General features: G+C 42.1%; 8 protein-coding genes across 26 annotated transcripts; 5 read left to right on the forward strand and 3 right to left on the reverse strand.

The window, feature by feature from the left end:
• Positions 1-3,422: 3,422 nt before the first annotated feature.
• LOC119723735 (propionyl-CoA carboxylase alpha chain, mitochondrial-like) lies at positions 3,423-18,850 on the reverse strand. The gene is made up of 21 exons (XM_038194553.1): positions 18,722-18,850; positions 17,366-17,449; positions 16,769-16,885; positions 16,360-16,473; positions 15,544-15,766; positions 15,296-15,374; positions 15,083-15,185; positions 14,187-14,281; positions 13,891-13,973; positions 12,660-12,727; positions 11,849-11,992; positions 10,105-10,248; positions 8,998-9,073; positions 8,680-8,790; positions 7,880-7,982; positions 6,499-6,601; positions 6,198-6,296; positions 5,834-5,887; positions 4,561-4,668; positions 4,321-4,431; positions 3,423-3,510 (listed from the first exon to the last, which is right to left on the reverse strand). The coding sequence occupies exons 1-21, from the start codon at positions 18,806-18,808 to the stop codon at positions 3,442-3,444; spliced, it is 2,175 nt and encodes a 724-aa protein (XP_038050481.1). The 5' UTR covers positions 18,809-18,850; the 3' UTR covers positions 3,423-3,441.
• A 418-nt stretch (positions 18,851-19,268) lies between these two features.
• LOC119723736 (probable ubiquitin carboxyl-terminal hydrolase FAF-X) lies at positions 19,269-71,029 on the forward strand. Of its 4 annotated transcripts, none has more exons than XM_038194554.1 (60): positions 19,269-19,417; positions 22,185-22,453; positions 23,915-24,086; positions 24,594-24,706; positions 25,534-25,646; positions 26,422-26,476; positions 26,628-26,678; positions 27,372-27,490; positions 28,820-28,886; positions 29,311-29,409; positions 29,598-29,683; positions 30,600-30,738; positions 31,056-31,118; positions 32,001-32,090; positions 32,480-32,584; positions 33,147-33,365; positions 34,337-34,453; positions 35,122-35,142; positions 36,671-36,821; positions 37,282-37,369; positions 39,378-39,429; positions 39,636-39,707; positions 39,826-39,929; positions 41,240-41,450; positions 42,222-42,433; positions 43,586-43,714; positions 44,146-44,257; positions 44,445-44,582; positions 45,819-45,939; positions 46,308-46,438; positions 47,705-47,767; positions 47,934-48,025; positions 48,165-48,420; positions 48,789-48,914; positions 49,232-49,504; positions 50,246-50,392; positions 51,600-51,746; positions 52,435-52,645; positions 52,836-53,059; positions 54,540-54,724; positions 55,303-55,476; positions 55,866-56,007; positions 56,768-56,853; positions 56,989-57,080; positions 58,296-58,437; positions 58,587-58,659; positions 59,056-59,120; positions 59,871-59,980; positions 60,632-60,804; positions 61,341-61,432; positions 62,946-63,087; positions 63,365-63,437; positions 64,414-64,565; positions 65,088-65,261; positions 65,640-65,801; positions 66,585-66,956; positions 67,146-67,292; positions 67,540-67,665; positions 68,254-68,361; positions 69,375-71,029. In XM_038194554.1, exons 2-60 carry the CDS (start codon positions 22,292-22,294, stop codon positions 69,639-69,641), a joined length of 7,908 nt encoding a protein of 2,635 aa, XP_038050482.1. In that variant the 5' UTR covers positions 19,269-19,417; positions 22,185-22,291; the 3' UTR covers positions 69,642-71,029. The 4 variants fall into 4 exon arrangements, with proteins under 4 accessions (XP_038050482.1, XP_038050483.1, XP_038050484.1 ...); XM_038194555.1 differs by having other exon boundaries at positions 33,147-33,353; XM_038194556.1 differs by lacking the exon at positions 35,122-35,142.
• Positions 71,030-72,872: 1,843 nt separating this feature from the next.
• Positions 72,873-79,512, forward strand: LOC119723739 (D-beta-hydroxybutyrate dehydrogenase, mitochondrial-like). Of its 2 annotated transcripts, XM_038194561.1 has the most exons (6): positions 72,873-73,362; positions 73,976-74,110; positions 74,536-74,688; positions 76,325-76,458; positions 77,186-77,578; positions 79,427-79,512. In XM_038194561.1, exons 1-5 carry the CDS (start codon positions 73,083-73,085, stop codon positions 77,573-77,575), a joined length of 1,092 nt encoding a protein of 363 aa, XP_038050489.1. In that variant the 5' UTR covers positions 72,873-73,082; the 3' UTR covers positions 77,576-77,578; positions 79,427-79,512. The 2 variants fall into 2 exon arrangements, with proteins under 2 accessions (XP_038050489.1, XP_038050487.1); XM_038194559.1 differs by lacking the exon at positions 79,427-79,512 and having other exon boundaries at positions 72,874-73,362; positions 77,186-78,274.
• LOC119723738 (D-beta-hydroxybutyrate dehydrogenase, mitochondrial-like) lies at positions 78,363-91,333 on the forward strand. Its single transcript, XM_038194558.1, has 5 exons — positions 78,363-79,642; positions 88,964-89,098; positions 89,500-89,652; positions 90,440-90,573; positions 90,812-91,333. Exons 1-5 carry the CDS (start codon positions 79,363-79,365, stop codon positions 91,199-91,201), a joined length of 1,092 nt encoding a protein of 363 aa, XP_038050486.1. The 5' UTR covers positions 78,363-79,362; the 3' UTR covers positions 91,202-91,333.
• Positions 91,334-92,227: 894 nt separating this feature from the next.
• On the reverse strand, positions 92,228-96,702 carry LOC119723740 (zinc finger protein 3-like). Its single transcript, XM_038194562.1, has 2 exons — positions 96,232-96,702; positions 92,228-94,075 (listed from the first exon to the last, which is right to left on the reverse strand). The coding sequence occupies exons 1-2, from the start codon at positions 96,275-96,277 to the stop codon at positions 93,165-93,167; spliced, it is 957 nt and encodes a 318-aa protein (XP_038050490.1). The 5' UTR covers positions 96,278-96,702; the 3' UTR covers positions 92,228-93,164.
• Positions 96,703-99,666: 2,964 nt separating this feature from the next.
• On the forward strand, positions 99,667-110,459 carry LOC119723741 (interleukin-1 receptor accessory protein-like 1). 11 transcript variants are annotated; one of them, XM_038194567.1, is made up of 9 exons: positions 99,697-99,811; positions 99,945-100,039; positions 101,264-101,441; positions 102,422-102,697; positions 104,381-104,621; positions 106,156-106,289; positions 106,497-106,661; positions 108,539-108,670; positions 109,626-110,140. In XM_038194567.1, the coding sequence occupies exons 3-9, from the start codon at positions 101,270-101,272 to the stop codon at positions 110,138-110,140; spliced, it is 1,635 nt and encodes a 544-aa protein (XP_038050495.1). In that variant the 5' UTR covers positions 99,697-99,811; positions 99,945-100,039; positions 101,264-101,269. The 11 variants fall into 11 exon arrangements, with proteins under 11 accessions (XP_038050497.1, XP_038050500.1, XP_038050495.1 ...); XM_038194568.1 differs by having other exon boundaries at positions 99,702-99,802; XM_038194573.1 differs by having other exon boundaries at positions 99,725-99,802; positions 99,945-100,034; positions 101,261-101,441.
• A 1,531-nt stretch (positions 110,460-111,990) lies between these two features.
• On the forward strand, positions 111,991-124,514 carry LOC119723743. Of its 5 annotated transcripts, XM_038194576.1 has the most exons (9): positions 111,991-112,986; positions 113,908-114,066; positions 116,553-116,861; positions 119,438-119,717; positions 120,342-120,475; positions 120,842-120,997; positions 121,497-121,637; positions 121,834-122,498; positions 122,650-124,514. In XM_038194576.1, the coding sequence occupies exons 1-9, from the start codon at positions 112,953-112,955 to the stop codon at positions 122,752-122,754; spliced, it is 1,983 nt and encodes a 660-aa protein (XP_038050504.1). In that variant the 5' UTR covers positions 111,991-112,952; the 3' UTR covers positions 122,755-124,514. The 5 variants fall into 5 exon arrangements, with proteins under 5 accessions (XP_038050504.1, XP_038050503.1, XP_038050505.1 ...); XM_038194575.1 differs by having other exon boundaries at positions 121,834-124,514; XM_038194577.1 differs by having other exon boundaries at positions 120,845-120,997; positions 121,834-124,514.
• A 982-nt stretch (positions 124,515-125,496) lies between these two features.
• On the reverse strand, positions 125,497-131,663 carry LOC119723744. The gene is made up of 4 exons (XM_038194580.1): positions 131,387-131,663; positions 129,262-129,549; positions 128,460-128,682; positions 125,497-127,316 (listed from the first exon to the last, which is right to left on the reverse strand). The coding sequence occupies exons 1-4, from the start codon at positions 131,475-131,477 to the stop codon at positions 127,118-127,120; spliced, it is 801 nt and encodes a 266-aa protein (XP_038050508.1). The 5' UTR covers positions 131,478-131,663; the 3' UTR covers positions 125,497-127,117.
• Between the last annotated feature and the right edge of the window lie 6,953 nt (positions 131,664-138,616).

Consider the following 138,616-nt stretch of genomic DNA (forward strand, 5'->3'; position numbering starts at 1 on the left):
TATGTTATTCTAATCACTGATGACAGACGGTTGTTTCTAATTTTCAGCCAAATTTCAATTTCTTATTTTCAAAACTTTTAAAGAGAATGCAAAATAATGGTCTCGACCATGATTAAGTATGCACAGAAAATGAACTGCAGTTCACATTTCGTTTTAAGTATACATTTGTACAACTTTTGCTGTAATTTACAGAAATGGATGGATTTCGGCAGGGTTGTTAGTATTTTATAACAAATATTGTTACACTGACTTGTTTAAAGTTTTGTGTTCATAGATGCTGGAAAGAAAAAAAACAAGGAAATAATGCTGTTCTTGTAGTCTGGTTCCCTGACCCTACTTCAGATCGAAACTGAGGAATTTATAGACGACAGGGAATTGTCAGGTCCGGGAACCAGACTAGCTGGCTTGCACCCATTCATGGATGGCTAACCGTTTGCAAACAAAATATTGACTAACTAAATTTGGGACAGTATTTGATAGAAGTCAGTTTTTTTCCAATGATGGTGGACCAACCATTGTTGGAAATTGATACAAAAATTCCACTTTTCTTGAAAATGACAACAGACCAGGTGCCATGATTTCAAAAGATGCTTGCAATTGAGATTCTGATTCACTTACAGTCCAGTGAGGTATTTCATAATTATTTTGCTACTTTTGTTAGTGATGTTTGCAAATGTTGAATATTACCTTTAACCGACCCCCTCCATCTGTATTTGTACCTGATGATCATAATGTTAATCTAAGACCAGACTTCAAAATCAAAATCTTAGGTAGACATAAAAAAAAATCAGGGAAGCATAACCATTTTTCCCCCCATTGAAACAGATTCAAAATATTACAGACAAGTTAGTCAGGACTACAAATGTACATGCCTATTACAGGTTTGTTTTCTCTTTTATCTAGCATCAAATGCAGACACCATTCCATACAATTTGTATACACGTACTTCACTTTTAAGCAAACAGTTACACTAGCTAAAAATATATATTGTTCTTTTTCAAATTCAGCTGACTGTAATATAGACTTCACACTCTTTTAATATGGCAAAAACTGGTAACATCAGCCCAAAGGTCGTGTGATGCATCTATTGCAAATACATGTACAGTCGAGTCTCGTTAATACAAACTCGTTCGGACCTAGCCAAATTGTTTGTTATATCAGAATTTTGTATTAAGAGGAACATCAGTCCCATTCATTGTGTACATAAATGCACAGTCGGGACCAAGGCTTTATGTTTGTTATAACCAGAATTTTGTATTAAGTGAGTTTGTACTAACGAGAGTGGACTGTAAGTACACATTTTTTCTACTAAGCATGTAAATCTGCTGAAATATTTATTTCCTGATAGCTTCAGCCTGATATTTAGCTTAGGCTGAGAAAAACATTGTGTGTATACGGTACCGTAATGCCCTACAAAATTAACCATGTAGGTAGGTTTGATTATTTGGGGGTTAATTTGTTTGTTCTTTCTTTCATACTTTGTTTGTTTACTTGAAAAGGATACCTTTAACGGTCTGTTTTATTTTATTGAACCAATAAGACGCACAAAATAGGGAAGACTTTTGGCGAAGCAATAAACAATTTGAGGTTCGCAACTTGGCCTAAAAAAATCCCAAGGGCGGATCCAACCCCCCCCCCCCCCCAAAAAAAAAAAGAATCCAATTTTTATATTTTCAAGGCGACTGTGCAATTCTTTTCCTTCATCTTTTCCTCAAAACATTGCGGGTTAAAGTGGTCAGAAATTGCCTCGGATCGCACCACAGAGCATCTAGAATCCAACAATTTTTTGGCCCCTTAAGCGGGCCCCACACCCCACACCGTAATTTTTTGGGACACACTTTTTGGGGACCAATTTGGGTTTTTTTTGGCCCCCCCCCCCCCCCAAAAATTGTGTTCTGGATCCGCCCTTGAAAAATCCAGGTAGGTTGGGTACCTTACCATAATGATAAACACACAATGTTTTACTTTTTTTTACGCCTTAGTAGAATTTGTAAGAATGCTTCAGCATAACCCTATCATCAGGATACCACAGATTAAACATGGTATTTTGTGCTAAACAAATAACATGTTTTCAAAATGCAAACCCACATTGTTACTGAAGTCATGCAATTAATATCTGCTTCAAGCGCATCACACGAGGGCGCAATACTGTTTTTACAACAATCAACCAAATGCTGCCAGGGACACAACAACCAAAGGTAAAATTTACACACCTCGCATCGGTTTTCCTCTTATTTCTTTTTCTGCCCAGGATCATTCCGGGACTTCGTCCTAAAAAGGACGGCAGTATATGTTGAAAATGAAATTGTTTTTATCAACAGAGGGCAGTATACAAAATTACAGTTTAAAATACTGGCATTTCAAGATGGTGGAAAGGTAAGCATTGCCAAACTTTTACAACCTAAATTTCTGTTATAGTTCCTATTCCCCAAGTAACTTTTTTAATTTCATAATGTCATAGGACAGTTCAAGGGTAATCCTTACTTTTAGGACCCCTTTCCTATATAGGAAGGGAAAGACTCGCCAAAACAGTCGACTAAATGACACTCAAAATTGACATTCTGATGTTTCTTGGCACATCTGAACAATTGGCAATGACACCTTGAATATCAGTAGGTTTGATATTGTGGAAAGAGGGCAGGGCTTTGATTTTAGAGGGAAATTGAGGGGTAAAAGACGACGATGACAACCAGAAAACAGACTCAAAAACCAAGATGGCAAACGTGAAAGCTCGATGCAATGAAAGCTCGATGCTTATTGGCTGAAAAAAAAATAAACATCTTATTTATTTTTTTCAGCAGCCAATCAGCATCGGGCTTTCATTAGGTAGCGCTTTCACTTGTGTTGTGAGAACTACAACATGCACGTCTGACTGCAAAAAAAGGTACGAAAGTCACATTTTCTTTTGAAAGTGCTTTCAAAATTACAACTAACAAGAGATTATATGAGGAAAAAAGACTGCATTGGCCTGCAAAAGTCATTTTGATACTGGACAGTCATCTGCAAACGTCAGTTTTGAATAGAACTCGTAAAAAAATAGAGGTGTCCTAAAGATAAGGATTACCGTTTAAGTGAAAACGTCGAAATTTGTTCACATACCTCCAAAAGTAAATGTCAGTTCCAATTCAAGAACTTAAAAATTAGGTCCAATATTTTGGCATGCCAACTCCATTACCCATTTGAACCATCTGAACCGCAAGTAATGCCTATGCAATATTTTCCTTAACTCATGGGTATAAAAAGGGACATGTTCCAATAAAAGCCTTACATTTCACACACTGCACACATTAGGTAGCCATCGTTTTAGGGAAAGGGTACAATATTTACGCAATGTCCTCGTAACATAAAGATTCTACTAGCATTTAGTACAGTAATCTTAGTATGATGACAGTGATCTAGTATATGTGTTATTTCCATTTTATTTCGTTGAGTCCTTTGGCTTTATTCCAGCTCGATAATGACGTCGTCTTCGCCAATGTTGTCGCCTACTGCACAGTGGATGGCTTTGACCTGGGGGAGGGGGGATGGGAGAAACAAGTAACAGGTAAGACGTCATTTCGTCTGAGGGCTGTTCACAAAATATACAGCGGCAGTTCGTGGAGCAATTCTGACTACACCCACAGTGCATCATCAGGTCCAAATCAAAATGTTAACATTGCCAAACGGTAACCCATTTTGTTTTCATTCATGCAACCGGTGTTCTTGTTCATATTCTGTGACTTGTGATTAAATTTGTGACTGACTCTTGACTGACTCTTGACTGACTCTTGACTGACTCTTGACTGACTCGTGACGGACTCGTGACGGACTCGAGACGGACTCGAGACGGACTCGTGTTGGACTCGTGACGGACTCGTGACGGACTCGTGACGGACTCGTGACGGACTCGTGACGGACTCGTGACTGACTCGTGACTGACTTGTGACTGAGTCGTGACGGACTCGTGACGGACTCGTGACGGACTCTGTACGGGCACGTGATGGACTCGTGACGGACTCGTGACTGCCGACTCGTGAGGGACTCGTGACGGACTCGTGACAGACTCATGACTGACTCGTGACGGGCTCGTGGCGGGCTCGTGACGGGCTCGTGACGGGCTCGTGAAGGACTCGTGACGGACTCGTGACGGACTCGTGACCGACTCGTGACCGACTCGTGACCGACTCGTGACCGACTCGTGACCGACTCGTGACCGACTCGTGACCGACTCGTGACCGACTCGTGACCGACTCGTGACCAACTCCTGACCGACTCCTGACCAACTCGTGACTCACTCGTGACTCACGCGCGACTCACTTGATTAATTTTTATCATACTTACTATTCCAGTTGAAGCAGCTGATAAGCTATTATGCATCTTCATTGCTTCCACCACGCATACTTCCTGTCCTTCAAAGACCTTCTGGCCGACCTCGACATCAATGGCATACACCTATCAAATTGCAATAGTAATAGCAAGCTTCAATAAAAAAAAAATTTAATTGTTCTGAAACAAAAAAATGACAAGGTGTCCGGGCAAGGAAACTATTACCAAACAGTTTATGTATATTTTCATCCTTACCTTTCCTGCCATGGGCGACACTACCTCCTTGCTTTGGTCCGGTTTGACTTTCTCTGGCATCAACGATTGCAGCTCAGCCGCTTCCTTCCTCAGTACAGACAGGGGAAACTGGACCGGGGGAAATAATGACAAACTATTGACTGGCTGTGAGGGCAATAGTTATTATATTGACTGTTCAATATTCTGACCTTACTGGTTATATATAAAACAAATTTCAATTGTTGGGCATGTATGTCAAAACAAATGCTTATAGCCAATACTTGTATACTGCCCCAAGTATAGAGGGCAATAGATAAATATTGACCAACAACACTAGAGGTATTAATTATTGTAAAAAGGTATTAATTATTGTAAAGAAGTCAGGTGTGTTTACAAACACAAATGCCCCACAACCGTGACTGTTCCCATGACATAACACCACTCTTTTAACATCAACTTACATGTACATGTACATGTTATACCGGTACCTTGGTCACATGGAACGTTCATTGACAGCATTAAGTGTCTTCTGTAGGTTTTATATGAATTAATCCCTAATCCCTATGATCTCATAATAAAAACAAGATTTTTATTGTTTTAGCCATTGTGACCTTGACCCTTGACCTTTCGACCCCCAATGCGATAGGCCTATTTGGATTACCAAGAACGATCCACAAACCAAATTTGAAGTTCATATGTAAAGTATTTCTCAAGTTATCGCGCTGACAAGATTTCTTTTGTTTTAGTCACTGTGACCTTGACCCTTGACCTTTCGGCCCCAAATGCAAAAGGGTTCTTAGGATTACCAAGAACAATACACAAACCAAATTTGAAGTTCATATGTTAAGTATTTCTCAAGTTATCGCGCTGACAAGATTTCTTTTGTTTTAGTCGCTGTGACCTTGACCCTTGACCTTTCGGCCCCAAATGCAAAAGGGTTCTTAGGATTACCAAGAACAATACACAAACCAAATTTGAAGTTCATATGTTAAGTATTTCTCAAGTTATCGCGCTGACAAGATTTCTTTTGTTTTAGTCGCTGTGACCTTGACCCTTGACCTTTCGGCCCCAAATGCAAAAGGCTTCTTAGGATTACCAAGAACAATCCACAAACCAAATTTGAAGTTCATATGTTAAGTATTTCTCAAGTTATCGCTCTGACACGATTTGTCCGGACCCACACACCCACCCACTCACACACCCACCCACCCACCCACGGAAGGACAAGGCGGAAACAGTATGCCCCTTCGGCTTCGCCGCGGGGCATAAAAACAAATATTGATCATTAACATACCACAGTGCCTCTGTACTGTAGCTGCATAGCTCCTGTTGCGCCATGGGATATCACCTGGAACAAAAATACAAACAAACTTCAATCCCTTGCAAGAGGGATCTATAAGAGCTATTGTCCCCTGAGAGGGCAATAGCAATTATATATTACCCTGAAAATCAGTCAATATTTACCTGCAGATGTGGGGAATAACTAGTTAGCATATAAAAACTATGTATTGCAGAGGGCAATACAGCTCGTCTATTGACCCCAAATCAGTCACTATTTACCTGCAGATGAGGGAACAACTGATGGTGAGCATTATAACATATTTGTCTCAAAGGGCAATAGTGCTTGTATATTTCCCCCCAAATCGGTCGATATTTACCTGCATATCATGCTGGGCACCATCGATGGTCGGTGAGATGATATCTTGAGAGAGATTCCATTTGCCGTCGATGGTGATGTCCTTTCCACCAATTGAAACCTGCCGCCATAAAAATGTAGTAATACTAGTTGATCCTCCACGATAATTTCATCAGCGTAACAATTTTTGCTAGGAAATGTACTGAATTCACCCAAAATCGTGCTTTAATGTGCTTTTAGTTGCATTCCAAATTCTTTCTGAAATTCTGAAATTCCTTAGAGAAAATCTTGACTTTGGAAACTATACTTGCTGCTCATGTTACCTTATACCCTGTGTCCGTTTCCCTGACTGTAGCCTCATGTTCGTTGCCGGCCACCTTCACGCACAACACCCATTCCTGCTCCATTGTGGGTGCAAGAACAATTCTGGGAACACAAGAAAATCAAGCAAACAATGAAAGCTATTATTGTATATATTTTTTTCTGCAAAAAAACCCAAAAACATAGCTTTTATCAACTAAATGAACCACATGTTTCCTTATGATTACATTTTCCGACTTGAATTGGGATAACTACAGACAACTTCTGTGACTTTTGATGCAACATGAAGACTTCAGGGGTGTGATTGGACAAAAATGAACATGTATACATGTACATGTATTATTGTACATCTACATGTACATGTATTATTGTACATCTACATGTACATGTATTATTGTACATGTACTTGTATTGATGTACATGTATTCATGTACATGTACATGCACGTATGTCCATATATAGGGCATGTATATTTTATGTACTGTAATTTTTGTAATGTTGGCAAATTTTGTCGCTTCAGTAAAGAAAACAAATGGGGGAAAAATTAGGAAAAAATGTCTGGACATTAAATAATATAATCCATACGTGATTGATTCAATAATGTCTTTTTCTGTGTGTGATGTTATTACTTTTGCATGTTTGCAGAAAGAAATGATTCACACAAAACAAATATGAATGGTGCTTAAAAGTTACTAGGAATACTTTACTAATCTTACTTTAAACTCCCAGGCTTCCAAAACATTTTTGAATTTTGTGTTGGTGGTGGCTATTTTTCAAAGCACTACTGCAGCTCAAACCGATTTCCATCCACAGTGACACAGTGATTACCAGTTCTTCCAACCATACTCTTAAATTCCTTGACAAAATCTTGCATTGTTGATAGTTGTCATCGCGGCAATATTGACACCAATGTGTTTGCGAATTGCTAGCTCACGATCCTCACTGCACGTACATGCACAATACACACACATCCACACGCAATACAAACACGAGGTGCAAACCCATTGAAAATTATTTTTAGTCTGGTCCTCAAGTACTCCACTGTGCACACTGCATTGATGTCTATCAGGTTCTTGACTGCACTGCTTATTAGACTTGTGTCACCAGTCCATCCGTTATCGTAAATTAGGGCCTATATTTCGCCAGAAGTTTTCGGGCGATATTACGGAAACAGAAAACGTTGGAAATCTGGAATCTGCATAAAATTCCGCAGACGTTAGACTAAAATCCGAAAATCTGGAAAAATCCGGGCAAATCACACCCCTGAGACTTGTGATGACTTGCACTGGCTCCCAATGATGTCTTCACAGCGCCCTGCCCCCCTTTCCTCCCTCTCCCACTTCGCCCTATTTCTGGAGGTTTCAAAACAAGAGACACACTCACCTGGTCTGGTTGAGAAATTCTTGAGCCCTAAGCACATCCTTGACAAACACGCAGCAGGCCAGAGCAGCTAGCATGCTCTCATCGTTGAGGTTGAGTTGATGCCCTAGAATCAATTCAAATCAAAAAGTTGAAAATCTAAATTCAATTATTCTTTGAATAATTTGATACTTGATGTTTTGTTCAGGTTAAAGAGGTTGTGGAATGCTCGAAGACATTTCTGTCATTTTTTGGGTATATGTAGCCTAAGGTGTGATGAAATAAAAACGACTATTGTTTCTGTCATGAAATGAGTACAAAGGGTACTTTTGAGAGCTGTTTTTCAGGTCCTGTTTCGACCCGAACGTGCAATTTGTGTAAAAGTCGTCGTTGCGGGCAGCAAACAAAACACAGTCAATCGTGACGTAATAAACAGGACTCGTTTATGCTACTCTGCATCGGGAGTCCTGTTTATTACGTCACGATTTACTGTGTTTTGTTTGCTGCCCGCAACGACGACTTTTACACAAATTGCACTTTCGGGTCGAAAAAGTCATGACAAGACTTGAAAAACAGCTCTCAAAAGTACCTTTTGTACTCATTTTATGACAGAAACAATAGTCGTTTTTATTTCATCACACCTTAGGCTACATATACCCGAAAAATGACGGAAATGTCTTTGAGCATTCCACAACCTCTTTAACAACACTTCACTGTAATGACAATCAACAGGTCTTTTCTACATTTAACATGTGTGTTGTTTTTAGGTTTTTTTTTAAAATTTCTTCTCGATATCTTATTTCAGATACTTTTTTGCAACCAACCTTTGAATCCTTCTGGGTATTCTGTGGGCAGGAATTTGGTGTCGATGTCTCCCGACACAAAGCGTGGATGAGCGATGATTTCTTGAAGGAGGGAGATGTTGTGAGTAACTCCTATATTTTTCACAAAACAAAAGAAGAAACAGAAAGTGTTGCTGGACATTTTTTCTCTGAAAAGGACCGAACACCATGGAGTTCTAGAGACAGAAACCTGCTTGATAGAGTTCTTGAGCATCAACATCAGTTAGACCACACACAGAATGGGGAGTCATTACGAAGTGCAGAGTTCTGCAGAGTGTGTAGAATTCTATTGAAACTTACCCCTAATGATGTAGTTATCCAGGGCTCTGGCCATCAGATCCAAGGCTTCTTTCCTGTCATTCCCGTATGTCACCAACTGAAAGGACCAGATAAAATACAAATCATTATAACAATGTGGCGCTCTTATACTTGTGCAGTCCTAGACCGGAGACGTTACCTCATAACACACGTGTATACATGATAAATTTTAAAAAGTGACATCATGTTGGCCTCTTTGTCTGTTGCATCTAGCCCATATAAAGCTGATATGTCATTTCCTGAGTCCAAGTGGCGGCCATTTAAAAAAAAAGCTGGCGGCCATCTTGAAAAATAGCCAGGCCGGTCGTTTTAGAAAATGAGTCGGGCGGCCATTTTGGGAAAAAAAAAAAAGGGGGCTTCCTCCTTCCTTTTTTTCAAAAAGGCAAGACACATGGTTTTTTTTTTTTTAGCCTAATGGCATATTGGTAGTTACTTGGCCTATTTCTCCGGCACACTCATGCTTTACCCTTAATATTTAAATTAGGTTGACCCCCGACAATAAACGTGCTGGTCATTGACAATAATCTGCCATTTTGAGTCTGTGTTCATACTAAGCTATTGTTTGCATGGTCCTCTCCAGAAGACCAATTTATGTGTGTGAACATTTAGATTAAAAGGAATCATCCATACTTTAGACCGTATGAATGCGAACCATTGAGAGCACACAAGTGTGTCCCCCCCCCCCCCACCTGAGCTTCACAAGCGGTCATGAACCTCCATCTACCCTTCATGCCCAGAGCCTGTACCTTGGGCCAAGTTCGGGCAAGGACCATTAGTCGACTAGTGGTTGATTTGTGACGTACCTTACGCCTGCGCACTGATAGCAACGTGCGAACGTCTCTAGTCAAACGCTGGTCAAAATGTCATCGCAAAACTTCTGGATCCTGGCTCTCTGCTTGCGTTATGAATGCGCGCGGCTATTGGTTACCAGCGAAGCAACCAACCCCAGTAGGCTGGTTCCAAATAGTCGACTAGCGTAGTCAACCACCGTCGACTAGACAGAGTTCGGGCAAACGTTAGTTAACCATTGGTCAACTATAGTCCTTGCGCGAACTTGGCCCTAGCAGTGCGAGGACCGCGTAGGCTCACCTTAGATATCATAGGATCATAGTGGATGCTAATCTCGCTGCCCTCCTGGATGCCGGTATCGACCCGGACATTGGGGACATGTTTGGGCTCCTGGTACCTGTACAGGTGACCGATGGATGGCATGCCGAAAGCCTTGTAAGGATCCTGAAAGGGGAAAAATAACATTGCATTCATTCAGTTGGTTTACTGCTTCGTTAATCTAAGGATTGGCAGGATAATTGCGTATCGGGAAACTTCAAATGCTCAGGGACGCGCCATGTCCCAAAGTTCGGCTTCTGTACATTGTCGGTTTGCACAGACTCATTGGAGGAGTTGGAGTGGAGCGGCCTCGTTTTTCCGATATTTGGTGCTCAGAAATTGTTTTAATATCCTAAAATTTGGTATCGATGTGAAGATGGTGTGATGTTCATTGGGTTCTCAAATCTCAGCTGAACGAGAATTTGATAAATAACTTCTACTCTTTGATCCTTCCGTAAACTGTCCGTCCTCTGACTAAAATGTGACCTGTTCTGTCAAAATCAGACTTTTCTGGGCATAAGGTCGAAAATGATATTTTTACATATTGTTAACATATGTTCTTTTTCCTTTTAATAGGTGGTTTAATTTTTGAAACCGGTCATTCCTGGGCAGAGTTATGCTATTTTGAAGTTTATTGTGTCGAAAAGTAGAAAACGGAGAAAATGGCCACGAACGTCACAAAACAGTTATTTCTTTAACTGATATACCTTATCAAAATCATCAAAAGTAGTATATGTAGAGTTCAAATTAGGGTTCCAAACTTTTATAATATATTTTAGACATGTTCAGGATTACAAATATGCACAAATTTGAAAATCAATAAAAATCGCCCCCGCAGCATTTTTTGGCCCTATCTCAATTTCAACCTCTGCCCAGAAGCGTCTGCTTTTGACAGAACAGGTCACAAATGTAAATCGATGGATTTTTAAATCAACAAAATGATCAATAACTAAATTTATCACTCACTATATTTAAATCAATACCTCAAGTGTAGATCCTGCATTGCACTTCAGGGTATGCACGAATGATTGATAATTTACCAATACATAAATCAATTGATCAATACCTTAGCATAGACCCTTTATTCAACCCAATGCTTCTGATGGGTAGGTCAGGTTGACTAAATGATTGATCAATTGCTCAATCAATCAACTAACCAATAAACGAATTAATCAATAAATAAATCTATTAAAGGGAATGTACATCATTGGCTTTTGCTGTAATTTTCAGAAATGAACTATTTGAGGGGTTAGTATAATAGATCAAATATTGTTACACTGACACGTTTAAAGTTTTGTGTTCGAAAATGCTGGAAAAATCAAGAAAAACAAAAATGTTCAAGTAGTCTGGTTCCTTGACTCCACTGAAGATAAAATGAATCAATTTATAGATGCCTGAAAATTGTAAGGTAAGGGAAACAGTCTAGCTGGCCTGCACCCGTTCATGAACATGTAACCAATAGCAAACAAAATTTGGACTGAAAAAAAGGGTGAAGTTGGGGCAGTAGTTGAAAAACAGTTAGGTTTTCCAACGGTGGTCGGCCGACCACCGTTGGAAATGTATACAAAAATACCATTTTCTTGAAAATGACTTCACACCAGGTGCCATTATTTTACAGGATGCTTTAGACTGTCATTTACCAACATCCTAGTAAGGTATTTCGTAAAAACTTGGTAGTTTTATTTTTCGAAGTTTGCAAATGTTGTATATTCCCTTTAATCATTACCTCCGCATAAACCCTGCACTCAACAGCCCAGCCTCTGATGAGTACGTCGGACTGCTTGACCTGCAGCGGATAGCCCTTGGCAGCACGGATCATTTCCTGGACGATGTCCACTCCGGTGATGCATTCTGTGATTGGGTGCTCAACCTAATAGCATTTTAAAAATAACAAATAATATGAGCCAAATTTTAGAGATTCTTCATTTGATTTTGGACATTACGATTTAATAATTGATTTGGATGTCCCAGATGAAGCTGAAGCTAGGACAAAACCAATGTTTGAAAAATGTTTGAATATTAAGTGTTCAGCTCCGGCTAATAATAATAACAGATAATTTATAAGGCGCACAGTATCTGGAGAACCATTCAAAGGCGCCGGTCACGAGAAAATCACTGTGGTTTAAATGATAGATTGAAAAGATGAGTCTTAAGATGGCGTTTGAATGATGACATATCAGTTGAGTCCCTTAACTCGTCTGGCAAGGAATTCCAGAGACGCGGTGCACAGCTTGAAAAGGCCCGGTCCCCGTAGCTTGCCAGACGAGTTTTGGGAACAGAAAGTATCTGTGATGAAGATCTGAGGCCTGATCGCAGGTTGCGAAGTTGTAACAGGTCTCGTATGTAGGATGGAGCTAATCCATGAAGGGCTTTGAATGTAAGGAGCAGGATTAACAGGAAGCCAATGAAGATTGAACAACAGCAATTTTTTTTTTCATTTCAGAAATTGGGGGATGATTATTTCTCCTAATTTCTCAAGGAAACGTTTCAGCATAAAATGCAAAATAACATTTACAAAAATATTGTCCAAGACTCACCTGCAATCTGGTGTTCATCTCCAAGAAGTAAAAATTCCTCTGAGAGTCAACTAGAAACTCCACAGTTCCTGTGAAGAAAAAAAAAGGATGAATTTTTGCCAAAATGAGGTCATTCTAAAATGAGATACTGACTCAGAACAAAATGTGAATGTGCAGGCATTTCAGTTCTAGCAACTTATGGCTGTGATGCTAACTAAGGGTTAAAGAAAAGTGCCATTTGTTAATAAACAAAGCTGAAGACATGAGGGACATAGTTTGGTCTATTCCATACCTGCAGTGAGGATAAAAGGGAAATAGTTGATCTCTTCCCTACATGCACTGAGGATAAAAGGGAAATAGTTGGTCTATTTCATACCTACATTGAGGATAAAAGGTAAATAGTTGGTCTATTCCATACCTGCAGTGAGGATAAAAGGGAAATAGTTGATCTATTCCCTACATGCACTGAGGATAAAAGGGAAATAGTTGATCTATTCCCTACATGCACTGAGGATAAAAGGGAAATAGTTCATCTATTCCCTACCTGCAGTTAGGACAAAAGGGAAACAGTTGATCTATTCCCTACCTGCAGTGAGGATAAAAGGGAAATAGTTTATCTATTCCCTACATGCACTGAGGATAAAAGGGAAATAGTTGATCTATTCCATACCTGCCGTTTGGATAAAAGGGAAATAGTTGATCTTTTCCCTACATGCACTGAGGATAAAAGGGAAATAGTTCATCTATTCCCTACCTGCAGTTAGGACAAAAGGGAAATAGTTGGTCTATTCCCTACCTGCAGTGAGGATAAAAGGGAAATGGTTGGTCTATTCCCTACCTGCATTGAGGATAAAAGAGAAATAGTTGGTCTATTCCATACCTACATTGTAAGTAAATAATTGGTCTATTCCATACCTGCAGTGAGGATAAAAGGGAAATAGTTTGGACTATTCCATACCTACATTGAGGATAAAAGGGAAATAGTTGGTCTATTCCCCACCTGCAGTGAGGATAAAATGGAAATAGTTGGTCTATTCCCTACCTGCAGTGAGGATAAAAGGGAAATAGTTGATCTACTCCCTACATGCACTGAGGATAAAAGGGAAATAGTTCATCTATTCCCTACCTGCAGTTAGGACAAAAGGGAAATAGTTCATCTATTCCCTACCTGCAGTTAGGACAAAAGGGAAATAGTTGATCTATTCCCCACCTGCATATAGGACAAAAGGGAAATAGTTGATCTATTCCTTACCAGCAGTGAGATAGTTGACCGCCTTAGCTAGCTGCACAGCCTGCTCCCCCATGCTCTTTCTAGTCTCTTCATCTAAAAATGTACTGCAATGGCACAACCAAAATGCAAACAACAAATAGTGTATAAACACGGAGCTGTCAATCGTTTTCAGAATATTGTGCATTCTCTAAAACAGAATATTTTCATTGTTGCATGCACTGTTGGAATACTGAACTACAAGCTTTGTTTTCTATCTGTAAAAATATTTGTGACTTTGAAAAATTTTGGGTGTATTTTTTTGTTGTTGTTCATCTTACCTTGGGGCTTCCTCAACCACTTTTTGATTCCGACGCTGTATGGAGCACTCTCTCTCATTAAGGTAGATTGTGTTGCCATGGCTATCGGCTAAAATCTGAAAATGTACGAGTATTGCAGAAAAATCAGAATATGATGGGCAAATTTACGTTTGCAGAGACTTGTGTTAAAGTCCATCACAAGTGAATCGTAGGGAAATCACAAGACAGGTCACAAATCTGTCACAAGTCAATCATAGTCAATCACAAGTCACTCACAAGTCAATCACAAGTCAATCACAAGTCAATCTCAAGTCATTTACAAGTCAATCACAAGTCAATTACAAGTCAATCACAACCACAATTCAATCGCAAGTCAATCGCAAGTCAATCACAAGTCAATCACAAGTCAATCACAAGTCAATCTCAAGTCAATCACAAGTCAATCACAAGTCAATCACAAGTCAATCACAAGTCAATTACAAGTCAATCACAAGTCAATCACAAGTCAATCACAAGTCAATCACAAGTCAATCGCAAGTCAATCGCAACTCAATCGCAACTCAATCGCAAGTCAATTGCAAGTCAATCACAAGACAATCACAAGTCAATCACAAGTCCATCACAAGTCAATCACAAGTCAATCTCAAGTCAATCACAAGTCAATCGCAAGTCAATCACAAGTCAATCACAAGTCAATCACAAGTCAATCGCAAGTCAATCGCAAGTCCATCACAAGTCAGGTCACAAATGGACGCTTTTGCAGTTTGGAATGGCTTATTATTTGACTTGAGACTGGATCGTGACTTTTGGACTTGTGATTGACTTGTGATTGACTTGTGATTGACTTGTGATTGACTTGTGATTGACTTGTGATTGACTTGTGATTGACTTGTGAGAACTTTGGCTATGATACTCACTTGCATTTCAATGTGTCGTGGGTCGTCTATGAATCGCTCAATCAACAGACGATCATCGCCGAAGCTGGATGCTGCTTCTTGGGATGACAGACGAAATCCCTCTCTGAAACGACGGAATTTAAAATCTCAAAATGAATATGAAACAATATGAAACTTATTGACTGCTTCAACGGGTATAGTCAACCAAAGAGTACTACTTTTGTTCTTGTTTACCTCGCTTCATCGTCATTCCAAGCAATTCTCATTCCTTTCCCGCCACCGCCAGCCGACGCCTTAAGCATAACCGGGTAACCTACAAAAACAACAAAAATAATTAACAGTGCAGGTAAATTAATTAGTCTGGTGCACTCCACACTACTGACAAATAGTACTGAAATGTCCGAGACGCACTGTATTGTGCATCACTTATATTGACGAGCGCGGGATTCGAACCCGTAAGCCTGAAAGGAATGGGTTCTCACCGATCTCATTAGCCTTCTTGACGGCCTCTGCCTCATCTTTGATGACCCCGTCGAACCCCGGGATGGTGTGCACCCCGGCGTTCTTGGCCAGGATCTTACTCTCGATCTTATCCCCCATGGCGCGGATGGCGTCGGTTCCCGGACCAATGAAGACCACCCCTTCATCGGCGAGCCTCTTGGCAAAGTCTTTGTTCTCCGACAGGAAGCCGTAACCCGGGTGAACCTGTTCAAAGATGAAAAGAGGGTTAGAACCTGCAACCTTTGGCATGCGATACATCTAAGCAACCACACGGGGAACAAAGGAAATGGACAGAAGCAGGATTAGAACCTCCAACTTTCAGAGCACCATCCTGGTGCTCTACCAACTGAACTGCTCAGCCTTCAAATCAACCAGGATGGCGCAAACAAAACAGACAAAAGCTGAATTAGAACCTCTAACCAACGAAATATCCATACAGATGCTCTACAAACTGAGCTACTGAGCCCTCAAATCAACCACATGAGGACAAAGAAAATAAACCGAAGCTGGATTCGAGCCTCCAACCTTTGAAATACCGTCCTGGTGCTCTACCCACTGAACTTCTCAGTCATTATAGCAACTGCAAGGGAACCACTTTTTTTTTTTGAACTCTACAACATTCTAAGATCCTTCCTTTAAAATCCACCTGGATATTTTGGAAGAATTACAGAATTTAAAAGTCTTATTTAACTGAAAGTGTAATAAGACGGTGCCATTTGTTTCTGCGCAGTGGTGGACCTTGAATGACACAGGAGGGTTAGTAGCAGGAAGACCTAGGATGCTTTTTGTCTACTTACAGCCTGGGCACCAGTTTCTCGAATGACCTCCATGATGCGGTCCACATTGAGATAGCTCTCCCTGGAGGCTGCCGGGCCTACGCACATCGCCTCGTCTGCCATCTCAACATGCAGCTGTTTCAACGTTAAAAAAAAAAAAATTGTTCAAATTCTGGTTTAGCACCGATCATCTTTCTGACTTGCAAGTAACAGTTATCCAAGAGGAGACACCAGCCACTTCGTCTGACCAATAGCAACCCAGCATGTCCCAATTTCACGGACCGAGGTCCAAGTTTTGAGAGCTGCTAAGCTAAGCACGGGAAGTACTTGCTAACCAAAATGGGTTACCAGCCAAAAAAGTCACGTGATGTGTACATTGCTTTTGCCTAGCTCCCTGCTCATTCTGGCTTAGCTTCTCCGACGTACTTACCGAGTTGGCATCAGCCTCACTGTAGATGGCCACCGTCTTAATACCCATCAGGCGGCAGGTGTGCATGACACGGCAGGCAATCTCACCGCGATTGGCGATGAGAATCTTGTCAAAAGTCTGTGGAAAAGAAAACAAAATCACACATCAAAATCAAATCCACCAGATTTTACTTTGGGGATTTTGAAGCTTTGTAAGTTTGAAAACGCTATATTAAATTAAATAGCAAGAGCCACAACTGTAGTTGGGACGGTAGTCGGGACGATCCAAACTGCAGTTGGGATGATGCTGTAGTTGGGATGATACTGTAGTTGGGATGATGCTGTAGTTGGGATGATACTGTAGTTGGGATGATACTGTGGTTGGGATGATGCTGTAGTTGGGATGATGCTGTAGTTGGGATGATGCTGTAGTTGGGGCGTAACTATAGCAACACCCAGCATACAAATATCAAGGTTTTTCGATAACAATAGCTGAGAAATCTCAAGTTAAACTTGTGTTTTACAGTGTGTTTCCCAACAACAATATTGTACAAAATTAGAACCCGTCTCACATCCAGTGATGACAAATGTACAGTTGCCATGGCAACTGAACACTCACCTGCTCATCTGGGTTGATTTTTGTGGTCGTGTAGATGGAATGGTTTCTCCACAGTGCAGCGCACGGAGCATGCCTGTACAGAAGCTGCAGATATTGTGAACAGAAACTGATACCAATTAATTTTCAAGTCTGCACACACAAACAAATTCAAAAAATGTGTCTGTAGGTAAAAACGTTAATTGTAACAGAGTTTGATTAAGTGGGAAACTTATTATAAATAACAATTATATTCACATCATTTTCTCAATTAAATTTGCCATCGAACATATCACAATTTGCATCCACATTTTACCATATAGTCGTGTTCCCTAACGTGGCGCACTTCGAAGCTTACCCGGCTATCCTAATGTAGTGTTGCCAAACCTCTTTGTTGACAAACCTCAAATTCATGCAGTAAAATACTAGTACTTTTACCTTATTAATGCTTGCTCTGTGAACAATTTCGGTTTCATAAAATTTAATCCGACATTCAAAAACGGTGGCGTCCGGAAATTGGGCACAAATTGGCGGAGTGTTCCCTAACGTGGCGCACTTGAATAAATCTCGAAAAATTCCAAATCAACATTTAAGAATTTCTGTAAACTTGATAAATTCTGATAAATAATTATTATCTCTACTTACATACCCAGCCAGATGTTTGTCAAAAAATTGTTTTCTTATTTTTCGGGGCATTTTCAAAGGGTTCACTTTGCACTTGCAAATAAAATCGGAAAATCACGCCTAAATAAATTTTTCTTCCAACTTTGTTACGGGTAAATAAACTCGCGATTTATGAACAGGAGTGATTAGAACTTGATGAAATTTCACTTTCTGTGAAATTTCAGTTACAACTTTTACTCTAGGTAGCTAGCGCTACAGGCGAAAAATCAAAGTGCGCCACGTTAGGGGCCGCGCCACGTTAGGGTACATTTCTCCATGGGTACATCAACAATACTTATCTCGTTTATCAATGATCAGTCTGAAAAATAAAATCAAGTTGAATATGACATTTTTATATAAAATTGTAGGGAAAGAACTTGCAATAAACATGATAAATGCGTCATATGCCTAGTAGTAGTATTACTATTAAAGCGTATAAGCCAAGGTGAGGCAAAAATTGCCAATCAAATGTGCCAAAGACAGATTTTGAAAATGCATGACAATGATGTAACACAATCTACCAGTACCAATACCAGAGTAAAAAAATTGGGCCAAGGGGGGGGGGGGGGGGGGGACCGAGGGCAACATGAGGGCAACTTCAGCTCAGCCTCAGGCAAAAAAGGCAATTAGGTCAAGCAGATACATTCATTATTTTAAGGCCGATTTGAAACTTTTTGCTCATCACTTGAGCAAGTGAGCTCAGAAAACTCAACTCACCTTGCTGCCTACTGCAACTTTGCTTCTGGGGTACTCGATCCCCCGCAAATACTGCAAAATGCGAGACGTTCTGAAGCCAGTTGCCATTTTCCTGTAGTTTAATTAGCTGCTGGCGATCGCATGGATCGCACGTAGCTAGCTAGCTCGGGTATATGGTACACGTCCGGTAATTTTAAAGAGCGCCACCAATCGCTAACCTTCCAGAAAGTGGTCTGATCTTCGCCTCTCCATTTAGTGTACCCTTTTTTTTTTCATTGTCGATTTTGACTGCCTGCGTTTTTCATGGCACTTATCGGAGGTCGTAAAGCCAGACTAGTTCCAAGTTGCTGTTGTATTAGAAATTGCACCCCAAAATTATTTAAAGATTAATTCCAGTTCTTTTTCGTTGTATAATACCCTCCATGATAATACCAATGCAATACTTCCTTTTTTAAATTTTTTATTTTATTAAAAATTAAAAAGGCCATCTCAATAATTTTTTACATCATTTGAATTGATTTTTGCACCCTTTTGTAGACTTACATTGAGGCTTGATATTCTCTAGGTAACCGGAAAAATGAGCTCATGACGTTTTTCATGACGGAAAGCACGGCAAAATCCCGGGCGGTCGCGCTCATGTTTACCAGTTATTTCCAGCTGATTTTTCCTTCATTTCAACTGGAAGGGAACTTGCAAAGGGCGTAGCTCCACAGAAAGGTACATCCTTCGCCTTTTAGTTATCAGTAAAAGCGAAAATAATGTATGATCTGTGAGTGTAGTGCCGGGATCCGTGCAGTGTTGAAACTTGTCCCAAAATTGTTCCGAGTACGTGCTTTCCCTATGCGTTTCTCAACATTGGGAAATTTATAACCGAACCGCATGACATGACGGACGTCATGATATTGACCCATTAGATTTTGAGGTAGCCCTTTAATGCTGAATAGGCCAGTTGTTTCTTATTCCATGGAGGTAATATACTAGAACAATTTAAAAAACAAATTGTTGGTTAGCATCCTTTTGATCTCAATTTAATTTCTGCATATCGCATGTTCAGGGTCGGTCGGGAAGTTTTTTTCTTATACTTTATAGTGGATATATTGCCGGAGGTAATGCTGGCAAGCTAACGTTTAAAGGTTTGCCGGCGGCAATCCATATCAACAGAGGGCGCTGTACTCTCTAAGATATGGCTGAATTATAACTATTAAATAACCACCAACAGTTGTGTAGCATACTTGGTCATGTTGGTCTAGTGGATAAGCAATGGATCTCATGAGCGGGAAGACCCGGGTTCGATACCGATCCCCGCTGGCGACATTTCTAAGGTTTTTTTCCCCATCCCAAAAAATAAGAATATTCTTCTTTTATTATTTTAACATGTCTCAAACATTTTATTGCAGGGTATTACATTTTCTTTTTTAGGATTTGTGGCTCTTGAGGATTTTTTTTAAAGGGAAATAAAGTCCGAAATTGTAAAATGGTCTGATTCCCATCTTGTGAATACGAAGTTACAACGATAATGTTGGCATAGAGCCAGACTAAAATTTGTCACCGGAAAATGTCCAAGTACAAAAAAAAGTAACTGCGCATGTTCAGTGCCTATCCGGCAAGCTAACGTTTACTAAAGGTTTGCCGTCTCCGGCAAAATACCCACTGCCTTTTTTTTGGCAAGTGCCTAGTGTGAATGAGAGAGTGAGATCTTAACCATATTTAGTCACTACATGATCATGTACTTGCTGTTTACAGCATTGCATAAACCCTAGTCAGACCCAAGGCTTTTGCTTAGTAACGATTGGTGGGATTCTGCCTCCGGTTGAATATATTCCCAGTTACTTGTAAACAGATGGTAAAGGGGGAGAATTTGACCAGATAAGGAAAACCTGCACTGCCTGGTGTAACTGAGAGAGTGAGATCGTTACTTATAACATGACCATGCACTTACTTTGTTTGCAGCATGTAATCAACCCCAGTGTTCTCCAACCTGTAAAAATAACCTGGTGCCCTGCCAAGCTTTCTGAGGCACCGGCCAAGCTTCAAAAGCTGCCGCCAAACTTAAAAAGTTGCCCGCCATGCTTTAAAAAAAAAGGAAAAAATATAAAAAAGACAAACAAGTGGGACTACCCTTACCCCCGAGGGTATATTTTGGCCAGAAACTCTGCCAAAAGCAGTAACATGCAACACTTGTCAAACTGACAAGCCTGCCCATTGTAGCAATCCATCGGGTCAAAAGTCTCAAGGCCAAACTGCCTCAGAGTCCCAGGTCACTGATGTGTTAAAAAAAGATGATGCTGAGCCAGTATTGTACTTAATTGTTAGTGTTACTGTGTTAAAATGGCCTCAAAGCTGTTATCCGTACATAAATTACATGTTCATCTGCAAATAGCGCCTCCTAGCGTAAAGAAATGTATGACTGCAAATAGCACCCCTAACATAATTATAACGCCCCCCCCCCTCCACTTTTTGACGGCGCACCGACCATTAATTTTGGAGAACACTGCTAGTCAGACCCAAGGTTTGTGCTTAATAGCAAGTGGTCAGATTCTCCCCTGGTCGAAAATACCCCCTCTTACCCTACACCAACTCGAGATTCAGTACAGATCGATAAAATAAGATGATGGCACCGGTAGGCCTAGCCCGGGTTGGACTCCTCTGTTGTGTACACACGACAGAGTCCAGGATATAAAGTTCTGCTGCCATAGCGAAAAAAAAACCATCCCGAATTACAAAGATGCTTGGCTTAGAAAAAGTAAATATGTCCATGGGCGACATGTTTACCGAAAATAAATCACATATGCACCCTTCCGTTGTAAATATCCTTAGTACGAACTTCTTGTGTGAAGACTTGCACATCCATGCACCATAGTTTTAATTTTCTTGGCTATGGCAGCAAAGTTCATACCCTGGACGTCAGTCGTAATGCAATGAAGACGTCGTCCAACCTGGGCTTATGGTAAGCCTACTAACCCACCTCACTCCTCCAAAATACTCCTTGCGGTTTTGGAGGATTCTAGAGGATTGAGGATGAATGGTGATTGAATCAAATGAGGATTCTGGAGGATTGAGGATGAATGGTGATTGAAGCACATGAGGATTTTGGAGGATTGAGGATGAATGGTGATTGAAGCACAAGAGGATTTTGGAGGATTGAGGATGAATGCATTTTGAGGCAGGACTGTCTGATGATTTTGAAGGATTTGGCGTTGGTTATCCTTCATTTAAACACGAGTGCAAAGTTTTGGGATGAGGAGGATTTTGGAGGATTGAGGATGAATGCATTTTGAGGCAGGACTGTCTGACAATTTTTTAAAATTTAGGCGGAGTTGCAAAATTTTGGAGGATTTTGGAGGATTGAAAATGGTTGTAAGCAACAAGGGCCTAGGGGGTTAGGGTTAGTATTAGCTAAGGTAGGCCAAGGCGTATTACTGTTTTTTGGAAACAATAACCAGCAAATTTCCTTGAAATTGATTGACTTTTTTATTATTGAAAGACTGTACCGATGTACTGGTATGACATCAAGCGTCCGACGTCTTCAATCGCCACTCACGACTATCCCCCAAGCATCATCAAGTGTTATCGAAACGTAAACACACAAGCATGACAGTAGGGATGCGAGGCAGCCCCACAGGGGGCGGGGACTCGGGGTCAGAGGGCAACCCGGCCACAGACACCAACCCACAGCAGCCGAGTCAGCCCCAGACGCCAGGCCAGCAATCGCAGCCGGTGACGCCCCCCAGTCCTCAGCAACCACATACACAGGTACGTGTCCAGCTGGTCTGAAAAGTTCCCTTCAGAATCCCCAAACCGATCAAAGACACAAATAAACAAGTGCCTGGTGTATTTTGCAGGGCTTAAATTTTTATGTAAAAATCCACTAGACAACAAGGCTAGTAGTTAAACAATGGTGCCAGAAGTTATTTCACTAGATCAGGACACATTTGCAGTTTAACCTTCCTGTCCTACTGATATAACTGTTGCAGATCGTCAAAAAATCTATCCACATCCTCTCCCGTAGCTTTTGTACAGGCTGGTCACCAACTGCTAGAACCCCTATGGATTAAAGATATAGTCCATCATTTGTAATTTGTGCATTTTGTCCATTTGAAGCAACAAAAGTGTTCAAAATCTAATGAAGGATACTGAACAACTAACCTGATGAAGTTTCAGCTCAGCTTCAGCTGTGTATTCCGAGAAAAACTGCATTCTAGGATCTCAATTTCAAATCAAAAGTTGCTGAATCATGTTTTGAATTGGGCCTGAACTCAGCGTCCGAGACACGTTCTCACTGAGCCGATTGCAGCTACGCGATGTCGCGCACTGATCCGACGAATTATAGCAACTGCGTGTGCGTCGTGCCAATGCTTACGCATGCTTCGCCAAATAACAAAACGAACTACTAATTTAAATTTCCTATGGTGCGTCTTAAGAAGCACCGTTGGAAAGGCCTTCTTTTGTTGATAACTTCAAAATGACAGCTTGCCAGAAAGAATAATTTCACAGGGAGTTTAGTCCCCTTACTATCTTTCAACCAAGTATGTTTTTCAACAATAAATACGCCAGTTACTTTTGGGATAGCTGCAAATGATGGACTATAGCTTTAAACCGTATAACTGTCAAAGCCTGTAGAAGGGCTTTGATAGATACATGTAGGCTGACCATTACAGCTTGTGTAGCAGCCATTTTAAAGGGTGATGCCTGTGTTTGGCTGGAATGCATGAGTGAACCTTTCGTGCCTTCATTGTTACTGAGTTAAATCCATCATTGACAGGCACTCACCAGCGCTGACCCACCACATCTATCAATGTCAGTCAAGGCATGGTACCCTCAGTTAACAAAAGTACCACAGCCTGTCAATTGTACCAATATGAGGCCAGGGCCCAATTTCATGGCGCTGCTAAGCACACGATTATCTGCTAACAGAGCCTCCGTCTATTTCATGGAGACCGTAAGCATAAGCACAGCAAAAGGCATGCTTACCTCAGTGGAAAAATTTGCTTAACTTAGTGACGTAACAATAGAAATCTCCATGCACCCGCGACCGTTAGCACACACACGCCGTGAAATAGTGCTTAAGGTTAGCACATTTTTCTGCTATGCTAAACACAACTTTTCTGCTAACTGTTAAGCAGCGCCGTGAAATTGGGCCCTGTTAACTGTTAAAAGCTGTCACCTGATAGATTTGTGGAAGCTTACTGTTTCTACGCTGTTCTCTTCCCACAGGGAGGCAGCGGCGACAGCGACCTGGAGGTGGATTTGGAAGAGCCCGAGTTCCCCTTAGAGGAGCTGAGCCGATTAGACGACATGATCAACAAGCCGCGCTGGGTGGTACCCGTCCTACCCAAGGGAGAACTGGAGGTTCTGCTGGATGCTTCAATAAGTCTCTGCAAAAAAGGTAAGAAGAGTCTTGATATGTGGGCCTTTCCACATTACCGTGAACTGTATGTTCCTGAGGCACACGTCACATTTGAGTACATGCGTGTTGGTCAACTGTCAAACATTAACCCTAACTCCCTAGGTTTTTTTGCTAGGATGTAACCTCAATCCTGCAAAATCCTCCAACTGCCTCCATGTAAAAATAGCATACAGCCTCAACCCTGTAAAATCCTCCATTATTTCTTGAATGTGGTCCTTGGAGGGGTGACCACTGCCTCAATCCTGCAAAATCCTTTGGCAATCACTGTCAATATGTTGAGGCACAGCTAGTGGCATCCTGGAGCAGTGCGGAGGATTTCAAGTATAATATAGGCCTAAATTTATATATGGCTGAGCATAAACAACACAAGGTCCGGCCCAAGACCAAATGGAGGATTTGGGAAGGTTAGGAATAATCACGGCTGTGATTGGTAAAAAAAAATCAATTTAATTTCCTAACTTTGTGTTATCAACTTTCTATTCCCAGGTACCGATGTCCGCAGTGAAGCGTGCCAGCGATTTTTCCGAGAAGGTCTCACCACATCCTTCACCAAGATCTTGACTGATGAGGCCGTGAGTGGCTGGAAGTATGAAATCCATGTAAGTTTATTTGTAAAAAAGTTGGAAAGGTAGTAGTTAAAAAAAGTCTTGTCACGAGCCAATATAGCCCATCAGGTCGGCGTTATCTCCGGCTTCAGTGGCATGAAACGACTGAGAATATTTCTATTCTCCCTGGATGGGATGCCAGTCCATCGCAGGTTACTCCCCAGCTAATGCCCGTACCCATTTATACTCCTGGTTGGAGAGAGGCAAGTTGGGGTGAATTGGCTTGCCCAAGGACACAACACATGGCCAGCAGCTGGATTCGAAACCCCTGACCCTTTGATCTTAAGTCACGAACCCTAACCACTAGGTCGCACTTCCTCAAAAATTGTGAAAGCCATCCAAAACTTTAAAAATCTGACACAATTTTTCTGACAAGTTCGGACAAACTCAATGTGAAACACAGGGATTTTTTTTGTATTGAAGTCAGACTCGGTATTCAGTACTCGGTTGGTTCTTCTCCTAAGGACTTCCAGAAGGGAGTATAACTAGGAGGCCAGAAACACCGGGGCAAACCCCTTCTCTTAGCGATAAGTGTTACTGGGTTCTTTTACGTGCGTTAGGCCTTATACAACACACGGGACCTCCGGCTTAACGTCCCATCCGAAAGACGAAGCAATAATGGTTAAGTGCCTTGCTCAAGGGCACAAGTGTCCGAGCCCGGGCTCGAACCCACGCCACTGTTGCCTCTGAAACACCAGAGCATGAGTCCGGTGCTCTTAACCGCTAGGCCGTGACACTCCACTAGACGCCTGAGAACAAAGTAAAATGGCTCAAAATTTGTGTCTGACCGTTTTAATATTGTCATTTTTTTTGTTTTGTAGCGATGCATTATGAAGAACACAGAGCGTCTCATCCTGCTGTGTCTAGTCAAGTTAGAACAGGACTGGTTCCCACTCTTAGATCTTCTGGCGATGGCCCTCAACCCCCTGTGCAAGTAAGTTGTTAAAGGGGCACTAGGTCCTGAAATCCCCGAAAATTTTATGTTTTGGATTGTTTACTTAGCCTATTTCAAACATCTGGTTGAAAGGAAACAAACCTTATATCTTACCGTTCCCGAGAAAAGACGAAAAAAACCTGCTTGTTTACATCGGACATGACGGAGTACGAATACTTTTTTCGTGTCGTTCTCAGTGTACGATATACAAGTTGTGTGTCTCGGGAACAGCGCGCGGTGACCAATCACCAATGCAAAAAAAAGTGGTTTCTTCAACGTCCGCAAAAGGCGAACACGATACGAATGAAATCACAACTAGCATCCAAACGGCTCGAATTTATGGGGTCGCAAAAGTGGACCCCGAAATTCGTTCTCGCACACATAATACAGGAATAACACAAAAACGCCCAGTTTTGAAAGGATAGTTGTGTGGATGTTTATATCCTACTTTTAAATGTTCTTTCCGATTAACATCATCTCGTTCAAAGCGTGTTTTGTAGCCCAATTGGGCTGTTCCAGGACCTAGTGTCCCTTTAAGCAGTGCCTTCAGATAGTCAGATTCGGACTGATGCTTTTGGGTAATCATTTTGGGAGAAATAGGTGGAGGAAAAAAACTGATTATTTGTATCGATTTTGCAGTGTGATTTCATATAGTGATTTTGAGCCAATTCTAATATAACACAAAGTGAGGATTTCCTTCATATTTTGTAAAATATCAAATGAAGGTATTTGAATACCTCATTTGAATTAATCATGACAACTTTTTTTATTCCAGATTTCATGTTTACAACGGCACCCGTCAATCAGAATCTGTCCCGCAAGGATCCCAGGTCAGTATCACTCTGAGAAAATCTGATCATTAAAAAATACTAGAAAGTAAAAAAAAACACCAAAACTTCATGTTTTATGAGATTGTCTTTTTAAAAGGACTCATGAAAAAATAAAATTAATAAATGTGTTTATAAATGAATTGTTTCACAGATGAACAGTAATGAGCTATATGCAAGACCCCCGGATCTCAGAACTCCGAAAGTAAGTCCGATTTTCAGGAATTGTTGGGTTTTTATTGGTGGTTGAACAAAAACGGTCTTAGAATTCCTTAAAAGAGACAATAAATGTATAACTGTTCACGTATTTTTACATGAAAAAGAAAACAAAATTATGATAGTCTCCATCACTCTGATAAAGGTCATAAATTTGCTAAGTTTGGAAAATTTGTGTTGAGCTCAAAAAAAGGTACCAGCCAAAATCACATGTAATGTACATTGATTGATTGGTTCTCCGCTAATTTTTTTGGCTTGGTGCATAATTGGCTTAGCAATATCTTAGCAATATGTATGAGTTTCTTTTCAAACAGAAAAGGAATTCCGTCCATTAACCCTGCTATGCCCAGTGCAGTTGGCAGAGAATTATCAGACCTTTCAAAACATTTTAAAATTGCCTGACTAAAAGGGTTTTGAAAGGTGAAATAGTGCTGGAACTTTGAAACTTTTCGAAAGGTTTCGGAAGGTGAAGCAACTCTGTGGGCAAATTCAGTAAGTTGCCCTTCAATACCTTTCGAAAGGAATTGAAAGGTGTGGTAGTGCAGTAACAATAAATTCTGGAGGATTTTAAAAGGTCCTGCATTTTTTGTCCTCCAATTTGCCAGAACCCAGATTTTGAGGTGTTTTGAATGGTCAAACCACAGGAAAGTTAATCATTTTTCTCCTTTTTTTTTTTGGCCAGGGCTGGCTCGTTGATCTGATCAACCAGTTCGGCCTCCTGCACGGTTTCGACACTCTCAAGAATCGGTTTCTGAGCGAGACGCAACCCCTCAACGTGCCGATAATTCATGCTCTCGTCAGGTCAGTGAAATAAAAATGCTGACGATAGGCGGCAAGATAAAATGAGTTAGCGTCCACTTAGCACACACAAGAATCTGTTTTCCTTGCCGATTTGGTGTGTGGATCAACTTGTTTCAGTGTACATAATAAACAAAAGTTGCTATAATATACATCTGGTTATTTCTGCGTATTACACTGTTAAAATAATAATAATAATAATCGGCATTTAAGAACGCTCTTATTAGTAAACTAAATCACAGCGCTTACAGTATTATTATTACCCCTGATCATTGGGCCAATAAAACATTCCATATACCATCTCAGCTCCCTGGGGAGTATACAGCTCGATGCAGCCTGTTAGGCGCAAGCAAGCTTATTCAATCACAATGACCATCTCTACCTTCACAGGTACCCATTTACTCCTGGGTGGAGAGAAGCAATGAGTGACAAAGTGCCTTGCTCAAGGGCACACGCACCATGACCCCGGCTGGACTCAAACCCACAACCCGCAGCTTTACCCACAGGCCACGAATCCAGTGCCCTTAACCACGAGGCCACAGCACTCCAGAATAAAAAAATAATTAAAAATTTAAAAAATCCTACATCGCAACAGCTGACAGGTATTTCCGAAACCCGGGTTTGTCTATAACTTTGGCTCCAGACTCCATGTTCATTATTGTAGGCCCCTACAAAATTGAATTCTGTGAAAGAAAATTTGCTTCAATGAATCACCGAAAAGGGCGTTGTTATTTTACCAACACTTGTGTATTTGTTTCTTTAAGGGAATGTACAACATTTGCTTTTGCTCCAATTTTCAGAAATAAATGGATTTGGAGGATTAGTATGTTATAGCAAATATTGTTAAAATGACTTGTTTCACGTTTTGGGCTTGTAGATGCTGGAAAAAAAATAAGAAAATCATTCATTTTCTTGTAGTCTGGTTCCCTGACCCCACTTAAGATGAAACGGAGAATTTATAGACTTTGGGGGAATTGTAAGTTCAGAGAATCAGTCTAGCAGGCTTGTACCCCTTCACAGGTGTGTAATCAATTGCAAATAGTTTTTGCAGCAAAGAGTTTGCAAGCAGTTTTTGAAAAAAAGCCAGTTTTCTCCAACGCTGGTCGGCCGACCAGCATTGGAAAAATATGATTTTTCTTGAAAATGTTAGCACACCAGGAGCCACAATTTTACAGGATGCTTTGGACTGTCATTCCCTAACAATCCAGTAAGGTATTTTATGATAATTTGATCATTTCGTTTTGAGATTTTTGCAAATGTTGTATCTTCCCTTTAATCTACTAGGAGAGTTTTAATAATTGTGTCCGTTTTTTTTTATTTCTCGACGCCTAGGCCATGGGGCCAGTGCTTCGAGCTCCTGACTACGCATATCATTCAGAGCCACTTCATGCCAGTTGTGGTAAGCAAATAAATCTCATCATTTGGAAATCCCCTAAAGATGAACGAAGATTACTGTTTGAAACGCTGACAATAAACAAAGGGATATTCCAATAGCTTTTTCCCATGTGCTGCATCTCTTTGGAATTCCTTGCCTGGTTCTTGTTTCCCTCCAACCTATGATCTGTCCTGTTTCAAGCGGAATGCTGGTTCCTACATTCAGTTTTCCTTAGTACCAACTCTTCTTTTAATTTCTCTTGTAGCTCTTAACCTGGAGTTGCTTCTAACCATGTTCAGGGCGAATATACATAAAAAAAACTGATTCTTGTTTTCATAAGTTTGACACTTTCACTCACTAGATTAATATCACAGAAGGCTCAAAATTGTACATGAGTTGAGAAGTTCAAATAATGATTGCATTTCTTTCAATTATGTCTCTGCTTTAGGATCAGATCGTGAGCTACTTGGACAATTTAACAGACGAGGAGCTGAAGAAAGAATCCAAGAATGAAGCGAAGAACGACGCGCTAACATCCATCATTAAGGTACTTCCGTGGAATACTTTTTTTTCATCGCCCTCCCCCTCCTAGACCTGAAACCACCAAGACGTTTTGGGAGGACTTTGCAGAGCTCGGCAGAGACGATCCCTCATTTGGAGTCTTTCTATGCCAGTTACTATCAAAGCATGACTAATTTTAAGTCTCCTGGGTTCTTTTTCAATCCGTTCTTGCAGTCCCTGAAGAATTTAGTGTCCAGAATACCCAACCAAGAAGAGAAGATCAAGAATCTGGAGATGTTCCGTCTGAAGATGATTCTGAGGTACGATATGGAAAACAGTTTTTGTTCAAAATATTAGTCATTATTTTTGTATCGGGAACCAAAAACCTTCAAATCCGAATTGAGGTGACGAAGCGTTGTATTCGTCTTCTCTGAAATTCTGATTAAAAACAAAATGTTTGTTATGTTTTTGTTTATTCTGTTGATAATAGAGTACATAATTTTTTATTTTTTTTATTCAAAACCACAAATGTGTACAGTTTTTGTCAAACATTTTCACAAACCATTATCAAATTTTAAAGGTATAGTCCATCATTTGTAATTTGTGCATTTTGTTCATTTGAAGCAACAAACGTGCTCAAAATCTAAAGAAGGGTGCTGAACAACTAACCTGATGAAGTTTCAGCTCAGCTTCAGCTGTATATTCCGAGAAAAACAGCATTCTAGGATCTCGATTTCAAATCAAAAGTTGCTGAATCATGTTTAGAATTGGGCCTGAATTCAGCGTCCGAGACACGTTCTCACTGAGCTGATTGCATCTACGCGATGTCGCGCACTGATCCGACGAATTATAGCAACCACGCGCACATGTGCGTCGTGTCAAGGCCTGCGTGCCCTTCGCCGAATAAAAAAAACGAACTACTAACGGAAATTTCCATTGGTGCTTCTTAAGACGCACTGTTGGAAATGCATTCTTTTTTTGATTTCTTAAAAATGACATCTTGCCAGAAAGAATAATTTCACAGAGAGTTTAGTCCCCTTACTATCTTTCAACCAAGTATGTTTTTCAACAATAGTTACGTCAGTTACTTTTTGGATAGCTGCAAATGATGGACTGTAGCTTTAAAGTATGATTTAAATTGAAGTGTAGAATGTATCCTCACGCATCTAAATTAATTCCAGCGTACTGGAACCAAACAGTTACTTTAAAAGTAATTCTTTTCTGACATTGTCGTAGACTTCTACAAATTTCCTCCTTCAACGGTAAGATGAACGCGTTGAACGAGGTCAACAAAGTCATCGCCAGCGTGTCGTACTACACACACAAACACAGCGGCATGGAGGAAGAGGAGTGGCTCACTGCGGAGAGAATGGCTGTAAGTATGGGCTCCGTGCGCCAACGAAAGAGGGCGCCCTTTTACCTAGCAACGATGTTCCATGGGCGGGACATTTAGCTGGTTGACGGGCACCGTTCCTTGTGTGTGACGCACGTACACCAGGGGATTTGTACTATGTACGCAGTGGTACTGTGCGGCCGCGCATCGCAGCCAGGCAAGATGGCGTCGGTTGGTCACCCCCAACTGTTCTTTCTTTGCCGGTGAGGGGGTACTTGTGAACGGAGCGGATTGGCTGCAAGTAGGAACATTCTAACATGAATTCTAACAAGTCTTTTTGTCTGTCTTTTAACTTTTAGGAGTGGATTCAGGAGAACCAAGTGCTTTCAATTGTCCTGAGGGACAGTCTACATCAACCCCAGGTAAGGCTTAGGTCAAAGGTTAGAGGTCAGGGCACTTAGGTAAACAATGGAACTTGATTTATATAGCTACACTCGTGTGTAATATACACATATTGCCATTGAGGGCACTATTGTGAAGCTATTTTCCCGTAAGGACTTTAACGTCGGAAGCCGATTAAAGGGAATGTACAACATTTGCTTTTGCTGCAAATTTCAGAAATAAATGGATTTGGAGGATCAGTATGTTATAGCAAATATTGTTAAACTGACTTGTTTCACGTTTTGGGCTTGTTTATGCTGGAAAAACCAAGAAAACCAATCATTTTCTTGTACGCTGGTTCCCCGACCCCACTTAAGATGAAACGGAGAAACGTAAAGACTTTGAGGAATTGTAAGGTCAAAGAATCTTTCTAGCAGGTTTGTAACCCTTCACAGATGTGTAATCTATTGCAAAGAAAATGCGGAATAACTAAATATGAAAAAAATAGGAGCAGTTTTTGAAAAAAGCCAGTTTTTTTTCCAACGCTGGTTGGCCGACCAGCGTTGGAAAAATACAACTTTTCTTGAAAATGTCAGCACACCAGGAGCCACGATTTTACAGGATGCTTTAGACTGTCCCTAGCAATTCAGTGAGGTATTTCGTGATAATTTGATCATTTCGTTTTTTGATGTTTGCAAATGTTGTATCTTCCCTTTAAAATAAGCTTCCCTGATTTATATATGTACTCCCTTTTGTGTAATATGCACATATTGACTGGCAGTGAGGGCACTATTGTGAAGCTGTTTCACCGGACGATCTTTAAATGTCCAAGCACTATTTAAAATAGGCTTCTATGTTTCTGGCAAATTCCATTACGCAATATAATTTTAGTAATTGTCCTGCTTTTTTTTTTTTGCTCACAGTATGTTGAGAAGTTGGAGAAGATTTTGAGGTTCGTCATTAAGGAAAAAGCCCTGACGATGGAGGATCTAGACAATATATGGGCCGCTCAGGTGAGCAGATGTAGGCAGTTTCCATAGAAACGGTAACCTTGGTAACAGTTTGTTAAAGAGCATAATGTTGACAATTTGGATGGTTGCCTGTGAATGATGTCAGAATTATTCTTTGTTGTATTGGGAGAATTTAAATTTACTTGAAAATTTCATACGCTTGTTTTTTTCTTGTTTTTCATTGTTTTTAGAGAAAACTATGCTTTATAATTTTCTTCTCTGGTTTGTCTGAAATGTAACCGAAAACGAATGGTCTAATTTTGAGTAACTGCATCCCTTTTTCATTTAGTTGGATAAAATTGCCTTTGAGCTCATGTTTTTAATTTTTTTAGAAGACCTTTTTAACTGCCACTCAATTAACGTGACGTCTTTTGTTCATTTAATATTCCTAGGTTGGGAAACATGAAGCTATTGTTAAAAATGTCCACGACCTTCTTGCCAAGCTAGCCTGGGACTTTTCACCCGAGCAGCTAGACCATCTGTTTGACTGTTTCCAGGTAAGGTTCTCATCTTTTTTTATTTACTTTTCTTACATTCTAAGCAGTACTCTCTGCCAGAATGCTCTGAGAAATTACACACAAGACGCTGTTAGATTTCGTCGTGTCAGTGCAACAAGGTCGTATCTCCTAAAATGGCATGAACGCCGCAGAACGCGAGTTTTAGAATGTCAAAAGGTCGTATCTCGCTTAAAATAACCCGGATGTACACGCAAAGTCAATGGACGTCGAGACACGACCTTGTTGCACGGAGCGTATTCGCACGAGATACGACTTTGTTGCAGAATGGAGTTTTGAATGCAAAACGCGAGTTTTAGAATGTCAAAAGGTCGTATCTCGCTTAAAATAACCCGGATGTACACGCAAAGTCAGTGGACGTCGAGATACGACCTTGTTGCACGGAGCGTATTCGCGCGAGATACGACTTTGTTGCAGAATGGAGTTACGACTTTGTTGCACTGACGCGAGGATTTCTGACAAATAAAAATGCCCGTGCATTTTTTAGCAAACTTGTGTTTTAGGACCAGGGAAAATAAAACAAAAATTAATTTCCTTTTTGCAGGAGAGCTGGTCGACAGCGTCCACCAAACAGCGGGAGAAACTCCTGGAGTTGATTCGCCGTCTAGCCGAGGACGACAAGGATGGGGTGATGGCCCACAAGGTCCTGGGTCTGCTCTGGGCGCTGGCCCACCAGCAGGACGTCCCCACGGACATCATGGACCAAGCCCTCCACGCTCACACCAAGATCCTGGACTACAGTTGCTCCCAGGTACGCTCAGATGTGAGTTTGTGCCGTCGACGTATCGCAAGACCAAAACTAGAAGCCGTTATGGATTCCGCGCACAAGTACTCCGTCAACGATTGTAAAATGGATAGTTGGGGGGGGGGGAACCACTGGGAGTGGCATTCAAACGCATTGCCGCCCCGCCTGATGCTCGCGCGAAAAAGCTATGTGTTTGTGCACACTACGAAACAAAATGTTCATGCCTGCTTTGCGTCTTACGCGTGCGAACCATAACGCGCTCGCGGCGTGTCCCAATATTGGAGCTTTTCAAAGTGGTTTGAAAGCGTCATCAAGTGTTTGTGCCCGAAGTTAATTGAGTTGAAACCGCATTCGCGCGCAGGTCTTACGTGCACACTTGGCACTCCGACCGATAGGGTTACTAAAATGCGCGCACACCTCCGACTTCAGAGCGGACGCGACATGCACGTGAGGATGACTGCACTTCATTAATGGCTTCTATTTTTGTTTGTCGCATTTAATAGTCTTTGTTGCTTTCTTTCATGGTGAACAGCAGCTGTTATATCCTCTTTGTATTCTACCATAAGAGTTGTAAGATTTGGTCCCCAGATTTTCCTCTTAAAAAAAAAAATTCAAACCAAAATATTAAACAATAAAAAATTAATTTTGAAACTTTTAAAAGCAATGCACTTTAAAAAATGTTTAAAGGCAATGAAAAAGAGCAACTATAGATATGGTTTATAGATAACAATTACTTACAATTTTTAATGGTTTTTGACAAATTTTTTTAGTGTTTCTCTTTTTCGTCGTTAGGAAAAAAAGTACTTCTAACCAAAATATTAAATATAAAGACAAAAGTTAAAAAAAAATTAAGTTTTCTGTTTAAGAAAACAAAGCAATGAAAAAGAACAATCATAAGAATGGTGTAACGATAACAATTACAATTTTAAATTTTAAATGATTTTTGACAAATTTTTGGAGTGGTTTTTGTTTTTGTTTTCATTGTTAAGGACCGAGATGCCCAGAAGATTCGCTGGATCGACCGGTTCGTGGAAGAGCTACGGACGGACAAATGGGTCATACCGGCGCTGAAACAAATCAAAGAAATCTGCTGCCTTTTCGGAGAGGTAGGCATCAATTTTCTTGATGTATTTCTAGGAAAAATGGTCATTTGTTCAAAAAATTTATGAAAAATTCTGTGACATGACACAAAGTCATTTCAACTTTTCCCAAATCTCTGTTTCTCTTTGAGAACCTTGAATGTAAGCACCGTCGATATCACAATTTTCAATAATCGATATATCAGAAAGCCAATATAGAGAATATTCGATTTATCGATTATGTAAAAGTTAAAAACCATTAAGACGATACTTTGATAACAACAAAGAAGTAATACTTTTAGTCCCAATTTTGTCCAGAACGAGCAGTTTCTTTTTAGGGTTATACTTTGGGGGAGACAGCGCATTCTAGCGAGCACAGAGCACAAAGCGACGCCACTTGGCGCGATGTTCGTGATATTTTTATGTTGAGTGACAAGTACAAATTGCACAAAGTACAAGCACAAACTGGAGGTATATTTTGACGATAATCTGACGCATTTTTGATATTTTCAATATCATTCCTCAATATCAAAAATGTCGATATTTCGATATGATTAAAAAAATTACTATCGGTGATGTTAGTATCAAAATTATATTGAATAATCGAGTAATATCGGTATATCAACGGTGCTTACTTGAATGTCCTCCGTCAGACAGAAAGAATGTTTATACTGTCTTTTCTTTTAACTGTGCAGCGCACTAGTCAACTCAACCAGGTACGTTTCTACTCAGGCAGATTTGTTTACAATTTCCCCCTTTTGAATCCAGTCGTGATTATGCTTGGGTTCTTTCTCATTTTGTTGCAAATTTTGTTTTGTTTTTGAGTGAGCCCCCGGCATGACATGTGCTTGAGGAATGCAAATTTGATTAAACAAATGTATCCATTTTAGCTACATTTATCTATCCAGATTTGAAGTTTTTGTCACTAATAGTCCTCTATTTAATTGTTGTTTTTTGAATTTCTGATTTCTACTTGTTTCAAGCAATTTTCGTGGCCTGGTGGTTGATTCTGTGTTAAATGTTTCAGTTAATTAGAAACTTTTATGGAATAGCCATCATCCAATATTTAAAAAAAAAACGATGCGTTTTAGAAATCCCACCAAAATAATGCCATGGTTTATATTTTATTTTTCTCAACTTATTGCCACGCTAGCGATAAATCAACTACCGATGAGCCGTAGAAAATATCTGTTTCTTGTTCGATGTGATCCATTTATTGTTGGCGTTCATCTGCTTTTACCAAGTTTTTTCCGTATATTTTTGAAAAATCATAAACAGGACAGGCAAAACTTGCCTCATTGAAAATAAATACTTTTTATGGAATGCAAATTACCTTTTTGTATCAAACTTTACATTTCTGTGTTTGATTTGGGTGTTGATAATCTCATTGTAACTAAAAATGTTTATACATCAACCATTTTCTTGCTTGTTTATTAAATAACGTGTGAAATTTTGTACTCACATGTGATTCAGAGTATTTTCAGAATGACATTTATTATTTGAGTTAGTAAGTACGGAACAAGAAATATACAGATCTACAAAGTTTCAAATTCCAAGTTGCAGCCTTTTTGCAAGTACTTGGACAGTTTTGGCATGCCTTGTTGTCCATTTAAAGATCATTTGCAGCTATCCAAAAAGTATATGACCAAATTATTGTTAAAAAGCCTACTTGGTTTAACTCCCTGTGAAATTAATCTTTCTGGCATGCTGTCACTTTGAAGAAAAACAATAAAAGAAGGTCATTTCCAAAGATGCGCCAAGTGACACATTTTTGGAAATTTCCGTTAGTAGTTGGTTTGTAATAAGGCGAATCTGTGAATGGGTGCGCGCAAGCGTTGACTCGATGCACACGGCGCGCAGTTGCTATTATTCATCGGTTCAGTGCGTGAAATCGTGTAGCTGCAGTCGGCTGAATGAGAAAGTTTTCAGAATGTTGATTTCGGGTGCAATTCAATACGACTTGGCAACTTTTGAACTTGAAATCGAGCTCCTAGAATATTTTTTTTTCGGAATATACAGCATTCACAGTGCTAAAGCTTCATCAGGTTAGTTAAGCACCATTCTTTAGATTTTGAGCACTCTTGTTGCTTCAAACGAAACAAATGCACAATGGACAAATGATCTACTTCTACCTTTTACCGGACCCGTTTCCATAAACCATGTCAATTTATTAGGCTTGATTTCTACTAGGCCAGTTTACAAAAAAATAAAAATTTGGATATCTACTTGTTTCATTTTACCTAGGCACCTCAGAATTACACCCACGCCCAGCGCTGCCCCCACGTACAGTATCGGCACGACGTCATCAACATGCTACAGCAGAAGCACTCCTTAGTCACTCTGGTCGCCGAGAATCTGTCCAGCTACATGAACCTGGCCAGGCAAATTGCAAAAGGTAGGGCGTGGTTCCTCAGACTATCTGCAGTTTATTTTATTTCTTTCTGGTAATGAAAGCAAGGATTCCTCAAAAGATCCCTTGGCACTGTAGCTTGAAAGTCTGAAGAAACCTGTAGAGAGGAGACACTGAGAAGAAACTACAGTTTTAGAGGTGGGAGGAAAAGCCCAGAAGAGTATTCTGAGGAAAACCCACAGAATCAGGTAGGGACTGAAAACCCAATCCACATGTGGACCAGGGCAGGAATCGAACCCGGGCCACAGCGGTGGAAGGCGAGGAAAGTAACCAATGCACCAACCTGACTCTAGTTTTGTAGTATTTTTCTGATTTGCAGACAGTCATACCGCAGCCAGCCCTGTGAGAAAGGGATATAATTTCTTCCCTTATTGTTTTGTGGCTCTGTATCAACCTTTGTGCGAGACGTTCCGCTCATTTTGGTTTTGCTCGTTTTCTCGTCTAGAAAATCCTGATCTAGATCCCCACGACGTATCCACAGAGAACAGGTATAGCCATGGGCAGCAGGTGCAGGAACGACTCAACTTCCTAAGGTAAGGATTCCATAATTAACCCTAACCTTCCCAAGTGCTCCAAAATCCTCCTTCGCAAAATGGAGGATTTTGCAGGATTGAGGCTGTATGGCGAAAATGTGTGGCTGATTTCGGGGGATGTACTGTGTCAAGGTCTTGGGCTGGACCTTGTGTTGTTTATGCTCAGCCGTGCATAGATGTAGGCCTAGTTTATACTTGAAATCCTCCGCACTGCTCCAGGATGTCACTGGCTCTGCCTCAACATACTGACAGTGATTGATAAAGGATTTTCACCCCTCCAAGGACCACATTCAAGAAATAGCGGAGGATTTTGCAGGATTGAGGCTGTATGCAAGTTTTACATGGAGGCAGTTGAAGGATTTTGCAGGATTGAGGTTGCATCCTAGCAAAAAGCCTAGGGAGTTAGAGTTAAATAAAAACCTGTCATCTGATTCCAAGAAACGTGATGGTATGTAGGAAGAAAGGTACAAGCCCGGCTTGTTACTTTACTTGCAGCACGATGTCCCTTGCAAGTTTAAAGTGCAGAAAATGTGCCTTTGGCTTCCTGCTTACATGTGGAAACAATAAACCACCTCGTTGGCTCAAAAAGCTGCAGAATTAATTATCCACCTTGTCGGCTCCAAAAGCTCCAGAATTTTAAAGTTTTAAGCCCCAGTCACACATTTACGGTTTGGACCTACAGATCTCCACGGTTTGAAATTCGTGATAAACCGTGGGAGTACCGTATCCATCCTTAGTACAACCGTGGTTATCCGTCATCTTCCTTGGGTATTCGTGGAGGGGCTACGGAAGTTTGAAACTGTTCCAAACTTAATAATTGTTCCAAACTTCCGTCGTGAAACGTCATGAAAATCAATCCGTATTGTAACCGTGGTACATCCGTAGGACAACCGTACTGATTCGTATTGTTATTTGTGGCTATTCGTACATATTCTTGGAGATTCGTAGCTACTTCGTGGTACAAATCTCTACGAATTCGCTACGAATGTCCTACCGATATGCCTGGGTGTGCTAGGGTTCTGCTTAAGTTGTACTACGAATATCCACGCTTGATTCGTAGGAGAATCTTGGTCATCCGTGGCCCAATCACAGACTTAACCGTGACGTTAATGTCATTATTCTTAATAATACCGTCGATATTCTTCACCCATCCGTCCATATTCTTGACAAACCGTGGTGTATATTCGTAAAGAAACCGTAGGACAGTCGTGGCTATCCGTCCTGAAACCGTAGTGCATTCTTAGAAAGTTGATTTCTCCACGAATCTCGACTGTTCATCGTGATTGATTGATTCTTGGTTAAAGCTTAGTCCATCATTTGCAGCCATCCGAAAAGTAACTGGCGTAATTATTGTTGAAAAACATACTTGGTTGAAAGATAGTAAGGGAACTAAACTCCCAGTGAAATTATTCTTTCTGGGAAGCTGTCATTTTGAAGTAATCAACAAAAGAAGGCATTTCCAACGGTGATTCTTAAGAAGCACCGTAGGAAAATTTAAATTAGTAGTTCGTTTTGTTATTCAGCGCAGCGCGCACAAGTATTGGAACGACGCACACGCGCGCGCGGTTGTTATAATTCGTCGGATCAGTGCGCGACGCCGCGTATAGCTGCAATTCAAAACATGATTCAGTAACTTTTGATTTGAAATTGAGATCTTAGAATGCTGCTTTTCTCGGAATGTACAGCTGAAGCTTAGCTGAAACTTCATCAGGTTAGTTGCTCAGTATCCTTCATTAGATTTTGAACACTTTTGTTGCTTCAAACGAACAAAATGCACTAATTACAAATGATGGACTATAGCTTTAACCGTGGATATTCGTAGCTCCAAACCGTAAACGTGTGACTGGGGCTTTAAACAGTAGCAGTCGTTTCCTCTAGGAATCTTGCAAAACAACACTTTTCAAACGTGGATTGCAACATCAAATGAAGTGTTTGTTTCACAACGCTGCAAATATTGCTTTCTTGACAAATTTTTTGAAGTATACTTTTGTCATTTTGTCCCTGCCAGATTTCTGCTGAAAGACGGACAACTATGGTTGTGCGCACCTCAGGCAAAACAGGTCAGTACATACACCTGTCAAGATTCAAGATTCCAGATTCGGTTCAATAGTCACGTAAAAAAATTACATGAAATATGATCTCCTATGTGAAATCAGTGTGTCGATCTTTGCATATTATATTTGATACATGTCCATGTGGTATCATTGCTTACAACTTTTTGTAGTTATTATCCTTAAAAAGTTTCGTAAATTTTTTGTCCACTCAGATCTGGAATTGTCTAGCGGAGAACTCGGTGTATGTCAGCGACCGAGAAGCCTGCTTCAAGTGGTTTTCAAAGGTAAGATTTGTGACTTGAGTTCTTATTCTCACTGGCTTTAAATCTTAATTTGGCAAGACCTTTGTCTGCTGAAGACAGTATTCTTATTTTAGGTTGTGGATTCTTTTTATTTCTACAGCTGATGGGTGATGAGCCAGACTTGGATCCTGAGATCAACAAGGATTTCTTTGAGAACAACATCCTGCAGCTGGAGCCCTCACTGCTCACGGAAAACGGCATCAAGTAAGTTTCTTTCACCTAAACTAATACGGGTGATTCACAATGTAGTGCGCAGAGTTGTAATGACTCGAGTCAATGACTTGACTCGAGTCCGACTCGAGTCACAATTTTTGGTGACTCGACTCAACTCGAGTCCCTAAGGGTAAATGACTCGACTCGACTGGAGTCACTGCGAGCAAATGACTCGACTCGACTCGAGTCCCTCATCAGAAGACTCGACTCGACTTGACTCGAGCGAAAGCTAATAAGACTCGAGTCCCAAAAATAAAAGCGCAACTTTGCGAAAAGTATTTGCAATGACTTACGGTGCAAAATTTATGCTCACTTTACTTTGCGAATAGCAGTCATTTACAAATATACAACGTGTCACAGACTCCCACCTCATGGTTCTAGAACGCACAAAATACTATCCAGGAACCAGATTTTTAAACACATTTTCTAATTCGCTGTTTCATCTTTGTTTTTTGGGGCAATTTCTTATAAAGCTCTTGGATTCGAACGCTGGCTAAACTTATGGCCTCCTTTTATAAATTTTGGTATATATAGTGTTCAAATATTCGTGACTCGAATTGACTCGAGCTAAATATTTGACTCGACTCGACTCGACCTTTTGACCTAATGACTCGACTCGACTCGTCACCTCTTTAAAATGACTCGACTCGACTCGAGTCACTTCTTTAAAATGACTCGACTCGACTCGAGTCACAAAAGTCAGTGACTCGTTACAACTCTGGTAGTGCGCCACCAAGAGTTTGCTGTGGAGAGTCCATTTTTCAAGTTTACGGCCGACAAAACATGGCCCATTTGAAGGATTGTCAGTAGACAACTTGAGCTAATTTGTTATAGATTGGGGCATAGCGTTCTGCCGCCTTACAAAAAACACCATATTGATAAAAAGCAAAGGGCAAACAGATACTCGAATCATACGCTTACGAAACTACTGACTGAAAAAACTAACAATTTCAAATGTCCCGCGCTGCGAATTTGTCAACCATCTCCCACAATGCCCTGGGAAAAATGAACTCTCCATGGCAAACTCTTGGTGGCTGAATTAGAACATGTGAAAATTTGTCCTGTGATGCACAGTTGACATAAGAGTTCCTGAGAAAATATCGCTTAACAAACTTATGTGCTGAGCAGATATCTGCGGAGAACCAGCCACCAGCAATGAACAGCAGGGGACCATTGGACCGGTAACCAGTGAATACTAAGCAAATATTTGTCAGTGCTTAGCAAACGTGCTGTGAAATTGGTCACTGGTCACAGAACCAAATCAACTCGATCCTTTTTAAAAAAATGTCTGCTCTTTGAAGGTGCTTCGATCGCTTCTTTAAAGCCGTCAACTCCAAGGAAGGAAAGCTGGTGCCCAAGCGTCGCAACTACCTGATGGACGACCTGGAGCTGATTGGTCAGGACTACCTGTGGCGGGTGGTGCTGTGCGGTCTGGACGAGATCGCCAACCGGGCCATCGATCTGCTGAAGGAGATCAACACCAACCTGGGGCCCAGGCTGCAAGCCAACCAGGTGGGGACGGGCATTTCTATTCTATTTTGAACAGTCGTGATTCTTTTTGAACATTCATGTACCTTTTGGAATGCTTGTGTTTCTTTGGAATCCCCATGCTTTTTCCGGAAAGCTCAGCTTTGTTTGAGAATGTTCCTGTTCCTTTAAGAATTCTTCTGTTCCATTTCAAAAGGTCCTGTTTTTTTTTTTTCAACATGCTCCTCTTTTTAACCAGTTAACGCCGGGAGTATTTTGACAAGAATGGAACGTGGCCCAGGATTACTTTTCACCCGACCTCAACGCCAGGCGGGTTGAAGCCATCACCCTCGGGCAGCACACTCATATTTCCGGCCTTGCTCTCTGCGAGCGGATCGCTGACAAATATTTCCGGCCTCGTTCCCTGCGTGTTTATCTATCATCCGTTCCAAATGTGGCCAAACCTTTGCGTGTATAGAAGTCATGGCGATAGAAAACCACCAGTGTTCCAAATGAGTTCCAAACATCAACAAAGCTGTTTTGGAATACATGTGTACTAAGCTAAATGTTAAACACTACGTGTTGCCAGGCTGTTTCTAGTTTTTTCCAAAACAGTATTTCATTTTGCAATACTGCTGTTTTCCGCACATTTTTCTCATGAAATGGTCACACTATGCTGCGGGATTGAGCAATTTTGTGAACAATAGACGAATATATTTTCTGCTTGTTCTCTTTTTGGTGCCCAATATTATTTGGTGCTAAATCTTATCCTAGTACATCATGTCGCATATTTTTCTCCTTTCGTCCGACCACAAGGTTGACATCCATGAGGATTTCATCCAGTCGTGCATGGACCGGCTCAAGGCCATGTACGACACGCTGCGTATCCTGCAAGAGGATAAAGACGGGCTGGACAAGGTCCAGCAAGAGGCCGTCCGTATGACCCGGGTCCTGACCGTGCTGAGAGAGTACATCAGCGAGTATGACTTGGAGTATACGGAGGAGAGGACCATCCTACCCATGGCAAGGTGGGTGGAATTTTAAAAACTGCGGACTGTTAAAAAAGTCTGGAAAATTTCAAAAAGTCTACACACTGCTTAACCCTAACCCACCTCAATCCTCCAAAATCCTCCTGGCGGTTTTGGAGGTGGTTTTGGAGGATTGAGCTTTGGAGGATTGAGGATGAATGGTGTTTGAGAAACATGAGGCTTTTGAAGGATTGAGGATGAATGGTGTTGATGCACATGAGGATTTTGGAGGATTGAGGCTGAATGGTGTTTGAAGAAGAGGAGGCTTTTGGAGGATTGAGGATGAATGCATTTTGAGAGGCAGGACTGTCTGACGATTTTGAAGGATTGAGGCGCTGGGTATCCTTCATTTGAATATATATGCTAAATTTTGGAGTATTGAGGATGGTTCCTAGCAAAAGGGGCCAAGGGAGTTAGGCGTGTTAGGGTTAAAGATAATATGCAACATTTGCTTTTGCTGTAATTTTTAGAAATGGATAGATTTGTTGGTTGGTGTTTCACAACAAATATCGTTCCACTGGCAAGGTTAAAGTTTGGTGTTCATGGATGCTGGAACAAAAAAAACAAGAAAATACGCTGTTTTTGTAGTCTGGTTTTCTGACCCGTCACTTCAAATGAAAGGGAACAATTTATAGACGTCAGGGAATTGTCATGTCAGGGAACCAGTCTAGCTGGCTTTGCGCCCATTCACGGATATGTAGCAGTATTTGGAAAAAAAATCCTTTTTTCCAAAGGCCGAACCGTCATTGGAAAGAATACAAAATTCCACTTTTCTTGAAAATGACAGCATACCAGGCGCAACGATTTCACAGGATGCCTGAGACTATTATTTACTTATAGTCAAGTAAGGTATTTCATAATAATTTGGTAGTTTCGTTTAATCTTTGCAAATGTTGTACATTACCTTTAAAAGCAATGCAGACTGTTTTTAAAAAGTCTGCAGATAGTTTCAAAAGTCTATAGACTGTTTAAAAAAAATTGAAGACTGTTTAGGCGACACTCATTTCAGGTCAATCAATCAAGCCTATCGCTACTCTAGACAGTCAAAGGAGGCCGTGGCTAGACTACATTGTGTTTGATATCAAGATGCTCAACGCTCCTTTATCAGCAGTTAAACCTTCATATTTTGTTTGTTGGTTTTGTTTTTTTCAGGGCACATCGTGGGAAGCACGTCACGTTACTAGTCCGGTTCCCCAACCAGGGGCGTCAAGTGGAAGACATCGATATCTGGTCCCACACCAATGAGTCCCTGGCGTCCGTCCGGAGACAAATACTACAAAGGTATCTCACTCTATAGACCCTTCCCGCTTGCCAGTCAAACAACTCGCGTTGACCAGTCAGATCACGACTGTCGGTCAGGTGACCAGGGTAGCTTGGTGGGCGGAGTTTTTGTCAAATCCATTGAATGCTCTGTTTTGGCATGCTAGCGTTTATCCTAAAAACATATTTTTTTGAAAAGCGCAACTTTGTATTACATAAATTTCATATGTAGTTTGTAACAGATTTTGCCAATATTGGCACATTTTTTCCACCTGAGTATTCCAGAAAAAAGGTATTTGTTAAAAATGCCGGTGGCTTTTGTATTTTGCTGTTGACCAGTCAGCATATTTTGTACTTCAAAGGCATACTATGAGAAAATCGTCAAAGGTTGGAATACCAAACTGTTGGTTTTTTTTCTTGTCTCACTGGCATGTTTTCATGTCCAATTTCAGAGTCAAAGCCAACACGGCTACCACCAGAGTGGACCTGTACGTGAACGGAGAGCTGCTAGATCCTACCGAAGACCGGAGGCTGGTGGGAAAGATCCCGCTCAGAGACAAGACCGTAAGTCCAGTCCTTACCGCCAAGAATCTTACAGAATCTAATAGTTGAATTGCGTCAAAGTCGCCTTTTTTGTTCCAGCTTATTGTGTTTATGTTATTCAAGTTACAGCTTAGTGATAGATGCCAATGTATGTTTGAGTTTTTGTTTACTGTTTTGTTTTTGGTTTTTTGTTTTTTTTGGTTTACAGTTGATCACAGCCAAGTTGTGTCCCGTGGGAACCAACATGCCTTCCTCACCGGACAGCTCCTCCGATTCCTCCACTGGTTCCCCGCATCACCCCAGCGAGGGCCCCAACCTGGAGGCCGAGAAATGCCTGCCGGGAGTGGTAAGCAACAACAGGGAACCGGTCACTTTAACCCTAACCCCTTGGGCTCTTTTACTAGAAAGTATCCTGAATCCGCCAAAATCCATCAATTTTGCCATGCAAAAAAAATGTTGGTGGCCAGTGAGTCCATCAGAATCCACCATTTAGGCGGGAGTAAATCTGTTGAGATCCTGAATCTGCCAAAGTCCCCCAACGGCTCAGTATAGAGGTATCCTGAATCCATCAAAATCCTGCAGTTCCGCTAGGCTTACAATCCTGAATCCAGCAAAATCCCCCAGTTTGTGCAATATGGAGGTATCCTGAATCCGCCGAAATCCCCCGAAACAGGGGTGTGGATTTTGATGGATTCAGGTACGTTAGGGTTAATTGTAAAAACAAAATCCAAAGCAAAGGCCCATTTGAATTATATGACTACGGCTTATGACTACGGCTACGACTACGGCTTGCAATTACACATGCATCTATGGTAGCCGCTGCAGCCACTTCCTATAGACTTGTGTGTTACTGATGGCCGTAGCCATATAATGGAGACACAGCCAAACATACTGACTCTGAAACCCAAATCAGGAAAAATGTATTCACTTCTGGCCAACAAACTCTCCGAAAATGTTCATTAGTTAAAGATCAGATCCTGGGATTTTACCATTTTTAAAGTTAGAGGTCTCTTTAGACCTTATTCACGAAGAATACATTATTGATCTTGTTCCCTGAATGTAATTTATAAATTGTAAACTGTTGAATGGGATGGTGCCAGACTATTTATGCGTTCCAAGCCTCATTTTTTGTTCAGATGTGGGTTAAAACATTAAGGTATGTTTAATCACAAATTTTCAATGATTCATCAGAGCAGACTGGTATTAATTTGTAATTAACTTTATTTCATTGCTTTCATTTCTATTCGCAAGTTCCAAAAATGAAGATTTTATCTCGCTTTCAATTTAATATGGCTGACTCGTGAATAAAGCCTATTCAAATTTTAAAGAAACATTTTTACACTAGTGAGTGCAGCCAGGTGATTCAAATTTGTAACCTTTTAATAATACTTTCTCGTGCAGAGCAAAAAAAAAATGTTGGACTTTTGTCTTGCGGCAGTTAATTTTTCCTGTAACTTTTGACTCTCATAAGTATTGGAATTTCAACACATTGTCTGCGTGTGACCTGTGTAAGGTTTCGAACCTAGTACACAACAATTGAAGATGATGTTACTCATCGCAATGTCTTGATCTTGTTTCACAGCTGATGTCAACCCAGCACAAGTATGCGGACTTCATCTTTCACCTCGCTGACATGGGCTGCTCCTTGGAGATCAACCCTCTACGAGACGGTGCTAGAGCTCTTCTGAAAATCATCCCAGCAGGCAAGTCTGGAAAAAAAGCTTGCTCTTGCATTTTAAATGAAAAAACTCTGTAAACACGACAAATACTCCCAGTCTGCACCAACAAAAGAACTAGGCAAAGTATTGAGCGCATTGCTTCTTTATGCTCGGCACTTGTGTGAAAACATTGGGTTTTTTTTCACTTTCAGAAGAAAATTAGTCAGACAAAATTTGTGCCATATGACTAGAACTTGCAAGAAAACATTCAGTCGCTTGCTTGGGTGGGACTCGAACCCACGACCTCTTGCTTACTAGTGCAGACTTTTTTCAACCACTCGACTGCCAAGTTTGCCGGGGTAAGCTAGCCGGTTGGTTTCTAATCTGGTGTCTTTGTTATATGGTCTTCACAGATACTTCCACAGTAGACATGCTGGCGGAGAACTGCAGGAGCAACGCCAAGCTCGGTGACCAGTCCCCCTCCCCCACTCTAGAATCCCTCTTCTTTGGGACGTCCCAGTCGCAAGTACTCTACCATCTAGAGGTAAGGCTGGGCTTCTGTATAAAGTGATGTCACTTAGGCCCGTTCTAGACGCCGTGCTTCTGCCGCGCCAAACTTATTTGAAACGAGTGCGGCAATAGCTCGTCTACAGCACGGCAGTTGCTCTACAGGGTGTTTCAAAAAAAAGGAAACCGAGCTTATTTTGTTGATTTCTCGGGTATGACTAATTATTAAGGAAAATGGTAACCACCATCTGTTACATAACAGTGTCTTCTTTTTCTTGACACCACCAACTCCCTTTTACCGTCACGGATGACTGAGCACCAAGTGATTTAACTGACATGCCAGAAATGGCCTTGTACCACATGCACCATAAGACCAATTGACAGTTTTCAGCATGTTGAAAATAACAAAATCCAGGACGTACATTATCAAAGTCATTTATTCAATTGCTAAAACATATCAAGGTTTATCACTGTCCCCGTTAACCCCACTGTCCTTCAACATGCCCCCCATTCCTTTCAACGCAAATCTCTGCCCTGGTTCTCATTGCTGTGAATGCATTCCTGATAACGTCTCTCTCTGATAACCGTCAATTGGTCTTATGGTGCATGTGGTACAAGGCCATTTTTGGCATGTCAGTTACATCACTTGGTGCTCAGTCATCTGGTAAAATGGAGTTCGTGGTGTCAAGAAAAAGAAGACATGGTTATGTAACGGATGGTGGTTACCATTTTCCTAAATAATTAGTCATACCCGAGAAATCACCAAAATAAGCTCGGTTTCCTTTTTTATGAAACACCCTGTATATGCCAAACTTAATGGTTGACCCTTCGTGCATCTGGAATAATGGGCTAGGTTCAAGCAGTTCAATGAACATTCAGTGCAATCAAAATATTCATGCCAATATATTCATTCCCGTGTTGCGGACACGAGAATTGAATTGGGTTCGACACGGCAATGGCAGGGCGTTTAGAACACTGCTATGCCACTGCTGTTCGGAATGGCATGGCGGCCCTGTCGAGAAAAACTAGGGTGCCGTGCCGAACTCGATTTGCAGAGCCAATTTGTTCTAAACACTGTGCTATCGCCGTGCCGAATTAGAAAAGTCAAATTAATGGAGTTCAGCAAGGCTTTAGCACAGCGTCTAGAATAGGCCTCAGCGAAAATATTTTGTGAACTTCGGTGCTTAGCAGCTCACAGATATTGGCCCGTGGTGTACTAGTACAGATGAAGATATTAAAGAAAAATAAAACAGAAATATTGTTCATTAAATTATTGAAATTGTTACAAATTTGTTTTTCGCAGGTTCTGTATGCTCTACTAATGCCAGCTAACAGTCCTCATGGAGAAACAGCATTCGAGTTCCAGGTGAGAAAGTTAATAAATCTCCTTTTTTGTTCTTATAAGTAAGTCGATGCTAAGATCCAAAATGTACGCCATGTGATTTTCCTAGCTCAAATTTTGGTGGAAGTGTGTGGAAACACCACATGAAGTGACTGCAGTCATATTAATTGTTGACTTGGTTTTTCTCCAGTACAATTTCTTAAAGAGTGGCGGCGTGATGTGCGTGATGAACATGCTGACCAAGAACAACTTCCTTCCAAATGCCGACACAGACACAAGAAGGTAAGATCTCGCATATACCACGGTTTCTAATCAGATGCAGTCTTATAGTATTCATATATTGACTGGCAGTGAGGGCACTAATGGTATTTATGTGCCCTGGCTGCTGATCATATTGACTGGGTTCTTTGTCCTTGCGCAGGTTGGCCTTGCAAGTCGTCCTGAAGATCGCCAAGCTGATGCTGACCACCGTGGGCTACGCCAAGATCGCCTTCGTGGCCGAGGCCTGTCAGCCGGACGCGGCTGGGGGCTCCCAATCCCAGCATCCCCAGGTCTCGGCCAGCGTACACAACCAGGCGGTGGTGTTACAGCAGGCCATGCAGCACATCCCGAACCCTAACGCCGAGTGCGTGCTGCGGAACGTGGCCGTCAGGCTGGGCAGGCATGCTGCCGAAGGGGTGAGTGGACTACTCAAACATACCCGGCTTAACCACTGTCTCCAATAGACCATTATCATGTTGTGGCGATCTAGAGTTTTCCCCATTCAAATCAACGTGACCAAAGTGAGGCTGGAAGGACAAATAGTCTGGTTCCTTTTTGCACAAAAACATTATCATTTAGTAATGTTATTGGATACAGGGAACATGACTGAAATGGTGGCAGCATGATAAAGGTCTATTCACTTCAGTGGACTATGTAAGCACGATCTGTTGCCAACGGGTATCATCAAAATAAGATTGAAACCTAACTAATCTTTTTCCAAGCTTTTCCTAAGTGTAATTTTGTCTGATGGCCTGCTCAACTTACTTCTTTGTGTCCCCCGCAGGCTAAAGTAGAGTCTCCCGATCTCAGTGTGGTCAAAGCAGTCCAGAAGATAGCCTGGTCTGCTGGCTGTGGCTGCCTGCATCTACTACACGGCTCCAATGAGGAGGTCCACAAAGGCTATGTAAAGGTAGGTCGCATTTTGAATTTCGCATTCAGTATTCAAGAAGGATCTATCTTGGTGTTGATTCATTTTCCAGGTCACAAAAAGTAGAGCATTTTGCTAAAAGTCCGACCACCATGTCTAATAATTTAAGCAGGTGTGATCATTCAAATTCAAACAATAGCTCTTTTGTAAGAGACGTGTGGCCACCAGCCAACCTTAGTTTACGGTCAATGCTCGGCCCAAACTATGACCGCAACAAAGCAAAAGAAAGATCTACAGAAACAAATCTAAAATGCCTTGTGTTTTTAGCATTGTTCTTCGCCTCTTAAACTTTGACCCAGGACAATGCCAGAATTCCTGAAGGAGAGGACGTAGCGCTCTGCCGCGAAGCCCTGGAGGTGCTCTCCGTCTGCTTAGCCCTCTGCCCAGCAGCCCTGGACGCTCTCAACAAGGACAAACCCTGGCAGTGCTTCATCATCGACCTCTTGCTTCTCTCCAAGAGCCGGCCGGTCCGCATCTCAGCCATGGATCAGTTCCTGCTGATGGCTACGAAGTGTTCCACCGTGCAGCGGCCAATGTTCTTCTTCATCACGCTGTGCTTCACAGTTCTACCGGTATGGGAAAAAACGAAAAGCAAAACAAATTCTTGCATTGATAATGGTTTTTTTGTGCAAAAAGGAGCCAGACTTTTTTTATTTCCAGCCTCGCTGGAGTGCCGTGGCCTCGTGGTTAAGGGCATTGAATTCGTGGTCTGTGGGTAATTCTGCGGGTTGTGGGTTCGAGTCCAGCCAGGGGCTATGGTGCGTGTGCCCTTGGGCAAGGCACTTTGTCACTCATTGCTTCTCTCCACCCAGGAGTAAATGGGTACCTGTGAGGGCAGAGATGGTTACGTGATTGATTTAGCTTGCTTGCGCCTAACAGGCAGCACCGAGCTGTATACTCCCCCAGGGAGCTGAGATGGTATTTGGAATGTTTAATTGGCCCAATGATCAGGGGTAATAATAATACTGTAAGCGCTGTGATTTACAGGCATGCAACTTTTCCTTGGATCAGCTGATGTCCTCTTTTTTTACTTCCCATGTGTGCCATTGAAAATGGAAAAACACTGTACAAAGTCTTGGAAAGATGTGAATTTCCTCTTTTTTGTGACTTCCCAGTTGCATGCCTGGATTTAGTTTACTAATAAGGGCGTTCTTAAATGCCGATTATTATTATTATTATTATTTGGTTACGTTGATTTGAATGGGAAAAAAATCAAGATGACTGCAACATGATAATGGTCTGTTGGTCTTATTCCTTTTGGTTCACTTTGGTACTTGATTTTCTAACTTGGCCAATTTTCTTTTTTTGTGCAGAGCACCGTCAAGGATAACTCCAGGCACTGCTCCGAGTACTTCTCCCTTCTCTGTCGCCTGCTGAACTACGCCTTCGCCACCAGCACTGCCATGCCCAACGCCGAGATCCTGCTGAACAATGAGATCGACTGGATCAAGAAAATCAGGGTAAGCAAAGTGAAAAAGTAGAGACAAAAACATCAGCTGTCTTTTGAATTCGGCTGATTCACAATGCAGTGCGCCACCAAGAGTTTGCCACGGAGAGTTCATTTTTCCCAGTGCATTGTGGGAGATAGTCGACAAATTCGCAGCGCGGGACATTTGAAATTGTTCGTTTTTCCGGTTAGTAGTTTCGTAAGCGTATGATTCGAGTATCTGGTGGCCCTTTTCTTTTCTTTTTATCAATATGGTGTTTTTTGTAAGGCGGCAGAACGCTATGCCCCAGTCTATAACAAATAAGCTCAAGTTGTCTATTGACACTCGTTCAAATGGGCCATGTTTTGTCGGACGTAAACTTGAAAAATGGACTCTCATTCATTTTTCCCAGTGCATTGTGGGAGATGGTTGACAAATTCGCAGCGCGGGACATTTGAAATTGTTAGCTTTTCAAGTCAGTAGTTTCGTAAGCGTATGATTCGAGTATCTGTTTACCCTTTTCTTTTTATCAATATGGTGTTTTTTTGTAAGGCGGCAGAACGCTATGCCCCAATCTATTTATATAACAAATTAGCTCAAGTTGTCTACTGACACTCTTTCAAATGGGCCACGTTTTGTCGACCGTAAACTTGAAAAATGGACTCTCCATGGCAAACTCCTGGTGGCTGTGCATTGTGAATCGACGGTAGGAGTTTTGGGGTAAAATCGGGCATGCAACTTTTCCTTGGATCTGCTGATTTCCTCGTATTTTACTTCTCATGAATGCCATTACAAGTTGAAAACACTGGACAAAGTCTTGTGTGGTTTGGAGTTTCCTCATTTTTCCTAAATTCCCAGTTGCATGCCTGTAAAATTTAGTGTTGAAAAGTTGAAGAAAAACGTAGGATTGAAATTTGACACGCCAATTTGGACTTGATCTTTCAACATGTAGACTGCAAATTCCGATGTTCGATCTACTAATTTGTCAAACCTGAAATTGATATTGTCTAGGAATTATTGTGAAGCTGTCTCAGTCAGTCTTTTGAGGGTTCGTTATAACGGGCATTTTTGCTGGACTTGGAAAGGCCAGCCATTTTGTCCTGACTGACTGACTTTCAGATCCAGGGCGACAAGCCATCTTGTTTAAGCATGCCTTGGTTTTTGCAATCAAAATTATAAGTATCGAAAACCGACGCAAGACTTGTTCAGTGGTAACCTGTAATCCACCTTGTATGCGTAGGATGTGGTGCTGAGTACCGGGGAGAATTTCTGCGAGGAGGGTCTACTGGAGGGCCATCTAGGCATCACCAAGGAGCTGCTGGCGTTCATGACGTCTGAGAAGAAACACCAAGTGGGTTCTAAGAAGGACGGCTGCCAGCTCATCAAGGTGAGAATATCATGGAATAGTCAACTTGTGAACTGAAACTGCTAAGGACAAAAATTTACTCAGCATAGATGAAATTTTGCTTAGCGAATACAGGTTACCGGTCAAAATGTAACTGGTTCCCTGCAGAATGAAAAAAATGCTTTTCAAGTTAAAGGGAATATACATCATTTGCCTTTGCTGTAATTTTCAGTAATGGATGGAATTGGGGGGTTGGAAATATATAGCAAATATAGTTACACTGACTTTTTTGAGGTTTTGGGTTCAAAAATGCTATAAAAACCAGGAAAAACAATCATTTTCCTGTAGTCTGGTTCCCTGACTCCATTTAAGAAGAAACAGAGCAGTTTACATACATTGGGGAATTGTAAGGTCAGGGAACCAGTCTAGCAAACATGTGCGATGGTCAATTGGGGCCAGTATTTGAAAAAAAGCCAGTTTTTTCCAACGCTGGTCGGCTGATCAGCATTGGAAATTGATACAAAAATACCACTTTTCTTGAAAATGACAGTATACCAGGTGCCATGATTTTACAGGATGCTTTACACTGTCATTCACTAACAGTCCAGCAAGGTATTTCAAAATGATTTGGTAGTTTTATTTTTTGACGTTTTCAAATGTTGTATTTTCCCTTTAAACCTTTCATTCCATAATTTTTTTTCCCCCCTTTTTTGGTCATTGTTCCCTACAGGAGCTAATGGAAGATTTCCTCTTCCCGGCCTCCAAGATCGTCGTCCAGACGCGCAAGAACGGTGCCGAGACGCCGCTGGATCCCATCCGCCCAATCTGCCACACACCGCCCACCACCAACGCCGCGTTTGACCTCTTGGTGGCGCTCTGCAACAACTGCGTGCCTAACCTGCGCATGGTGGCCGACACGCTGACCGATATGTACTACTCGGGTAGGTTGTCCTGAAGTGTCGGAACGCTTCGTAAATTTAGAAAATTAATGTGAATTTGTAAAACTTCTGAATTTCAACACCGTTGATTGGCCACTTTTGGAATCTACAATATTGAATGTTATTGACTCCTTAGTTCCTGGGCGGTTTTGTTACAGAAAATACAATTTCTGACTCTTTTTTTCTTTGGCAGGCACGGAGCCACCGCTAGCAGAGTGGGAGTACCTACCACCAGTCGGCCCAAGACCCAACAACGGCTACGTCGGCTTGAAGAATGCCGGCGCCACGTGCTATATGAACTCTGTTCTCCAGCAGCTGTACATGGTGCCCGATATCCGATTGGCCATTCTCGCTTCGGAGGGGGCAGCCACAGACCAGGACGAGGACTTCTCTGGGGATGAGAAGCAGGACACAGAGGTGAGAATGCCCCCCGGGAATTTCAAAAGCGTCATTTCCAAATAAGTCCTTTGCTATTATTTGACAAAAGTATTCTTCTAGAACTTGGAGGGGAAAAAATAGTTGATGGGTGATCCATGAATGCCATTTTGACTTGAACTCGCAGAAAAGAAAAATTGGATGGTGATCCATGAATGCCATTTTGACTTGAACTCGCAGAAAAGAAAAATTGTATGGTGATCCATGAATGCCATTTTGACTTGAATTAGCAGGAAACAAAATTTGGATGGTAATTCATGAATACCATTTTGACGTCAACTCATTTGAAAGAAAAATTGGATGGTGATCCATGATTGCCATTTTGACTTGAATTTGCAAGAAACAAAAAGTGGATGGTGAGCCATGATTGCCATTTGACTTGAACTGGCAGGAACGAAAAATTGGATGGTGATCCATGAATGCCATTTTGACTTGAACTTGCAGGAAAGAAAAATTGGATGGTGATCCATGAATGCCATTTTGACTTGAACTGGTAGGAAACAAAATTTGGATGGTAATTCATGAATGCCATTTTGACGTCAACTCGTTTGAAAGAAAGATTGGATGGTGATTCATGATTGTCATTTTGACTTGAACTTGCAGGAAAGAAAAATTGGATGGTGATCCATGAATGCCATTTTGACTTAAACAGGTTTGAAAGCAAAATTGGATGGTGATTGATGATTACCAGTTTGACTTGAATTTCGCTGGAGGGAAAAATTGGATGGTGATTCATGATTGCCATTTTGACTTGAACTGGCAGGAACGAAAAATTGGATGGTGATCCACGATTGCCATTTTGACTTAAATTCGCAGGAAACGAAAATTGGATGGTGAGCCACGATTACCAGTTTGACTTGAATTTCGCTGGGAGGAAAAATTGGATGGTGACTCATGATTGCCATTTTTCAGGTTTTCAGCTCCCTTGAAGGAAGTCATGAAAAATTAGGAGACCGCCAATAGGGCTCGTTCAATGACGGCCATTTCTGTAGGAGAAGTGCAACTGCGTATTTTACACAATCTAGCACGCATTGCGCAGTGTTGAAAATGTTCCATTCCTGCGCGATTGTTGCTCGAAATGTGCTCGAAATACGACGCAGCTGATGCCCGTTATGCAAGTTGACGCTCAAAAAGCCGATGCACGTGGATGGTATGTAGGAAATGACGCCATTTGAACGAGACTTATAAAGGGCTTGAAAGCTCAGTTGATAGGGTACTGGAACACTATTCCAGATTTCACAGGTTCCAATCCCGCTGCAGTAAAAAATTTGGCTTGGTTGATGGAGCACCAGTAACGCGATCCCAAGTTCAGGAGTTCAATTCCATCGCCATATAAAAAAAAATTGTAGCTTAGTTGATAGAGCACTGGAACGGTATTCCAGAGTTCACTTGGTTCAAGTCCCACTCAAGTCAATCTTTTTCATTCAATCTTTTTTTTTTGATTGACTTGCGATTTTAACAGACCAACATCGATGTGGGTGATTCAGAGCACGGCGGCAGCCCCGAGGGGCAGACCAACTTGTCCAAGCAGGAGGAGAGGAAGGAGTATAACCTCTGCGTCCTGAAGCAGGTCCAGGCGATCTTTGGTCACCTCTCGGAGAGCAAGCTCCAGTACTACATCCCTAGAGGGTTCTGGAAGCATTTCAAGTGAGTGAACTGGAGTTGTCGAGGATCCAAAGTATGGCTTTCGAGGAGGGAACCTTCAGTCAAATTTTCCTTGACCGTCTTTGGTCAAAGCGTTATAACTACATCCCAAGAAGGTTCTGAAAGCCTTTGTAGTACCTGATTGGGACTTATCTAGGATCTAAGGCATGGCTTTTAGAAGGTATAATCTTTGGCCACATTTTTCTTGACCATCTGTGGTCATCTATGTGAGTTCCAAGCTCTATTACTACATCCCAAGAAGGTTCTGGAAGCCTTTATGGTACCTGAACGGGACTCATCTAGGATCTAAGGCATTGCTTCTGAGGGCAGAACCTTTGGTCAAAATGTTCCTGAACCATTTTTGGTTTTGTCTCGGAGAGCAAGCTGTAGTACTACATCTCATGAAGGTTCTGGAAGCCTTTCTAGTCAGTGAACAGGACCTATCCAGGATCCAAGGCATGGCTTTCGACGAGGGAACCTTCAGTCAAATTTTCCTAGACCAGCTTTGGTTGTGTCTCAGAATACAGACCTCAAGTACAACATCTGCATTATGCTTTCCTTTTCGTATTTTCTTGTCTCAGATTGTGGGGGGAGCCAGTCAACCTCAGAGAGCAACACGACGCTCTAGAGTTCTTCAATAGTCTAGTGGACAGCCTTGACGACGCCCTCAAGGCCTTTGGGGCCAACGCCGTCTTTGCCAAAGTCCTGGGCGGCTCCTTTGCAGACCAGAAAATCTGTAAAGACTGCCCTCACAGGTAGGTTAAGTCTTTCAAAAATCTTCCTCCGAAGTCTTGCTGTAACTTTGGTCGCCTGTGCCCCTTGAAGTCTGCTCACATTCTGTAAACATTGTTTATCAGCGGCACAATTTACACTAACAGCAATTTTCCTCTTATTTGTACATATGCATCATTCATTGAACCTTAACATTTTCATCTCATAATATAGCTTTCAATTTTCAAACAATTGAAAATGATAATATAAATTTAAAATTGACAATATAAAATTATAATGCCTCCCTTAACATTACTTTCATTTTTTTTATCTTGTAATAAGCTTATTAATTTAATTTTAGAGTATAATTTGAAATTATAATGGGACAGAAATGTCTTTCAAATTGTAAATGATTACTATTTTGTGTGCGTAGGTATTCCCGGGAAGAATCCTTCACCACCCTGAATGTAGATATCCGTAATCACCAGAACCTCATCGACTCGCTAGAACAGTACGTCAAGGGAGACCTGCTAGAGGGCGCCAACGCCTACCACTGCGAGAAATGCAACAAAAAGGTCAGCTACGGGACACCCCAGTATTGGCCGCAGCATTGTGGCAACCCCCCCTCCCCCTGGCCCAAAATAAGAGTTGTCCCCAAAAGGCTTAAAGGGAATGTACATCATTGGCTTTTGCTGTAATTTTTCAGAAATGAACTATTTGAGGGGTTACTATAATAGATCAAATATTGTTACACTGACATGTTTGAAGTTTTGTTTTTCGAAAATGCTGAAAAATCAAGAAAAACACAAAATGGTGGAGTAGTCTGGTTCCCCGACTCCACTAAAGATAAAATGGATCAATTTATAGATGCTGGAAAATTGTAAGGTAAGGGAACCAGTCTACCTGGCCTGCACCCGTTCATAAACATGTAACCAATAGCAAACAAAATTTGGACTGAAAAAATGGTAAATTTGGAGGAGAAGTTGAAAAATAGTTAGGTTTTTCCAACGGTGGTCAGCCGATCACCGTTGGAAATTTATACAAAAATACCATTTTCTTGAAAATGACTTCACACCAGGTGCCATAATTTTACAGGATGCTTTAGACTGTCAGTTACCAACATCCTAGTAAGGTATTTCGTAAACACTTGGTAGTTCTATTTTTCGATGTTTGCAAATGTTGTATATTCCCTTTAAGCTCACAAATTTGCTGAATACCAACCAAAAAAATTGGCTTGGATAGTCATTAGTTGACACTATTCTTGTTGACCATTTTTACTTTTTTTAATTAGGATTCTAAGTATTGACAGATTTTCCCCGGCAATTTAATTTTCAGGTCGATACTGTCAAGAGGTTGTGTATCAAGAAGCTACCGAGCGTCTTAGCAATCCAGTTGAAGCGGTTCGACTACGATTGGGAAAGGTGAGTAGGAGACGGTTGAGATGTGAAGATGCGGTGCAAAAAAACTGAGATTTTCTTTGAGAATCCTTTGGTTCCGTGAAGGAAATTCAAAAGTTAAAGCTGTGATTCTTTCTGTCTTTCTTCTGGACATTTCAGGGAATGTGCAATAAAATTCAACGACTACTTTGAGTTTCCCCGCGAGTTTGACATGGACCCGTACACCGTGGCAGGACTCGCCAAAATAGAAGGTAAGCAGTCAACGATAATGACAGGGAGGATAAGAGTAAGGGATGGGGCCACTGGTTTGGGATAATGGGACCATACATTTTAGTAGCTGGGACCATGGTTTGAGGAATGAGAACCATGCGTTTTACGAATAAGGATCATTTCTCATCCAGGGCTTTGAAAACATGAACACAGGTTATGGAATGAGAACCATAGTAATGGAGTGAAAGCCATGGGCTGTGAGGGTTTGTAGAATAGGTTGAGAAATTGGAACCATGGGATATGGAATGAGGACCAAAGTAATGGAGTGGGACCATGGGCTGTGAGGTTTTGTAGGATAGATTGAGGAATTGGAACCATGGGTTATGGAATCAGGACCATAGTAATGGAATGGGACCATGGGCTGTGAGGTTTTGTAGAATAGGTTGAGGAATTGGAACCATGGGTTATGGAATGAGGACCATAGTAATGGAGTGGGGACCATGGGCTGTGAGGGTTTGTAGAATAGGTTGAGGAATTGGAACCATGGGTTATGGAATGAGAACCATAGTAATGGAGTGGGGACCATGGGCTGTGAGGGTTTGTGTAATAGGTTGAGGAATTGGAACCATGGGTTATGGAATGAGGACCATAGTAATGGAGTGGGGACCATGGGCTGTGAGGGTTTGTATAATAGGTTGAGGAATTGGAACCATGGGTTATGGAATGAGGACCATAGTAATGGAGTGGGGACCATGGGTTGTGAGGGTTTGTATAATAGGTCAAGGAATTGGAACCATGGGTTATGGAATGAGGACCATAATAATGGAGTGGGGACCATGGGCTGTGAGGGTTTGTATAATAGGTTGAGGAATTGGAACCATGGGTTATGGAATGAGGACCATAGAAATGGAGTGGGGACCATGGGTTGTGAGGGTTTGTATAATAGGTCAAGGAATTGGAACCATGGGTTTGATAGAGATGGACCACGGATTTGTGGGATATCACTCTTAGTTGGGAAATGGAGACAATGGGTTGGAGAGTCGGGACCATGGATTGTTGAGAATTGTAGATAGGTTGTAGTCAAACCTTTCACAAAACAAATCACAAGCCCATCACAGTTAAGTTCGCTTTGATAAAGGGATAAATTGTGACAGAAAAGCATTGTGATGGACTTTGTGATGACTTCGCAGCCACTGGGAGGGGACAGCTGTTGGTTTAAGTAATAACGCTTGCGTATTATTCTAACCTACCTCCAGGCGAAGTGATTCATGACGAGCGAGAGAGCAGCGACGAGAATGAGGAAGAGACGTCCCACAGTACCAGGTACCGGCTAGTAGGCGTGGTGGTACACAGCGGCCAGGCTAGCGGGGGGCATTACTACTCCTACATCCTACAGAGGTAAGTCCAGCAGAGGAGCCAAAAAACTTCGTAAGCTTTGAGAGTCTGAAGCACTCATGTTCCAAACAAAACATTGGTGGGGAGAGCAGTTTATCCAACAGAGGGCAGCAAATAACAACTGAGGTGTTTTTTTTCCTTCTTCTTGACAGGAATGACAGTAACGGGAAGTGGTACAAATTTGATGACGGGGAGGTGACGGAATGTCGCATGGACGATGACGAGGTAGGCAATATCTGTCTTCATTCTCATTATCTTGGGTGGCATGGGTGGCTTGTGCGTAAAGCGCTCGCCTCTCACCAAGGTGACCACGGTTCGAATCCTGGCCGCGGATCGCATGTGAGTAGAGTTGTGCGTTGGTTCTCTCCTGTGCCACGAGGTTTTTTTCCGGACGCTCCGGTTTTCCTCCCTCCGGAAAAATCAAACACTTTCGATCTCAGGCTGTGCTCCGTGGTCATATATGGGTCGATGTGGCCGGCAGCCATAGGCGCCTTTACATGCCAGCGGCCTGACCATGTTGTAGCCACGTCCTTCGCAATTCAGCATACCAGCTGCGAGTAAGGATGATTAGCCTCCCAAATTATTATTATTATTATTATATTTCTTTCTTTTCTTCGACAGGAAATGAAGAACCAGTGTTTTGGTGGAGAGTACATGGGTGAAGTCTTTGACCACATGCTCAAGAGGTAAAGACAGCAATCTCAATTTTTTTTTTATAAATGGGGACAACGCCTAGTACCAAATAACAGTTGCTATTACATTAAGCTTAGTTCATATTTGACAAAAATGCACAATAAATGCAGATGCACATTTGTGACGAACAAAACTTAAAGCTATAGTCCATCATTTGTAATTTGTGCATTTTGTTCGTTTGAAGCAACAAAAGGGTTCAAAATCTAATGAAGGATACTGAACAACTAACCTGATGAAGTTTCAGCTAAGCTTCAGCTGTACATTCTGAGAAAAACGGCATTCTAAGATCTCAATTTCAAATCAAAGTTACTGAATCATGTTTTGAATTGTTTTGAATTGCAGCTATACGCGACGTAGCGCACTGATCCGACGAATTATAACAATCGCGCGCGCGTGTGCGTCGTTCCAATACTTGTGCGCGCTGCGCTGAATAAAAAAAGAACTACTAATTTAAATTTTCCTACGGTGCTTCACTGTTGGAAATGCCTTCTTTCGTTGATTACTTCAAAATGACAGCTTCCCAGAAGGAATAATTTCACAGGGAGTTTAGTTCCCTTACTATCTTTCAACCAAGTTTGTTTTTCAACAATAATTACGCCAGTTACTTTTCGGATGGCTGCAGATGATGGACTATAGCTTTAACACAGTGTGTCTTGACGTGGAATTTGCTTTGTGTTTGCATATTTATGGATTGAACATTGACCTTTAATATATCAAGCTTTGTTTTCCTCCAAATCATCCAGGATGTCGTACAGGAGGCAAAAGCGCTGGTGGAACGCCTACATTCTGTTTTACGAGCGCATGGACCCGCCCAAGAAGGACTTGGAAAAGGCCATCGAAAATCTCACTATCAGTAAGTGTTTGTCCATCGAAGAATAGTTTCTACAGGTGGATTCGAACCTACAAGTTCTGATATCCCGTTATAGTGCTCAACCAACTGAGCTGTCTAGTCGGTGTCATCTACTGGCCCCTCTCTGTTGGGTAAATTAACTGTTGGTAGACCACTGGAACTGCAGTTTGATGGTCTAGGGTTCATGTCCAGGATAATTCCCTCTTTTTGTATTAACGCTCAGCTCAAAAGTGAGTGACCACACGATATAATTTGTGTGTTCTTACTCAGAATATGTTAGATAACATAGTTGTTGGTACTTTACCGGAACTGCAGTTTGATGGTGTAGGGTTCATATTCATGACAATTTCCACTTTCCTATATTAATGTTCACACAATATCGTTGTGTTCTTACTCAGAATACGTTAGATAACACAGTTGTTGGTACTTCACTGGAACTGCAGTTTGATGGTCTAGGGTTCATGTTCACAATCATTCCCACTTTTTTATATATTAATGTTGAGCTCCACAGTGAGTGATCACACAATATCTTTGTGTTTTCCTACTCAGAGTACGTTGGGAAAAAAAAACAGTTGTTGGTAGACCACCAGAACTGCAGTCCAGTGGTCTTGTGTTCACATCCACATTGAGTCGATTTTTGTTTATAATCTGCAGCTCCAAAGATCCTAATGAAGATGCCAGCTTCCATCCAGCGTCGGGTGAGGCGGCAGAACATCCAGTTTATGCACAGTCGCATGCAGTACAGCATTGAGTATTTCCTGTTCATTCGCAAGCTGGTCACGTGCAACGCTGCGCTCTTCAATATACCCCAGGGACAGGAACAGCTGGTATGGTTGCGCAGATTTTTATTTATTTTTTTTTTTTTTTTTGTTCTCCTTTTTTTCCCAAGAATTTTCTGATTTCAAGAATAAGTCAATTCAAAGGACGGGAACAGTTAGGGTGGTGGGGAATTTATTTTATTTTATTAATTTTTTTTTTTTGATCCAGGATTTTCTGATTTTCAAGACTTACTAAGGTAAAGCTTGAGGGATGGGACAGTGTGTTTGCACAGATTCTTAATTTTTTCAGATATTAATTTTTCCAAGGAATTTTTCTCAATTGAATGCTTTTCAAAGGCATTTTATTACAAAGGGATACACAAGATGAAAATGGAAGAATTGTTTTTATAGTGAGGACAATGCTACCTCAGCTCAGCAATTGAGAACACTAAAATGTCATCATGTTAAGTTTGAAACGGGAGTGAATTTATGCGTATCACAATAAATTTACAGATCGGGAGTCTTCCTTTGAATTAAAAAGTCACGCATAATAAAACGTTGGACACAGTTTTTAAGCAAATGGAAACTTTCTTCTCATCCCCAAGGGTCCGGAGGCAGAGGAGTTGTCCATGATCAGTATTCAGCTGGCGTCTCGATTCTTGTTCAGCGTCGGTTTTCACACCAAGAAAACGCTACGGTGAGAGCCGGTTACCCGTAGCCCTAAGATAAATTCAACCTTCCACTGCCCCCACCAGGGTGACCATTTTAGCCGATTTTCGGCTAACTTTGACAGATTTTTTGTTAAAAAACGAGCTTGACAGAAAATTTGACAGAATGGAATTTTTTTGGCAGATTTCTGGCAGAATTCTGCAAAATTGGTTATTTAACAGAAAAACATAGCAAATTTGAAAAAAAATGGTACATTTGTTTAAAAAAGCTTCAACTTCACTGGGAACCGGACTTCGTATTGACGCAACCGCGTTTTGCCTGAAATAATTGCGTAAATTTCAAATTTACGCAATATAATTTCATAACATTTAATTATGTGACTATAGATTGTTTATAATGTTATTTGAACCTTAATTAAGGAAATACTACAAATCTGCATGTGATTTTAAGTGTTTATATTGTATTTCGAGTAATTCTGGGGAATTTGGCAGATTTGTGATAAATCTGACAGATTTTTGAAGGGCACTTAGCAGAATTTGGCCATGACCTTACGGTCAGCCTGGCCCCCCACTTCCCCCTCCTCCACACCTCCCAGTGGAAATTCTTGAGACAACCTGCTGAATCTTAAGAAATCCCACAGTTGAAAGAAAGCGCCATTCCCTCGATTCCAACAGAATCTGATATCCTCAACAAGAAGCAAAGCTTCCGGACTTGTTCCGGGTGGAATCATTCACTTTGTCCTGAAGAAACTCTGCATTTGTCCCGGACATTTCTCGAGGAAAGTTTCATCGGCAACTGCGTTACTGGCCAGTGCTGATAACTTCATTGCGGGGAAGTTGTTCAGAATCCTGCATTTTTTTACCCAATACGATGTCCGCAACTTGTGCAGAACTCGTCCTGGATATGCATTGAGGCGGGCCCTAAATCAGGCATTCCCCAACCCCTTCTACCCTGAAATTGGTATAAACAGGAAGCTTGTTCTTCAGCAAAAAAATGATTGAAGCAATTTTTAGAAAGTCTTTCAGACAGCTTTTATTGTTGCTCATAAATGTACTTTCATCATAAGGAATTGATATTTTCAAAGCAGCCAGCACGCCATGAAATTCGGGCGATTCACAATGCAGTGCGCCACCAAGAGTTGGCCATGGAGAGTCAACTTTACAAGTTTACGGTCGACAAAATATGGCCCATTTGAGTGAGTGTCAGTAGACACTTGAGCTAATTTGTTATAGATTGGGGCATAGCGTTCTGCCGCCTTACCAAAAATCACCATAGTGATACAAAGAAAAGAAAAGGGCAAACACATACTCAAATCATATGGTTATGAAACTGCTGACCGGAAAAAACGAACAATTTCAAATGTCCCGCGCTGCGAATTTGTCGACCATCTCCCACAATGCACTGGGAAAAATGAACTCTCCGTGGCAAACTATTGGTGGCGCTCTGCATTGTGAATCGACCCGAATTGGCGAGTGTTTTTACTCTCTCAGGATTTGACTTTTTCTGACATGTATAGTGACTATGATTCATTTGTTTTGCAGGGGACCGGCCACCGAGTGGTATGACGCCCTCTACGTCCTGCTACGGAGCAGCAAAAGTGTACGCCGGTGGTTTTCGCAGAACGTCCTCTTCGCGCACCCCTCGCGATTCTCCGAGTATCTACTAGAATGTCCCAGCTCTGAGGTAAACGGAACATTTTTTTCTAGGGATCATGGTGTTACCAAACGCCTTGTCCATTGTGGATGTGATCGCTTGAATTTATCTTTAGATTTCCTGATTTGCCCTTTTCTTTAAACACATACATTTCTCCCAGTCTTCCAAATTTGTGCAACTACATGTGGGTGCCATTGTTTGCCTGTACAGTGTTGGGAATATTTAAGATTCTGGACGCTGGCCAGCAAAAATACCCTAAGAAAGATAAGTTTGATGTAAATTATGGCTTTATTTCATTTTCGTGTAGGTGCGGAATGCCTTTGCTAAGATCATAGTAATTCTAGCTCACTTCTCACAGCAAGATGGACCATTCAGCCCAGGTAGGAAATTTGAACACGTTATTAATACCACGTTTAAAAAAAGTAATAATTGCAATAACAATGACGTGTCTATAAAGTCAAAGAGCAAGATCAGTGGAGGACTGTGGTTTACCATAGTTGGACTAACTTCGCTCGAACGCAGGATGGTTGGGCTCCGCTAGACGTCTATTTGGAACCGGACCACAGGGCACTGTTGCATCACTGGTTACCAATAGCGGTGCGCATCGTAATGCACAGCAGGGAACCAGGATCGAGACGCTTCGCGATGACGTTTTGACCAGCGTTTTGACTAGAAGCGTTCGCACGTCAGGGCACTGTTGCATCACTGGTTACCAATAGCAGCGCGCATCGTAATGCACAGCAGGGAACCAGGATCGAGACGTTTCGCGATTACGTTTTGACCAGCGTTTTAACTAGAGGCGCTCGCACATCAGGGCACTATTGCATCACTGGTTACCAATAGCAGCGCGCATCGTAATGCACAGCAGGGAACCAGGATCAAGATGTTTCACGATGACGTTTTGACCAGTGTTTTGACTAGAGGCGTTCGCACGTCGCAATTAGTGCGCATTTGTAGGTTAATAAGCAAAGAAAAGGTTACGTCACAAATCAACCCCTAGTCCACTAACGGTCGTCCCCCAAACTTGTTCCGAGAAATCCATTACAAGATAAGTGTCAACTTTATCCAGTTCGCGCCAGGATTATTTTGACATTGACTGGACGCAGGCGCAGGATTGTTTTTCATGAACCTCGATGCCAGACGGGTTCAGGCCGTCATCTGCGGGTAGCACACCCTGATATTTCCAACCGTGCTCGCTGTGAGCGGGTTGCAGTCAAATATTTTTGGCCTCGCACATTGCGTGTCAATCCGTCATCCGTTTTGAATACCGCCAAACGTTTGCGTATATACACGTCATCCAACGTGAACTGCTTTAGAAAGTCACAAGCTCAAGTCTGTTATTCTTTGCTCCCGTAGCGGGCCAAGCCTCGGATTCCACCAGTACCCTGAGTGACTACCTACTCCACGCTGTCCTGTCTCTCCTTAAGAAGGAAGTGTCGGAGCACGGCAGACACCTGACTCAGTACTTCCATCTCTTCCAGATGTACGCCAATCTGGGCATTCCCGAGGTGAGTCTTGTCAAAAACGCCCGTAACCTCTATCTGTGTCGCAAGATTTGGGAAAGGACTCCTACTTACGGTTTGAAAACCTGTGATATACATTTGCATTATTAAGTAACGGTTGGATCGCTGCTGCGCGTATCTTTGTGATTGCCTTATGGGCTCCGTGCGTGAACAAAAGAGGGCGCTTTTTTACCACTTTTGAGAGCTCGGGGGGGGGGGGGGGGGGGGGAGAGACACACCTTGTGCGCGTACATGGTTCGAGTGCGTATGGCGCGAAGTATGCATGACTTATTCTATTTTGACTGTACACAAAGCCATAACGTCTTCGCGTGAGCATCAAGCGTCGTCGGCAATGCGTTGGAATGTCTCTCCCAGTGGTCTCCCCAACTCTCCCTTTCATACCGATGAGGGGGTACTTGTGCACGGAGCCCATATTGACTTACGATTGTCTTGTAATTAACTTGTCTACAAGTCTGTTATCATCACAAACAACTTAAACACGAACTCCCCTTTTCTTTCTTACTTCAGAGGACACAGCTCCTGAAGCTGAACGTGCCAGCCACCTTCATGCTCGTCGCGCTGGACGAGGGGCCGGGACCGGCCATCAAGTACCAGTACGCTGAGCTAGGCAAGCTGTATTCTGTCGTCTCCCAGTTGGTCCGGTGCTGCGATGTCACCTCTCTCACCCAGTCCTCAGTCGCGGTATAAACACAACTTCCAAAGTTCTTTCTTTTCATTGACCAAATAGTATAAATTTACAAGTTTTTATTCCGAGAAAGTCAGAAATACCGGTAGAATGCGATAGTCCAATGGTTCAGTGTCCAACTCATGTTTGATGATATTTGGTTAAAAACCGTGATAGGGAGCATGGCATCGGTGTTCTTGGGCAAGACACTTTACTACAATTGCAACTCTCCACCCAGGAGTATAAGTGGGCACCTGTGAGGCTAGGGACCAGTTTGCACTGGTGTTGGATTGGCCATTACATCTTGCTTTTTGTCATATTGATGGGTTTACATCATCCCAACCATAATACATGAACATTTGGACCTGGAATTATTCTCCGCCTTTTTTTCCCAGGGTTGCGCGGCAAGAGACAACCCCCACGGCGATAACGTCTGCCTACAGCCCATCATGCCCATCCAGCAACAGGTGGCAGACCAGCTGTTCCTAAGAGGAGGCTACGTCAAGAAACTCATCGAAGACTGCAACAATTCCGATGAGACCACCAAACTTCTAAAAGTAAAAACAATTCTTAATTCCTCCGTAACCTTGCACGTGATTGTGATATTACGTCAATAGCTGTGGCAGAAAATGGTTTTTACAGAGTTTAGAACTTCCTTTTCGTTGATTGTCAGGGTATGTAGACTCCAAGATCCCGTTATTCAAAGTCACCTGGACTCTTAGATTTCAAGATACCAGTGGCCTAGAGTACTAGGATTCTAAGGTATCTGCATTTCAGGATATCTGGATTCCATGTCACTTGGATTCCCAGAAACCTGGAATTCCAGGTACCTGCATTCTGCTGCATCTGGGTTCAGGGTACCTGGATTCCAAGGCACCTGGATATTCCAAGGCACCTGGATTTTTCAAGGCACCTGGATTTTTCAAGGCACCTGGATTTTCCAAGGCACCTGGATTTTCCAAGGCACCTGGATTTTCCAAGGCGCCTGGATTTTCCAATTTTCCAAGACCCTGGATTTTCCAAGACGCCTGGATTTTCCAAGGCACCTGGATTTCCAAGGCACCTGGATTTCCAAGGCACCTGGATTTTCCAAGGCACCTGGATTTTCCAAGGCACCTGGGTTTCAGAGTAACTAAATTCCAAGACACAGACTGTCAGTCAGTTTCAGTTTAATGGGTTAGTTGTGAACCTCCAAAAAGTTCTTCAGTCTAGGAAAGTAGTACAGAGAGTAGTTAATGTAAAGACAGCATAGAATATTAAGCCAAACAATATGCAATTGCAACCAAATATGTACAAGTACATTTATTTTCCACTTCTCCTCCCCTTTACCTTTCTCGCAGTTCTGCAGCTGGGAGAACCCCAAGTTCTCCCACATGGTCCTCGGCGAGCTCCTCTGGCAAGTAGCTTACTCCTACACCTACGAGCTGAGACCCTACCTGGACCTGCTGCTCCAGATGCTGCTACTGGAAGATTCCTGGCAGAACCACCGCATCCTCAACGCCCTCAAGGGGATACCGGACGATCGGGACGGCCTGTTTGACACGGTCCAGCGCTCCAAGAACCACTACCAGAAGCGCGCCTACCAGTGCATCAAATGCATGGTGGCGCTCTTCACCAACTGCGAAGCGGCGGCCCGGCTGCTGGCCTCCAACGGCGACCTCAAGCGCAAGTGGCACTGGTCCGTGGAGTGGCTCGGCGACGAACTGGAAAGGGTGAGTTGCCGCTTCCAATTTATAAAAAAAAAAAAAAATCGCAGAAGGCGATGTTTGAGATGTTCCTTTAGCTAAAAGATGTGCCAAAATCGGAAAGTGGAATTAGATTAATGTCATTTCCCATCGTGCTTCCTTCAAAATCTTACCAAAAGGCCCAACGATCATTTTGATAACCTGCTTTTATTACAGAGGCCGTATTCAGCCAATGCCCAGTACACCTACAACAACTGGTCCCCGCCGGCTCAGTCCAACGAGACGTCTAACGGCTACTTCCTGGAGCGCTCACACAGCGCACGCATCACCCTGGCCAAAGCCTGCGAACTCTGCCCAGACGACGTAAGTCTTCGTTTCTCTCGTCAATCAGCATTTCTACAACTTCCGTGTTAAAATTTAATCAAGATCTGAATGTCTAGCAAATTGTACTCTATTTTTGCCAAATAACAACTCCAGCCTTTTTTTTTATTACTTGTGCATACAGCTGTGAATTAGTATAAAACAAAGCAGAAAATTCCAAGCTGAACAAGCAAGTTTGTCAATTAGTGATTTTGGTTTTAATAAAATAATGGAAATACTCCAAATTTAGGAGCCAGAGGATCTAGACGCCATGGACGAGCAGGAAGGGTCACCCCAGGACGAGCCGCCAGTAACCAACTACCAACAGCATCTACCCCACTTACAGCAACCAAACAACCAGCAGATTACATCCCAGGTGAGTCGTGCAGGGGGCCGGGGGGGGGGGGGGGGGGCGGAGCAAGGGGAGGGGCTTGGGTGGAGATTTTTTTTGGGGGGGGGGTTAAAATGCCTTGGTAGTGTGATTTATTGTGGGTTTTATTGAGGGTCAAGGTTTGATGGCAGTGTCTTTGACATGTTGGTTCGAACCCCACCAGAGCAGCAGGAATATATTTGTCCTTGGGCAAGACACTTTACTTCAATTCACTTCTGTATGACTATGTGCAGAGCTTGGAGATAGCTTGATAATTTGGAGTGTTTAGTGGCAGCATCCTGTGGATCCAGGTTAAAACCCCACCAGAGGAGCATTCTTATTATTTTATTGTCCTTAAACAAGACACTTTGATATAATTTGCTTCTGTAAGGAGCAGAGCTCAGCCATGTCTAGGTCTCTGTGAAGGGCCAGTGTCTATGGTTTGCGTGTCTTGGTTCGAATCCCACCAGAGTAACATGTACTTTAATTGTCCTTGGGCAAGGTGCTTTGCTGTGATTTGCCGTTTCCAAGAGCTCTGGCATGGGTCGGTAATATTGAGTGTTATATGGTAATAGTCTTGATGATTTACCCCAGGTACAAGAAGAAGAAAGCTCCCCACAAGAGGACGCGCCCATCACTAACGTACAACAACAGAACAAACCCCAGCCGCCACCAAACAACCAACAGCAAGTGACCGCACAGGTATCAGATAAACTCATTTCATGCTAGTGTTCCAGAGTTGAACGGAACCGAAATGTGTCGAGAACAACTAAAGTGGATCCTAATACAATTAGGTTTAGACCGTCAAGTTTATGTGCTAAGTTTTCCTTTGACTGGACTCTTTGAGTTGTTTGGAACAACTGCAGCAGTTGATCTTCTGCTTGTGGTCCCCCCTCCATGTTCCTAACGTCGAACTGAATTCTGGAATCTTTGGAATAATTTGGTTTCTAGTTAGTGATACAGTAAACTCCGGCTAAACCCACATCGTACAACTCGTCAAATCGCTCAAGTCAGCCGTCTGACTAAAGTCCCGATTGTCCGTAATGCATTTCCATTGAATTTTTTATTTCTAAGTCTGCCTTTGTAAGTCGCCATTTCGCTCAAGTCGTCGTGTTACTCTTGGTCCCCTTTGCACAAAAAGCATTACAAAATCCTTTGTGTAAGTCGGCATTCAACAAATCACGCATTGGCATCGACTTCCTGTACTGCGGATGGCAAAGTGTCGAGTGAAAAGTGGATTCGCACGGCCCGTGATCGCTGTGTGCATCGGTGTCGAAAAAGGGTGTCCTTATGCATACATCGCATATACATCGTGAGCATATCAATACCAGTACCCCCTCTGTCCATTTTGGGGGTCGTCTTATTGAATGACGACTGCTGCAGTCAATACGTGCGTGGTATATACCGGACCACGCATGCATTTAATTCGTTACTGTGCACGTACATATGTATCGTGGTCTCCACTATCACTACCCCAAACGTGATGATACAATTTGAGGATTAATTTGCTGGATTCAACTCGAGCATTAAGGAGATAATCCAGGGTAATTAGTGCAATGAATCATGTGTGCATACCATTCATGTAAGTCGGCAAAATGACGACTTACAGCAGATATGGGCATTCGCGTAAGTCGTCACAAATTCTCGGGTCCCGAGAGTGCCGGTTTAGCCGGAGTTCACTGTATTAATGGATTTGTGATATCTTTGGTTTACAGAACAGCCAGCTTCAACCGCAAGTACCCAACAACCAACAGCCCCCGCCCTTCACCCAGCACCACCAGGCCAACCTTCACCGCCACCCCAACGCCATCAACAACACCCTGCACAGTCCCCCGAACCCTCCGGCCCACAGGGGGGGACTCCAACAACAGCAACAGCAACAGCAGCAGCAGCAACAACAGGGGGAGGAACAGCAGTCCGTGGAACCGACGCCTGACCCCGGCGACGGTTACCCAAGCAACAAGGAGAAAGAGGGCCAATGAGGCATCGAGGGTTCGTCCCGATTTGCAGAGAGTTTCTGACAGCGTTGTTTGATGTCCTTATCCGGCTGCATAGTCTACTAATTAGTGATAAGAACAACAACCAGTATTTTAGACTTTCAGTTTCATGCCAGTCCCCTGCAAGAAAAGATCACTGTATGTGATCAGCAACCCTAGTGAAAAAAATATATATATTAATACGATAGAAATGTTATGAGCCCAGAAATGTTATGAGCATATGAATCGGAGAGTGTTGTTTTGTAGTACATGCCAAAGCTTTTTTGAATGTACCACTTAAGTCCAAAACAATTGGTCAGTGATCGTAAATAGTTTGTTGTCGATAGTTGCAAGCATGACCATAGAATTGAAACCTTAAAAAAAGATGTGGTTTTTTTTAAGAAAACAAAATAAGTGCACTTTTTTTGCATTTTCTATATAATGCCTGGTTTAATGAACATATGCCAGCAACGTGAAGTGATATTTAAATAAAGTCATGTTGTTCATAATGGTATTCTTTTTGAAATTGTTCAAACATTTCAAGGAATTTAGCCCCTATCGCACACTTTGAAATACCGCTTGGACTTGTGTCGAGCATATTGTTTGTTTTGCAGCATTTGGGTTCTTTTGGTATCCTTTTGAAGTGTTTCAAGAAAGAGGACGACTGGATTTTTGAAATGTACATACTCTAGATAACATATCATTGTTTTCAGTTTTAAGTTTTCTCTTTTTGTGCTGTTGCGTGCCAAGAGAGCAGTTACGTCCCAAAAACAAACGGTTTTGGTTTTTTTCTGATCCAGAGAAGACGTATTTGTATGACGGTTGTTGGAATATGGTTCTCTATGGTTTACAAGCGGTCGTTGTAATTTTGGTAACCAAAAATGACTTTATCAATATGGTATTTATTTCAAACATGGCAGTAGCAGAGACTTGCCTTTATAATAGTTGAGGACCATCAACTATTTTGAAGAAAAAAAACTTTGTGTGCTTTGAATTTTGTAATAAATAAAAGCTAAAATGTGATGGTGCGATTGCATTTTACGCTAGGTTCATTCACTAGTCCATCTGTGTGCGAAAAACTTTGACAAAAACGTGGCATTATCTTAAAGTAAAACAAAATTACATGTATAATATTCAAAAGAACATGTATATGCTGTTTTCAAATGTCATTCTTTGAGGTTGTCAAATTGCGTTTTGTTTTGTCGAGTGTTCCCCTTTTGGTTTTCAAAATTTGGTTTTTACTTTTTGTTTTGTACTTAAGATGAATTGTTTGGCCCCTTGGATTTCTCAATACACTGTTTGCTTTTGTTTGTTTGCTTTTGAAAACTTCACAGGAATGCTTGCCGGGGATGTATTTTTTCACAGTAAGCATCTTCGGAAGGTTTTGATGGGGGGGGGGGGGGGGGGGAGACTAAAAGGGAAAATGTAGATGGGGACTGACATTCTGCATATTATAGGGTTTTCTATTTTCCATGGCCGTCATGGTGAACAAATTGGACATATTGACATAATTTCAAATTTATGACCTATGATTGTTACATTATGATCTATGCAGGGTGGTTATTTTCCTTTTGTTTTTGATCGTTTTCCAAGTTTTTTTGTTTTTGTTTTTGTTGTTTTTCGTTTCCCTTTTTTTTTGGAACGCATTCGAAAGGTTCTGCTCAGAGTATTTGGTTATCGGAATGAAGCTGTCGGTTGCCACGGCAACACTAACCAGTCGATCGCACCAAAATTTTATATGCATTTATTTAAGAAGAGAAAGAGTTAAATACTTTGTGTTAAAGCGAAGTTTGTTTAAACTAAAATGAGATTTAAAAAAAAAAATAAACCCTTTTGATTTGGGTTCTGTATATAAGTTAAAAACAAAAATTGGAAATATGATAGGGAGATAGTAGTGTTGTATATGTGTCGTCGTAGTACACTAGTAGCCAGAAACATGATGTCATCATTACAACTAGCCTTGTCTTCGAGTCGCACACCGAGCTTTTGTAGTTTAAAGTATAGTTAGCCAAATAAAAAAATGTTACTGGCTGTATAATTTATATAACAAGGAGAACACAGGTTACGAAGTGCAAAAAAAAAGGACCAGTCATGTCTGTGTATAAAAAAAAAGACGCGAACTACTGGTTGTTATTTTACTGGAAGCCTTAACGTGTTGAAGCTAGTGTTTTATAGCAAATTCTTATGATTCTTAAAATTATAATGATTTTCGCACGGACATACACAAAACAAAAATTGATATGTAATTCTATAAATGTCAGTCGGCTCCATTGGACCGCTGTGGTGAACGTGTGATAAACGAAGACAAACAAAAATAGAAGATCCTGAACAATGTATTGTTTTGAAGAATGTATATGTACGATGGAATAATAAACAGCTATGAAGCACGCGAATTCCTCGCTCAATTTGTGATCACAGTTGCTTGTTCTTTGACTTAAATTGAAGACTTCTCCGGTTCTTTCGAGCAGTTCTGGACTACGGTATTCTATATATTGCGCCTATCAATTGTTTCCCCACCCCTTCTCCCGCCCCCGGGCTGCCCCACCTAAGACGTGGGGATTGTCCCTTTTGAAGTGACAAAATCCCCACCCCTCGGGGAAAACTTGAAGTGACAATCCCCGACCATGCCCCGGCGCACTTGTGATTGCCTTCCCATGTAGTACGCCAATGGTAACAATGTAATTTGAGTGACCAAAATCCCCACCCTGGGGCGAGAAAAACGTGACCAAATCCCGACATCGGACCTGGGGCAGCGCAGGGGGGGGGGGGACATTTGATAGGCGCATATTATTCTGGGGTTTAGGTGGTGTTGCCAAAGCCTCGTTGAAACCGAGGTTGGTGAAATGCCCGAAGCTTCTACCGATTGGTGAATTGAAATGTAGCAATTGGTGAAACCATGGAGGACTTGAGACGAAACCTATGTTTGTATGACGCACATACGTTTTTCTACTTGCGGCTCCAAACACACCTAAATTAAACCGTATGTGTATTTTTGACCTTCGCTAAATATAAGTTGAAAACTCTTATAAAGGTTTCAAGTTAAATCGTCGGGGGAAAAACATGGTTTGTTCCAACAGAGTATCGATTATGTGCTTCTTAATGCAAAGCATGGATATCAGTAGAACTAGGCCTATTTGTTTTTGCCTTTGCTTAATTACTCTTCGTTCAAGGTATCACGCTTTTGCGCTTGCCGCGGCGCTTTTGCTTTTGCCGTGACAGTTGTGGGCCACCGTAGGATACGCCCATCGGATTATTAGCTTAATGCGATACCATCAAATCTAAAGGTCGTGAATATATGCAAACAAGATTGCCTGTTTTACTACTGTTTGCTACAAATCAATGCACACTACCACATACATTTATATGACATTGTTTTTCCTGAGCAACTGGAAAGTAGATCTGTGAAAGCAACGTAAGTTTTCGAGGGTCGTTTACTTATGAGCAACAATGCCAGTGGATAGACAGACGTACTTCTATTCCTGGGCCATCTTGTCTTTGTTGGCCCTGGCAGTTTATTTGGGAGAGGACAGCATTGCTGCTAAAATCATCGCTGGTACCTTGGCCGTGGCTGGGCTGTACATTGGAGGCAAACTGGTGCCCAGGGGTCACGTCAGCCCCGAGGGTAAGGCGGTGTTTATTACCGGGTGTGACACGGGGTTTGGCAACGGGTTGGCGAGGCGGCTGGACGGCTGCGGCTTCACCGTCTTCGCTGGGTGTTACATTCCAGGTAATCATTAATAATAAAATGTCAAATTGCCCATTTATTGACTGGTTGATCGATTGAGCAATCGATTGATTCATTAATCAATTGACTCATCATTACACTGATTCATCATTTCATTGATTGAATGACCAATTTTGAGATCAGTTGATTGATCGAATGACGAATTGATTGATCATTCGAATATATTTTATAAATATATTGATTTATCTACTAAGTGATCGATCCAGTGATCAACTAATTGATTGCTCAACTAGTAATTGGTAGAGTGGTTGATCGATAAATGAATCGATTGATGGTTGATTCATTGATTTACTAATTGATCAATTGGTAATCATTAGGGTAATTGGTTGATTGATCGATACACCAGTGGATGAATCAAATGATCACAGACTGATCGATTCATAGATGCGTTACTCAAACTGTTTAACTGATCAATTGATGGATGATCACTGATTATCTTATTGATTGGACCGATGATTGACTGATTGATGGATTATTTAATGGATTGATCAACCTAATGATTCATTGGTTTATCATTGGCTTGATTGATCGATTGAGCGACTTTTATTGATAAACTGATTGATGGATGGATTGATGTATTGATTGTCTCCCCCAGATGGCCCGGATGCCCAACAACTCGCCAAGGAAACTTCGTCTAGGTTGACCATTGTTCCTCTTGACGTCACGTCTGATGAATCAGTGGAAGACGCTAGGGACATGGTCAAGGCTGGACTACAAAGACAACGGGCTGGTAAGAAACGCTATGCCGTAGCTATGCTTTATGGTACCAAAATAATTTATTGACTCTGTGTACAAACCGCAATAAGATTTTTAAAATCCCCTGACACCTCTTCCCATCGTCCCTCCGAGACAATGAAAAAGCCGCTTCGGCAAATGTGCAAGATCAGCCCTACTTTTTTATGTCATCATAATCGCGACTGTTTGGATTGAAGGCAATTCCACTGAATTTAAACGAATAGGTCTAACACGAACTTTTCTTCACCCTTGAATTTAACTATCGCGTCTTATTAATTTTGAAGTACAATTTTCTGCTATGCAAGTTTTACATCAGTACAACTTCCGTTAATCAAAGAGTCATTAGGCCTAGTGACAGTAGAGTCAAAAATGCAGGAATAGAACATGTCATTGTTTTTAACGGGTTGTTTTTTTTCTAAGAGCTGTGGGCGGTGGTCAACAACGCAGGAATATGGCGCTGGGGCCTGATTGAATGGACGACCATCAAGCAATACAAGCAAGTAGCTGAGGTCAACGTGTACGGGATGATCAGAGTCACTCAGGCTTTCCTACCGCTCATCCGCAGAGCAAAAGGTAAAAGGGTCGGTCACGGTTTGGTCATACCAAGAAAGTTATGATCATATTCTATGACCAAGCTAATTGAAAGATCCATCATAGGCCCCGCCCATTGCGCACGTGGGCAACAACAGTCACGTGCGCCAGTCTGCGAGGCATGTACACGCATTTTGGACCCTAACCAGGACCGTGATTGGTCGAAACAGAATGGGGCGGGGTTTAAAATAGGAGAGAATCCTAAACCTTCCGGATTTTAAGCCCACCCACCTTTGGTCTATGTACCGGGCTATCGTGGTCACCTGACCAAAAGTCGTGACCTTATTGGTCAATGCGCACTGTTTGATTGACGCGCAATCCGGTTTTAAGTGACTGCGTGCCTATTGGCAAAACGCCTGTTGGCTAAACATGCAACTTTGTACTTCTTCAAGTTCCAATGGTTACAACGCTACTCTTCGTGCAGTGGGCGTGGTTTATGTTGAAATAACCAAGAGTTAGTCTGAGTGTCACCCGTTATCCACGGAGCCAGTCTCCGTACAACGTCTGATGAATTAAAGCATGCAGATTTATGCGATCTCGCGCCTCAGCCAATCGGAGTCGAAGTTACTAAATCGTGACGTCATTTCATTTCCAAATCAGGACTAAATATTTGATTGATCATTTCAAATGCAGTGTTTTGTAATACAACAACAGCCGGGCGCGTATCGAGTAACATAATACAGAGCGCGTGACCACAGCCTTTGTTGCTGTATCTTGGTGGTTTTTTTTATCCATGTCTATGATGCGACAACGGGTGAATGAAGACCCGAAGACCCGATATAGAAAGCGCTTGCTGATTGGTCAAAATCTAGAGGTCAAGATGCGGTTGTCTTGCATAATTAATCAGCGAATCTGCTCAAAAATTGCAATTAGTCACACAGATTACCAAGAGTTTGTTCTAGCCAGAAAAAAAAATTCGCAATGGATTTTGGAGTCGCCGTCACTTGAAAGACGTTTTTGTTGTTGCATTTATGCATCCAATTATTTTCGAAGCGACGCAAGCCATTTCGATTAAATGTTCGAGCAAAAACTTTATCGGCCTATGAAAATGTTATAATGCAAGTGTCAATGACACTGATGACTTCGGGCTCTGGAAGGATGCACGCCTGTAAAAAGTCAAAAATCCGTCCGCCGAGCTCATGAATAAAAATACCCTCAAAATATTCAATATTAGAGAGTTTTGAGAGCCTTAAAATTGGGGAATTGAAGAGATATGGTAATGAACCTCTGGCCCAGACTTGGGGCTTCCAATTCTGAGCATTTTGGATGCTATTGGGCTCGAAAGTGGCGCTATTTTGCCATGTTGTGGAGGGATCGTTTTTCAAGATGGCTGCTTTTCCGCTTTGGGGAAAATAGGGGCCGTCTTCTTTGGGTGAGAATATCTCAAAAAGTCAACGGTCAACCCACCAAAAAAAATGAAAAGAAATGAAAGATGACACACTGATCATCATTTTTTTCTGTGCAGCTTGAATACCTGTGAGAGTTTGGAGTATTTTTAAAAGAATTTTGAAGTATGCGCATTTAGCACTATAGTGTCTATGAGATTTGTTTTGCAGGGTTGCACCCGGAAGTCGTTAAGATTTAGGCTGCATGCTTTAATTTCTTTTCAAATTCTCAGGTCGTATCGTGAACGTCAGCAGCGTAAGTGGACTGTGGACAATACCTTACATCTCCAGCTATTTCATGACGAAATACGCAGTCGAATCTTTCTCCGATGCACTGCGTTTTGAGATGAATCCGTGGGGAGTCAAGGTGCGTAATTAGGGCGCCCTCAATGACAGTGTGCATAACCTGTGCATTTTTGGATGATTTTTAAGTTCAGATTTCGCAATGGCATTTTACGAACTATAGACCTCATGCGTAGCTGCCATCTTGGAGTGCCATGCCTTTGTTTTGCTGTATTATACTTGAGTGAACCCTCTGTGCCTTCATTGTTGCTGAATACAAAAGATGCCCTCCAAGCTAGAGTCTGAGTATCACCCGTTATCCACGGAGCCAAGTCTCCTGTATAACGTCTAATATGTCTAAACATGCAGATATGCAAGCCGCGCGCCGGCCAATCGGAGTCGACTTTACTAATCGTGACGTCATTTCGTTCCCAAATCAGGACTAATGGGGTTGGTCAGTTCGAATGCAGTGTTTTGTAATACAACAGCCGGACGCATATCGCGTAACATAATGATACAGAGCGCGTACGTGACACAGGTGTTTTTTTTATCCTTGTCTATGGCGCGCAACGGGTGAATGCCTGAAGACCCAAAATAGAAAGCGCCCGCTGATTGGTCAAAATCTAGAGGTCAAGACGTGGTTGTCTTGCATAATTAATCAGCGAATCTGTTAGACCATGGCTTTCGCATGGTCTATTACATAGACTACCTTAAGATGGCCGAGGCGCATATAAGTAGGCGTACTGTTTGTTGTCAGTATTTGGGTGTTAAGGTCATTACTCCATGTTTAAATTTGTGCCTTCCAATTTCAGGTTGTCTTGGTAGAACCCGGTGAATACGGTAAGCTAACCGGCATCGCCCTGCACTCCCGAGAGTCGACCCTTGCCGTCTCCGAGCCGCTCTGGGACGGCATGCGCGACGACCTGCGCAGAGACTACGGGCGGGAATACTTCGACGGTCACGTGCAGCGTCTCCACCAGGCGCGCGAGGCATGCTGGGACGACCTGACGCCCGTCTTAGACGCCATGTTGGATGCGGTGGCCTCGGGTAGACCGAAGCACCGGTACCTGATTGGGGAGTTGTCCACTTACTACTTGAAGTTCAAGTTTAGCCTGCTGCCGTCCTGGATGACTGATTGGACCCTTTACAAGCTGGATGAACCATTCCCTAAACCGGCAGCACTGAGGGAGAAACACGACTAGTTGGTAACGGTCAGATCAGCCTATAAGTTCGAGAAGGAATGTCAAGTTTCATGATTTGTGTTTAACCAAAGTTAGAATCATCTTCATCGAACGTAATACATGTATAGGCGAATCCGGGCACGTAGTGTCTGTCCACGTAGCCCTATGTACAACTTAAAGCCCGGGCCCTTTGAGTGGATAAACCATTGTGCACGCTATTGCACAAAGCAGCTGCTCAGTGATGGATGATCTGAACAATACTTAGCACAATGCTTTCGCCATTTACCGGGGCCTTAGTGGTAGAATTGATAGCGTTAGCGTGCCCGCATTGGTTTAAAGTCTGAAATTGGTAGCATTATCAATAGCTGCGCTATCTTTATATCCATCGTGTTCAATGTAACCATAGCGTAGGCCTTTAATTATTACATCATGAGTCCGCCATATTAAGAATGTGCCATCTTCGAGTTAGGATTGTGCGTTAAAATATCAAACATCTAACAGTAGGCCTACTGAAATACTTTTGATTGTTTCTAATTTCATGCAATACGGTATCAGTCATGCGTTATCAGTCATACGGCGTATCATGTTCCAATTGAGTTTGTTCCTGGTTTGTTCGATTGTTTGAAATCTTATATTAAACAACATGAAGTCGCTGAAATTGTGGCCACAGTTGTTCGTTCTTTGACAATACATTGGAGACTTCTCCGGTTCTTTCGAGCAGTTCAGTTCTACGGTATTCTAAAGAATCCTGGGCGTTTTTAATACGTAGGTGGTGTTGCCACAGCCGCGTTGAAGCCGATGTTTGTGAAATGCCCGAAGCTTCTTCCCGATTGGTGAAACGTAGCAATTAACTGGTGAACCATGGAGGAATATTAAAGGAAAAAACTATGTTTTTATGCCGCACACACGTTTTTCTCCTTGCTGCTCCAAAAAACACCTAAATTAAACTGTTTGTGTAATTTTTTTTTTTTACCTTCACTACATAAAAGTTCAAAACTCCTAGAGGGCCCAATTTCATGGAATCCGTAACGCCGAATTTTGTGCTAACGGCCCGCAATTTTGTGCTAACCGAGCTAGCACAAAAATTCTGCGCTATCCTTGTAAGCACAAAATCCTTAGTTACGGGAAGTACGCATGCGCACAAGCCAAAATTCCTTGCTAACCCGTGAAATACGCTAACCGTTAAAAATGCGATGCCGAAAAAATGCGACGCCGATGGCACATATGGAACACCATACTTTTGGTCAATTTTTAGGACCGATCGAACGACCACCAAGTGACACGTAGAAGCTCCTCGTCCTACTCGTCCTACGTGTATTTGTTTTTGCCTTTGCTAACTTACTTTTTGTTCAAAGTATCACATGATTAGTTTAGTAGTGTACTGGTCTTGGTCTGAAAAGCATGTTTGGAGTCTGGTGTCGTATGGAATGTATACTCCTATAAATTCTATGAAATTGATCTTCAGAGTGAGATCCCGCTGTGTGCGCACAGCTGTATGCGCAATATCGCCATAGTATACATGTATATTTCAGTCCATATATCATACGACACCAGACCTTTAAGCTTGTGGGCGTGGTTTATTTTGCACTTCGACTCCACACGTACGTACACCCATCGACTGGATTATTAGCATAATGTGATAGACATCAAATCTAAAGGTCGCGAATATAAGCAAACAAGATTTCACTCAAATCAGTGCACACACTGTACCATATACCTGTGACATTGTTTTTCCTGAGCAACTGGAACGTAGGCCTAGATCTGTGAAAGCAACGTAAGTTTCCGAGGGTCGTCGTTTTGGAGTAACAATGCCTGTGGATAGACAGACGTATTTCTATTCATGGGCCATCTTGTCTCTGTTGGCCCTGGCAGTTTATTTGGGAGAGGACAGCATTGCTGCTAAAGTCATCGCTGGTACCTTGGCCGTGGCTGGGCTGTACATTGGAGGCAAGCTGGTGCCCAGGGGTCACGTCAGCCCCGAGGGTAAGGCGGTGTTTATTACCGGTTGTGACACGGGGTTTGGCAACGGGTTGGCGAGGCGGCTGGACGGCTGCGGCTTCACTGTGTTCGCCGGGTGCTACATTCCAGGTAATCATTAAAATAAAATGTCAAATTGCCCATTTATTGACTGGTTGATCGATTTAGCAATCGATTGGTTCATCAATGAATTCATCGGTTAATATATTGAACGACTAATATTGATAGTGTTGCGTTCCCGCAAATTGCGTAGTTTACTTCTTTCCCAACCAATCCATTCCACTCCGTGCACAGCGTAATGCTTGCAGCGATCCTGTGTGCCCTCACACAGCGCGAAGCTTTACCACGAAGTCTTAGACACACGTTTAAGTGTGCAGCACATTGTACAGTACACTATTGTATAGCGCGCAATGCGTGTAGCACTCACTGCTATTGAACATGTACCGCCATGGGACATGTACTTAGGACTTCAGCCATTTTCCCTCCACCTTTCCCCGGAGTCGATGCGAATTCCCCTCACACACCTTACCTCGCATCCGACCCACATTGACCCCGAGCATTTAGCGAATGTGGCTCGCTAAAACCTACCCGTGTATTCACCCCTTAGTGACCCCGTACACCCCAGCGAGTGTGTCCCACTAACCCACTGGCCGAGACCTACGGTAGCTAGAGGTCAGATTACGTCCTTCATCTCATAGTTTTACTCCATAGCATTAGTGTGTAGATTCTTAACTAGTCTAGAGACTAAGTCTTGTACACAAACCTATGTACCGAGAAGTTATTCCCTTTCCCTTTTCCTTGAGGATCAGTTCCCCGTAACGCACCCACGAGTGATCCTACTTCGCCCGCTAACCACTGCTCTCGGACTTTCTTCCACTAGAATGTCTAAGTCAGTCGTGTACAAATCTCCCATAGAGAACTTTCCCCATGCCTTTGTACACGGATGCATTATTCATAACTACTAGAATCCAATGCTCCCATTGGCTAAGACGCGCCCCCAAAAGTCTATATAAAGCGCGCAGAAATGGCAGTTCTGGTCATTGTTGTACTGGGCTCTTCCCCAGTAGATTCTTGAGCTGAGCTCTGACCTACACAGAGCTCTCGCATATGATGCATTAGATTGTTGATCTGGGCTCTGACCCCGACAGAGTCCCTGACATGTGTACACGTAGATTATCGAGCTGTCCGCTCACTGGCCATAGACCCTACGTCTGTACACAGATAATCATGTACGCCGTAACTTTACATTGTATATAGTGCGCCCTCTATTGACCTGAGATGTAAATAATCCCGAATAAAGTACTAGTGTGTGTGTGTAAGATACTTGTATCTGACTCTTTATTTGATAATGTCTCTCAACCCAGAGAGACGTTACACTGGTGGCAAGCGCTGGGATACGAACTTACACACACCATCGAACTATACCATGACTTTTAATTAAGTCACTTCATGTACCCCTCCACTGAACGGATCTCCCAGCTTTAGACTCTGACTTTCTGCTTGTCAATATCAGCAGCCAACATGCCTGCCAAGCGAAAATCTCGCAGGTTACAGTCGTTGTATGATGATGATGACACCAACCTGTATTCAAGTCTACAGGAAGAGAGTGCAGAACTTCAAGAACTTAAAAAACAGTTCGAACTTTTCAAGCTTCGTTCAGTGGAGGCGGAGAAAGAGCTGAAACAACTCCGAGCAACTGCTGCATTACACAGCCCATCAACGGCTGAGCAGACAGATGCCAATGTTTCAGCGAAATCGCCCAAGGACTCACAGCCAGTGATGTCTGCTCCCAGTACTGCCCCTTCCACCGTTCCACAAGCTGACGCCCCTAAACCAACAGCAGCAGAGCAAGCAGAGCCCCGTCCTCTCCGAACCCAGCCGAGTCATAAGCTGGATGTTCCTCTCCCTCGCCAAGGAGAATTTGACGGCACGAAGTCATGGGAAGGCTTCGTCCGACCTCTGATGGGTCTCGCCGAGGCTTGCGGCTGGTCCGAGGAAGAAAAGCGCTTCCGACTTGTCAGCAGTCTACGTGGAAAGGCGGCCGAGTACGTGTACCAGCAACTGGATCCCGAAGCAATCAAGTCGTCCGACACCCTGGTGAAGGAGCTTGGTAAACGATTTGGCGAACGACAATTGCCAAATTACTACATCGCTCAGCTAGAAGCGAGGAGACATCAGCCGAAGGAGAAGCTGGCGGAGTTTGTAGCCGACATTCGCCGCCTCGTCTTTCGGGGCTACCCTACGGCAGATCCAGTTACCAGAGAGAGCATCGCCCTTCGCCATTTTCTGAAGGGCCTCCCCGACCAACAGATGGCAGTTTCCGTTGGCATGACGAATCCCCAGTCCCTCGAGGAGGCAACAACGGCGGTGGAAAACTTCCTGAGCCTCCGTGACACCACAAGCTCGGGAAAATCACATCGTGTGAACACCGTACAGGCAGCATCTGAGGCTGATCCCGGGTTCGTCAACCAAAAGCAGTTTAAACAGTTCCAAGACAACCTCGACCGACGGTTAAACGGAATTGTCAAACTGATCAAAGATAAGCCCGCCTACAAGCAGAAATCCGCCAAGCCTGCTGAAGCCAAGAAACAGCAGATGGATGTTACTTGTTTCAAATGTGGCAAGCCCGGCCACTTTGCAAACAAGTGCCCCGACATAGCGGCCAAGGAGGTCGTCGTCATACAGACGGAAAACTAACGCGGACCGTGCCGTCCGGCCTGGCACCGGTCCGTCCCAATGAACAGAACACTATCCGAATGGGTAGACAGCAATTTCAAGGCATGTCTGCATTTTTGCGAGTGCAGATATGCGACCAAGACAGCGAACTTTTAGTCGACACCGGAGCGGCGGTGACCATCATTTCTTCAGCACTTTTCAGCCAGATCCCTGCTGAAAAACGCCCTGAACTCAAACCCCCGTGCAAAAGCACAAAACTAGAAACTGCAAACAAGGAACTCATTGACATTGAAGGTGTTGCCACAATCGACATGATGATTGGTGAACAGCACTTCCAATGGGATGCATTTGTCGCCCCCATCAGCGATGAAGGAATCCTTGGCTATGACTTTCTATACCACTATGATTGCATATTGGAGGCACGTAACGGCATACGAATTGCCGGTAACTGGGTTCAGTGGACAGTCCAAGGAGCCCCTCCCCGTGTAGTTAAGATCGCACTGAAGCAGAACACTACAATTCCAGCATGCAGCGAGTGGGTAGCAGAGGGCATAGCTGATCATCACAAACTGAGTTCCATGTATGCAGTCGTTGAACCTGCCAACCTTCGTCACAATGTTGTGGTTGGCAGTTCACTCATTGATCCCCGCCGAGAAGACATCGGCATACCTGTCCGACTTGTGAACACTTCACCCGAGAACATTGAACTTCAGGCAGGTACAACGCTTGGATATCTGCATGAAGTTGATGCGGTTGAACTCATAGCCGAGCAGGAAAACTGTGAAACCGATCACCTCTATCGAGTAATGCGAGTGTGCAGAGAGCATGCCCGCCCAACGTCATACGCAGTCAACCCAGTCAGTCCCGCCGTCCCCGACACCCCAAATCCTTCTGACAAGTGGTCAGAAAACCTACAGAAACTGTACGAGAGGAGTTGTGAAAACCTGTCCCCACACCAGCAGAAAGCATTGTGTGAACTTTTGGCCAGCCACGAGAACACTTTCGCCAAATCCGCGGAGGATTTGGGAAAAACGTCAATAGTGCAGCACACTATTGACACCGGCGACGCACGCCCCATACGACAGCCTCCCCGCCGTCCCCCCAAGGCATTTCAGGGCGAGGAGGAGAAAGTTCTCGAGAGCCAACTCAAGGCGGGTGTGATCCGCGAGTCAACATCCCCCTGGGCATCACCAATGGTTTTTGTCCGGAAAAAGGACGGCACAACTCGTCCGTGTGTCGACTATCGTAAGCTGAACGATGTTACGCGCCGTGACGCGTATCCCCTACCCCGTGTTGATGACTGCCTAGATTGCCTGAGTGGGGCAAAAATCTTCAGCACTCTCGATCTGCAGTCGGGCTACTGGCAGATTGAAGTGATGAAGGAAGACCGTCCCAAAACCGCGTTCGTAACCCGAAGTGGACTGTACGAGTACGTGACCATGCCTTTTGGGTTATGCAACGCACCCAGTACCTTTGAGCGCTGTATGGAGCTAGTACTCAAAGGTCTGCAATGGCGAACTCTGCTGATATATCTAGACGATATCATCATCCTGTCATCAACATTTTCCGAGCATATTGAGCGTCTTGGTGAAGTCCTACGACGACTAGGAAACGCTGGACTGAAGCTGAAACCGAGCAAGTGTGAACTCTTCCAGACGGAAGTTCTGTTCCTCGGTCACATCATCACACCAGATGGTGTCAAACCAGACCCTAGTAAAGTTTCTGCTGTGCAGAACTGGCCCACCCCAAGAACATAACTGAAATACGCTCTTTCCTGGGACTATGTTCTTACTACCGTAGGTTCATAGCCCAATTCGCCACGATAGCCAGCCCCTTACATCGTCTGTTAGAGGCCGGACAGACGTTTAAGTGGACTCATGACTGTCAAGCGGCTTTTGAGAAATTAAAGGCCGCCCTCACCGGCAACGAAGTCATGTCATACCCCAATGATGATGGGTTATTCATCATTGATACCGATGCTTCAGATAGTGGCATTGGTGCTACTCTATCGCAACTCCAGTGGTGTGATCGGACCCAGAGGGAGGAAGAACGGCCGATAGCATATGCTAGTCGGTCGATGACAAAGCCGCAGCGTCGCTACTGCACTACGAGGAGAGAACTCCTCGCAATCGTCACCTTCCTTCAGTACTTCCGACACTACCTACTGGGCAAACAGTTCCTCATCAGAACTGACCACAGCGCTCTTCGATGGGTCATGTCTTTTCGTGAGCCTGTCGATCAGATGGCAAGATGGCTTCAAATCTTGTCTCAGTTCGACTTCAAAATCGAACATCGACCAGGGAAGAAACATGGCAACGCAGATGCCCTCTCTAGGGTGCCATGTGACCCTGACGACTGTCCGTGCTACGACGGAACGACCATACTCGCTGAACTCCCCTGCGGCGGTTGCGAGAAGTGCAAAGCCAAAAGCGAGCTGTGGTCCGATTTTTCGCAAGTCGACGATGTGGTCCCCCTTTCGACCAGACGAGTAAACGCTACCTCCGCTGAAGTTCAATTCCCAAAGAGAACATCAGCTGCTGACGATCAGCCCTCGAGCAATGACGTCAACCCTCAGGCCAAACCCGTATCCCCACGGACAGTCCTCGTACTGATGGCAACGTTGGTAACCCTCCTACTGGTTCCTGTGTGTAGCATTGGTAAACTTATTTGGCGCTCGTGCAGTGAGTTTACCTGCAGCGACTTTGACGATGGACAGTTCAAAGGTCGTTTTTCGCACACAGCCACGCCTACTGGAGAAACTCCCGGGCAAGCCAATTTGCCCACAGCCATTCGGGTAGTACGGCCGAACAACCGAACTAAACCTGCTACAAAATCCTCTGATTCGGCTGGAAGAGAGTTGGACTGCAACGCGCCCTGCATCCCGCAAAAGGATGCCGATGCCGGTTCAAGTACCGGGCAGCAACTTGCAGAACAATCGAATCCAACCGGACAGCAAGACGACCAAGATGGTGAGGTCACGAGTGATCGTACCCCTTCTAGCGCCCCCGCCGGTCTCAGCGCCGGACGAGCCACATCTTGGGTCGGTGGCTACACGACAGAGGAAATAGCTAAACTGCAGAGAGCAGATCCAGACCTGAAGATCATCATTGAGTTGATGACCAAATCACCTGAGAGACCAAGCAGAGACCAGATAGCACGCGAAAGTCCCACCACCAGGAACTTGTGGTTGCTATGAAAACAGCTGGTGCTGAAAGACGGTGTTCTTTTTAAAAGATGGGTGACTCCTGACCAGACCCAATCTTACCTGCAACTTGTGATTCCTCAAGCACTGCAGAGTGCCGTTCTTCTAGCTGCACACGACGCCGTCACCTCTGCTCACCTCGGGGTGAAGAAAACTGATAGTGTTGCGTTCCCGCAAATTGCGTAGTTTACTTCTTTCCCAACCAATCCATTCCACTCCGTGCACAGCGTAATGCTTGCAGCGATCCTGTGTGCCCTCACACAGCGCGAAGCTTACCACGAAGTCTTAGACACACGTATAAGTGTGCAGCACATTATACAGTACGCTATTGTATAGCGCGCAATGCATGTAGCACTCACAGCTACTGAACATGTACCGCCATGGGACATGTACTTAGGACTTAGCCATTTTCCCTCCACCTTTCCCCGGAGTAGATGCGAATTCCCCTCACACACCTTACCTCGCATCCGACCCACATTGACCCCAAGCATTTAGCGAATGTGGCTCGCTAAAACCTACCCGTGTATTCACCCCTTAGTGACCCCGTACACCCCAGCGAGTGTGTCCCGCTAACCCACTGGCCAAGACCTACGGTAGCTAGAGGTCAGGTTACGTCCTTCGTCTCATAGTTTTACTCCATAGCATTAGTGTGTAGATTCTTACCTAGTCTACAGACTAAGTCTTGTACACAAGCCTATGTACCGAGAAGTTATTCCCTTTCCCTTTTCCTTGAGGATCAGTTCCCCGTAACGCACCCACGAGTGATCCTACTTCGCCCGCTAACCACTGCTCTCGGACTTTCTTCCACTAGAATGTCTAAGTCAGCGTGTACAAATCTCCCATAGAGAACTTTCCCCATGCCTTTGTACACGTATGCATTATTCATAACCACCAGAATCCAATGCTCCCATTGGCTAAGACGCGCCCCCAAAAGTCTATATAAAGCGCGCAGAAATGGCAGTTCTGGTCATTGTTGATCTGGGCTCTGACCCCGACAGAGTCCCTGACATGTACACGTAGATTATCGAGCTGTCCGCTCACTGGCCATAGACCCTACGTCTGTACACAGATAATCATGTACGCCGTAACTTTACATTGTATATAGTGCGCCCTCTATTGACCTGAGATGTAAATAATCCCGAATAAAGTACTAGTGTGTGTGTGTAAGATATTTGTATCTGACTCTTTATTTGATAATGCAAATTGGTGACTTGGTGTACATGCGAGACAGCACAAAAACCGCTGGTTATATATCTCCCAAGCTAAAACGAGCTAAATGGACAGGCCCCTGCGTCATTCTCAGAACATTGAGTGATCTTCTGTTTGAAGTCCGGTTCAAGCAACGGGGAAGAACAAAAATTCTTCACCATGACCGACTTAAGCAGTATCTCAGTGACGAGGTCCCAAAATGGATGCTGGACCTTCGTAAAACTTTGATGGAGAAGGGTTCTCTCTCAAAGGATGATGCTGTCCCCCGCAGTAACGCCAGGAAAACATCCAGCACCAAACGCGCTTATGACCCCTCATCAGCCCCGCCTGCTACAGTATCTGTTTCCCCGACACCAACTGTAGCGCCCTCTGCGACAGGAACTTCGCCCTTAACAGAGAGGAGGAGTACCCGTTCTAAGAGAAGGCCAGCGAGACTTCAGGATTATTTCTAGTCTCCCACCTCCATTTTCACGACGCTTATTCATGGTCGATGAACTGCGCCGAGTCGATGAACTCAGTGTTTTTCCCTCCATCGATATGGACACTGAACTTTTACTTTCGTCGTTCTAGATGAATATTTACCTTCTTTTGTTTTGATTATCTCTCATTTATCCGCATTTAAAGGAAATATAACCGTTCGTTATTTTCTTTATGTTCACTTTTAAGTTTTACACTTTTTGCATGTTTTTAGCGCTCCATTTATCTTTGATTTTCCTTAACTCTTGTTATTCAGTAATTCCTTTTATTACAACGAGGACGTTGTAAAAACTAGGGGGAGATAGTGTTGCGTTCCCGCAAATTGCGTAGTTTACTTCTTTCCCAACCAATCCATTCCACTCCGTGCACAGCGTAATGCTTGCAGCGATCCTGTGTGCCCTCACACAGCGCGAAGCTTTACCACGAAGTCTTAGACACACGTTTAAGTGTGCAGCACATTGTACAGTACACTATTGTATAGCGCGCAATGCGTGTAGCACTCACTGCTATTGAACATGTACCGCCATGGGACATGTACTTAGGACTTCAGCCATTTTCCCTCCACCTTTCCCCGGAGTCGATGCGAATTCCCCTCACACACCTTACCTCGCATCCGACCCACATTGACCCCGAGCATTTAGCGAATGTGGCTCGCTAAAACCTACCCGTGTATTCACCCCTTAGTGACCCCGTACACCCCAGCGAGTGTGTCCCACTAACCCACTGGCCGAGACCTACGGTAGCTAGAGGTCAGATTACGTCCTTCATCTCATAGTTTTACTCCATAGCATTAGTGTGTAGATTCTTAACTAGTCTAGAGACTAAGTCTTGTACACAAACCTATGTACCGAGAAGTTATTCCCTTTCCCTTTTCCTTGAGGATCAGTTCCCCGTAACGCACCCACGAGTGATCCTACTTCGCCCGCTAACCACTGCTCTCGGACTTTCTTCCACTAGAATGTCTAAGTCAGTCGTGTACAAATCTCCCATAGAGAACTTTCCCCATGCCTTTGTACACGGATGCATTATTCATAACTACTAGAATCCAATGCTCCCATTGGCTAAGACGCGCCCCCAAAAGTCTATATAAAGCGCGCAGAAATGGCAGTTCTGGTCATTGTTGTACTGGGCTCTTCCCCAGTAGATTCTTGAGCTGAGCTCTGACCTACACAGAGCTCTCGCATATGATGCATTAGATTGTTGATCTGGGCTCTGACCCCGACAGAGTCCCTGACATGTGTACACGTAGATTATCGAGCTGTCCGCTCACTGGCCATAGACCCTACGTCTGTACACAGATAATCATGTACGCCGTAACTTTACATTGTATATAGTGCGCCCTCTATTGACCTGAGATGTAAATAATCCCGAATAAAGTACTAGTGTGTGTGTGTAAGATACTTGTATCTGACTCTTTATTTGATAATGTCTCTCAACCCAGAGAGACGTTACAATAGATCAATCGAATATTTTATCAATCGATTGATCGACTAGTACTACATGATCGATTGATTGATTGGTCGACTTATTGATTGATCGACTACAGTATAATTGGTAGAGTGATCAAATGATAAATTCATGAAATACGTAAAGGTTGATTGATCGATCACTTATTGATCAGCTTGGTAATCGTTCTGGTAATTGATTGATTTGTCGGTAAACCAGTGGATAAGTTATCATTGATTGACGATTGATGGATACGTTACTCCAATTTGTGTAACCGCTCATACTCGATAGATGATCACTTATCAACTTATTGACTGGACAGGTGAATGACTGATGGATTGATTGATCACTCGATCGACGAGTTATTATTGATAAACTGGTTGACTGTTGGATCGATTGATGTATTGATTGTCTCTCGCCAGATGACCCGGATGCCCAACAACTCGCCAAGGAAACCTCGTCTAGGTTGACCATTGTTCCTCTTGACGTCACGTCTGATGAATCAGTGGAAGACGCTAGGGACATGGTCAAGGCTGGACTACAAAGACAACGGGCTGGTATGGTACCAAAAAAAATCAGTTGACTCCATATGTGTCAACACAATGAGATTTTAACAAACCTCTGACACCTCTTCCCATCCTCCCCTGAGACTTTGAGGAAAAAAACCGCTTCGGCAAATGTGCAAGATCAGTCCCACTGTTCTTATGACATAATCATCGCAACTGTTTGGAGTGAAGGCACTGAGTTCTTACGCAAATGGGTCGATCTAGTATGAACTTGAAAGTAACCACTGAATTTAAGTATCGCGTCTTATTAATTTTTGAAGTGCAATTTTCTTCTTAGCAAGTTTTACATCAGGACAACTACCGTTAATTCAAAGAGTAATTAGGCCTAGGAGTAATTTGGGGAAAAATGCAGGAATATAACGTGTCATTGTTTTTAATATTATTTTTCTAAGAGCTGTGGGCGGTGGTCAACAACGCAGGAATATGGCGCTGGGGCCTGATTGAATGGACAACCATCAAGCAGTACAAGCAAGTAGCTGAGGTCAACGTGTACGGGATGATCAGAGTCACTCAGGCTTTCCTGCCGCTCATCCGCAGAGCAAAAGGTATTTAAGTTGGCGTGGTTTGGTCATACTAAGAAAGATAAGTTATGATGATCCATTAGGCCACAGCCACTGCACAAGTGGGCAACATGCGTGCGCCAGTCTCCGATGCACACTTCACTACACTGCGTCGTATACGCGCGAACTTAACCCAGACTGTGATTGGCCAAAACACCAAGGGGCGAGGCTAAATGGATCACGTGACGTCATCTCAACTTAGCCATGCGTACTTCACACAGTGTATGTAGCATATAGCAAGAATGGAACCGGAAGTTAACGCAACTTAAATGTTTAGCCAATGGGGGCTTGTAATCAGTAGTGCGTGCGCGTGTATGACGAAGTCACTAACGAACCGGATTGGTAACAAATTTCAGGCCCTGAGGTCCTCTTGTGTCATTGAGACTTGAGATATAACATTTCTGGCCGATACGCCTAATATAAGTTGCTCGACCAAGCATTAGGCCTATTGAATCGGAAATAGCTTGCGTCGCATCGGGGGGAAAAAGCAGTGGATGAAAATCGTACATCTTCGTCTATGAACTGACGGACTTCTCTCCAAAATCTATCGTGAAAAGTTTGCTCGCCAGACTAGCTCTTGGTAGCGTTCTGTAAAGACCCTTATTGCCTGTCAATCAAACAGTACGCATTGACCAATTAGGTCACGAACTTTGGTCAAGTGACCCACAGTAGCGTGGTACAGAGACCAAAGGTGGGCAGGCCAAAATCCTGAAGGTCTATGAATCATTGATTTCTATTCTAAAGGCTGCTTGACTTTCTTTGAAATTCTCAGGTCGTATCGTGAACGTCGGTAGCATTGGCGGACTGTGGACAATACCTTACATCTCCAGCTATTTCATGACGAAATACGCCGTCGAATCGTTCTCCGATGCGCTGCGTTTTGAGATGAACCCGTGGGGAGTCAAGGTGCGTACCCAGGGCGCCCTCAATAGAAAATAATTGAGAGTGACCAAAAATGGACGTCCATAAGTTAGGCATCGCATAAATACTTCCTCTGACGGCCATCATTTTGAAAATATTGCATATTAAACCAGTAATCCAATACAACTAGACAGTGTGCATAACGTGCATTTTTGGTATAAGTTTTTTTTGTATTATTTTTGATATAAATTTATAGGGTTTATATTGTGCCTTCCAATTTCAGGTTGTCTTGGTAGAACCCGGTGAATACGGTAAGCTAACCGGCATCGCCCTGCACTCCCGCGAGTCGACCCTTGCCGTCTCCGAGCCGCTCTGGGACGGCATGCGCGACGACCTGCGCAGAGACTACGGGCGGGAATACTTCGACGGTCACGTGCAGCGTCTCCACCAGGCGCGCGAGGCATGCTGGGACGACCTGACGCCCGTCTTGGACGCCATGTTGGATGCGGTGGCCTCGGGTAGACCGAAGCACCGATACCTGATTGGGGAGTTGTCCACTTACTACTCGAAGTTCAAGTTTAGCCTGCTGCCGTCCTGGATGACTGATTGGACCCTTTACAAGCTGGATGAACCATTCCCTAAACCGGCAGCACTGAGGGAGAAACACGACTAGACAGTCATATCAGTATTAAGGTCGATCAAGCACAAGCAATATACAGCTTGCTGAGAGCGCCCTCTTTTGTGGGCAGGTCTCTGTTCCTCTCTGATATTCATGAGTAGACATTTTGCACTTTCGTTCGCTCGTACCCCCCGCCCTGCAAACAGGACGCTGGGATACTCTGATGAGCTTTACTTAATCTTGTGAAGGAAGTGGCCTATGACCTATGTATAAAGCATCTGGCTACAGCTGTTCAAGACCGCAGTTAGACAATGTGCGCAAATGCTATCCGAAAACTTCCCATAAAATTGCGCACATTCCATACCGGATGTGATTTCTGTTTCATTGCGGACCATGTGGACAAAATTTTGAGCGTCGCATAATGCAATCCGACCGTTCGTGATTTGAAACGGAGCCTGAGCGAGTGACGGGAATTGTAAATTTACAACACAGCCTGAACACAGATAAGGTTTACAGAATTTCCTACATTATTACGCTTTTAAACGAGAAAAAAATCTCTAAAGTGGAATAAAAGAGTAACGAATCAGTCTTAACGGCCGTTTCAAACCTTGCAGAGTCATGACCTTGATGACGCGCAGGTCACTGGTCACGCAAAATCCAACCAATCAGAGCGTGAATTCATCAGAGTATCCCAGCGTCCTGTTTACAGGGCGGGGGGTACGAGCGAAGCACTTTTGTTGTCACTGAATTAAAATAAAAATGAGGGCGCCCTGTTCAAGCTGTATGTTTAACCGAATTAGAATGTAACTTTCATTGAACAAAGTTGTAGACCTACTACAGTCGAGTCTCGTTAATACAAACTCGTTCGGACCTAGCCAAATTGTTTGTTATATTAGAATTTGTATTAAGAGGAACATCAGTCCCATTCATTGTGCACATAAAATATGCACAGTCGGGACTACGGCTTTATGTTTGTTATAACCAGAATTTTGTATTAACAGAGTTTGTACTAACGAGATTCGACTTTATTCTGGTGGGGAGCAGTGTCATATAAAAATTACTCTCCTATGAAAATCGGACTCATTTACCCTTTTATTGGTTATACCCTCTCACGTGACCGTTCACCTCAATATCTTCGCTTAGGCATGCGCAATAATGAGTCCGGACCTCAATTCACGCTACATCGGCCTACTGTAAGGTTTTGCTGTTTATCAATAATCACGTTATTCAGATACTAACAGTGCGTTTATTCTGATGCATATATATACAAAGGTACATCTGAAGCTAAAACTGTTCATCTCACATTTTAGTAATTATAATAATCACTTGTTTATAAATAATTTTTCATCAAATGTAGAGCCTCTGAAACAAAGTTGTCAAAATCATATGCAAAAATACAGTTCTAAAGTTTCAGTATTACATGTTCTGCAATTTAAAATTAACTGAATTGTCCTTTATATTTTGCCGATAGAAAAATGAGAAAGATTTTTATACAAGTTAAAACTTCACCAAATAATATGAAAAAAAGCTGCACCTATTGTCAAGATTGTTGAACGATTGAATAAATTTCCACACACATTATATTTACCATAGTTATAAAGTAGAATATTAGTGGGTTTTTTTTAAATCAAATTATACAAAATAATACCTTACTCGCGTTTTACTAGCGAGAGATCCCAAAGGCCTATTCATAATTTTTCAAAGTTAGGTCAGTCACTCACAAACGGTGGATGGCATTAAATAATCTGATAGGCGGACAAAAAGTCACCTTAATATTATTCAGGATAGATTCATTGGTAAACTCGGTCAACAAGAACAATATTGCTGACCAATGAGCAGATTTTGAAACCATTTTTAAATCAGCGTCGACTGCGTTCAGTCATGGCTGTAAAGGTAAAGTGTTATGTATACGCTGGCAATAGAATAACAAGTCGATCGAGATCAAGCCTGAGTCGGTATTACTGAACTAGGGCCATGGTTTGTTAATTCACCATGCAGTGTTTCAGTCTGGAAACTTTTACTGTGATGCCACAGCGACTCTCACCCCGGCCAGACGCATGAGGTGCAACACCTGCTTCATGGGTAGAGACAGGAAAGCCTGGACTTCAAGGTCCGGGTGGAGCTCCCTCTCGTGTTTCTTGAGAGACTCTTGGCTCTGATACCTCAGGTTGCACAGCAGGCATTTGTAGGGGTTGGCGAACATGCGTTTCGGGCCCAGAGGAGTAAAACTTGTTGAAGGAGAGGTGTGCTTCAGTTGCTTCTCCGCGGTGCCCCCGTCGGCCATCTTGTGGTATAAGGAATTCAAATGCGTCATGATCTTGTCCACTTCGCGATCCCGGACGTAGTCACGGACCACTTGTTGAGCCTTCAAGATGGCGGCCTCCTTGGTCCGGCTTCTGGTGTGCTCCGGCTTTTGCTTGTCGTGCACGCGTTCGTGGCGCTCCAGGTTGCTCTTGTGGCTGCTGGCGTAGCTGCAGATGCGGCAGGCGAATTCTTTGACTCCGTTGTGGACGCTCATGTGGCGCTTGAGCAGCGCCTTGCGGCAGAAGAGGCGTCCGCACTGCAGGCAGCCGTACCCGCTCTCGTGCTGGTGCCGTACGTGGCGCCGCAGCTCGGACTTGCTGCTGAAGAGGCTCCCGCAGCACTCCAGTTGCTTATCACGGCTGTGCATGGCCTGCCGGTGCCGCTCCAGGTTGGTGCGGCGCTTGGTGGCGTACGGGCACTCTCCGCACCGGTGCAAGCTGAGGCGCAGGCTGGGCTGACTGGCCGTACCCACGCTGCCAGTGCTGCGCCGGCGGACGCGATCCACGCGGAGATCCTCGGCGTCCTCTGACCAACTTCTCGCTCGGTTCTTGATCGGAGACAGGGATTCTTCCTCAACGTAGGAGTAAGATGGGATCGAGTAGTCGATGGGAGAATTGCAAAAGTCTGAGGGAAAGAAGTGGAAGTGTGTTAGTCAATGAGCTTGACGGTGAAGGTTAACTTTATGCAAGCTGTCTGCTAGCTGCTATTCCACAAGAAAAAGTATTCAAAATAAATAATAGTTTAAGCTTACATCATTAATCAAGCCACTTTGGTGTTGTCTGCATGACAAGTTCTACACCTTACTTATGAGCTCTTGTTATTTTCTAAGAAGGACGATCACGAAGACGATCGAAGCACAGTGATAGAAACGTTGATTATTAATCTGGCAGTTTTACCGCAGAGTCTTCTTGATTCAAAAAATTAAAAGAACCCTCATAGAATATCGTGGTTATTTTTTACTCCATTTACTATACCACCATGTAGCTTGAACTGATGGGTTTTGTTGGGGTGTCCATTTTATTCCCCCCCAAAAATTGTAAAGTGAAATATCTCCGCCAAATTTGACGTTTGGGGTTATTTGCCCAAGAAACAGAATTATTGAAAAAGAAGCAATAATTTTTTTTCGGCTGACAGAAGAGCTTCAGTCTGTACTTTGGGGGTAAATCTTTTCAGAAATTTCTCACAGCACCGACATTGTGTTTGCGTCACTACCAACAGTGTACTCATTGTTAACAATACTTTGCCCTACATAATATTCTTCTTTCACTTAGTAAAGAGCTATCTTTGTATTCTAGTATATTTTTCAAAAGAAGATGGGAACAATAAACAGATGGCCTTTTTGTCCAACTTATTTCTAAAGATTTGTTGGGTACAGATAAAACACTATAAGGAATCACAGACAAGTCGCAAGCATTTAACAATCGTCGCACGGATGTTTCTATGTCATTAAGCGTGGTGTCGTCTAGTGTCTGCGACTGGTCGCTAAAGTATCACGTGACGTCGGTGCGCGTTCCAACTTCCAAATAATAATTACTTATTCTGTCCGCCCGTCCGCAACAATCGGACATAAAACAACACCCCCCTGCAAAAATCCTTAGATCCGCCCCTGGATCGTTTATCGTTCTACGAACTGATGAATACACATTAAATACAGTGAAACATGGACGTCCGTGAATAAACGAAAACGTGCAAAGGAAAACAGACACAAATCGCCATCAATATTTCAGAAGAAAACAATAGAGTTGACTTGTGCCTCATATTCAAAACACAGAATCTGACAGTAGAACTAATGTTTCAGTCTTGACTCAAATGATTAAAATGTTATTTGTATTTGAATGACTGTGTGTAGAGCTTCCAATGGCATTCCATGGACAGCTATAACAATAGCTTCTTTTAGTAAAACATGTATAACTTCTGATGGCATGGATCGATGCCTTTTATGAAACAAATCAACAATCCAGGTCACATTCTTCTTGCCTATATACCCCTGTACAAGTTGCATTTATGTATTGAAGATGACTATGGGACTAGACTATACAGGGTGAGTCAAAGAAAAACCCGAAACCCAAATTTTAGGACTATTGATTCAGTGAAGTTCTACATGTAGCACTTTAAAAGTCTAGGATATAAAAGCCCAATTCATAAGCTTTCTTTTAGTACAAAAATCATTCAAGTCACTTATGTACTTTTCAAGTTACGGAATTTTAAACACTACTACCGTTTTAAAGTTCTGTCCACGGATCACACAAAAAAAGGTGTGCGTCCAGCAAAACGAGAACAATTCACACACATCCCTATGTGATTTGTTTTCGTTTTGCTGAAAGAACACTTACCTTTTTGTGATCCGTGGACAGAATTTAAAACGGTGCTTGTGTTTAAAAGTCCGTAACTTGAAAAGTACATGGGTGATTTGAATGATTTCTTGTACTATTAAGAAAGCTTATGAATTGAGCTTTCATATCCTAGATTTTGAAAGTGCTACATTTAGAACTTCACTAAAACAACGGTCCCGACATTTGGGTTTCGGGTTTTTTTTACTCACCCTGTTGTGGGACTAGACTATACTAGTTGCTATCTCCATCAGTTCTGCTAACTGATTATCGACGTGCTAAGCAGCAGCTTATCCAGCCCATAGCAGTGACTTTTTCTCTACTTATCTGTCAGAGAGGAAATATGCTTACAGCAGGTTTTCATGGAAACACTGCCTTTCCTTCGCCTCTGCTGCGAAAACTCGCTTTAAAAACTATAGTTCAGTATATAAAAAAAGAAAGTTGTCTTACCTGGGTGAGCATATGTTGTTGCTGATTTTTCAGCCATGGTGCACATTTCGATGTTCAATGCTTGAGCGACAGTGCGAGCCAAAAAATGTACCGAGTTGTGGACTAACCAGGTATGGGGGTGACGGAGCTCCTAACGGCGGAAGATTTCTCCTGGCCTCGCCAACGCGGCGTAACAGAAATGTGGCGTGCCGCGTTTTTTTGTTACTTGTATATAGCTCAAATAAATACAAGCTAAGTGTTGTTCATTTTGTACCACTGTTTGGAGGGATCTCCTCGGAAATAAAAAAAAGAGGAGTAACTTACACGGCCGCTTCAAAAGAAACAATTCTTTATTTGCAAGCGAAGGACTTTCCACGACAATCGAATAAGAACGAGTTAACAAAAAGGCATAGAAAATTCAAATAACTTGGAGGATTGCCCGCGGCAGACAAAACTGACAACCTTTTCTGAAAGATCATAAATCATAATGGACTAAAAGTAAAAAGAGGTATATGTGGGTGCTGATGGGCCACACAACTTAAAACTCATGTTTCTCTATCTGTCCTCATTCGTTTCAAACGTTTCCTTTTTCACCCAAGTAATTATCTTTCAGTATTTCAGACTGTACTTCTCCCCCCCCCCCCCCCGAAAAACAACAACATTGCAATTTCATGCATCCCCCTTAAAAAAAAAACAACTGTTACACAGTATGCTTTAGATGTACAAATGAATCAAATTTAGGAACAAAAATACCTCCCCGGCACGGACATGGAAAAATCTGCGACTAGAAATTGAAATTTATTTTCGTTCTTTCTATTCTTTTTTTTCTAGGGACACTGTAAAATTAGATATGCTCCATCGCGGGTGACGTGGCCGAGTTTTATTCCCTGGAATCTAGCTTTTCAAAAACCATTGATAACGAGACACAGTAAAGCTGTGTTCCTCACTCCTGTCGATAATAATGATCCCATTTTTTTCCCTTCGAAAAAGTGCACCGTTCGTCACGGCGAGTGCGCCAATTCATAATAGGTTTTGTCGTGATTATTTCATTCCCGTGGTAGAGATAATTGCCTATAGGTGGTTTAACTCGCGAGCACGCGAAAGCAAGGAGAGGTTTTCCTTCTTGTGTTTTTTTTCTTCAGAAGGTCATTTCGTCTCGCTGGATCCCCAAATCGACATCGTTCAAAAGCGTCTCATCGAACGCGAGGTCGCGAGACTCATCTAAACACTTCAACGCGTTTGCGCTTTTGTGACTTTACAAGAGAATAACACGTCTGTCTCTGTGCATGAATGAGTGTTTGTCCTTATAAGGTTTAGTATGTCTACATGTAGATTGGAGTCATTTATATTGAATAGTTTGTCTGCTCTTTTTATCACCTTGCTGTCTGTCTGTCCGTGCCTGTTGTTTGTTTTGTCTAGTCTGGTTTGTGCATTTTTCATTCGTAAGACTGGATGGTTGGTTGGTTATGTTGGTTGTCCAGTTTGTTCGTTCGTCGGGATGCTTGTTAATTGGTTGCTCAGTCGGTCGGTCGGTCGGTCTGTCGGTTTGCAGGCTGGCTTGCCAGCTGGAAATCTGGTGGCACGGTTGCCGCACTTGCACTGCTCGTCTCAGGCTGCCAGCAGTTGCTCTTAATATCCGCCTGCCTACCCCTTTTGCTGGCTCCCCTTGAACTCGTTTTGTTGGCAGTTCAGATCAGAAGCTCGCTTCACCGTTCCACAGAGTGTCGGTAACCAACAGAGGAGTTACACCAGTGAGACAGGCCGTCCTCTGTTGATGAAAAATCGCTCATCCGATGAAGTGCACCGAATTCCAATCTGGCTGTCTCTGTATGATTGATAGCCCGTCACATCGGTATGCCGGCAACTTTTTGAATCGTTTAGTGTGACGCTTTTCTTTTCTCCGGCACTATATTTTCAGTAACCATTTTTCTCTGTGTCCCGGCAGTGCATTGTCACCTGTGCCAGCCTGTATCGCAGGCAAGGATTGTTCGTCTGGTAATGCGCGTTCTATGGTTGAAAAGTGCCGTATCACGAACAAACCGCCCCTTGTATCAAACCCAAACACTATATACGTCTGTGTCAAACTTATATTTTAGTTGGACCCGAAGGGCAATAATCCTTCAGGATGACACCAAGTATATAGGCCACAAATCCGTCCGCCGAGCTCATGAATGTTTGCTATCCTATATTGAAAGATCCTACGCCGTCTGTCTGTCGGTCGTGGTGTCTGTCTGATGTCTGTGTGTCCCTTTTTGTGTGTGTTTAAAAGGCCGATGTGCGGGAAGACAGAATGCAAGGGTCTATGGAAAGGCTCGGTTATATCATATAGCTCCATGGCTGTATACGCCCCGAATTCACTGTCCGCTGAAGTTACAGTTTGCATGAGAATAAAAGAACGATTTCTTTGTATTGCTTTGCTTTTTTAGCAAGTTTGTTTCTTTCAAACTTTGACTAGTTAAATATTACAACTTTTATCTCTATGAAAACACTCCGAAACGTATCGCAAAACATAACATTCATGACGAAAAATGTGGCAAAATTGTTGAATTCGTACGACATGAATATGCATTTCGAAACTGTAAAATGAACCCCTTCTAAAAAATACTTCAATTGAGGGCGCACTGACCAGCTATAGTGGGTGCCGCTAGTAGTACATTAGGCCTGTTAAATTATTAGACTAGAGAGTTTTTAGAGCCATTGAATTGGGGGATTGAAGACATAGTTATCATGCAAGCTCACCTCTACCTGTTCTGAGCATTTCGGATGCAATTGGGTCCGAAAGTGGCGCTATTTTGTGGAGGGATTCTTTTACAAAATGGCCGGACGCTTTTCTAGTTTGGGAAATATAATTCGTTCTTCTTTGGGTGACTGAGAATTTCTCTCAAAAGGCCCACCAAAAATTGAAAGGTTGATTTTCATCATTTTTCTGTGCAGCTAGCTTGAACAACTGTGAGAGCTCTGAGTATATTAAAAAAGGATTTTGAGGTATGGGGATTTGTATCTATGTGAATTTTTTTACTTGGTTGCACCCTTCACTGACTGACTGACTGACTCCCCGACTGAGCTGCTCCCCGACCGACTCCCCGAATCACCAAGTAAGCCTGTAAAATCCTAAATGGTGAGGAGGCTCAGCTCGTTAAAGGCATGCCTTTTTCTTGTCTCTTGTTAATTAATCAATTTTAGCAGATCCCAAAGTTTGTCTTGTACGTGACATGTTTTTAAATTGTATTTGTTTGTTTTACTTTCTGCATCGTGGATCGCAAATTGTTTTTTTTTGTTTTTTGCACAAAAATATTGCGGCGGCTCTGTGTAATTTGCATTGGAACTGAAAGACTTTTCTCTTATAAAAAAAATCAAAACAAGATGTATGGAAAAAGAAAACAAGTTATCCGCAAAGGCCCTACAACAAATAAAAGGCAAAGGATAAAACGTCTTTACCTAGCGCCCTCTGTTTTATTACTGGAGACAACTGGAGAGGGCGCTGTTTTTGTAAACAACGTGCTCGTCATCACGTCACGGATCCGGAACGGGATGGAATGCGGACGTGAGCTGTGTGCACTGTAGTTGGACATGTTGGACGAGGATATGTGTAGTAATAAATGTGCTGTAATCTCATTTTTGTTGTTGTAAACCAGAATTTTCCTTTCCTTCAATTTAATAATATTTTTCGTACACTCTGGGGGGTAAGGGTTAATATTTTCACCTATTCTAGCTCAGATTTGTTTTGTAAACAGCCGAGTTTTGTTAATTGCAAGTCAGTCATCGGATCATCACAACTGATCACTGAGAATTGCAGGAATGCCTTTCAAAGCTTCAGTGAATTTGTAAGGTTTGTCACAGTTTTGATTCAAACGTAGTTTTTTCATTTAAAAAGGTTTTCACGGTTGCACCTCTATGTTCTGACACCCCTATGTTCCGACTGCACATATTCCTATTCCTAACCCTAACCCTAACCCAGACAGGGCTCTGGAGTGCTCTGAAACGTGCAAAACTAAATCAGGCCCACTTTACTCACAGTTTAGCCAGCAAATTTCTCCAAAAATTCCACTAGGGCAAAGAACATGTCCTCAGTATTTCACCAACCAAGTTTGCAGACTCAATTCAATTTTCAATTTTCAATATTTTGCACATGAGAGGGAAGTCAAGTGATTCCAAAATGGGGCTACACACTAGACTGGTACATGTCCAGCCATGGTCCAACTATTTGAAAAGACTGACCTTTTCATTCAGTGTCAATAGTCTGGTGGCTTTACTATGGAGAAATGTGTGGTAAATTGAGACTAGTTCCCGCTTTATGCCACATGTTTCTTAAATTCTTTTGGCATGGTTGATTGATGCAGTACTGAAAGCTGTGTTGGACTGGTTGTTTTAGGTGCCAGTCTATTTTCTTTTTTTGCATGTTTTCAATACCTTAAGTTTTGGGACTCTCATACACAGTATTGAGAGTCCCAAATTTTCGGACTAACCCTAACCCTAACCGGGAGTAACACAATCTAGGTTGTCGGAACATAGGGGTGTCGGAACATAGAGCAGTCACCGTTTTCACGACGTCTTTTCCTTCCTTTATGGACAGCGTGACCTTAGATTGACTATGTCATGTATGTGTGGTGACGGTAATGCAGTGTACCTTTCGCCACACAGCCACTACATACAGTAACAGTTGTATTGTATGACTATGATGTCTCAGCTTTTGCTCTCTGGGTCAGATAAGGTAATCATAGCTCCAATTTTTTGAGAAATTTAAGCATCTTTTTGGGGTACAACGTCCGTCGATGGCAGCCATTTTAAATGTAAGAAGCATGACCCCGGGCCCTAGGCTGTGATGTCGTGGTATGCAAATCGATCTTGTCACTCCGGCCGGCTGTGCGAGGGGCGATGCGTCAGCTGTTTTACGCACAACCTCTCAACCGATCATACAAGGTAGCTCCCAAACGGACCATACTGTCTGGGTGAATCTGTTGTACATGAAACAGCCGTCGCATCGTAGCTTGCGCAACCAGAGCAAAAAGGCTAAATTGCATAATTAAGATAATTTTGATGTTTTATGAAGCAGCCCGAAATGAACAGAGCGGCCCTTTTCAGTCTGATGGTTGCCATGGTAATTGGCAGCATCAGTGCCAACAACAAGTGCAACGATGCTCAAACTAACGGGGCGACAGCGACAACGGCGATTCCTGACATTGAAGTGACGTTGGACCAGCCAGATTGCAAACTCTACAATGTCCAAGAAGGTGAGGTCCTGTGCTAAGCACGGGAAACATTTGCTTAACGAAACAAAAACAGGTTAGGCCTACCAACTGAATTGTCATGTGATGCGCATGGCCTGTGGCTGGTAGCTGGTATTTTTGCTAATCTCATAAATATTCTAAGCAGAACTTTTGGCTTTTAATTAATTGCATCTTTATGAAATTGGGCCCAAAGGGTAACTTTAAGTTTGGAGAAAAAAAAAAGTTTTAGATCTTTAGTCGGTATTGCTTGTTTCTCATGTTTAAGGATTAGTCACTCTCTAGTCCGAAAATTTGGGACTCTCAATACTGTATACGAGAGTCCCAAAACTTAAGGTATTGAAAACATGCAAAACAAGAAAATAGATTGGCTCCAGAAACAACCAGTCCAACACCACTTCAGTACTGCATCAATCAACCCTGCTAAAAGAATTTACACTTATACAGTGTCGTCTTTTGTGTTTAATTTGTTTTATTTTGTATTTAGTAGCTTTCATACATTTTTGTTTAGTTTTTGTTTTTCATACCGTGTTTGTTCATTGTGTATTGTTTTGGTCGAATAAATAATAATAATAATAATAATAAGAAACATGTGGCATGAAGCGGGAACTAGTCTCAATTTACTACACATTTCTCCATAGTCAAGCCACCAGACTACTGACACTGAATGAAGAGGTCAGTCTTTTCAAATAGTTGGACCATGGTTGGACATGTACCAGTCTAATCTTTAGCCTCATTTTGAAATCACTTGACTTCCCTCTCGTGTGCAAAATATTAAAGAAATGTCTCCTTAAAAAATTGAGTTGAGTCTGCAAACTTGGTTGGTGAAATACTGAGGACCTTTTCTTTGCCCCAGTGGAATTTTTGGAGAAATTTGCTGGCTAAAAAGTGAGTAAAGTTGGCCTGATTTAATTTGGCACGTTTCAGAGCACTCCAGAGCCCTGTCTGGTCACCCTCATGACTTTTTCAATCATTGTTTTCCCAAGGTCTACCATTCGGCTTCACTTCACCCCAGCAAATCTCTGTCGTCACTGTCACCTTTCTGAATTACGTCGCCCTCGACTGCTCGGCCCAGAACTATTGCAGAATCCGGTGGTTTAAAGATGGTGCGCCTTTTGAAATGCAAAATAAAGTTGGGCTGAGTCACGACAACCAGACATTGGAGATTCAAGAAGCCTACTATAGTCGAGCAGGCAACTACACGTGTGTGGTGACAAATGCAACGGACACCATCAGGCGCACAACTCAGCTGATTGTTAGGGGTATGTGGAAAAATAATATAATTAATATTCATAAATACCTCAGACAGTTTAGCTATTCCTATTGGTCGAGAGCCCGTCACGTGGCCGGTCTTAAACGGATGATAAAGACATGGCTGGCTGGTCTTAAACACTTTTCCAGTGTCACAATAAAATGTGGACACCTAAAAATCCAGTGCCTCTTACCGTTTCATTGGTTGAACGTTCACAATCCTCACGTAGGCATGCGCAACACTACCAGCGAGTCAGGATTTTATAGTTCTAAATTCAAAACGCAACGCCCCAGGTGCGTTCTGCGCAACATCGCGCAGAACATGCTACGCGCGCGTCAATCTCCATAAAAGGGTTGTTTACATCTTACTCGCCAGCTGAACACTCCATTATTTTGCTAGAGGGATGTTTTAAAAAGCATGAAGTGAACTTGTTGAACAAAATCGGGATTTTTGAACGAATTATTTGATTTTTTTGGCCGAAAAGGTATTTATGAATGGGAATAAATATGTGCTACCCTCGCCTCCGGCTCGGATAATTATCAGCACCCAGACTCTAAGCGGTCTTATACAGAGTGATAAAAACCTCCGGAGCACACATTTATTCCCTTAATTAAACACCCCTCTGGCTATGTTATGGTAAGTGCCTCTCATGAGTAGTCCTTGGATGGAGATGGGAGCGTGCGTGGCTTGTGCAGCGCTATGTGGCGCAGAACACAGCAGTGCCGGTGTAATGTGAATTTAGGACTCTACGAAATACAGACTTATTGGTAGTCTCGCGCATGCCTAAGTGAAGATTGTGGGCATTCAACCAATAAAAGGGTAGACTAAAGGGACCAGATTTCATGCAAGTCCAAATTTCATGCGACACTGGAAGAGTGTTTAAAACTAGCCAGCTGGTGTTTTATCAACTGTTTCAAACCACAACCGTGACAATCTCTCTCCAAATATGAATAGGTAAACCATCTTAGTAGGTATTTATTAATAAGGGAATAAATGTGTGCTCCGGAGGTTAAATACCGACCGAGCACATATTTATTCCCATTCATAAATACCTTTTAGGTAAAAAATATCAAATAATTCTTTCAAAAAAATCCTGATTTTGTTCAACAAGTTCACTTCATGCTTTTTGAAACATCCCTCTAGCAAAATAATGCTGGCGAGTAAGATGTAAACAACCCTTTTTTGGAGATTGACGCGCGCGTAGCATGTTCTGCACGATGTCGCGCAGAACGCACCTGGGGCGTTGCGTTTTGAATTTAGAACTTTAAAATTCTGACTCGCTAGTAGTGTTGCGCATGCCTACGTGAGGATTGTGAACATTCAACCAATGAAACGGTAAGAGGCACTGGATTTTTAGGAGTCCACATTTTATTGTGACACTGGAAAAGTGTTTAAGACCAGCTAGCCATGTCTTTATCATCCGTTTAAGACCGGCCACGTGACGGGCTCTCGACCAATAGGAATAGCTAAACTGTCTGAGGTATTTATGAATGGGATATGAAGGTGCATTTAAGGGATTGCATAAAAAAAAAATATTTATGAATGGGATATGAAGGTGCATTTAAGGGATTGCATTAAAAAAAAATGACATGGGCCCTTCAATTTGAGTAATTTACTATACAGAAGAGAGCAGTGATGCATTGATGTTGGTGTCATAAATCTCACTTTTAAAATCTTGAACTATTCCTATCAGAGGAACCGTGGAACAAAGAACCGTATCCATTGTCTGCAGACAGTTGCGCCAACCAGACGGCAAACATCGGAGACGCAGCTGAATTTTTCTGCATCTTCTTTGCCGGTGATTTCAGCAAGGACGTGCAACTGACTTGGTACAAGTGGTCGGTGTCCGGAGCATGGGTACCAGTCAGTGCCTTGTACATGCGGAAAACGAGGTACGAGGAGCGGCTAGACTATTCTGAACTTCGACAGTACAGGTGGGTACCAGCCTTGTTCCCAGGGTCTGCTTCTATCAACTGTGGTAGTACCCCCTGGGAGTGTAACTTGCTTTCCATACAGGGTGAGTAAAAAAAAAAACGAAACCCAAATGTTGGGGCCATTGTTTCAGTGAAGTTCTACATGTAGCGCTTTCAAAATCTAGGATATGAAAGCCCAATTTATAAGCTTTCTTTAGTACAAAAATCATTCAAATCACTCATGTACTTTTTAAGTTACAGAATTTTAAACACAACCACCGTTTTATGGTTCCGTCCACGGATCACAAAAAATTCAGTGTTCTTTCAGCAAAACAAAAACAAATCACATAGGGATGTGTGTGAATTGTTTTCGTTTTGCTGAAAGAACGCACACCTTTTGTGTGATCCGTGGACAGAACTTTCAAACGGTGGTTGTGTTTTAAATTCTGTAACTTGAAAAGTACATAAGTGATTTGAACGATTCTTGAACTAAAAGAAAGCTTACGAATTGGGCTATATTATATCCTAGATTTTGAAAGTGCTACATGCAGAACTTCAATAAAACAATAGTCCCGACATTTGGGTGTTTTGTTTTTTTACTCACCCTGTACTGAACACCGCTATACTGAACATTCAGCTATATCGAACGTCATCCTTGGCTCCCGGTTTTAATGTACAAAACGTACCGAACAAAAAATCTACCGGTTGTACTATTAACGCTATTTGGACCACTTATAATTCCCGAGCATCAAACCACCCATAGTTACATCGTGTTTGAATGTTGAAGAGCGATAGATGGCTATTATTTCACCAAGGAATAGAAGGGAAAACCACCCGTTGCTAAAGTTTCGTGACGACCCCTCGTGCGGCTGCAGGATGTGAGAAATGCCAGTTCACTACTGGTGAAAAAGAAGGTACCGGCGGTTCAAAATTGCTATACCGAACGATCGTTATTATGAACAATTTCTGTGGATCCTGCGATGTTCGTTGTAGCGGCGTTCCACTGTAATGGTCATGTGCTCAGTGATTTTAAATGTGAATATTGTATTATGCCCATTACAACTCTGTTATCATGTATATCTGCCTTTTTTTTCATTTTGGTTATTTAAAAGTATCCGCTCCGTTCACACGTACCCCCTCACCGGCAAAGGAAGTACATTTGGGGGTGACCAACCGACGCCATCTTGCCTGACTCCAATTCATTTGCCGCGAAGCGCGGCCACTGTGTGTACATAGTAAAAATCCCCTGGTGTACGTGCATCACACACAAGGAATGGTGCGCGTCAACCAGCAAAATGTCCCACCCATGAGACGTCATTGCTAGGTAAAAGGGCGCCCTCTTTGTCGGCGCACGGAGCCCATAATGAGTAAAGGTTGAATACAGTGTGATTGCCACCTTACCACATGTACTTTGAAAACAATATTTCTTTTTCCAGCACAATTTATGTGAAAAGATGTTAGCATGGACAACAATGCCTGTTTTGTACACCGCCAAATTCTTCTCCATCTTGGTGTTGTATCTAGACTTCTGATGTTTGATTTGTATTCTTTACAGTGGAAGTGGCTGCAAACCGACCGCCGGGATGCGTTTGAACATTAGGGATGTGACTGAAGAAGCATACGGTGACTATCGACTTGAGGGAAACAACAGCTACGGAACAACACACACCGAACCCCTGTCTCTTTCAGGTAACTGGAGATAACTTGGTATGTATGTTATAGTAACAGTTGCTATGGTAGTGACAGGGATACTGACCACATCTAGAGAGCCAACAACAACAGTGACCACGATGAAAGTGTCACTAAAAACGCTGATGAATAAGCGCTGGAAAAAAATATGGTCAAGATAAGTACATGCGTACACATTGTCATCTTTGGTTTTTCTCCTTCTTCTAGCGCCGCCTCCTAAACCTCGGCTAGACCTGACTGCCGTTATAACGGCCAGTGGGTTGGTGGCGTTGATGTTGATTCTAGGAGTAGTGATGGCCCTGGCGTGGCAGTTTGTCAAGCTGGACTTCAAGATATGGAGGAAGAACCGCTTTGGGGCTTTGGAAGATGACGGTGAGTTTGGATCTCAAGACTTGGCCAGGGCAACTCCATTTGTGGATGGATTCTATTTTTCGTCCAGGATTTGCGATTCTGTTCTGAATAAACTCCAAGCACAGGTCAATCATAAGACACTCACAAAGTAATCACAAGTCAATCACAAGTCAATCACAAGTCAATCACAAGTCAATCACAAGTCAATCACAAGTCAATCGCAAGTCAATCACTAGTCGATCACAAGTCAACCACAACTCACTCACAAGTCACTCACAAATCAATCACAAGTCACTCAAAAGTCACTCGCAAATCACTCACAAGTCAATCACAAGTCAATCACATGTCAATCATAAGTCTCTCACAAGGCAATCACAAGCCAATCACAAGTCACTCACAAGTCAATCACAATACAATCGCAGGTCAGTCACCAATCAGTTCCATGTTAATGACAATTAATAAATACCTTGGAGAGTTGATGGTTTCTGATTGGTCGAGACTCGATCACGTGGCCAGTCATTAACGGTGATAATGGACCGGCTTCAAAGATCAAGCGAATAAATGGCCCCTGAACCAGCATTGATCAAGCCCCGTTCAGCCCCATGCAAGCCAATGATTGGTCAAAATATAGTAACAGTCCTGCGGTAGCTTTTAACAATTGAGCACTGCACATGCGCTCAACCCCATCGCGTGAGACTGATGCGCGCGTACGCAACACAGTTGCTAGGGATGCGTGCGTGCGCGCGCGTAAGGAAGTTTTGAAACGACATCGTACAGCAGTGAAGTATATTCTGAGGATGTTTACGACGAAAGCGTAGATGTACGATTTATTTTCTTTGAAACACTTCACCCACTGACATATTTACCTTTCCTAAACCAAGCATCTTTGTAATTCCGGACACAAGCAATGTGTAAACGAGATTTCAGCTTCCTCCATCAGGTAAAGATATGAAAACATTGTTGTAATTTGTTTCGCTACGGCAGCAGTTTCTGTTGAGTTTACGTTGTTATAGCTGTTAAGCTAAAATATGGCCCATGAACATGAACACAAAAAAGTCTGGAAATATCGTCGGAAAAAAGTCACAAAATTGGAGCATTTTAACTGTTTATTTCGTTATAAAGGTATTTATTAATGGTAATAACAGTGTGAGGATCCGGTCTTCACTGCCTGATGATGACCGGGTGTGGGGGTGACCGCTGTTAATGGACCTCGACTTCGTTTCGGTCCATTAACAGCGGTCACCCCCACACCTGGTCATTATCACGCAGTGAAGACCGGATCCTCACACTGTTATTCCCTTAGTCACTCACAAGTCAATCATAAATATCACTAACAGGTCACTTAAAGTCAATAACAAGTAAATCACAAGTCAATTACATTTCAATCACGAGTCAATCGCAAGTCAATCTCATGGTAATGGCACATCAAATCACGTCGATCACAAGTAAATCGCAAGACAGTCGCAAGTCAGTCACAAGTCAACCACAAGCGACTCACTAGTCACTCACACGGTACTTACAATTCAAATCACAATTCAATTACAAGTTGATCACAGGTCAATCTCATGTTAATGACAAAGTCAGATCACAAGTGACCGAGAATGAATAGTGTCTTTGAATAGCTTTCCCCATAACTTCAGACTGGACTACTTGATGACATCATTATTTGATAACCTTTACGTCGAGGGAAGTTTCAGAATATTTCTAACAGCACCTAACGATTTTACGCCACTGTAAATAAATGTCTCATTGCCAAACCCCGACCCCATCCACATTTAGCCCCACGAAACTCCTTGCCCTCGAGTCAGATTTGCAAAGACCAAGTTCGGCTCTCGCCTTCAGAGTGTCAAAACGAAATCTTCAAGGATTATCTAAGTCACCATTGTTCATCTTTGCAGATGGCAAAACATACGATGCCTTTATCTCCTATGCTGATGAGGACTTGCCGTTTGCACTCAACATCCGTGAGAGGCTGGAGCAGTCTGGGTACAGTGTCTGCGTTGGTGACATTGACTTCACACCAGCAACAAGTAAGGCCCCATTACTCAGTGTTTGAAGTCAAACTGGTACTCTGAAAAATTGAAAGAGGATTTATCCTTTAACTTACTTTCTACTCCAAATACTCTGATTCTTACCCATGATAAAGAGCCTTCTTTAAAGGGGTTGTGGAATGCTCGAAGACATTTCCGTAATTTTTTGGGTGTATGTAGCCTAAGGTGTGATGAAATAAAAACGACTATTGTTTCTGTCATGAAATGAGTACAAAGGGTACTTTTGAGAGCTATTTTTCAGGTCCTGTTTCGACCCGAACGTGCAATTTGTGTAAAAGTCGTCGTTGCGGGCAGCAAACAAAACACGGTGAATCGTGACGTAATAAACAGGACTCGTTTATGCTACTCTGCATCGGGAGTCCTGTTTATTACGTCACGATTTACTGTGTTTTGTTTGCTGCCCCAACGACAACTTTTACACAGATTGCACGTTCGGGTCAAAACAGGCATGACAGGACTTGAAAAACAGCTCTCAAAAGTACCTTTTGTACTCATTTCATGACAGAAACAATAGTCGTTTTTATTTCATCACACCTTAGGCTACATATACCCAAAAAATGACGGAAATGTCTTCAAGCATTCCACAACCTCTTTAACAATGAAACTAAAAATTGCCACATTAACCAGTGTGCGCCGGAGGTCGTGTTTACACGCAAAAGTTTTGCGGTATTCGGAATGGATGACAGATAAACACGCAGGGAGCGAGGCCGGAAATATCTGTCAGCGACCCGCACGCAGCGAGCGAGGCCGGAAATATGAGTGTGCTGCTCGAGGGTGATGGCTTCAACCCGACTGGCTTGAGGCCAAGCGAAAATGAATCCTGCGCCTCGTTGCGTTCTTGTCAAAATAATCCCGGCGTGAACTGGTTAAACTAACTGAATACTTGATGCAGTCTTTCAGCGAAGTTTTAACGTGTTCCTTTCTTTCCATGCAGCTTTAGTTGAGGAGATTATTCTTGCCCTGAACACCAGCCGTCGTTGCATGATCATCATCTCGCCGGATTTCATCCGCGCTCGGCACAGTGCCATCCAAGTGGACGTCGCCATGGAGCAGATGCTCCATCGTCAGATCAAGATCGTTCCTGTCATCTACCGTGACGTCTCCTCTGTCGACTGCGCGGAGCTGCCAGTCCTAAAGCGCATCCTGGCCAACGTGCGCCGCGTCACCTACGACGAGAATGCTGCCGCTGAAAAGTTCACCAAGCAGCTGCTGGTACACATGCCCCCCCACCGGCCCGTGCTTCCACCACAAAGAGATGGGATCGAAGGCAGAATCCTACTCCGGGGTTCTGTGTCCTCCGCGAACGGACAGGTGGATGGAAACATGCCCGGGATTCAGGAGAACGCCAGGGAATGTGAGATGAACCGTTTCCTCAAAGATGTTGCAGAAGCAGGGAACAAGAATCCTCACGCGGTCCAAGATCAAAGGGAGATTGCCGTGCTATGCTGAATGACTTGTTTTTGTCTCGCCTGTACAAGACTTTTGTTCCAAACAGTCTTGCTCTGTTACATTGTACTATTGCCAAAAATTTTGAACTGGATTTCCGTGTTGATGTTAATTGTCATGTAAATATATTTTTGGTAGCTATAAAATACTTGCAAGGTATTTAAAAAAAAAAGTTATTTAAGTTTACGCTGCCACAAAATTTCTGAATGCATGTATATATATTATTTTCTTCTGCAATTTTTCTTACATATTTTTTAATATTTTGTCATACAGTACTCATAGTTATTGACTTACAATAAATTAAGATATTTTTATCAATTAAGAAAAGGTGATGATTACTGTTTTATAGAAATATGTTCCTAGTCAACCAACTTTATACCATTAAGTTGACCTATACACAGATGTTGCGGGCTGTTCAGAACATTTCTTGGCAACAACATCTCCCTGATTCTGTTCTGTATGATGCTCTTCCCCCTATCTCCGCCACCATCAGACAGCGTCGCCTTCGGCTACTGCCGGTCACGTTCATCGACATAATGAGCCAGCTTGTCAAGTTCTCCTCTGGAATCCTGATGCCCCTCGATGAAAAGGTCGTCCCAACATGACCCTGAAAACATCCATCGAGATAGAAACTGGTCTGAGCGGTCCATCTCTTTCCAACACTATGCTCGACAGGGACAGTTGGGCCCAACTCATCAAGTCATCATGAAAATGAATGAATGAAGAAGAAGAAGAGAAGAAAGAGTTAATTCCCCCCCCCCCCTCCTTCCCCCTGGATCCGGACAAGCCTTTACATTGTACTCTTTGCAAAAATGTTCAACTGGAATCCAGTGTTAATGTTAACAGTAAAATGTAAATATATTTTTATAAAAGACTTGCAAGGTATTATAAAATTGATATTATTTTACGCTGCCACCAAATTTCTAAATGCGTGCATCAAGTGTTTTCCTCTGCGATTTTTCGTACATTTTAAAAATATTTTGATTGACTTAAGAAAATTTATACGATTACTGTAACGAAAACTTTTCCTTGTCAACTTATCAGCTCTTATGAACAAAATTTATGCATCTTTAACGGGAAATTAACTGTGTTGAATTTGGCAACGTTTTGGAACGTTTACAACAATATTAGTCGAAGAATATTTTGTTTGGCTGATCATCCAATACTAGTCTTAATGCTAGTCTTAATATTTAAACAGTACTACATAATCTGCCTCTTCTTTTAGCTATGCCTTTAAAGATTGCATTTGCCGTCCGAAAAAAAAGCCAGAATAATAGTTTGAATAAAACTTTACTACAAATACATGTGCATTGCATGAGTTTTTGATTCTTAGGCCATTTTTCAAACTGTGTCTTTGTTTTGACTTAGCACCGTCTCGGGCAAAAGTTATAAAAACGCTTATAATACTCGAACCAAGTGGAAACTTTCCAAAGTATTTCCTTTGATAAATGGATATGATATTCCCTTTGCAGAAAATGAGCCCATAATATAATGCAAGAGTCACCGTAAACATCATGAACTGAAACTATAGAATCTGAACCGAACCCCAGGTTTCAAAAATAGCAGGGGGTGACGTGCACGAACTTTGCATTGGGTGTGACAAAGCAATACTGAAAAGATTGGTGTCGCTATTGTTTGCTTTTGTAGTAGTAGTACTCGGAAATGTAAAGGGGAAATCCCTATATTTGTTTATTCAGGGTCACCGTGCATTCGAGTGCCGTTTGCATGCAACAATGAGTGGGCGAGATGTTTTGCCGTGTTGCAGTTAACCGGGGAACCCGAAACCTGTACACGTTGGCTCAAAAAAAAGGGGAAAAAAGGAATTATGCACATGCAGGATGTTTTGTCTGCGATGTGTTTTCACCCTTTCTAACAAGAAATGTTTTTATACAGCCACTGCCGGGAGGCTAGGACTTGTTTTGCAGGATCTGCTGGTCTCATTATATTTCCGTTTCATAGGGAGTCCCTTTTTATTACTTTGGTTCTCTTTTCCGAACCGACCCGATTTTGGGCTCGACTTTTCAGAGCCTGAGGCAAGAAATATGAGAACCAAAGAAATATAAAGGGACGGCCTTAGATAGGCCGAGGCCGCCTAGGTACTTGTAAAAGGTCGAGATATTATCCAAAATGTTATCTGGATGATCTTCTATATAATTTAGGCTCAGAATTCAGTTTATTCCTAATCAATTATCTTTTATCAATGTTTAGACTTAGTAGGTTAATTTCCATAACCTCTGTGCCCTTTATGCCGTTGTTGACGATATGGTCTTTTGTTTGCGTCTTACTATTGGTTGAGAGTTTTTTGGAAGTTCAAGAATTAGAAATACTTGGAGTTGAGCTGATCCAATAATAACAAGGGGCGCAGTTTTTAACAGCAAAATCTATTCATTGCGTGCAATCAAAATCATTTTGCAGTCACTTCAAATTTATGCTCAAAAAGCCATAAAACACTAGCGGGGTTCACTAGTATAAGCGTCCATAATTGTAACCATTTTTATATTTGATTTCTCACGAGAACAACACAAATGATTTCTCAATCCCTGCCACTCACCGGAATGGAACGGTCTGGCGTCACTGGTGTACACCGGCGCGCGCCAGATGAACAAAGTGTAAGTGGAACACGTGGTAGCCTGCCCTACACTCCTGCCGTACTGAATTACGAAGGAAGGCCAAGCGGCAGTACTATTTTTGGCAGCACTTTTGGATTTGTTTTGTTGTGTTGTTGGAAACGCAAAGAACCGTGAATTTATTATGTCCAGGTTTTCAGCTCTGCGGATCTGCCGATCAACGTTCTGTATTTGTACCGGCTGATTTCATGCCACTAAAAGTGACTGCTGCGAGATTTGAGGGTAAGTTATGCTGCGGAGTTTGCCGTGTATGCAATGTACGACAGCGTGACTGTATATGATAAAACCAGCAGGAGATCCGACGGTGCTGCAAAATCATGTGAAACGATTTGGAAAGAATGTTGCATCCTGACGCCATTTTCCCATCATAATTATGTTATCTCATTGAAGGTCAGTCAGTCATTGCACAAATGTCGAATAAACCTGAATCATTTGGGACTGAAAAACGTGTCCAATTTTTTTGAAAATGCACTCGACTCTCCGTAAACTTTGTATGCAAGCAAATAAGTGACGTACGTATGCATATCTACTTACATTCTTTTCCTATCCATAAACCTGCAGTGACGTTTCTCAGTGCAGACTTTTTGAAAAGAAATGCATCCTTCAGACCTTCATCCAGTTTTCAGATTTGGAAAAAATGTTGCAACCTGACGCTACTTCTGCGGTTGTGTACAAAGTTTATGGAGAGTCAAGAAAATGTTCTAAGTATTTCCTAACAAAATTGGAAATGTTTTTTTTTTTTCAGTCCCAGATTCATGTCTTAATCATCATTAGTGCAGTGACTGACTTCATTGAGATGATATATGAAGAAAAAAGCAGCGTCAGGTTGCAACATTCTTTCCTCAGATTTTTTTTTAAATGGACAATGTCATCCCTAGTAAACACTGTCAATTGTTTTAGCTGCTAAACAGCAATATCAATCATTTTCAAAATGAATTGAGCAGTATCAAGCATTTAAAAAAAAATAGGCCCACGAGTTTAAGAATTTCTTGTTTTGAGGCAAACTTCAGCTTATTTTTATATTAATTGTCGCAAATTAATTAATTGTTACAAGATGAAAAATTACCTTTCAAAATCTAAATCGCAAGGAATTTTATTAACACAGATAAAAGTACTACATCTTAATTGTTTTGATTATTGCAGTCCCAACTATTGGAGCAAACAAAAACATGGCTAAAGAATGCAGCAAGAACCACGGAGACCGGTTGTCATGGAAGCCTCCACATTGCTTCTCGGTTCTGTTGATGTTATGTTTCACTTTTGGGAGCGGTGAAGCCAGCTGTAGCTTACTGAATAAAAATGGTGAGAATTTGGAAATAAACATTTGGCCGGGGGACACATCTGTTCTAAATGCCTATTGTTTTGTGGCATGAATTGGTATAGGGTTATATTATTGTAAAGTTATTTTTGAGTGAGAGTGTTATGTCAGCAAACTCTTTCCAACTGTTTGCATTAATTTGAATATAATGACTAAGAATATATACTTCCAGCATGTTGAAGAAATTGCAACTGTATCCGCATAACATGTAGTGGCTAGTCTCTCAATTAATAGTGTGTATGAGAGTCCTAAAGGCCCCCCCCCCCAAAAAAAAGTCTTCGGTTTCTGGTATGGAGCTTGCCCCCAAAGTGGTGCGGCGACACGGCTTTTTTTCCCCCTACTTTTTTGGTACAACATCGTCTGCATATGGTGCTTGACTGTTCTGTGCAAAATATATGGGAGCCCAGAAAGGCCACATAAAGCTTATACTCGATATAGTAACCCCATCTGAAAACACGTTAAAATTATGCAGCAGCAGGATTTTAGTTAAACCTGTGAGTTTGGCGGTTTTTAGACATCAGCTTACATTGAAAAAAACAACTACGGCGACGCGTGCGCAGACCAGTAACCAGGGCCTTTTTTTGGGCCAAAACTTAAGGTAGTGAAAACATGCAATACAAGAAAATAGACTGGCACATGAAACAACCAGTCCAACACCCCTATAGTATTGCATCAATCAACTGTGTCAAAGAAACATCTGGTTCCAGAACTGTCTTTCTACATATTCTCTCCATAGTCATCAGGTCACGCCACCAGACTACAGAAGGGTCATTTTTTTCTCAAAAAGTTGGACATGTATACCAGTCTAGTCTTAGGCTTCAAATTGAAATCACTTTGCATCACTTGCTCACCGGGAAAATGTTGATGAAAAGTCTCTTTTAAACATAGAATTGAGACCTGTGAAATACTGAGGACCCTCGGTGTCTTTGCTTCACGAACATTTTTGGAGAATTTTGTTGGCTCAAGATTGAGTATTTGTCCCTGTCTGGTAGGCTTCTCGGCCTATTCTAATTTGTAATGGATCATTCATGATTATTTTAATAGTTGTTTACAACACAAAGCATCATTTTAAGTATTTATAGACATGTACATGTATATGACAAGTATCTTGTGACTTTTCAAATGTTTGTTACAGTGAATTTCCTCAAATCTACTGGCACAGTTACGCTGCATGAGAAATCAGAAAGCTAGAGTCTGGCCTCTGAACACAATAGAGCCATACAATGCGATTGTGCATTTCTGTGAAAACTTGCGTTGGACAATTTAGTCTGAATATGCCTGTCGTTCTGGCATATTCCATTCATTCATTCTGCTATTTGGTTGTCTGTGAATGGTGTTTTTTGCATGGAAGTAGGCTATATACCATGTTGTGTGTTTTTTTTGTCCCTGTTATTAGTGATCGGGAAATTTTTTAATCAGACAGTGATTTTGATCAATCAATCATTCTAGATACTCCATTGTCACTTGGTATCAAGCTAGACCCATAGCAAAAAAAAACATTTTTGATTTGTTCAATTGCCAACCTCATTATTTGGGTCGGGAAACCACAATGTTGATTTCAGCATGTACTGCTTGAGGGGCAGTTTTCGTAGTTTCGGTCTTAGAAAAGTGATTTATAACAGTCAGAGTTTTTGAAAGCAAAATGTCCCCTCAAGCACCTGTCACAGTTGTGTAGTAGTTCAGCCTGTAAAGGGATTTAATCTAGAAATGATTGTAGGTGGTTAAATAATATAAAAAGAGGCAGTTGGATCATTGTATAGAATCATAATATATGTAGGTAGTCCTACTGTGAACTAAGATTTTCCGCAAAAGTTGGCACTCCATATTCTCAAATTGGGGCATGGATAAATATGATGCGAGAAAGGGAACAGTTTTAGTTTATCAGATTTTCAGTTTCAAACAAGGTTTTGCTATCGGTATAAAGGGCTTCTACACATGGGTGTCAATTGGTGGGGGGGGGGGGGGACAAGCCCCCATAGCTCAGAATAGCTGATTCACATGACACTTAACTTAAAAATGATGTTTCAAAGGTGATCTGTTGCTTAAAAAATGGTTTTAGTGGTCAGAAATTGCTTCAGATTGCACCACAGTCTAGAATTCGGGGCCTTTATGCAGGCCCTCAACCCCACGCCGTTCGGGGCTTCGCGCTTTATGCTTCATTAGTGCTCATCAAGGTGTGTCCCCCCACTTTTTGATACCCTTGCTTCTGGACACCCCCCCCCCCCATTAGCCCTACCATCCCCCATCTACCATCCCCCCTCGTCATTGTTGTTGATCTTTATAACTTAATGATATCCGCATTGCGAGGTTCATTTAGTTTCCAATTTACCATAAATATTTTTGTCCCTTTCATAGCTGTAGCCTTTAAAAAAAATAATAAACTTCTCGTTTTGATTTACCGGCATGTTTTTCTTATTTTGACTGAGTGTTTAACCTTTATCCTCCCCCAATGCATTCCCTCATCTTAAAGGCAGTAGCACTACCATGCAGTTCACCAGTCTGGACACGGTCAAGCAGCACGTCACCAAACAGGGCTATCAGGCAATCTCCTGTGAAGTTGTCAATTTCTGCCACGTCCGCTGGTACCGCCGCCGCCACCTCACCGGGCAGAGGGAACCCTACCCTTGGGACCTGGGCAAGTTCACCGTCTTCTTCCTGGAAGATGACAACCAAACGCTCATCTTCAAGTCAGCGGATGAGACAGCCAAGGGATTTTACGAGTGTGAAGTGTCCAATAGCACGCACAATATCACCAGACGAACTCAGCTGACAGTGGACAGTAAGCACAGTTTATCGATCTTGTTTTTTCACTGTACGAGTCGCAAACTTACTCATTTTGAAGCAACACTATACAGTAAACCACGGTACTTTCTTCGCAGCAAAATGTGTATGTAGAGTACCATGGGTGTAAATCGTGGAGAGAGAGACGGGGGACATGTCGCGTCCACTTTTAGAAGGTTGGGGGACACTATATCAAATTCCCCCCCCCCCCCCAGATGTTCGAACTCGTTTGTCTCATTTACAGAGCCTATACTACAATGTATCTTTTGCTAAGAAAATATTGGTTAAAGTGGTAAGAAATTGCCTCAGATCGCACCACAGAGCATCTATAATCGTTTTTTTTTCAGGGCCCCTAAGCATGCCCCGAACCCCACGCCGTATAAGGGCTTTTGTGCTTCGCATTAGTTCTCATCAAGGTATCCCCACTTTTGAGAAGCGATTGACGCCCCTGGTACATACATTTCATCAGCCAGGCAGTCCAGGACTGCATCCTTCAAAATTGTACAAAAAGTGGCGGGTTTTGGCAGATCTTGGATGAGACTTCGGGGATGGCTATAAGTTTTAGCCTTGTTTTTAAAAAAAAGTTGACCAAAAAACAAAAGGCCACAAGCCAATATTGTAACATGAATATCTTGCTAGGTATTGAAATGTTTACCTATCGGGGTGTTAAATAATTAGTACGCCCTGCCTGAAACAATTTTTTTTAAATTTTTTTTATGTGACATCGCAATAAAGGCAGGCAATGAGTACACCACCGTCTTTTCCTCAAAAAAACATTGGTTAAAGTGGTCAGAAATTGCCTCAGATCGCACCACAGAGCATCTAGAATCCAAAAAAAACCAAAATTTTTTTTGGCCCCCCCAAAAATTGTGTTCTGGATCCGCCCTTGGCCTGAAATGATCTGATATCAAGCCTTTCCAAACACAACCCTCTATTTTCACTGGTCGAAGTGCCAATTGATAAGAGTTTTCCTGTGGAACCACCGTACATCTCGACCCCCTCCAAACAAAAAATCCCTCTACACTAATGTGGTTAGAAAAGGTTTTAGGGTACATCCATTCAGGGAGTTAGTGATCATAAATAATCGATCCCATTCCATTTCCTGATTGGTTCAGATACCTTGAACCATACTCAGGTCGACCAAAAACGAAACTCAGTATATTTGTGAAATATCTCTAACTTCCTTCCTGAAGTCCAAAGTAAACACTCTTTCTTTTTATTTAAATCATTGAAGACTTTATCATGTTGAAGCTGTGTCCTGAACACCAGGAGGATATCCTGTTTCCTCCCACTTTGTGATGCACCATGGCTGAATTCATGCATATTCATGCAAAGTTGGGGAAATAATCATTTTCCCAAAACAGCTTCATGACATTCCAGTTAACAAACACAAAATAGGACAGACCCTTCACAACAAATTTTAAAATTTCCTGCCAAATTTTGACAGTAACGAAGGATTTGGGTTTTTTGTTTAATAGTTTTTATTTAAATACTTACTTTTAGTCATAACCTTTGTTCATGGTCTTTACCAACAGTAGTCTCTGAAGCTATTTTAAGAGATGTGCTCTGTTGTTCAATGCGATAAAATTGACTTGAGATATTATCCACTTCTCCCTCCAACCCAACCTGAAACATAATAGAAATTTGACCTTTCCAAATATCCTGGATTCTTTGTGATGTTTTCATTGTTGCGCAGTGGGAGCTTGATACGGAAATGAGTAGGACCCAGTTAAACTGCACAATGAACACGTTTTAGCAATAAAATGGCTTCAACTATATCAGAAAGGGCTTTTGAAACCAGCAGGAATTCGCTGCGACATTTCCTGTTCAAGTTTTGCACATTTGCAATGCTAATACTTGCCGTTGTGTCACAAATTCGCGTGCCCATACATAACGAATGTTTATGATTGCAATGGTGAGAATATTTTCATGCGTTGAAAGATGGAATGCTCCATTCAACAAGGCCGCCGGAAGCCAGGTTCAAAGGAGCCTTCCGTCTTTCAACGAATGAAAATAATCTCACCATTGCACGAATGCAAAACATTCATTATTTGTTTCATATAACATCCAAGTAGATCTTTAGTCATTCAACTGGAGGATAAAACTATAATCAACAACATTTACAATATGGTTTCTCGGCATCCACTTTTTTTACCAGCTTGTTCAAAGTTCAAGTTGGCAAATTAAAGGTTTAAAAGTCAAAACATTGACAATATGAAAGTTAATATTGCAAAAAAAATCTGCAAGGCAGGTTTAGTTTGTAACTGCATGCACTTTAAAGGCAATTTTTGTCTGCTATATAAAACACGTAATGTGGTATATAGTGCAAAGATCGTTATAGCACCGCTGCGCGTCTATGCGCGACGCGCTTTACGATCTTTGGACTAGCGTATGCATGCAGTAGATCCAAACTGCACGATGAATGGAACCAAAAATGCATGTAAGCCGTGACGTAGGCCATACGATGGTTTAATTAATGAATGTCGCGTGACCGACAATCCTCCAATCAAATGACAAGGATTTGTTATGTAACAGCCTATACTAAATTAATTTTTCCTTCCAATTTTACTCCAGAGAGGTTCTGGATTGGTGAACCACTCCAGCTCCAACACCAGCTCTGCCACAACCACACGGCAGTGGCAGCCGGCGAGAACGTGACCTTGCTCTGCAAGTTCTACGTGGGCGCCCTCCGGGACTTCACCACTGTGTACTGGCAGCGGCCCAACATGTCCCTGCCCATGGAGCAGTGGTCCAGCTGCGGTAATGGATCGGACTGGCTGCTGGTTAACCAGCTGCATGAGATTTCCCACGACACCACGTACCGCTGGACGCCAATACGGATGGATGACAACTCGTAAGTTTGGAACAAACTTATAGTACATTGGGCAGTGGTGGCACCAGACTCTAAAATTTAGGGGGGTTGGTCATGGGAGGGGGGGGGGGGGCAAGGAAACTTTTTTTGGGGGGGGGGCATTCAAAATAAAATCTTAAGCCTGTGTACCGGCACGGGTGCCCATTGTCAATGGTCCGGAAATAAGCCACCAGAGCAACTATAAAGTGTATAGTCACTTTTATGAATGAGAAATGTATCAAATCGCAGAGTGATGTATAAGAAATTATACGGCTGTATAAATGCATGTGTGGCGTGTTTTGTCTAAAGTACCAATGTTTATAATGCTTTCATTGGCCCAAATTTGATGTGTCCACGTTTATGAATCTTAACAGCGAAGAAAATGGGGTGGGGGAAAGGGAAAAAACTTGGAGTGGGGGAAAATGTGAAAATTTGTCTGACACCTTAATGGAGAAATTAGTTCAAAATACACACTTTGCAAACAAATTTCAAATAAAAAACATTGGGGCGGGCGTAAAAATCGGGGTGGGCAGTGATGAAAACCTAAAAATCAATTACAAAAGGCCTAAGTTGTTTCCCCTCACGTTTGTACTGTGTTGTCCACATGACATAATTCTACATGCACAGTAGTGACGCGGTACCGTGGGTGGGCAGCAAGCTTGAGATTATCAACGTGAGCGAGGAGGCATACGGGATTTACTGCGTCATCGCAAACAACGGCGGTCATTGGTCACGTGACATTCTGATGCTCAGCCCACCAGGTAATTGGATGCATTCGCTGACTGTATTTTAACCTGAAACCCACTCAACCTGAGACTAACTGTTCAAGAGTATGTTCGTAAACGATGGCACACACAAAAAAGGAAATGAAAACACACTTTATAAATTCTGAGAGGTCATGATTTTGCTTGGTATTTCAAAATTATTTCTAATTTGAAATTGAAAATGCCACTCCTCTTTTGTGAATTTTAACTCCTGTTAATTTCAAATTTTGAACTATCAAAATTGGAAGAATGAAGTGAACTTCAAAATGTTTAATGTTCTCCATTATCTACGGTGTAACTTGTATTAACTTTCAAATGTTTATCTTTGACAGTTCTTTTCTTTCCTTTTCCCATATATTTCAGAAGAGCCCCCTCAGCCTGATAATTATCACGCATTAGCCGTGGCCATCTTTGTATCATCTTTCATCTTCGTTGCCGTTTTGTTCCTGACGTGGAAGATGGTGGCACTGGACGTCAAACTGTGGTACCAGGGCCACTACGGCAACACTGAACAAAATGGTGCAGCAACATTTTGGTTCATTTTCAATAAAACATTTAGTCGATGTCACTATAATAGTTCAAAGAAAAAAAATACTAATGTTCCATCCCTCCGGCTTATATACAGGTCGAGTTAGAATGACCTGGACCCAAGTTCACCATTTTGTGTGTGGCAAATACAGTATATTGAAAAAAGGTACTGAGTATTTCATATGAATGGTTATTACCTTGTCTTCCTTGGGAATTTTGAATTTTTCAAATTAGTGGCTGTGGTGAGGAGTTATGCCATTTTCGTTGAAGTGGTTCATTTTCCAGTCTGCACAGGGAATTGGTTTTGCCTTTTTTAAATCTGTCAATAACTTCAAGTGAGTCAGTCACCATGACTAGGTTTATAATTGCTATTACACTGCTTCACATCAGTGCGCGATTTCAATAAATTTGTTGAGCCGTACGTGGAACCTAAATCTGCCTTTGCAGCTATCTTGTTTAAACCAGTTTTGTCCTTTATTTTATTTTTCAGATGGGAAGATGTATGACGCCTATGTGTCCTACAGCTGGTCAGACAATGATCGACAGTTTATCCTTCGCGTCATCATGCCGTATCTTGAGAAGTACGGCTACAGGCTCTTCGTTCCAGAAATACACACGGTTCCTTCAAATGGTGATGCATGTTCGATTATTACCGCTAATTGTTTGTTTTATTTTTAATTCATCATTACTATTATTATTTTTATCGTAGGGGAAAGAAAACATTTCTTTAACTGATGGGGCTACTGTGGTAAAATGGAAATGCTAAACAAAATTTTTAAAAAGTGAAGGAAAAGACCTCTTTTAAGGTTTCATTTTCCCTGTTGTAGTTCTGTTAGAGGAGCTTAACCGAGCCATGGAAGCCAGTCGTCGCTGCATCATGCTCATCACACCCAGTTACACCATCTCCGAGTTTGGTAAGTACGAAGTAGAGCTGGCCGCTGACATCATGTCCTCCAGGTTGTCTGAGCGCATCATCCCAGTTTTCTTGGGCGTGTCTCCATTCAGCGACCCGTCGCCGCTGAGCGGCTCAGAGCCATCGTTGTCATCTGCGTCGTCATGTTCATCCTCAACCCTGCCGTCATCACCTTCCACATCCTCACAGCCATCGTCGTTGTCATCAGACTCAGGAAATCACTCCACCTCCGAGACGTCTCCCGACTCTCTCTCCTCCTGCTCCTCGGCTAGCTCCAAGCCAGTCAAGATCGACTTCAACATTAGCCCACTCCTTGGGCAACTGATCAAAGTCCTGAAGCCCCTGAAGACCAGCAGGAAAGAACCCCACATGCTCCGCAATCACACCAGGTTCCTGAAGAGGTTGCGACTCCGCATGCCCAGACCCCCGGCCGGGAATGGCGTGGTGATTCCACGCCAAGAGGTCATCATGGAGACAATGTCACAAACTAGTGACCTGGTGGACAATGAAGTCCTGCCCGACGGAAGAGAGGAAGGCATGGATTTCAGAATGCAGACCTTCCCACGGTTGTACCCAGTGGTACCCGATGGGGACACACAGAACGAAGACGTGGCTGGGGGTGTATACCCAGTGGAGATCAATGCAGATCCCACTTCTGACACCAGCATGTCCTGGAATCCTTAGAAGCATGGATTTCAGAATGCAGACCTTCCCACGGTTGTACCCAGTGGTACCCGATGGGGACACACAGAACGAAGACATGGCTGGGGGTGTATACCCAGTGGAGCTCAATGCAGATCCCACTTCTGACACCAGCATGTCCTGGAATCCTTAGAAGCTCATCGACCCCAATGGGAAAAGTTGGTGGGTCGATATGAACTTTAATTAACTTGCTGAGAAGTCATAGTCTCATTTGGAATCTTAGGCTTGTCTTTCCAAAAGTTAAAAATGTCACAGACTCTTTTACTTGCAATTTTTGAAGAGAAGTTAGTTTGGATCTTATGTTAAGATATTCTGCAACTCTGTATGTTTATGAGAAATTCTTGAAGATTTCTATTTTCATGTTTCATAATTTTAACAAAGATAATGTTACGTTAATTTGTCCACCTACTGAAATAATCAGTACCCTTGATACATGTTGACTTTTGTACCATTTATGTATGGTTAATAACGCAGTAAAAATACTTATATATTTTTTTTAGATTAAAATGACTAGGCCCTATAATATAGGAGTTAAGTCATTCTCTATAGTACTTGGATTTGAAAATATGTACATGTGCGCATTTGTAGGCCATTATTAGAGATACTTTATAAATGAAAATATAAATTGCTTCGAGGTGTTGTTAAAAAGCTGACAAACTAAATTGAGTTGAAATGTATATAGACAAAGCATCATTGATCTTACATAAATTCAAACCATGTAAAAGAGACGTCGTTTTACAGTACTTATGAAGACCTGCAGCTTTGACAATAAGCCTTCCTTGTGTTTTATATAAGAACAGGAGTTAGAACTGTGCTCCAAATATGGGTTTTAACACAGGTTAAACTGCCGGTTGTACACATGGCAATACATTGCAGAAAATAAAACCTCTCGAACTTTACCCATTCTTTCCTCAATATGCAAATAAGGCTTCAGATCCTTCAACATAAATATTTTACAGAGTCTAAAAAAAAGTGCACCGAGCTTGTCTGATTTGCATATTGGTGGTCAAAGTCGTTGGCGGCAACGAATTGACGCTTGTGTAGTTTAATCAAGCAAAGGGCAGGCGTATAATGCCATCAGATGATTCGTTATCGACATTCAGGCCGCCGCGGCGATGACAGTTTTGATGATGTTTCAGTTGCGTACTTATTGCTTCTGATCAGTGATTAGATATCTGTTGTTAACTCCTTGTCGATTCTAAAAAAAAAAAACTGGTTGTGAGAGTATCTCACAACCAGTTTGGAGAGTGTCTAGCCTTTGGTGACGGAATAAATTATCTAATGCAAATAGTTGACATCCGTGTACTCTGTTTCAAATGTCGAGAAAACGCTTTCGCAACTGGATCTTTCAATTGACGCTTCATCAGTGAAGCTTCCAATTATTCATTTTGCAATTGGTTTTGAAACATTGTTTATAGCTTTTGTTCCTTTTGATTGAGTTTTCGACTAGTCAAATGTATGTTGATACTTTTGTTGGTATTTTTGGTATGTTGATATTTTATTCGTTCTCCTAACGAATTATGAATTTTGTATATTTGATTAAAAGGGAATTTTAAAGCTGTTTTTCTGTTTCAGGCGTTTTCAAGCACATGCATGAACTATTGCCAAGCCGCAGATAATTCGAAATTCGTTCAGAAAATATTCCACAAGTAAACATGGCCAAAACTTTTTGCGATTTCTCATTAATGAGTTTTGTATTGCGAGAAAAAAATAGCAAGTTTAAGAGCCTGTCATCTTTTTCCGGGGTGAAACTCAAAAATAGCATGAGGAGAAGCAACTTTAACTTTGTACAAGAAATGTGAGCATAGGTGGCCCTATACACACGCCCACACTAAATAAAAAGCCTCAAATCTCGTATAAAAATGTTTTGTTGAGTAAATTGACTTTTGCAAACCACAGTGATTTAAAAAAAAAAAATCAATTTATTGAAACATATAAATGAAAGCTTTATATAAAACAGCTCTTATTTTCAAATCACCTTTGGTATTAGTGCTATTAGACAAACTTTAGAATATATTATTCTAACGAACTTTCTAAGGTCTTGAGGTTTATTCAAATTATATTCAGTGTAAGGTCAACTTTATATAAAGACGAAAGCTTTACATATTAAGAACTCTATTTTCAAATCATCTTTGGTATTATACACAGTTAAAATACATCGGTTTATTGCAGATGTTATCGGCTTTTCAATTTTGAAAATCTACTTTTGAAAAAGAGATATAAATTTAAACCCTGTTGGTTTCAGCTGAAATTCTTTTTTTCACTCTGCAACTAATCTAATTCGACCTGCGTCCAAATCAAGTCATCCCAAGTCATACAAAGATCATCAGAGGTCAAGTGACAACGTATTTAAATGAACCCTCCTGCTATCTGAACAGTTACAGACAGTCAAAAAATCAATCCTCTTCGATGCATGACTTCTACAAGGGCTAGTCACCAACAGTCATATCATATTTTAAGCAAGCACTGTGACTAGTCAAATTCAGTCAACAGACAAAAGCAGACGTGGTTGGCACAGGCTTGTCAATCGCCTACAGTCAACGCATATAGCTGTATCAAATTACATAAACAGTCACAGCCAGTCAATCCTGCCTTGTGCCTCATAGGCCGGGAGCTCTTAACAGTACTGTTGAAAATAGTCACTTGATTGATTTTGACTGAAAGGGCTTGGCAAAGAATGTACATGTACAATGTACATTTTACTCTTGTCCTTATTCGCTCTTTTCACACTTCCGCCATGGGCATGCAGAACCTCGATCTGGCAACTTTACACAATAAATATAGCCGGTTCAGTGATTCCCGTGTCGGGGTTCAGATCACTGAACCGGCTATTTTCATTGTGTAAAGTTGCCAGATCGAGGCTGTGCATGCCCAATGGTGGAGTGTGAAAAGAGCGAATTGTGATTCGACTTGAAATCGACGTAAGATTTGAGGCTTGTGACATGACTTATCATTTATGACTGACCTGTGATTGACTTACGATTGACTTGTGATGGACTTATGCTTGACTTATGAACGACTCGAGTCGAACTCCGTCTTCAGTCTAGGTTAAAATCATACAGCGAGTTTAATAGCGACATCGCACATAGCCGTTAGTGTTGGAGCAAACATAAAGATGTGAGCGCAAACATCATGACCGTGTATACGGTTACCTTCCCGGCGGGCGACTCTGAACTATTTGGGGCGGAACCAGTCGTGGCTGCGCCGGCAGTTGTGTCGTGGTTAAAAGCTGATCAATTTGAAATAAAGCAGTTGAAAATTAAGGATAAACACACCAATGCAGCTTTTATGCCCTTTTCTTTAAATGTCCCGCCACTTTTAAGGGATCTTACACCAGCTAATATCTTTGACGATTTCTAATTTTGAAAGGTAAAGCAAAATGTCCCTGTTTACTTCACATTTGCTGAATTCATTTGGGGAAATATAAGTTTTCCCTTTCCTCTGCCTTTAATTTGCCGTTAAAATTGTGCCTCGAACTTTTTGCAAGATAGGCCTTATTTTTAGTTAAGTATTCTCAACGTTGAAGGAAAGTTTTATTTATGGTACAGCGCCCTCATGCGACCATTATTTAATCAGGAACTCTGTGGAAACCAACGCTCACGAAACATGTATTGAAATTGTGTTGGTTAAAAAAAATGTGTAAATTCTCCATGCATGTTGGGTATATTTTACTCAACGTAAAATTAGTCATTTTACCCAATGTTGATTCAATTTAACCAAATCCAACGTTGTGTAAATTTACTCATTCCTGCATAGAAGGATCATTTTTCAGGATTTTCTTTTCCGCTTTGGGCGAGAATTTTTCGAAAAGTCAAAGGCCAAGCCACCAAAAAATTAAAAGGAAATGAAGTGATGACATGTTGATCATCATTTCTCTGTGCAACTTCAATACGTACCTGTGGGAGTTCTGAGTATTTTTAAAAGAAATGTTGAAGTGTGGGCATTTCGCACTGGTGTCTATGGAAATTTTACTACAAGGTTGCACCCTATATCCTAACCATCCGCCCCACCCCCAGTTTACATGCACTCCCATATCTCGATCCCATGCAGTTTAATTCACAACGTTAGAGTATTCTTCAAATCCATTGTCCCTGAGTATTTTATTATAATAAGCCTTCACAGACTGGATAGCGCATGCGCCCATCTCCCTACACAAAGCTGTGAAGCCACCGCAAGCCCCAACAAGGCCCCGGGTACGGGTAGGCGTCCATACATTTTGGTCTTTCAAGATGGCGCCTTAGTGACTTCACCCCATGAGCTGCATGCGCTCTCCATTCAGAATTACATGTATGAGATCAGTGCTTCCGGGTACTATAGCTTGCACGGGACGCCCTCACTATGGATAGGTTTCATTATTTAAATTCCGTGGGAACGATGAAAGTCGGGCCTACAAAGCGTTTAGGTAAGCATATCACACAGGGAAAATATGAATCTGTCCACACTTTGAGGGCGTTCTATGCAAGCTCTACAATCAAGTAAAAGGAAACATAATATCGCTATTCGTGTTTCTGGAACCCCATTTTGATTTTTTCCAGCAGCGATTTGGCAGTACCTCCGTTGCCGGTCGGGCTGGGGTTGACGGACACCACCGCATCCGCCTGGTACCCGTTCGAGTAGATTAATGCCATCCACGATCCGAAGGCGTTGTCCTTGATGTTGGGGATTTCAAGATTGGATACAATGACACTGTCCATCCTGAAAAAAAAGGTAAAGAGTAAATTCAGAATGTGCTCAAAAATGTGCAAATAGATTTGCTAAGCAGCTTTTCCCACCCTCAGCAGGCCTGTTAAAGTTTTGAAAGTGAAATTGTCATTCTGTGAACTCTGATCTTAAAAATAGATCGGAAAAGTTTGATATGAAAAGAGTGGCGTTTTCTGTTTCGAGTTCAACAGAACAATCATGGGTTATCCATCACGATCCGTATCTGGCAAATTTTATCATGTGACTGACATGATTACCGTAGCTCTGTGTGCGTTTTTCTAAGGCCTATATCTAAAGAACTGTAGGTCGATTTGGTTGTAACTTGATATGTACCTATACCGGGATGTGTTATAGCCTAGATGGAAATTGAAATTACGTCATGATTACGTCATCACACTTCATGTGATGTCAAATTAAAGGTGCATTTCAAATGTCTATATCAGTATATCTACTGAACTGCGTGTCCGATTTGGTTGTAACTTAGTAGACACCTAGATCAGGATGTGTTATAGATGAAAATTCAAGTGCCGTCGTGATGACGTCATCGCATGTCGTGTGACGTCACATTAAAGGGACATTTTTCTGAGGCCTATATCTAGTTAATTCAATGTCTAATTCGGTTGTAACTTGGTGTAATACAGTATTATGTGTTATCCTTTAAATTTAGTGCATCGTGACGATGTTATTACGAGTCACAAAAAGCCATTTCAAACAGTTGTATTTGTCCACGGTGACAAACACACCTGTACCCATACTGAAATTTGTATCCTTTACATTTCTTTGTTCTCGTGTAGTAAAGTTTTCGAGTTTGAAAGTGTAGTTTCAAAATGCTCTTATTTTAACCAGAATTAATTTCTTTGGCTGAAATTCGGACTTAATATCCCTTTTCTAAAACTTCGAGTTCCATTTGCGACAGATCAACCCACCTTGAAAATTCCTAATTTTTGAGTAAAATCCATACATCTTTTTCGTGAAAACCGTGTGGAGACTTATTCATCTATAGAAATTGCCCTGTGGAGACGTATACAATCTCTTGTTCCCTATTGTGTGCATGTCTCCAGAGGGCACGGTGTATCAGATCATTTTGTGTGGTGTTGGTCGGGGTCTCCTTATCTGTTTGTCTGTCTGTAAACGTACCTGCTACTCTGCTCCGTTTGTGTCTCGATGTCTTCGAGCCACTCTGCCGGGGTTTGGCCTTTCTTATCCACGCGGTACCAGCTCACAAAGCTCTGCGTTAACAGGGCCTTGCCCACGAAGAACTCGCACGAGAAGCGGACCGTCTCGCCGACCTCGGCCGTACGATCGGTGCAGGAGCCCCCGTTGCTTCCCAAGAAGATGGGCTTGTCAGCCCGCGAATCCTCTGTGGATGGAGAAATTTAATTTCGATGGCCCAATTAAAAAAAATTAAAACGATTGGAAGTAATCAAATAACATATAGTTGGATAAGTACAAAAATGTATATAGGAACAAAGCTTTCAGGTGTGGGGCCTTGAGGGGGGAAATTTTTCTGTAGATGAGGGCATTCGATGGGTTTGGTCTAGCCCAGGTTGGACTCCGTTGTGTACACGCAAGTCGTAATGCAATGAAGACGTCGTCCAACCTGGGCTAGGTTTTGTCATAGTTTCAAATATTACACAGCTCATTTTTCTTTTTTCCATTGCTCCCCTATTAACGCCACACTGCGTCCAACGAACAACGGAGCCTTCAAATTATTATGATAAACTAGAAAACCTTAAAACTTGCATTAGCCCAAATTTCAGCGATAAACTTCAACGATACTCAAGTTCGAGTTAAAGACACATGACTTTATTGAAGAGCATGAATTTCTCAGATTTAAAACAAGCCCATAAACAATTTCATTGATAGAAAGATTTTGTTTCGAAGTTTAAACTGGCCCGTGTTTTGGGGTTTTTAATGGAGTTCAAAGTTCAAATCTCACCAAGGACTACAAGTCGTATTGTCCTGTTGATATTCTCCACTCCATTGGACACGATGCACGTGTACTCTGCCTGGTCGCCGAACTCAAGTTGCTTGAACCGCAGAATTTGACTCTTCTCCGCTTGGTTAGGGTCCTGCGCAGCCTCCTGCGGCGCCCATGGCAACGGGATGCCATCCTTGTACCACGTGACGCTGCAGAAGTTGACGGCTGCGCAGTCCAGGCTTTTGGCGTTGCCGACGTAGGCGATCTCGGTCGAAGATATCTCGTTTATGAAGTTGGGTTTTCCATCTGAAGATGTAAGTGTAAGAATATTTTAGTTCTTTCTGGTAATAAAATCAAAGGTCACTGGAAATTACACAGGTACTGTGGCTTGAAAGCCTGAACTTGCTGAAGAAACCGAAAGAGAAAATGTTTATTTATTTATTTCTTCTAATTTCAAGCAGCGATATGCTGAAACCATTTACACAGACCCACAAATAATACAACCTATAAACAACAAAATATGAATGATAAGAATAAGATATTGTCATTAAAATACATTGTGTAGTTAAGAAAGCTACATGGTATTGTATATAACAAGTATTGAATTATCGCCTATCGAAATTGAAATCAACATTAAAAATGGAAATTAAGAAATGCTGTTTTTTATGAGAAAAAAAAACCCGGAATGATCTTCGATTGAACGTTCATTTCGTAATCTGGGATGAGAAGGGACGGAAAAACCCAATCCTTATGCCGGGCAAGAGGAGGAAGGAGAGGGAAGTAGCGCTGCGCCAACCCGAGTCTCTCTCTTATTTTAAGAGAGTGGTCCGCTCCATTTGAGTGGAGACAATAACCCCAATGACCAGAGTTGTAACCAAGTCATTGTTTTTTCCAAGTCAAGTCAAGTCCCAAGTCAAATTTAAGCAAGTCAAGTCCCAAGTCAAATTTTAGCAAGTCAAGACAAGTCCCACGTCAAATTTTATAGCAAGTCAAGTGAAATCTCAAGTCAGTTGGGTTTTTTTTTCAAGTAAGTCTCGAGTCAACTCTTCACACACAAGTCAATTCACAAGTCATATTTTTTTTCAAGTCAAGTCTTAAGTCTTAAGTCATTTTTTCCCGAGTCAAATCAAGTCTCAAGTCAAAAAAAATAGCGACTCGAGTCCAACTCGAGCCAGAGTCAGCGATTCAAGTCAACAACACTGCCAATAACTGAAACTATAGGGAGTAGACGTTTCAGAGTGAAATTCATTCAATTGAATAGATAGATTTTTCACTCGCGATGATTCTATTTTCCCAGAATATTTTAGTCTAAAATTAGAGTGATTTCCACTCTGAATCTGGGCCCAAGTTTCACTCTTTGATGAACAGAGAATAATCTACCGATCATTTTAAATCAATTACTCGTCCAAATTTGAAATCATCATTAAAATGGTCATCATGAACTAACTTATTGACCTAATTATGCAATCGTGTGTGGATCGACTGCTGATGTACATGTAAATGTATACGCGTCGGACGTGTATTTTGACCAACGGCACAAGGTCCGGTAAGCTGCGGTCACTCAGCTAGCTTGGACTGGTCAAATTTCCGTCTTAGTAGCCTACCACCTCCGGGTCGTCACCTGAGTTAATGAGGAACTTTTAAATACCGGTGTACGTAGCGTGCAGTTAGGAGTCAATGAAAAACGGACTCATCGGTAGTATTGCGCATGACTAAACAAGTTGTTTAAAAATTTGAACATCTGCTTTTCAAATGAACAAGTTTAAACATTTGGTTGTTTAAAACTTTTTAAACACTTTTTAAACAGCACATGTAAAGAGTTTTTGGATTAGGCTTCTATTTTCAAGTGAACAAAAAACCTTATAATACTAACGGTTTGTATTTTAAATAAGTTCATGGACTTGTTGTCGCGTACTACGTCTTGTTGAGGAAAAAAAACTTCCGACTAAAGTCTTCGTTTGAAGCGTTTTTCCTGTCCGAAGACATTTGAATGCTGCCAAGTTTGTGACTCTTCACCACTTGGAATGACGATGCTGGAATAATGTGTTGCTCATGAAGTTTGTCTACCCCCCCCTCCCCCCCCCCCCCCCCCACCCTCCGCCCCCACCACACCCCCACCAAAAATTGGAGAACAAAACCTTACCTCCGATCGGTTGTTCCAGAACGCACCCCCTGCCAGAGAGAATTCCAACCGTTAGAATGACGAGAACCTGCACGTTTGCGATGAAATCCATCTTGGGTGATAATGTGTAGAGCTCTTTCTCACTTGAAAAAAATCTGGACGAAAAGAAGTTTGGCTTTTTATCGACCGCGCGTGGTGAAATTCAACTCAGCTAGTCCTAACTTACTGCATGGTCCTGGCCGTCCTCTGAACCTTTTATAGATTTCCAGCGGTTGTGGCCTGCTCGAATTAGCTCGTCTATTTTTTTTCAAACGGAAGTAACCTCGGCTCATACCAACTTTTGGTTGCTGTACGCGTGGGCTGTGTGATGTGTGTGATCATGTGTCAGTCACGTGACTCTGCATGTAAATTTGCACTTGTCATTTCACGATGATAAAGCTCTGTGTTTCGCTTTCATATCTGAGGAAAAGTAGTTAAAAACATCAGTCATCATGATTAATTTCTGCCTAAAGAGGCTTAGGGAATTTTTAATTATTGTTTACTCGATCACAGGAGGGTCTTAAAGGCACATTCGGGGTGAGAGTAAAAAGAAAACGACACCCAAATGTCGGGACTATTGTTTGAGTGAAGTTCTGCATGTAGCACTTTCAAAATCTAGGACATGAAAGCCCAATTCATAAGCTTTCTTTTAGTACAAGAATCATTCATATCACTTACTTTTCAAGGCACACAATTTTGAACACAACCATCGTTTTCAAGTTCTGTCCACGGATCACAAAAAAGGCGTGCGTTCTTTCAGCAAAACAAAAAACAAACATCCTTATGTGATTTGTTTTCGTTTTGCTGAAAGAACACTTACCTTTTTGTGATCCGTGGACAGAACTTTAAAGCGGTGGTCGCGTTTAAAATTCTGTACCTTGAAAAGTGAGTGATTTGCATGATTCTTGTACTAAAACAAAGCTTATGAATTGGGCTTTTATCCTAGATTTTGAAAGTGCTTGCAGAACTTCATGGTCCCGACATTTAGATTTCGTGGTGTTTTTTTTTTACTCACCCTGTATAGGATCATTTGCATTTACCCCAAAAGTAACCTACCGAATTATTATCAAAAGCTTACTTGGATGAAAGAATGTACTGGTACTAAAAACCCTGTGAATTTTCTTCCGTCTGGCTTGTTGTAATTGGAAAAATCAGGAAAATAATAGTGATTTTTGTTATTAACGAAACCGCGTGTTGCGATCAAATGGTTGTGCATGTTTCCCCCCCCCCCCCCACTTTTTCTCGAAAAGCGTCACGACTGCTGAGCTGAAAGTTCAGCAGGTAAGGCTTTTCACATTCCTCTTGGATTTTGAGTGGTGTTATTATTGGAAACGAACAAAATACATGAATTGCAGTGCAAATTATCCTATATGTCTTTAATATGCAGACATATGTAGACATAATGTCTTTAAAACTGTATCTGCTGCTGTTGATTTGCGTTGAGCAAGGTAAAAAGAATATCCAAACAAATTTTAAAAAGCAAACAAACAAACAAACACCCCAACAAACAAACAAACAATTAACCAACACAGAAGACATACAAATGTAGTTAAGGCTACTTTAAGACTCTTTTTAATGGGTTAATTGGGCAACATTTTCCAATAAAAACAACCACTGCAATGACTTTCTAATAATATGAATATAAATCGTGGGGGCGAAGAGGTTGTTTCGTTACCCTGGCCACCAGAAAGTGGGCTGGCATAATCAAAGACGGTGGGGGCGGTGTTTTAGTGGTTGCTAGGGAGGTTCAGTTCAGCCACCCCACGCATGCGTAGAATCCTACACACCAACTAAAAAAAAACTTAAAGGTGAGTCAAAAACAAAGTGACCGTGTGGGAGAAATAAATATTTAAAACAATAAGTGACTCGCACCAGTCAATAAAAATAACATACGGATAAAGAACACATCAATGACTATAGTAAACGTGAAAATTTCGCGCAGTTTGTGTACTATATTATGTTAACAAGTTATGTCTATTTTAATACAGACATGACAGAATTCAGCTGTCCACCACCAATGATCATTTACCGTTTAAATACAATGAAACCAGTTCATTTGTTCTGCCTTCGTGAAATGAACAAAAATTTGCACAGGGAAAGAAGACAAATCGTCATCAGAAGTAGATCCTCATATTCAAAACACAATATTTGACAGTAGAAATAATGACATTTATTTATGATTTCAGGTTTCAGGTTTAATTCCGTACTACAAGGTAATTAAGTTAAAGACGAGAAGCCGAAGCTTGTACTAGGTCTGCCGCCTTCACAAAGAATACATGTAGTTATATATACAATTCATGATTAATCGTAGGATATGTCAATAATATGTTATTACATTAAATTCATGAGCTCATGCAAAACTTTACAAAAAAGAGTAATAAGTTACTTGAAGTAAATTTACCATTCTTGGCGTTAAATGTGTTGTTAATCATTTTACTCGGCAATAAAGTAATAATTTGCTCTTAATCACCATTGACATTAACCGTAGTGAGAAGTGGTTTTATATAATACAATTTACATGCTCCAATTGAGGTCATTGGGCAGAGAGATCGAATTTTATTCCAAAGGAGAGGTCCCTGGTGTCTAGCGGTTGAGAGGTGTAGGGATGTTCTAACTTTATTAAGATGAAGCTTATTTGACGACCTTGTGTCGTTATGATGAATATCTGTGTTCTTTACAAAAAAAAAAAACCGATTTAATATTCAAAGGCAGTATGTTTTTTTTTCTTCAAAATTATACATTAGAGCACACAATTTATATTTATAAAGATCAGATAAGGTGTTGAACTTTAATAGCAAATAGCGGGGCAGAGTGATCTTTAAAACTAGAACCATGAATCAATCTTAAAGATTTCTTCTGTATAACTAGCAATTTATCAAGGTAGGTTTCATGAGTATTTCCCCAGGCAAGTATACCATATTGAAGATGAGGCAAGGATAACGTACTGTAAATTGAAAATAGAATACGGGATGGGACAAAATATCTAAGTTTTCTAAGAATGCCAAGGTTGCGAGATATAAGTGTAAGGACTTTCTGACAATGATATCTTCACGTTAATTATCATCAATAATGACCCCCAAAAACTTACAGGAATCAACCTTTTCAATATGATTATTGTGAAAACGAGTCTGAATACTTTTATCTACAATTCGATTTGTAAAAACCATCGTATGTGTTTTCTTAAAAATCAAAGATAATTTATTACATACAAACCACTCAAATACATTAGTTAGCTCATTGTTCATTATGTCAACAGCAGTCCCAAACCAACCACACAACTTTCCCGCATTTCCCCAAGCACTTCCCATGCCTAAAGTCGTTCCAACGAAAGCTTTGAAGAAACAGTTGACTTCATAATTCTGACAAAAAACATCGCGCATTTTCAACTTTACATGCAGTTACACAGAATGCAATCGGATGTGGGCAAGTTTGCACTAGTCGGTGATCGTCGTGCATGGCACATAGTGCCAAGTTGCTGTAGTATGGTTTATAAATGACATTATAAACCAGTCCAGCTTGCTGTCAATTCAATCACGAAGGCCCCTCTTCACTAGCGAAAGCATTGTGCTAGCTATTGTTCAGATAATCCTTCACGGTGTGGTTGTTTTGTGCAATAGCGTGCTGGATGATTTCTCCATTGATGGGGGCCTCGCGAGTGTTTACAGTGGTCACGTGACCGGATTCGTCCATGGCACACTATGTGTCAGGCACTCGAATGGTTAGGACGTACAGGCTGTTTTCATTGCCATTGTAATGACGTAAGTCCGCTTGGTTGTGCGTGGAAGACATGCCTACCGTACCGATACGTCAAACGTGGCGCTCACTTTCGCCCCTTTTATGGGGATTTTAAACATTAACAACTTTACCGTCACCCCTGCTCCGGAACTGTCACTGTTCTCATAAAAGATCCAGCTTTGAAGTACTAAAAGATTACGAACAATAGGCCTTCTTCATCGTTCATGGGCTTCGCTCGTACCAGTCGTCCCTCGAGTTTTGAAGGGTTTATTTACTAGTCGGCCATACTAAATTGAAAGCGAAGTAAAATCTTCATTTTTGGAACTTGCGAATATCAATGAAAACAACGACATAAAGTTAATTAAAAATTAATACCAGTCTGTTCTGGTGCATAAAAAAATGTGATTAAACCTACCCAAATGTTTTAAGCCACATTAAAATAAAAATTAAAGTGAGGCTTGGAAAGCATAAATAGTCTGGCACCATCCCATTCAACAATTTACAATTTATAAAATACATTCAGGGAACACGATCCAACATGGCTTCCTCATGAATATGTACTTTCCTCCAGGGGTTCGGCATTTTGTAAGTGACAGTAAATGTTCGGTGGTGATAAGACTATAATATTTGGTCTGAATGACCATATGGGCGGAAATTCGAAATATAGAACTCCCAAGGCGCCTCGGAACAGTGTGGTGTAACCAGAGGCGGAGCTGTGGCCAGGTTTTCTTAAAAGTGATCCCTGGCATTAGTTGGAAGCCTTGTGGCTGCAAGTCGGCTTTTATGTAGGTTAACCGGACAAGGGTGTCGCCGCAGTTCGACACTGATTCTTTGAACTATCGAAACTATATATCCTCCACAACTGCATTAAGTTTCAACCAATATTCCAGAAAAAAATTCAAAACACACTTTGTTGTTTGTTGGCCTACTGCCAAACTTTTGTTTTGCGGTAGGCGAAACTTTTAGCCAATCAAATCGCTTCGTTTAGCGCGCTGACCGCTTAGCGGTCGGGGTATTCCTGACATGCGCAGTGACCCCTGACCTGTATTACAAAAAGAAGTGCAAACAATTTTCCGTCTATAATAACACAAAGTCACTGCGCTACGAAAGAAAGGATTGATAGGTTTTTGCAATTGTTTTCGGGGTAATGATGATTAATTCTCCCGGGACAACATGAAACCATCTCGTGACCATGGAATTAGCAACATGTAGTTTACTTTTCCTGCTAAATTTATTACATAAACTGATGCGAATTCTTTCGAAATATAATCCAACAACCTTGATATGTTCAGTATTAATCTGCTGATCACCAGAACAATACGAGGTACTGTCTAAAGCAAAGGTAATTAAAGCTGAAAATATAACAAAACCGAAACGGGAAGACAAATAAGCAAACATTTCCCGCAAAATCTAACCGCTTTCTGAACAACAGTGACCAAGCTGTGTAACTTTGAAATATGATAACGACAAGTTGAAAAGTATCATTGAATAGGTTGCCAATTACACTGCACTCTTTCGCTCTTTTCATGGAACTATACGGGATTTATTGAATAAAAAGGAAACCCATATGTAAATCTAAGGGTCAAAACATGTACTGAGCCAAGTTTTTCCTGGCTATAATAATACTGTTACTTGTTTGTTATGCAAAGGTTGAAATGGAATAATTGTTAAGTCATCGATGAGTTACATAAGCACTTTTTGCCACGTTGAAGGCATTGGGCCATGAGGGGTTATACTGGCTATGAGAATGGTTAACTCACTGTGTCAAAATTGAATAAATTGTTTATAAAGAAAACGATGTCTTGCTTTAAATTAAGCCGTTCCACATGCCCAGAATACCAGTTACCCTTTTGCACAAACTTGGCCCAGTGCAGGTTTGACCTATTGACAGAACACCAACGAATGCTCAGTCATCCGTGGCCGCAGACACACAATCAAGGTATCATTGGAAAGAAGACACATTGGTGTTTCACATGATCTTTAACTTATTGCAAAATATTGATTGATTGATTTGTTATAATTATTTTGTATAGGCCTCGTGACTTTTTGTCACCATTGCGTGTTCACCTTGCGGTTTTGGGACGCTCTCTCTAAATTGCTGGTGCGCATCCGCCATGATGACCTTGTTAAAAAGTACTACATGTACCTGTCCATTGCTTGCTAGTACATTTTTTTTCATGGAAGTCCAAACTGTGGCACGTTCTAATTACCTATTTAAGACTTTATTTGCAAGTGAGTTCTGCAGTTACTAGGCCTATCTGGTTTGGTGCTATGAGGATCCCAAGCGATTTGGAATTTAGTCGGACGCTGAGCTAATCGGCGTTTGCTTCCCATATAGCGACTAAGTTTTAGTCATTTCTCGAGATGTTTGATAATGTATTTTAATAAGATCAACATGCCGTATATTTCGCCATGCATATAGGTTACAATCAGTCTGGTGACGAGGCCATGAATAATTGACGGAACGTGATCCGTGATCCCACGTCTCCCGGAATGGTCGTACTACGGAAAATCCGGTTGTTCATCATCATCCAGGACTCGTAGTTCGTGATATTCGTTGGGTTTGCTCCAGAGATACAGGGGTGGATATACTAGGAAAGAGGGGGGGGGGGGTGTACCCTTTCCTTATTAAGTTCACCCCGCCTCCAAAAATGTGAAGTACACAAAAGGAGAGCAACGTTTTTCATTCATCATGCCTAAATCAGGCGCGGTTCTAGAGCCAATATTTTGGGGGCTAGCAAGGTGGATCCAGAATTTTTTTGGGGGGGGGGAGGCGTGCTGAAATGTAGACCGGTTATTTTCTCCGGACAGTTAGGCCTCTGAAAATCAATACGGGGGGGGGGGGGGGGGTTCGTGCCATATTTTCAATGGGGAGCGCTGATAAAATCCTACAATCAGGCACACTATATTAACTAAAAGTGTACAAAATTTGCACCCTTCTCATTTAGGGGGAGACCGTTCCCATGAACGTCAAATTCTTACATTTTGCTAGTGCATTTTTTTTATGGAATTGTTTTTTTTTGGGGGGGGGGGCTAGACAATTTTTTTTGGGGGGGGCTAAAGCCCCCACTAGCCCCCCCCCCCCCCCTAGAACCGCCACTGGCCTAAATTCTCAAAATATGCTCCTGCAGAATGCAGAAAAAGCACCTAAAATTCGATTATTATTTCCGAAAGGAGTATCCTAATATGTAACGGGGGGGGGGTGCGCCGAGAATTCCCCCTCCCCAGCGAATCCTGGATCCAGGACCGGAATATTGATAAGGAGAAATCGAATTGACGTAAGGACGCCCCTGCTGCAAGTGGCGTATTTTTATTTAAAAGGGGGCATTTTCAGCTATAGTATTTTTTCGGGGGGGGGGGGCTAAAGACAAGCCCTTCAAATCGTCCCATGTGCATTGATTTAGACTAGCCGATATTTCAAAAAACTGTTACATGATGAGGCATTTTTTGAGTAGAAGTTGGTAACATAGCCATTTT

This window comes from Patiria miniata, unplaced genomic scaffold, assembly GCF_015706575.1.
Source record: "Patiria miniata isolate m_02_andy unplaced genomic scaffold, ASM1570657v1 HiC_scaffold_17, whole genome shotgun sequence".
NCBI classification, from domain to species: Eukaryota; Metazoa; Echinodermata; class Asteroidea; order Valvatida; family Asterinidae; genus Patiria; species Patiria miniata.

Excerpts from the sequence above, each read along its gene's own strand:
- LOC119723735 (XM_038194553.1), bottom strand. The coding sequence starts at position 18,808 with ATGGCAACTGGCTTCAGAACGTCTCGCATTTTGCAGTATTTGCGGGGG. Across the intron at positions 15,767-16,359 it reads GAGAAACTGGTGCCCAGGCT|GTTCACCCGGGTTACGGCTT; the intron begins GTAAGTAGACAA and ends ATCTTTGAACAG. Across the intron at positions 4,669-5,833 it reads TACAGTACAGAGGCACTGTG|TTTCCCCTGTCTGTACTGAG; the intron begins GTATGTTAATGA and ends CCCCCGGTCCAG.
- LOC119723736 (XM_038194554.1), top strand. The coding sequence starts at position 22,292 with ATGACAGTAGGGATGCGAGGCAGCCCCACAGGGGGCGGGGACTCGGGG. Across the intron at positions 28,887-29,310 it reads GCCACTTCATGCCAGTTGTG|GATCAGATCGTGAGCTACTT; the intron begins GTAAGCAAATAA and ends TCTCTGCTTTAG. Across the intron at positions 39,430-39,635 it reads GCGCACCTCAGGCAAAACAG|ATCTGGAATTGTCTAGCGGA; the intron begins GTCAGTACATAC and ends TTGTCCACTCAG.
- LOC119723739 (XM_038194561.1), top strand. The coding sequence starts at position 73,083 with ATGCCAGTGGATAGACAGACGTACTTCTATTCCTGGGCCATCTTGTCT. Across the intron at positions 73,363-73,975 it reads CGCTGGGTGTTACATTCCAG|ATGGCCCGGATGCCCAACAA; the intron begins GTAATCATTAAT and ends TGTCTCCCCCAG. Across the intron at positions 76,459-77,185 it reads TGAATCCGTGGGGAGTCAAG|GTTGTCTTGGTAGAACCCGG; the intron begins GTGCGTAATTAG and ends TTCCAATTTCAG.
- LOC119723738 (XM_038194558.1), top strand. The coding sequence starts at position 79,363 with ATGCCTGTGGATAGACAGACGTATTTCTATTCATGGGCCATCTTGTCT. Across the intron at positions 79,643-88,963 it reads CGCCGGGTGCTACATTCCAG|ATGACCCGGATGCCCAACAA; the intron begins GTAATCATTAAA and ends GTCTCTCGCCAG. Across the intron at positions 89,099-89,499 it reads ACTACAAAGACAACGGGCTG|AGCTGTGGGCGGTGGTCAAC; the intron begins GTATGGTACCAA and ends TATTTTTCTAAG.
- LOC119723740 (XM_038194562.1), bottom strand. The coding sequence starts at position 96,277 with ATGTGCACCATGGCTGAAAAATCAGCAACAACATATGCTCACCCAG. Across the intron at positions 94,076-96,231 it reads AACAACATATGCTCACCCAG|ACTTTTGCAATTCTCCCATC; the intron begins GTAAGACAACTT and ends TCTTTCCCTCAG.
- LOC119723741 (XM_038194563.1), top strand. The coding sequence starts at position 99,810 with ATGTGCTGTAATCTCATTTTTGTTGTTGTAAACCAGAATTTTCCTTTC. Across the intron at positions 101,442-102,421 it reads ACTCTACAATGTCCAAGAAG|GTCTACCATTCGGCTTCACT; the intron begins GTGAGGTCCTGT and ends TGTTTTCCCAAG. Across the intron at positions 108,671-109,625 it reads TGACTTCACACCAGCAACAA|CTTTAGTTGAGGAGATTATT; the intron begins GTAAGGCCCCAT and ends CTTTCCATGCAG.
- LOC119723743 (XM_038194575.1), top strand. The coding sequence starts at position 112,953 with ATGCCACTAAAAGTGACTGCTGCGAGATTTGAGG. Across the intron at positions 114,067-116,552 it reads TAGCTTACTGAATAAAAATG|GCAGTAGCACTACCATGCAG; the intron begins GTGAGAATTTGG and ends CTCATCTTAAAG. Across the intron at positions 116,862-119,437 it reads AACTCAGCTGACAGTGGACA|AGAGGTTCTGGATTGGTGAA; the intron begins GTAAGCACAGTT and ends ATTTTACTCCAG.
- LOC119723744 (XM_038194580.1), bottom strand. The coding sequence starts at position 131,477 with ATGGATTTCATCGCAAACGTGCAGGTTCTCGTCATTCTAACGGTTGGA. Across the intron at positions 129,550-131,386 it reads TCTGGAACAACCGATCGGAG|ATGGAAAACCCAACTTCATA; the intron begins GTAAGGTTTTGT and ends TTACATCTTCAG. Across the intron at positions 128,683-129,261 it reads AATACGACTTGTAGTCCTTG|AGGATTCGCGGGCTGACAAG; the intron begins GTGAGATTTGAA and ends CTCCATCCACAG.